The 136,132-nt window shown below is 59.7% G+C and overlaps 5 protein-coding genes, 1 long non-coding RNA gene and 1 pseudogene across 10 annotated transcripts in view; 2 read left to right on the top strand and 5 right to left on the bottom strand.

Moving 5' to 3' along the window:
• ZNF512B (zinc finger protein 512B) overlaps positions 1-24,137 on the bottom strand; it is a 38,970-nt gene extending 14,833 nt beyond the window's left edge. Inside the window, exons 1-13 of one of the 4 annotated variants that reach the window (XM_075438668.1) lie at positions 24,052-24,137; positions 18,324-18,446; positions 15,281-15,360; positions 14,207-14,335; positions 13,692-13,864; positions 13,274-13,527; positions 12,410-12,481; positions 10,049-10,183; positions 7,638-7,762; positions 4,244-4,336; positions 3,339-3,437; positions 2,368-2,640; positions 1,557-1,748 (exon numbers count right to left, since the gene is read on the bottom strand). In XM_075438668.1, coding sequence (XP_075294783.1) covers positions 1,557-1,748; positions 2,368-2,640; positions 3,339-3,437; positions 4,244-4,336; positions 7,638-7,762; positions 10,049-10,183; positions 12,410-12,481; positions 13,274-13,527; positions 13,692-13,864; positions 14,207-14,335; positions 15,281-15,360; positions 18,324-18,444 — 1,746 coding nt within the window. In that variant the 5' untranslated portion in view covers positions 18,445-18,446; positions 24,052-24,137. Of the gene's footprint in view, positions 1-1,556; positions 1,749-2,367; positions 2,641-3,338; positions 3,438-4,243; positions 4,337-7,637; positions 7,763-10,048; positions 10,184-12,409; positions 12,482-13,273; positions 13,528-13,691; positions 13,865-14,206; positions 14,336-15,280; positions 15,361-18,323; positions 18,447-23,448; positions 23,821-24,051 lie in introns of those variants that run through there. The other 3 variants (XM_075438670.1, XM_075438669.1, XM_075438671.1) reach the window with 3 other exon arrangements.
• Positions 24,138-37,125: 12,988 nt separating this feature from the next.
• On the bottom strand, positions 37,126-49,274 carry SAMD10 (sterile alpha motif domain containing 10). Of its 2 annotated transcripts, none has more exons than XM_075438727.1 (5): positions 49,185-49,274; positions 43,553-43,737; positions 40,388-40,556; positions 39,287-39,427; positions 37,126-38,469 (listed from the first exon to the last, which is right to left on the bottom strand). In XM_075438727.1, exons 1-5 carry the CDS (start codon positions 49,213-49,215, stop codon positions 38,447-38,449), a joined length of 549 nt encoding a protein of 182 aa, XP_075294842.1. In that variant the 5' UTR covers positions 49,216-49,274; the 3' UTR covers positions 37,126-38,446. The 2 variants fall into 2 exon arrangements, with proteins under 2 accessions (XP_075294842.1, XP_075294841.1); XM_075438726.1 differs by having other exon boundaries at positions 37,126-38,426.
• Positions 49,275-58,850: 9,576 nt separating this feature from the next.
• LOC142363533 (uncharacterized) lies at positions 58,851-61,683 on the bottom strand. Its single transcript, XR_012765786.1, has 3 exons — positions 61,477-61,683; positions 60,563-60,604; positions 58,851-59,327 (listed from the first exon to the last, which is right to left on the bottom strand). It is a non-coding gene; the product is annotated as an uncharacterized LOC142363533 (long non-coding RNA).
• A 49-nt stretch (positions 61,684-61,732) lies between these two features.
• On the top strand, positions 61,733-87,238 carry PRPF6 (pre-mRNA processing factor 6). The gene is made up of 21 exons (XM_075438556.1): positions 61,733-61,925; positions 62,811-62,979; positions 63,762-63,880; positions 64,535-64,613; positions 65,555-65,731; positions 66,589-66,744; positions 67,507-67,601; positions 68,334-68,490; positions 68,714-68,876; positions 71,791-71,909; positions 72,568-72,786; positions 74,425-74,547; positions 75,375-75,496; positions 76,627-76,765; positions 77,778-77,897; positions 79,120-79,296; positions 80,153-80,286; positions 80,755-80,846; positions 82,874-82,988; positions 85,034-85,160; positions 85,942-87,238. Exons 1-21 carry the CDS (start codon positions 61,855-61,857, stop codon positions 86,092-86,094), a joined length of 2,826 nt encoding a protein of 941 aa, XP_075294671.1. The 5' UTR covers positions 61,733-61,854; the 3' UTR covers positions 86,095-87,238.
• An 89-nt stretch (positions 87,239-87,327) lies between these two features.
• C18H20orf204 (chromosome 18 C20orf204 homolog) lies at positions 87,328-95,761 on the top strand. The gene is made up of 5 exons (XM_075438558.1): positions 87,328-87,424; positions 92,843-92,977; positions 93,635-93,697; positions 93,804-93,956; positions 94,873-95,761. Exons 1-5 carry the CDS (start codon positions 87,389-87,391, stop codon positions 95,026-95,028), a joined length of 543 nt encoding a protein of 180 aa, XP_075294673.1. The 5' UTR covers positions 87,328-87,388; the 3' UTR covers positions 95,029-95,761.
• A 6,549-nt stretch (positions 95,762-102,310) lies between these two features.
• Positions 102,311-103,690, bottom strand: LOC104328336 (ammonium transporter Rh type B pseudogene; annotated as a pseudogene).
• Positions 103,691-123,962: 20,272 nt separating this feature from the next.
• SOX18 (SRY-box transcription factor 18) lies at positions 123,963-128,177 on the bottom strand. The gene is made up of 2 exons (XM_075438584.1): positions 127,538-128,177; positions 123,963-125,685 (listed from the first exon to the last, which is right to left on the bottom strand). The coding sequence occupies exons 1-2, from the start codon at positions 127,938-127,940 to the stop codon at positions 124,835-124,837; spliced, it is 1,254 nt and encodes a 417-aa protein (XP_075294699.1). The 5' UTR covers positions 127,941-128,177; the 3' UTR covers positions 123,963-124,834.
• Positions 128,178-136,132: the final 7,955 nt, after the last annotated feature.

Genomic DNA, 136,132 nt, shown 5'->3' with positions numbered 1-136,132 from the left:
GGCTGGTGGGGGGAGCAGAGAGCACCACACCTCTCCTCCCACAGCATCTGTAACGAAACAGCTACTTCGGGCTCGACTCCTTCACGCTACAAAGGTACTGCAGCTGAAGGCATCTGCAAACCAGCAGCGACAACACCAAGCAATCAGGAAATAAAAAGTCTGCAACCAGATCTGACCCTAAAACCCCCAGCTCTGCTCCAAGGCAGACGGCAGCACCGTGGCCAGACCCCGTCCCGCGCCGGCTCATCCCTGCCCGGGGTGCCAGGGCGGGTAAGGCAGACGCCGGTTCGTCTGCCGGCTGATTTTTCAGCCGCGCACCGCGCGGGACAGCGCGGGACAGGCTGCGGCAGCGGCACGGCACGGCGGCTGAAGCTCTGCCGTTGTGTCCCCCGTTTTCCAGGGGCGAGCTGCGTCGTTTCCGCAGGCTGGCTCCGGGACTCGGGCCGCTCTCCCAGCCCAGGGCAGCTCCCCGGGGCTGGGGTCTCACGGCAGAGGCACTGCCACGCTCTCCGGCTGCGGCAAAGCTCCTGCTGCCCTCTGCTCCTCGCTCCCATCTTTGCAATGTGCCCAAGGTGAATTTGGGTGCACTGGACAGGAGATGCTCGGCTGTTCAGAGCAAGGAAAAGACCTCTCACCTCACCGCATGGGCACTTGCTCAAGAAACAGGCTGTGGTTGCGCAGAGACTTGCAGGATGGCTCTGTGTTGAGACCTGGCGCTGGCCAAAAAGTATCGACCACAGGATTACAAAACTCCGATTCCCTCTTTTTTTTCCCTTTTACACTGAAAAGGTTTATGATTTGCCGTTGCTTCATTCCTTTTATGGTCCAGAAGGAGCGTTCCCGGAGGGAATTTCAGCTCTGGGACAGTCCCAGGAACCACCTCCTCCCACGGCCAGGCGGGATGCCTGACTCAACGCGTTACTCCAACAGCCCCACGAAGCTCCGGGCTTTCACCACGTGGATCCCGCAGCACCAGGCCATGCGTGCACCGCTGCCGGGGACCGCAGGGCTCAGCCCTGCCTCCACGCTCCGGCTTCCCCCACATGCCCTTCACCTCCGCGGAGGCATCTCCCAGAAACGAAGGAGGAGCCGTGGAAGGGAGGAAATTCCATCTGGGGCATCTTTGCTCTCGGACAGTGCGAGGGAGATCGTTTCAGATCTGACCTTCGCTCTCTTCATGTGCTCCTCTTGGCTGCCAACCCCTACTTCACCGCCGAGCACGGACCAGAACCCACTTCCCTCCACGATCTCCTCCGGGCTGGACTCTGATCTCGCCACCGCCCACGAGGCACCAGCTTTTGCTCCGTTTAGATTTGGGTCCTGGCAGTGGAAAGGGCAAAGCTGCCTCCTGCCAGCTCGTATGGAGCCTCCGGATCCCTGGGGCTCAGCCTGTGCCGGGTGGGCTCTTGAGCAGTAAATTTGCCATCGCAGCTAATTGATTTGACGCGCAGAAAATGAGACGTGCGAGCCCTCAGCCAGCTGGGGCCACGCTGGCGTCCCAGGATCTCTCTACACGGCCAGCACACACAAAAAAAGGAGAAATAAAGGCTTCTCACCCGCTTCGTTTCAGGCACCAGGTCGTCCTTCATCCTCCGCTTGGTCCAATCCCTGGCGAGCTCGTCCTCCGCTATCTCCTGAAGGTGGAAGACGGCTACTTGGGCCGACGTCCGACGGATGCGGCCGCTCGGCGTCCTCTCAAAATCTTCTACGGGGCCAGGCTCCGGCTTCACCTCTGGCTCCTCCGGAGGCTGCAACAGAGACAGAGTCAGGAAGGGCCTGACCAGGGGAGCAGAAGCGAGCTCTCTGGCCCCGGGATGGTGATGCTGGGGTTGGGGCTGTGCGTTTGCAGACCTGCCTTCGTGCAGGCAGGGGCTGCAGGGACACCAGCGTGCCTCTGCACCCCAGCACGGAACAAGGGGAGCCCCCCCGCCTCCCGCAGCCCAGCCACGCGTTGGGCTGACCGCGTCCTTTCGCACTCCCACGTGTATAAACACCTCTGTTTATTAGTTAGGGAGTTCTCAGCATCGCATGCGCTGTCAGGAGGGATCAACAGCACAGAAAAGGATGCTCCCCAGGGACGGATCCTGCCACCCCAGCGCTGGCACGCAGCTGGTGCTTGCTTGCTGCCGAGGGAGCGGCGGGCGCTCTGGTTTTTTTTCCCTGCAGAGCATGGATGCAGGGTGGGCTGGAGCACAGCCCCGAAGGCACCAGGGAAGGGGAACGCTGCCGACTGCTCCACTCCCGTAAAAGCAGCACCCTGGTTTTTTGGAGGGGGCTGCAGCCCGTTCCCCCCGACACCGCCTGGTACAACACACGCGCGCGGTGATGCGAGGGAGAAAACAACATCGGTCCGACGTCTGCACCTGCCTTGCCCGGCCCTGTCCTGCCCACAGGCTCTGCAGCTCTGCCGTCACCCCCGGGGGGGGATGGCCCCGCTCCTCGGGCTGCGGAGGCGTCCGGGGGGCTCACCGAGGCCGAGTGTTCTGACCGCACATGGTAGTCGTGGCCGGCTTTGGATTTGTACTTCTTGCCGCAGTGTGGACAGCTGAAGACGGGCTTGTCGGCCTCGGCGAGCTGCTTCCCACACCGCTTCTGGTGGTACTGGTAGCCCATCAGGCTGGAGAAGTTGGCCACGCAGCCCTACGGATGTGGGGAGAAGAGGAGGGTTAGGGAGGGCTGGGGCTTCGTGTGCCTGTGTTGAAACGGTCGGGGTGCCGGGGCTGCAGGGGGAAACGCGTCCTGAGGAGCCCCCTCTGCAGAGCGGCTCCGCCAGCCCGTCCCCTCCGAGCGATGGGGGATTGCCAGCCGGCCCCTCTCCCCAGAGAGCCATGCCCAGGCATGGCAGTGCCAGGGCGGGACGGGGGGAGCAGCCCCATCCCCGGCGCTCCCCGCCCCGACGCACGGACAGAGCTCTCCGGACAGACACACGGCAGGCAGCGGGAAGGCACTGCCTGTGCAGAGAGCAAAGCATCCACGGGGACAAACCTCTGCCACACGTCCCCGTTGCCTGTTCGTGACCTGTCTGCCACCGCCTCGCGGCCGTTTCTCGCTGCGGTTCGGCTCAGTTTTCTGCCGTGGCCCGGCCAGCGCCGGCTGCGCCCTCACCGAGCTCGGGAGGCAGAACCTGCCCTTCAGCGCTCCTCGCCCTGCTCTACGCCCGCCCTCCCGCCTGGAGCCGTCGCCGGAGCACACGGAGCCAGCGGGACCGGGCTGGCTGAGCTACGGCAGGGAAGCTGAGAGTGTGCCAAGGGATGGCGGGAGAGCGCGCGTCCCCCTCTGCACCGGGACTCGCTCCTTCCACCTCCTCATAGACCGAGAAACAGGAGTCGTTCTCGTACCTCATTGGGGCATTTCAGTTTTCCCATCTGCTTTAGCACTTTCCTCAGCCTTTCCCGCTCTTCCTGTTCACCAAGTCCAGCGGTTTCCACGGGAACGGGCTGGAAACAAGGAAGCAACAGAAGCAACGGAGTCAACCATTTACTCGTGCCCTCTGTGCCAGGAGTGGGTGGCAAACCTCTGCCTTGCAGGAGCTGCCCTTGGCCGGGCGACTGGAGAGCTGCATCTCCCACCGCTTCACCACTCGCCAACGCCTTTGCCGTGAGGTGCCGGATCTGCTCATGGCGAGTTCGCACCCAAAGCGGCCCAGGAGCAGCTCCTGCACGGAGGGTTCACCAGCCAGACCGAAGAGCAGGAGATTAACGCACAGGCAAAAGACAAGTCACAACTGGTAAGCACAGGCCATGCAGAAATGCAGTTATGCCTTGCCCTGGTATCTCGGAGACGTGTGCGACTGGATGTTTAAGAACAGCATCTGAACTGGTGCCTGCCAGGTATCGCTCACCGTAACTTTTGTAGCTACTTCTCACATGCATGACGGAGAGCTAAAGACTGGATTTTGAGATTCGTGCAAGGCAGAACCCATCAGTCCTGGACTTGCAGGCACAGTTTTGGAGGCAGAACTTTGCCACTCCACATCTGCCTCACCGTACTCACTGAATCTTCCCCCGTTCTGAGATCTGAACTCCCATTTTATTTTTCCAGCCCTCTGCTCTGCCCCCCGGGATCAACGTGAGCTGAACCAGCTGCCTGGGAAGGAACGGCTCTGCTCGGCAGGGAAGGGGGAAGGCCACCGTCTGGGCCGAGCAACGTGCGAGAGGCTGCGAAGACGGTGTTGTGAATCCCTCGTTTGCAAAGACAAAGCCACGAAACGAGGCGCGAGACGAGAGCACCCCAACTCCCTTACCTTGCTGACGTGTTCAGCCATGGTGTGGTAATTCAGCCCAGCTTTGGACTTGAATTGCTTTTTGCAGTGCTGACACTTCAAGGCATCCTGCAGCTGAAGGAATTAGAGGCAAGTCACCGCCGAGGCCACGGCCCGTTCGGCTTTCCAAGGGCTGCTGCTGCTCATCCATGAGCCCCACTGCCGCAGCAGTCCCCAGCGGTGGGACCCAGCGGGACGCAGCGGCCCTGTCCCCCACCCCAATCCCAGCCTGCAGCTCGGAGTTCTCTCCCTGCGGTCCCGGATACTGTTATCAAACCCACATGCCCCACTTTTTGGAAAACATTCCATTTTGGACGTAGATTTAAAGCCCCACTGGCTGGCAACATCTGGACCTGGTGTCTTCGTCTTCCTGTGAAAGGGTTAGGAAAGAGCAGCAGCTTTGATCTACCAAGACGCTGGCGGCCTGTGCTCCGCAGCCCTGCTGACTACCACAGCCGCTGGCGTGCGACACAGTTCTGGGCGCCTGGGCTGTTTGAAATGAAGACGCTGCGGGACACGCTCACGGAATGCTTCCCGCCGCGTGTCACTGCTGTTTGACCCGACTTGGCCTCGGACCGACGGCGGAGATGCATCAAATGCACGCCCTGACGTATCACAGAATCACAGAATCACAGAATAGTAGGGGTTGGAAGGGACCTCTGTGGGTCATCTAGTCCAACCCCCTGCCCAAGCAGGGTCACCCAGAGCAGGCTGCACAGGACCTTGTCCAGGCGGGGCTGGAATATCTCCAGAGAAGGAGACTCCCCAGCCTCCCTGGGCAGCCTGGGCCAGGGCTCCGGCACCCTCAGAGGGAAGAAGTTCTTCCTCATGATCACACGGAACTTCCTGTGCCTCAGTTTGTGCCCATTACTCCTTGTCCTGTCACTGGGCACCACTGAAAAGAGCTTGGCCCCATCCTCCTGACCCCCACCCTTCAGATATTTGTAGGCATTTATAAGGTCCCCTCGCAGCCTTCTCTTCTTCAGGCTGAACAAGCCCAGTTCCCTCAACCTCTCCTCGTAGGGGAGATGCTCCAGTCCCCTCACCATCCTTGTAGCCCTCCGCTGGACTCTCTCCAGTAGCTCTTCATCTTTCTTGAACTGGGGAGCCCAGAACTGGACACAGTACTCCAGATGAGGCCTCACCAGGGCAGTGTAGAGGGGAAGGAGAACCTCCCTCGTCCTGCTGGCCACACTCTTCTTGATGCACCCCAGGATCCCACTGGCTTTCTTGGCAGCCAGGGCACACTGCTGGCTCATGGTTAACCTGTCGTCCACCAGGACACCCAGGTCCCTCTCCGCAGAGCTGCTCTCCAGCAGGTCCACCCCAAGCCTGTACTGATGCATGAGGTTGTTCCTCCCCAGGTGCAGGACCCTGCACTTGCCCTTGTTGAACCTCATCAGGTTCCTCTCTGCCCAGCTTAAGTACAAGGGGAACTGGCAAAGTGAGGAAGCAGAACATGACTTTTTCTGGGGCAGGTACTGGAATTTACGGACTCAGGAGGTGAACGCTCTGGGCACCAAGAGACGGGATGTCTCGACAGGGAGCCGGTGTCAGGGCGGCCGTGGCCGCTCCTGCTCCTCCTGCCTGGCTGATGCTCCACCTTCACCACTTCCCCTTCAATCAAGCCTGGACTAGGAGCTGGAGAGGGAATGCAGATGGAGCTGCAAATCCCTCCTCCTCCTGGAGCTCTGGGGACATGAAGAATAAACTCAGCCAGTTGGGAATGTCTCACTTGTACCTGTGCTCCCATCGGTTCATCTTGCTCCAGACCCAAGTGCTTGATCCTAACAAGGTGGATGCTAAAAGCTTCTTCACTCGTCAGATGGCAATGCCAACCAATTTGGGGTTTACTCCTCCAGCCAACACTGAAGAACATGCCATGTCCATCTTCTAACAAGCCCTCCCACCCGGGATGCTGGGAGGACATACCTGCCCTCATCTCCTTCAGGCCGAAGCACGCTGCAGCCGTTCCCTTTCCCTATTCCCTTTCCAAAACCAAAGGAAACAGGGCAGACTGCTTCGTGACGAGCAAGGAATGGAGAAACCAATTGCCATTGTTTTTTAAGAGTTTGGGGAGCCTGCACATCCGCTTCCCATTGCCCAGCTAAGAAACACTTCAGTCATTAAAGCAGCGAGCAAGCCGAGAGGGCGCCTGCACCCCAGGGTCACTTCTGATGGGGACCCCCTGTGCCCGCAGCGGCGGGGCCGTGCTAAGGACGTGCCACAGGTTCATCCCAGAGGTGAACTGCTGAGAGCTGGACCTGCAGTCACACCCCCAGAGCTTGGGGACTGTCCTCCTGGGCCACAGGCTGCTCTGGCAGGGATTCGGCGAAGCAGCCCAGCTCCCGGAGCGGCACAGCCAGCCCCAGCAGGGATCGAGCCTCCCGGGGAGGGGTGACAAAACACCCGCTGCTCGGGCTGGAGCCCCAGTTCCTCGGCTGAACGCCCACTGGCTTCTTTATGGAGAGGAAGACGGGGCTGACTGCCCCGGCAGAGCCGCGCTCGGCAGGCCGGCTGGCCCTGCAGCCCGCGTGGAGCCCGTCTGCCGCGGGAGATGCTCCAAAGCGCAGGAGATATGAGCAGTGATGGCCAAGATCCCCACTCCGCTGAAGCCAGGAGGACGTCAGAGGAGGCAGGATTCTGCCTGGCATTGATGTAGTACGGGGTTTGAAAGGGAGAGCAGCCTCCCACTGCTCCATAAAGAGGGAGGCAAAGGCTGAGGAGGCATTCACAGAAAATGAATGTGGAATCAAAGCCGAGCCACATATTTTCCAAGCGGGAGGCATCGATCCCCGCGTCGGCTTTCTGTGGTGATGGCTCTGCACCGCGCCAGGTGACGGATGAAGACGTAATCCCCTGCTCTGATGGATGGCGGCGTGGCAGAGAGACAATTTTTCACTGCACCATTACCGCACTCCCGCGTCTTGACAGCCTGCCTGAGCACCCCCGAGCTCGGTGTCTCCCTGAGACGTGCTCTCATTCAACCACAATTTCTCTGGCCTGATGCGAGGCACGGCGCGCAGTGAAATCCCACAGCCAGGACTCTGGAGGAGGCCACATTAGAGACAACCCCAACAATCTCTCCAGCCTTAAAACTATTTGTTTAGCTACTAGAAATACCCAGCTCTGCTGGAGACAGCACGGCAAGGGGCCCAGACCACAAAGGGGTTCAGAACCGCTGAGAATGAGGTGCCCAGATCCCTCCGAATCGCTGCGAGGCAGCCAGCTCTCCGAAGACGACTAGCAAGTGCTCTGTCAAACGCAGCCCAGAACTGGTTTCAGGACCACCAATATGCATTTACGAGTGGCACACGCCCACCTCCATTCCCCTCCAAAATCCGTATGCTCGTGATTGAATAAAGCAAGTCCTTACCTTCTGGCAGACATCCATGTGCTTTTTGAGCCCCACAACAGTTTTCCTGGTGATAACGCTGCAGGTTGGACAGGCGACCTCTCCCTTCTCGCTGATCTCCCGCTGCCACTGGTCCTCGGGGTTTGCTGGCGAGGGAGAGGAGAGGAGAGAGGTGTTACACCCAGCTGTGGAGACCACAGCCTGCCTGGGCTGCCGGGCAGATGACAGCCCTGTCGTAAGCCTTGGTTGGCTACGCTGAAAAGCACTGAACTGGGAAAAGTTCCTGATGTTAAAAAAAAAAAAGAGAAATACGCTTCCAGGCACGGATGAAACCAGGCACAGCCCATGCAGGCTCTTGCAGCTCTGCCTGGCACACACCTCCCGCAGCTGCCTGAGCAAACCAGGTCACTGGGCCGCTCTGCGGGGAGCTACCTGACCCAGTGGCACTTCACTTTTCCAACCCTGCTGGTATCCTGCATGCTGGGAGCTAAATCACGATGATGCCCTCAGCCGCCTCATCTTGCCCTGCGTGGAATAACCACCCCCTGCCAAACAACAGTTAGCAGGAGTGAAACAAGGGTGAGCGTCTCGGCTCCATCCGGACGTGTGCCTGGAAAGCCTCCCTGGCACTCCCCTTCCCGGCAGGCACACAGGCAGCTAGGGCAGCGCTAGCTTCCAGGCATGTGTTCATTTGAATGGCTGTAGTGAGGCCCCATCTGGAGTACTCTGTCCAGTTCTGGGCTCCCCAGTTCAAGAAAGATGAGGAGCTACTGGAGAGAGTCCAGCGCAGGGCTACGAGGATGAGGAGGGGACGGGAGCATCTCTGCTACGAGGAGAGGCCGAGGGAGCTGGGCTTGTTCAGCCTGGAGAAGAGAAGGCTGAGAGGGGACCTTCGAAATGCCCATAAATACCTGCAGGGTGGGGGTCAGGAGGACGGGGCCAGACTCTTTCCAGTGGTGCCCAGCGACAGGACAAGGGGCAACGGGCACAAACTGGAGCAGAGGAAGCTCCAGCTGAACCCGAGGAAGAACTTCTTCCCTCTGAGGGTGCCGGAGCCCTGGCCCAGGCTGCCCAGGGAGGCTGTGGAGTCTCCTTCTCTGGAGATATTCCAGCCCCGCCTGGCCGCGGTGCTGTGCAGCCTGCTCTGGGTGACCCTGCTTGGGCAGGGGGTTGGGCTGGGTGACCCACAGCAGTCCCTTCCAACCCCTGCCATGCTGGGATTCTGTGATTCTGTGAAAAAATACCCGAAATAACACATACTTGGGGCTAAAACCTGCTCCCAGGTCTGGAGTTGACACCGCGTTCTCAGCAGAACAGCGCTGGGCTTCCAGCAAGGGAAGCCCGGTCTGAGTAAAATCCGCCAAGTCTGTTTATTTGGATGCTTTTGCACGCCTGTGAGATCAGAGTCTCGTTTATTTGAACTGAAAGCAGTGTAAGGCATTGCAGCTGTGTTTATCTTGCACATCCTGCGCTCCTCCTGCTGCCAGAGCTCCCAGGGAAAGTCAGCAACCTGCGCTAGCATGTAGGCTGCTCCTCAGAGAAGACATAATTACACCCAGAGTTCTGCACTGGCACCATGCATGGAGATGATGTTAGGAAGATGCCATCATCCCAGATGCTGGCCCAAACTGTGGTCACGCTGAAGCCAAGTGGAACCAGGATTTGGCTGTCAACTCCCAGCACTTGCAGCGAAGCAAGGGCAGAGCGACCCTTTCGGGATGCCAACTGTGGCTGCAGCAACACTACAGGAGAAGCGGCTGCCCCACACCCGTGCTACACCTTGTAAGGGCAGGAGCTGCGTGCTCCTACTTCTGATTTTGTGCTGCTTCTGCTCGCAAACCTGCTGGAAACCTCACCCAGCCCACAGCCCGCTGGGCCCGGCGGGGTGTGGGGACCACCAGCTGTGGGCGAAGGTGGGGACCGTGGCGGCTTGGAGGAGAGCCCGGGACTAAGAGGACTATGAGGAAAGGCTGAGGGAGCTGGGCTTGTTCAGCCTGGAGAAGAGAAGGCTGAGAGGGGACCTTAGAAATGCCCATAAATATCTGCAGGGTGGGGGTCAGGAGGACGGGGCCAGACTCTTTCCAGTGGTGCCCAGCGACAGGACAAGGGGCAACGGGCACAAACTGGAGCAGAGGAAGCTCCAGCTGAACCCGAGGAAGAACTTCTTCCCTCTGAGGGTGACGGAGCCCTGGCCCAGGCTGCCCAGGGAGGCTGTGGAGTCTCCTTCTCTGGAGATATTCCAGCCCCGCCTGGCCGCGGTGCTGTGCAGCCTGCTCTGGGTGACCCTGCTTGGGCAGGGGGTTGGGCTGGGTGACCCCAGAGGTCCCTGCCAACCCCTGCCATGCTGGGATTCTGTGATTCTGTGACTGAGCTGCTACGCAGCGAAGCTGCACACAGAGCCGCTGCCTGGGCCCTGCCTGGACCAGCCTCACCTGCCGGCAGATGCACAGCCGCTTCCTTCTTCACGCCGGCTCCTGGAGGTTTCTTTTTCAGCTCCTCTGTGTTGGTGTTCCCCTCCAGCTTCTTGGCTCGATGGGCTTTCGCCTTGTCCTCTGCTTTGACGAGACCTGGAGAGAGACCGCGAGCATTTTTACTCAGTACTTGCTTTAACACCCTCAGAGCAACTTGCCTTTAGCAAGTAAAAAGTCTCCACCTCTAACCCAGGGACTGAGCTGAGTAGGTTTGCCAAGACTGTCTGTGTGGGACCAGGTCCAGAATTACGACAAGCGACACCGTAACAGCTTGTGATGTTTTACAAACAGTGATTTCCCCCAGCCCTGACAGTTTCTGAACCACAGAAACCCCACAGCAAAGCGGGGTAGGAGGCTTCGAGCCAGGCAGACTGTGTGGAAGACAGGCTGGAGAGGAGGCAAAGCACGTTCTGCAAGGAACTAGAAGGGGGAATTGGAACAGCAAAATCTGGATATAAAAACAATGTTTCTGCTGATGCTCCGGCACCGGAAAGGCCGTCCAACTGCTTATGCCAAGGAACTGGGGTCCCTCTTAGGAAACAGGGCGAACTTTGGGATCGTTGACACCAGATCCCGCAGGACCTTTTGTCCCTGGATCTGTATGCAATGACGAACGCAGGTCTCTGCCGGTCTTGCCAGTGCTGGGAAGGGTCAGGAAGCAACAGGAGGGGTGACCTGGCGACGGACGCACGGGGAAGAGGAACCCTGGTGCAGCTACCTGGGGCTGCCGGTGACTGTCACCGAGCCTGCTGGCCAAGCGGAGAGGATCTCGAAGGCAGAGCTCTCTGCGCAGGCAGAGCACCAGGCTCTCAGCCAGCTCCTCCCGAGCGCATCCGCCCTCCCGTGTCCTCCGTGCCTCATCCCCGCATGACCGCACGGGCAAAGCGTGTGCTTCCCATCCAGCCCGCTGAAGGCATCGCTGCCAACCCCCGAGGCACCGTCCCTGGACCGAGCGGGGCCAAGCGAGCAGGAGGCGGCTCAGCACACGCCGAGAGCGCGCTGGCAGCGGCAGCGCTGCCCGATCCCCACGCAGAATCCCCAGGCAGTTCCTGCGCTGACCTAAGGAATGGAAAACGCGACTTGCAGACGATGCTTTGGAAAGGCTGGTGAAGAGAGGAGGGGGCTCTCCCCTGGGTCCGGCCACCCCCAAATCCACGTGCGGTTCAGCCCTGGCCTGCGCTGCCACGGAAGGTGCTGGAGGCAGCACTGCGAGTGCCAGTGTCAGACCCACACCTGCCCCACGAGGGTCCACGTCCCCCTGAACTTGTGGGTCGTGACTTGCAAACCCAGGGTCTGAATGGAGACAGCACCCCGTGACGGGCTGGTGGCACCCATGTCTCTGGGGAGCAAACTGCCATGGGCGACGGAGGCAAACACCCCCCCGATCTTCTCCATTTGAGGCAGCGGGTCACTGGGGGGACCAGCTTATTCTCGAAGAACCCACAGCAGATGTTTCAGTCCATGGCAGTTCTTCTGTGGGGAAGAGAAGGGAAACAACGCCAGGCTTCCCGGGAGCCAGAGGACAGGAAGCTGCAGCAACCACGTCCAGCCCGCTCCTGGGTGGGTGTCTGATCCCTTCAAAGCCATTAGTGCCTCTCCCCTGAACGCCTCTTGTACTGGAAGGTGCTGCCTCCTGCAGTGCCTGGAAACCTGCTTTTTATTTCCCTGATAGAAAGAATTTCATAGCTGGTCTGAATCCAGTTGCTCTCGTGCCAGGGATGCTCCAGGCTTCCTCCCCCATTCCCAGCCCAGCCGAGTGTATTTATGGAGCACGGCCACAGCCCCACTCGCTCTTGCTTTGTCAGCCTGAAGCAGCCAGCTTCTGAGCCTCCTCTCAGAAAACATCCCGCTAACACGTCTCTTCCCCCTTCAATTCATTCTGCTGAATGTGGGTGACCAGCACTGGAGACAACGAGGGACGGATGCGTCACCCAGCCTTTCTACGCAGCAGAAGTCCCTTCGGCGCTACTGGAAATACCGTGACATCCCAGGACGGGGGGATGATGATGAGATGATGTTTTTCACGTCAGTGGCTCGTTACTCTTGTGCTACAGGCTGGACATTCCCAGGTCCTCTCCTCTCTTCCCTCATTTTCCAGCAACAGATTCCCAAGCAGAGCAGGCAGGGTTTTACCAGCTGCCTTTCATTCCCTTTACGACACTCTTACGGCCAAAGGCACCAGCTCCTCCAGCACGACGTCCCCAGGCTGTGGGTCATGTATCTCCACCACAGGGAGGGCTCGTGGGGAAGGGGCTTCCCTGAGACGCCCCGGGGAGAAGCGGCAGCCCTGTAGCGGGCCAGAGTCATCCCCCAGAGCATTACCTTTCAGTCCAAACGTCCCCGAGATGGACGGCTGCTCCCCCGTAAACTTCTTAGGAGTTTTCTGTTTCCTTCCTGACTCAAAAGAGAGAAACAGAGGGAGAGATTTGGTCAAATAACTGTACTGCCAGGGGGGCTTCCGCAGTCCTAAGGCAAGGGGGGGGCACGCGCTGCATGTCAGCGGTGGATCACCCTGAGGAGGCCTTTGTCCCTGTGAAACCCAGGGCTGCTGAAGGAAGCAGCCACCCCACCAAAGAGGAACGCGACGCTGCTTCCCACCCCACAAAACCAGGAGAAATCATGCTGCCCGAGGCCAGCTCAAACCGTGGAAGCCGTGGCTCTGCCTCGCTCCAAAAGCCGCGCGGTTTCCACAGCCTCAGCAGCCGGGGGGGGGCTGGCGGTGGCTCACTTGGGAGCTGCAAGCGGTGCAAACCCACGCGGTGACGGGGACAGCCGCGGCCCTGCCCGCCAGCCCCGCGGCAGTAACGGACAGCGAGCCTCCGTACCCTGTCCCAGCACCGCAGGGAAATGGGTTTGCCAGAACCACCCTGGTTTGAAACGCCACGCTCAGCGAGGACAGACGGGCTGACGCGGCAGCTTGCCACGCCGCGGGGAATTCAATCCATTTCCAATCCTACAGGTCCTACAGAAAAACCTCTGCCACGGCTGCAGCCTGGCTTTAACTCTCAGTGGAACTCCCTGCTGCAAGAAACTGGGCGGAGGGCAAATTATCAGGAGGTTGAAAAAAGGCCTGGATGCATTCAGAGACGCTGGCAGCAGCGTGGGCTGGAGGAGAGCCCCTTCCCTTCCCGTGGGACAACCCCCTCCGGGCTCCCGAACCAGCGTAGCCCCGGGCTCTAATCTTACTGTGCTTCATCCTCTCGGGGTCTTCCTCCTGCAGCGAGGCCTGGCTGCCCCCCTGCTGCGTGGCATCCTTGCCGCTCGAGGACTTCGCCGTGGGGGTGGCGGCTGCCATCGCCTCGGCTGCTGCGATCTGAAACTCCTTGCTCTCCCGGCTCTCCGCCAGGCACTCGCCGTTCTCGGCGTGGTCCTGGGCCACGGCTTTTTCCGTCTTTGCCTGTTTGGGATGGATGGTGGGGCAAGCTGAACTCTCAGCAGCTCTAGGGCAAAGCACAGAGGGCTTGTTTAAAGAGGGGTTGTTAGACAAATGTCCTGACACCTCTCCCCGCTCGCCAGCCCAGATGATGGGGATGGAGGTGGGCGCGTTCCCCTTCTCCCGGCCATCCCTACGCCACCAGCACGCAGCCCACCCACAGCCTGGTACCTTTTCTTGCTGCTGCTCTTCCCAATGGCCTTCGGCACTTTGTTTTCTGGTTTGCTGGTTGGCACTGGCTGGTCCAAGTGATTCCAGAGCCGATGCTTTTCTAGCTGGGTTTTGGAGGTGAAGGCAGCTTCGCAGTAGGAGCAGGAATACGTCAGCTTCTCTGAGATCGCACCCTGTGTGGAGCGGGGAGACACAAGTGAGCACGGACATTAGGCCATAAAAGGAACAGGGTTTTTCTGATGCAGGCATGAACAAAAATTGTGGGTAAGACCCTTCTGCCCCTCCAAATGGCTACCGATGGTCCACGATCCCCCCAGGCCACGACTCACACTGAGCTGGAGGGATCCCAGCCCCCCTCGTACACACCTCACAAACTGTCACTGGCACGTCTGCACCCTCCCCGTTTTCATCTCACAGTTTTCCTGGGGTCTAAGACCTGAGGGGGGCTTCACCCTGCAGACGGTAATGTAAGAGCTGGCCACCAGAAAGGACACAGAGCCCTCTGGTCTCCTTACCCCTTGGCAGCGCTGATAATGGTACTTCAAGCCGTAAATGCTGGGGAACTCCAGCCAGCAGCCTGAATTGGGACATTTCACTCTGGAGTGGGCTTTGAATTCGTCCTTCCACTGGTTCATCAGGGGGAGCTGGGAACAGGAGAGACAGGACACGTAGCTGAGCGAAGGAATGAGGAAGAACTTCTTCCCTCTGAGGGTGCCGGAGCCCTGGCCCAGGCTGCCCAGGGAGGCTGTGGAGTCTCCTTCTCTGGAGATATTCCAGCCCCGCCTGGCCGCGGTGCTGTGCAGCCTGCTCTGGGTGGCCCTGCTTGGGCAGGGGGTTGGGCTGGGTGACCCCCAGAGGTCCCTTCCAACCCCTGCCATTCGGTGATTCTGTGAAGAGGGGGCCGAGGAGACACCCAAGACCTCCGAGCACTCCTGCCCACCCCTCCCCACCACGCGGCTGCGAAGCAGACCCCCCGGCTGTGCCTCGCTGCAGCAGTGCTCCCTCCAGCGTGGGGTGCTGGGACGGAGCTCCAGGCTCTGCAGCGTAATGGTTCCTCCTGAGAATTTACCTTGCTGTGCCTCCCAGTGCACACGCACGCTCCCGGCCAGGCTGGGGAATAAATCAGGCCAGAAGTCGCCCGGGTGATTTAACCACCCCACATTTCATCCAGTCAGTAAATCACCCGCTGCCCACGCTCTCATGACAAACTGCTCTGTGTGTCGTCCACGCCACCGTGCTGGAATTAAACCGCACAACTCCACGGGGAATAAATCACCCCCTCACCAGTGCTGCCAGATCATTAGCCAAACCTAACGTGGCTGCGAGGGAACCCAGCTCTTCTGGGAACGGCCTGGGGAAGGGAAGACTGGGTACTGCTCCCTGACCAGGGCTTTGGAGGATCCTGGATGCTGGCACGGAGGGCATTCAGGGGCCAAGATCTTGCTGAGTCCAAGACAAGGCTGCTCTGAAGATTAAACCACCGGGGAGGCAGGGCTAACCCTGGAGCAGGGCTGGCTGGAGCGCGCGGTGCAGCGAGGCATGCAGGGCAAGTCGGAGGGAGCGAGGCCGGCGAGGCGTCGGGGTCTTACCGGGATGTCTTTCAGCGCCTGGTTCTCGGCCTTGGGTCGTCCTTTCTTCCTGCCCTCAGTTTTGTCACTGGTTGCATTTCCTGCAAACAGATGGGGCACACGTCGCCTGCTGCCCGTGCCGGAGGAGCCGCTGCCCCGGCGATCCTGCCGCCCCGCACGGGGTCTGCCTTGGCGCTGGGCTGCCGTGCCCCGGCCCTGGCAAGGACGGAGATTCCCCTTTGGGAGGCAGGGCCAGCTTCCCCGCAACTCAGCACACAGACACGGGCAGATGCCCGCAGAGGAGACGGCTGCTTCTCCTGGGGTTTGCCGACCGCTCTCCTTTCTGCCCAGTTCAACCAGGGCAGACTACAAAGCCCCCAGTGCCATGCGATGGGGCACACCACAGCAGCACGTTAAACTGCCAAGCCCCAGACCAGACGCTTCAGCTCACAAGGGCAGCGAACTCCCCGATTTCACCTACTTCACGCCCAAAAGCGATCGACCAAAGCAGTACAAACGCAGCTTTCCCCGGGGTCTGTACGCAGAGGCTGAGGGCAGTTCACCGAATCACCCCAGCTTCACACCCAACCTCCCGTCGCTCCAAGCAGCAGCAGAGCTGATCCGTAACTCTGGACAGATGCGAGCGGCCAGAGGGAAATGCCACTTCCAGAAAACCCAGGCTGAGATCTGGGAGAGCTTAATCAACGGGACAGGGAATAGAAGTCACTTTGTATCAGAACAGAAACAACCCAAAAAGCATCCCCGAGAAGGAAACCCCAGAACAGCTAGGAGAGGATGATTTACATCAAAAAAACCTAAACTCGACCCGTAGAACACCCTTCTCTGGTGAAATTCAGGTAAGAAGAAGTGGGAAGCCGAGCCAGAAATCCCTTCAGCTCCTGAGGAACAGGAGCTCTGCTCCAAGCCTGGCGCTGGCTGTACTCAGAAGCCAATCCAGGATTTTTTTGGAACAAGGGAGGGAGCTCAAACAGAAAGCCAACCAGCCACCTACAAAGCCGCTGCCAAAACCACACACACTCTCTCTCCCTGTTCACGCCTTCTGGCCCAGCAGCCAGGGGTCAAACAGCAAACAAGACAGCTGCCTCATTTCTTCCCAGTCCCCTGAAGTCACGCCGGCTGCTTTGCTCCACTTCGACGCCTGTAGAAGCATCCCTCGGTGGTGCAGCATCCTTTGGGAATCCCTCCAGCCCAGAAGGCCTCGTCTGCAGGAGGTGGTGACCCTCGTGGACTGTAAGAAAATGTCCCTAAAAAGCCCTTTACCCACCCCCCTTGCAAGGCAGCCTCTGGGCTGTCCCACACCCAGCCCGTTTGGTTCAGACTCCCACCTGCCCGGCTCCTGCCCCAGAACGGCTCGTGGCCCTGAGGAGAGGGGAGGATTTTCCAAGCTTGGCCCCAAACCATGCGAGTCCTGGAGCAACTGTGCAGGGTTCATTCAGAACTCTCGCAGTGCCCGTGAAGGACATCTGTGCATCGCGGCTGCCCTCTGCGTTTTGCGTTTGCTCCACTGCTCCTAGACCACGCGCTCAGGCTTCTCCTCCACGCTCGTGTCAGCGAGGGCCTCGCCCCGCACGTGCAAGGGGGAATCATAGCATAGCACAGCATGGTTTGGGTTGGAAGGGACCTTAAATATCATCTGGTTCCAACCCCCCTGCCATGAGCAGGGACATCTTCCACCAGCCCAGGCTGCTCAGAGCTCCATCCAACCTGGCCTTGAACACTACCAGGGAGCTATGCTTCTTGCACATCACGGGACTCCACGAGCTGAGCGATTACGAAAAACCACCAAATAATACAGGATTGGCAGCAAAAGCTCACAACGCTGCAGTTACCTGCTTATCACTCTCTTCGTTTTCTGTTTTCTCTCCTACACACTTCAAAATATTCTGACTTTGAAACATCCCACGGCAGCACGTCCCCGTCCCTCCGGGCAGCTCCCCTGGGAGCCTGGCACATCTGGGGCCACGGCTCGCCCAGATGCTCAGTGAAAGCTCTCCTCTCCTTCTCACAACTTCCACAAGTTTCAAAACTTTTGGGGACGTTTCGTGCCAAACCCCAGAGCTGCCAGTCCAGCCGCCCCTCAACGCCCTCGCTGACCAGCTGCCGGCTGGGGACAGCGAGGACGGGGATGGGAGGAACAGAAATCCCATCTTCTCTTCCAGCATCCCACCCCTGCCCACCACGCGCCGGCTCTGCTGGACTCTGGATCTCACAGGCGTTGGCAGGAGACCCGATGGCGCTCGGTGTCACGGCCAGCACCGTGGCTGGGCACCCCCCTGCAGCGGGCTACTGCAGCCCTGGGCCGCATCAGCGGGGTGGAAACAGCGTGTCCCTCAGAAATGAGGACTGGGGACGGCTTGCCAAGGGACTCGAGGCTTCTCTGGACCAAGAGCTGGCTTGGAAAGGGTGGTCCCTGCACCAAGGAGGCTGCTGCATCTGAGGGGGGTGCCGCAAAGCAGCGGCAGGAGAGGCCCCTGTCTCCCCAGCCCGCATCAAGCCTCGTTCACCCCACCAAAGTGATCCCCACCAGATGTTTCCACCCTCAGCGAGCCCCTCCGCACCCAGATCTGCCCAGCGTAAGCAGACAGGAGAAAAACCTCCACAGGCCTGGAGATTCCTGGATAGAGAAACGGGCGATCCATCAGAGCGACAGCCCTCGGCAAGCGGGTCCCCGGGGGCTCGTAGGCTCGTGAGCCTCCGTCCCGGGGGCCGCGACACGGGAGGCAGCAGATGCTCTGAACTCGTTAGAGCCTTTCCACCCTTTGATGTAACACTTAGCGGCCGACACGATAAACGGGCGGCGAGACACCCATCTCGTTAAGCCAGACGCGTGCCTCTCGCGTCCCCATCCCTCCCAGCGACCGGTTCTCCGAGCGGCCGCGGCGGTTTTGGCCCCGGCACAGCCCACGCCAGCGCGTCGAGGAGCAGAGGCACGCCGAGACCCGACGCGCTCGCACCCCCTCCTTCCAGCAGCCGCCCCCCCGACCCCGGCGCTTGTCCCCTCCGCCCCATCCAGCTCCGCAGAAAGAAAAACCCAGCTCCTTACCGAGCCTGGGCAGCTCTGCCGGTGGATTTATCCTCGTCTCCGTCCTGCTTTCTTTGCTGGCAGCGGGTTTGTTCGAGCCTGCGGTTTTCCTTCCACCTTTACAGGCATAGGAATCCGCCATCTCTGAAAGAAGCAGGGGAGGCGTTAAAAATCACTCCTCGGAGCCGGGAGCGACACATGGCGAAAGCAAGGAGAGCTGCTGGGGAGGGAGGGAAATTAGAAAACTATCACGCCGCTTCACGGTTCCCACAAAGGGAAGAAACGGGCCGCGCTGCCGGGTGTTTCTTCCACAGCCGAGCAACGCCACCGACATGGCTGAAAAGCTGCTTTCATTACAGGCTGCTTTCCCCTCCCCGCGTAACGGCGCAGACTTTATTAAAAATTATGGGCTGACTTTGCCGAGAGAAGTAGCGAATAAATGGCTTTCCCTCTTCGTTTATTTCCCTGCTTTCATTTAAAACACCAAAAGAAAGAAAAAAATAGCGGGCTTTAATGAGCAGATGTCGTGATAAATTTCCAATTTTCCTTATTAATGGGAAACCGTTATAAACTGAGAATTGTTAACGTTATCTGAATTTTCCGTATTAATAATTCAATTTGGCTTCTCTATAAATAATGAACATCAGGAATTGTCGCAGAAGGCCGGATCTCGCTCCCGACGGAAGCGGCTGGCAGGACACCCTGGCTCTGTCCCGCTCGGCTTCGGGCACCGTCCCCCCCTCCCGAGGGCGTAAGCAAAGACACGGCCGAGGACGGGGGCCGCGCCGGGCGACGCCGCGTACAGCCCCGGGGCAAGCAGCCCTCCAGCCTCCTCATGGAGAGCGTGAGGCCCTTGGGAGGCGATTCCCCGGACCACCACGGCCTCGAGGCCTCAGTCGGGACGCGACGGCAACGCTCAGCCAGGCACCGACGCAGGGAAGCGCCCATCGGTGCCCTCTTCGCCTCCGCTCAACGCCTCTCGCCCCCGCACACGCGTTTTTTGACACAGAGGCTTCGCCCCAACGCCCCCCACGAGACCACGCTCGCATCGCTTCACTCAACGGAGCTGACACCCCCAGCATCCCGACCCGTCCCAGCGGGATGGCGGAGGCCAGGGGGGCACCTCCGACGTGCCCGCTCGCCGGCCGTGCCACCGACATGGGGGACACGAGGGTCCCACGGCCCTTCCCGAGGTGCCCCCCCGGGGACTTTCCGCCTGGGAACGGGCACCACACATCGCATGCAGCTCTGAGAAGACCTGGCAAAAGCTTCCAGCACGTGCCCGGCTGGTGACACACACGTGCTTGTTTGCACGGACGCAGAGGTTAATCGGCTCAAACGAGAAATTCCAGCCCTGGCAACGGGTTCCCCGGCATTCGGTGCTGAACACAGGGATCATTTATTCAGCGAATTTGGGCTCTTTTGGTGGGAGACCTGGACAGGAGCTGCAGCCTGACCGCCCCTGGCTCCCTCCTGGGGAGGGCTGGTCTCAGAGCAGGCACAGACAGGGGTCCCAGCGGCCCCTTCCCAAATCGCGGCTCCACTCCCACTCGTGTGGGCACTGCTGCTGTCCCCGAGCCCGCCGGGACGAACGCCCCGGTCCCCTACCTTCCTGGGTGGCTCCTCCAAGCGACCCTCAGTCGAGTTCCTTGAATTAAAAAGTAAAAAAAAAAAACAACCCAAGGCTCAGGAAAGACCAGCGAACTGAGAGGCGAAGACGCTGCGATCTCCACGCGTGAAAACCAAGGGGAAACCCACATGGCTGACGCCTTTCACAGAATCACTGAATCCCAGCATGGCAGGGGTTGGCAGGGACCTCTGTGGTCCCCCAGCCCAACCCCCTGCCCAAGCAGGGTCACCCAGAGCAGGCTGCACAGCACCGCGTCCAGGCGGGTCTGGAATATCTCCAGAGAAGGAGACTCCACAGCCTCCCTGGGCAGCCTGGGCCAGGGCTCCGGCACCCTCAGAGGGAAGAAGTTCTTCCTCGGGTTCAGCTGGAGCTTCCTCTGCTTCAGTTTGTGCCCGTTGCCCCTTGTCCTGTCGCTGGGCACCACTGGAAAGAGTCTGGCCCCGTCCTCCTGACCCCCACCCTGCAGATATTTATGGGCACTTCTAAGGTCCCCTCTCAGCCTTCTCTTCATCCAGGCTGAACAAGCCCAGCTCCCTCAGCCTCTCCTCGTAGGAGAGATGCTCCCGTCCCCTCCTCATCCTCGCAGCCCTCCGCTGGACTCTCTCCAGTAGCTCCTCATCTTTCTTGAACTGGGGAGCCCAGCACTGGACACAGCACTGCAGATGGGGCCTCCCCAGGGCAGAGCAGAGGGGAAGGAGAACCTCCCTCGCCCTGCTGCTTTCCCCAACCCGTTGCCGAAATGCAGCTGTGCCGTGGCTTGGCCCCTCGGGCCGGGCTCCTGTCCCAGGAGGAGAGGGGAGGGAGGGCCAGCACCGGCCCCCTCCCCACCGAATGGCACCCACCAGCACGCTCGCACCCCGAGCAGCGAGACAGCCGGCGTTTGGGGTGCCCGGCTTGGCCCTACTCCCACCGCCGGGTGCTCCTCGCTCCCCTGCACACCTCTGTCCCCTCCAAGGGATCCTTTCGGGCCAGCCCAGGAGGATTTGACCATCCTTTGTTTTTCTGCACCCAATACTTCTTTGAATTTTTTCTTCCCCTTCTTATTTTTTGCCTAAATGAAAAATAAAAATCCCATAAAGTACTCCGTGAGAGCCAGACCGCTCCCTGGCCACCGATACAACCCCAGGGAACCCAGAGGAACTGCCCCGGAGCCAGAGAGCAGAAACCAGCCCATTGTGTTTTCTTTTTTTTGTGCAATGTCCAAGCTTTTCACTCGTTTTTGAGAACCACACCGAAACCGGGCAACAGCCCGCGCCCGGCCACGCTTTCGGTACGTTTCGGCGCAAACCCTTTTGCAACCGGCAGCGGGAGGAGAAGACACCGGGAGGTCCCGCCTGTGCGCGGGGCGAGGACACGGCACGGGAAGGTCGGGGCTGGCAGCACCCTCCCTGCCCAAGCCCCCGGCGCAGCTCCAGGGACCTTTCTGGAAATCCACGGCGGCATTTTTGAAGCATCCCGCTCTGGTGAGAAAGAGCCCGTGCTGGCACAGCAGCCAGCGCGGGACGAGCGGAGGCTGAGCCGGCAGCGCCGGGAGCAGGGGCGAGGAGGGAGCCCGTGGCTGTGGGAAGCGGTGAGCGATCCCCGGGAACCCGCCACGCCGAAGGCACCGCTCCCGAGCCACCGGCCGGCACGGCCACGCGCTGCTCCGCCGGGTCTGGCGCGGGACGGCGATGTCCCAGCCACCCACCGCCCCGGCAGCGTCTGACCTCACGCTCTGCGGGCCAGGCACAGCCTGGAAATTGGGCAAAACTGGAAAAGGGGAAATAATTCCACGTATAAACGCCCATTCGTGACCGTGGAGCACGCACGCAGCCAGGGACAGCCATGACCCCCTCGGCGTCCTTATGGCTACGCGGGGAAATGTCACCCGGGGGTCCTGACCACGAACTCTCCTGCCAGGACCCCCACCCTGGTCCCACAGCTACAGACGCACCGCGCCGCGCGCCGACCGGCCCGATCACCCATTGCTCCGCTCTGCTTCTTATTAATTATTCACCAGCGGCTCCAGACGTAGGCGAAGCCGGACAGGCGGGCGAGCTGCCCAGCGCTGCGGAAGCGCTGGCCGGGCCGGCGCGGTGTGCCAGGCAGCGTGCAGGCAGCGACGCGGCGAGGTCGGCGCAGACGCCGGACGCCAAAAGGCACCGACATCTCGAGGCCGAATCGGAGCCGCGGCCACGCACGGGGAGAAACTTCCCGGGAATAAAGCGGACGAAGCGGCTGGAGAGGCTTCCTCGGGAGGCAGCCGGAATCACCCTCGCCGGAGGGTTCCTGTGAGGGAACCATGGGGCGGGCGAGGCCGTGCAAGCCCCAGCCTCCCCGGGCATGGCTGGCGACCCGGTGGCTCCGGCAGCGTGCGGTGCAGCCCCTCGCTGTCACCATCGCCCTCCCGCAGTGCGGCCCCTCGCCATTGCCATCACCCTTGTGCGTGCGTGACGCAGCCCCTCGCCGTTGCCATTGCCCACACATCGGTGCAGCCCCTCGCCATCGCCCTTACCCATGCATGGTGCAGCCCCTTGCCATTGCCATCATGCCGTGTAGCCACTTGTCATCACTTGTGGGTGGTGTAGGCCCTTGCCATCGCCCTTGCCCATGCGTGTTGCAGCCCATCGTCATTGTCTGCACATGGTGGAGTCCCTCACCGTCACCATCACACGGTGCAGCCCCTCGCTGCCGCCATCACCCACACATGGTGCAGCCCCTTGCCATCGCCATCGTGCCAAGCAGCCACTTGCCATCACTCGTGCGTGGTGCAGGCCCTCCCCATCGCCACTGCGTGTGCATGGTGCACCACCTCACCATTGCCACTGTCATCGTGCCATGCAGCCACTTGCCATCACTCGTGCGTGGTAAAGGCACTCACCATCCCCATCACGCGGCGCAGCTCCTCACCATCATCACCATCACACGTCACAGCCCCTCTCCGCCATCCCCATCCAACGCGCAGCCCCTCACCATCACCATTACACGGTGCAGCCCCTCGCCATCATCCCCATCACACGGCGCAGCCCCTCACCATCATCACACGGCGCAGCCCCTCACCATCATCACCATCACATGGCGCAGCCCCTCGCCATCATCCACATCACGCGGCGCAGCCCCTCGCCATCATCCCCATCACACGACGCAGCCCCTCACCATCATCCCCATCACGTGGCGCAGCCCCTCACCATCATCCTCATCACACGGCGCAGCCCCTCGCCATCATCACCATCACACGACGCAGCCCCTCACCATCATCCTCATCACACGGCGCAGCCCCTCGCCATCATCACCATCACACGACGCAGCCCCTCGCCATCATCACCATCACATGGCGCAGCCCCTCGCCATCATCCACATCACGCGGCGCAGCCCCTCACCATCACCACCATCACACGACGCAGCCCCTTGCCATCACCATCACACGGTGCAGTCCCTCACCATCATCCCCACCACACGGCGCAGCCCCTCACCATCACCACCATCACACGGCGCAGCCCCTCACCATCATCCCCATCACACGACGCAGCCCCTCACCATCACCCTCACCACGCGGCACAGCCCCTCGCTGTCGCCATGGCCGAGCGAGGGCCAGCGGCCGGCGGCTGCCCCGTCGCGGCTCTCCTGGCGGGAACAACCCACCCCGGGCGCGAGGCCGCCCGCTCCCGGCTCTCTTCGGGCGCGGGTGAGGATTTTCGACGGCGCAAAGTTTCTGCCGGCCGTTCCCTCCTCCCGCAACCGTCCCCGGGCGCAAAAGCCGGGCACGGGGAGACCTGGGCGGCGGGGACCGGGGACCTCTGCCCTGCCCGGCGCCGCTGTCACCCCCGGGGCCTGGCTGTGCCACCCCGCTGTCCCCCGCCCGTCACCGTGCCGGCAGGGCCGCCCTGGGCCTGTCACCCGCCGCGGGGGCCGGCCCGGAGCCTGTCAGCGTCCCCACCCCCGGGGGACAGCCGGGGTCCCCCCGCCGCGGGCCGGGGCCCGGGGAGGGCCGGCGGGGAGGGCCCGGCCCGGCCGCGCCGCCGGGAGAGGGGGGGGAAAAAGCAAGCGGCAAAATGGCGACGCGGCGACGGGTGGAGCGGGGGGGGGGGGGGGTGCGGGGTGTCCCCGCCGCGGCGGGCCGGGCCGCAGCTCGGTGCTTACCTCGGCGGCGGCGGGCCGCGGTGCGGGGCGAGCAGGGCCGGGCTCCCCCCCCCGCCCCCCCCCCCGGCCGGTGAGGTGGTGCCGCCCGCCGCCCCCGCCTGCGGGCCGCCGTGCGGGGCTCCCCGGCGCGCCCACACCCGCGGCGGGGCCGCGCTCGGCTGCCGCGTTCCCGCCCGCCGCCGCCGCGGCTCATGCGCGCGCCCGGCCCGCCCCGCGCCCCGCGCCGGCCCCGCGCCGCGCGGATCTCGCGTGGCTCCGCCGATGGGGCCGGGAGCGGGGGGGGGCGGTGCGGCGGGGGGGGCGGGACCGGGCGGGGGGGGGGCTCCGGCTGTCCGGGGGCGGGCACGGTGCCCTACCGGTGTCACCCCCCGGGTGCTCTCCCGGTGTCACCCCCCGGGTGCCCTGCCGGTGTCACAGCCTCCGCGGTGCCCTCCCGGTGTCACCCCCCTGGGGTGCCCTGCCGGTGTCACACCCTGGGGTACCCTGCCTGTTGTCACATCCCTCAAGGTGCCCTGCCTGTGTCACAGCCTCCACGGTGCCCTGCCCGAGTCACACCCCTCAAGGTGCCCTGTAGGTGTCACACCCCGAGGTGCCCTGCCTGTTGTCACACCCCCGGGGTGCCCTGTTTGTGTCACCCCCCCGGGGTGCCCTGCCGGTGTCACCCCCCCGAGGTACCCTGCCTGTGTCACACCCTGCAGTGTACCCTGCCTGTTGTCACACCCTTCGCGGTGCCCTGTCGGTGTCACACCCTGCAGGGTACCCTACCTGTGTCACACCCTTCGCGGTGTCCTGCCAGTGTCACACTCTCCGGGGTACCCTGCCCGTTGTCACACACCCCGGGGTGCAGACAGCCTCCCTGCCCACCCGTCCCCCCTCGAGCCCCGGGGTGCGGGCAGCTGGAAGCAGGGTCAGGTCCCCTGGCGAAGCCACCCTGGCTCGCGGGGACGAGGCCGGCACGGTGCCCGCGGCACCATCCGGTTTTCCTGGCTCCCGGGCTCGGCGTGTCACCCCCGCAGAGCCGGTGGCACCCGGGAAGGTGCCGCAGGGCAGAGCCAGCCTCAGTTACCGGCACCGGGAGCGCACAGCCACGCCGGGATCCGGCACCGCCATCCGAGCAGCCGCAGCAGCCCCGAAATGTGGGAAGAACAAGACCGATTTTGCCACGTGAGAGCAAAAACTGTCGCTGTTGGGGCCGCCGGGCGCCAGCGTTGCTGGGTCCGTGGCTCACGCGGTGCCACCGGGAACTGGGAAAATCCACGCAAAATCGAAGCGAATAAAAAGCCCCCCACCCAAGCTGGGAGTTTCCCCACGGTTCCCCGCTTTGTCTCCATTGCGGGGAAAGAGCTTTACAGAATCCCAGACTCCCAGCGTGGTGGGGGTTGGCAGGGACCTCTGGGGTCACCCAGCCCAACCCCCTGCCCAAGCAGGGTCACCCAGAGCAGGGGGCACAGCACCGCGGCCAGGCGGGGCTGGAATATCTCCAGAGAAGGAGACTCCACAGCCTCCCTGGGCAGCCTGGGCCAGGGCTCCGTCACCCTCAGAGGGAAGAAGTTCTTCCTCATCTTCAGCTGGAGCTTCCTCTGCTTCAGTTTGTGCCTGTTGCCCCTTGTCCTGTTGCTGGGCACCACTGGAAAGAGCCTGGCCCCGTCCTCCTGACCCCCACCCTGCAGATATTTAGAGGCATTTCGAAGGTCCCCTCTCAGCCTTCTCTTCTCCAGGCTGAACAAGCCCAGCTCCCTCAGCCTCTCCTCGTAGCAGAGATGCTCCCGTCCCCTCACCATCCTCGTAGCCCTGCGCTGGACTCTCTCCAGTAGCTCCTCGTCTTTCTTGAACTGGGGAGCCCAGCACTGGACACAGCACTGCAGATGGGGCCTCCCCAGGGCAGAGCAGAGGAAGAGGAGAACCTCCCTGGCCCTGCTGCCCACACTCCTCCTCATGCTTTGCAGTTTAATTAACTTCCGCGGAGAGCAGGGGCAGCTCGGTGTGATTGCTAGGTATGGCTATCGGCGGGGCGGGGGGTGACCGGCGGGGTGGGAGGGCCGGGCGCAGCCCACCTGCTTTGTAGAAAATGGGGCCCATCGGAGGCAGCTCCGCTCCCCGGCCGCCGCGCTGCCTGCCGGGAGAGCCCGATCCGGCTGCCGGGCAGCTCCGCGTGCCCCCGGAACCGGGCTGAGTCTTCAGCCCCTCCACATCTCCTCGCCAGCAGGCCACCAACAGTGCCCGGTCACCTTCGCCTGTCCCCGCAGAGTCCTGACGGCCACACGCATGTGCAGAAGTGCCACCGTGTTCATCTTCCACCTCTGCTAAGCACAATTTTGCATCTTACAAATATCTGCAGGGTGGGGGTCAGGAGGACGGGGCCAGACTCTTTCCAGTGGTGCCCAGCGACAGGACAAGGGGCAACGGGCACAAACGGAAGCAGAGGAAGCTCCAGCTGAACCCGAGGAAGAACTTCTTCCCTCTGAGGGTGCCGGAGCCCTGGCCCAGGCTGCCCAGGGAGGCTGTGGAGTCTCCTTCTCTGGAGATATTCCAGCCCCACCTGGACGTGGTGCTGTGCAGCCTGCTGTGGGTGACCCTGCTTGGGCAGGGGGTTGGGCTGGGTGACCCACAGAGGTCCCTGCCAACCCCAGCCATTCTATGATTCTATGATTCTATGATTCTATGATCTCGAGGAGCGTGGGGAGGGTGAGAGGGAGATGCCGGGGAGCCCGGACCCCCGGGGGGGGGTGACGAGGCTCGGCGAGCGGCCGGCCGCGGGCCGGCGGAGCTACGGCAACTGTGCAATAACGCACGGGAAGCGCGACCGCGGTTGCTATTTTCAGGCCCCGCTGAGCGGAGGGGAAGGGGCCAAGGAACGGACTTGAAAAGAACAGCAAATGCAGAACAGATGCCGAGGAGCGCTTCGCGTCACGCGCGGGGCTGTGCCGGTGTGGAAGAGCTGTGCTGGGAAGGGCTGGACGAGGAGGAGGAGGAGGAAGAGCAGCGAGAGCAGCGGTGCTCATGGGAAACCATCCCACCTCCTCTCGCCTCGTGGCTTCGTCGCAGACGAGGGTCGTGGGTGAGAGCTCGTCCTCGTGGACCAGCACGACGCCGTGGCAGGGACGGGGCCACGCGTGCCGAGCGGCCCCTGGGTCACCATTCCCGCTGCTCCCACCGCTCCCAGCACGCAAGGCAGGAGGAGGCAGAGGAGAGACGGCCCGGCACGCGGCGGCTGTAAATGCCTGAGATGGTGCTTGGCAGCGGGCGATGAAGCGGTCCAAGCCGTCGAGCTTGGAAATTAAATTGATGCGACCCCAGGAAGAGGAGGGGGGGAGGAAAGCAATTACATAGCCGGGATCAGATAAATCTTGGTGTGGAGACCATCTGACCAGGCTTCCTGCGGAGGCTGTGCTGTTTGGTTTGTGCTCCTTCGCGTCCCACGCCGGGCTGAGCAGAGGGCAGGGGCCGCAGGCAGCGCGGGAGCCTCGAGAGGGCAAGGAAAATTCGGGTGTATTCCAGGCAGCCTTTGCCAGGGCTGGGAACCCCAGCCTCGTCCCCCCGCGATGGGCACGGGCGGAACGGGGGGACGCAGTGGGGCATCATGCAGGACAAGCCCACGGACGCCTTCCCTTCTCTCACTCAGGACAGCTGAGTGGCACCGAGGGGCCAGATCCCCACCGCCCCGCTGTCCCCAGGCTCCGCATCCCCCTGGGGACCCCGACCCCCCTGAAGCAGCCACCGCTGCCACCTGAGCGGTCCCCAGCCGGGCTGCGTGCCCGGCGAGGTGCTGCCATCCCACGCACGCTCCCGACGTCGTCGCTTCCCCGGGCTCTCACGCGGGTGCCGAGCAGGAGGTCTCTGGAGATGCCCTGGGTCTCCCTGGAGATGCCGGGGTGCAGCCAGCGCCGTGACCCCCACCCGTGACCCAGCATCGACCGTGGGTGCCCCTGGCGAGGGGCAGTTCTGGCTTGTAAATATGCCTGGACAAGAGTTAAAAACACCAGAAATGAACAAAAAATCTTTTTACAGGAAAGGCGGGAAATAATCCGATTTTCCAGCTGCGGATCCTCCTGGGGATGCTGGGACAGTTTTGGACTGTGGGTCGTTCATCCCTGAGCCCAGGACCGTGCCCCTCGCCCAGGTCGGGGCTGGCAGATCGGGCACTTCGTGGCGAGGAACTTTAAAACGCGTCAACCCGCCCGGCTGCGGCAGCCCCTTCCGAACCGGCAGCGCTGGGCGAGCGAAACGGGTGCTGGGTTTGCAGAGCCTCCTCCGCGCGCCGCTGGCTCTGGAGACGTCTCAAAAACCCCTGTAACTGCTGCATGCATGGGGCTGTGCGGGGCCAGCACCAGTATCTCTGCTGGGGGGGTGGGGGGACGCTCAGCGCGTGGGACTGGGAGGGACTGGGAGGGACTGGGAGCCCAGATTTCAGCCCATGGCTTCTGAGCCTCATGCACCAGGCGCGGACAGGCGAGGGAAAGGACACGACCGCGGTGCCCAGCTCCAGAGAGGGGGACCTGGCAGCTCCACGGGTCCCAGGACTTTGCCCCCGGATGGCAGCCGGGTTGGGAGCCTGCAGACCCGCTCAGCGGCTGCTCTGTCCCCCGGTACCCCCGGAGCGGGGGGACAAAGCCCCTCGGAGCGGCTCAGGGACGGGCTGCGCGGTGGCCGGTTTGGCTGGAGCGGAGCGATCCCAGAACAAAGAGAGGATCGCCGCTGGCTTGCGAAGCAGCATCCGGGCCAGCCCCAGCCCTCCTCCCCGGCGCGCTGGCTCCGCAGCCCGGGCCTCTGATTGGAAACCGGAGCCCGCGATGACTCTGCGAGCCGTGAATTATGCTGATGGCTTTCTTTATTATTTTTTTTTTTCCCCTCCCTGCGCTTGAAAGCACTCAGCAAATATAAGCAAAAGGAAAAAAAAAAAAAAAGAGCATGAGAAAATCCTAACAGATTTAATTTTAGATATGGCGAGAAAGCAAAATGGCTGCAGCGCAAAGAGGGAAGGGGAACGGAGGAAACGCTCCCGGCGGCAGAGAGGAGCGAAGCTCCCGGCAGCCCTGAGGCTGCTGGTTATTATTTACAGGGTCGTCTCGGCGCGGGGGGCATCTCCCGGGGGAGCCAGTCCCGAGCTGGGGGGGGTCACATCCCTGGGGCCCCCACAGCCCCACGGAGGGCAGCGGGGAGATGCGGGATGGGATTTGGGGAGCGTGGGCTTGGCGGTGAAGCTGCAGAGCTGCAAAACCCCCTGGTTCAAAACAAACTCATCCTCGGATGGGAAGCGAAGAGGCTCGTTTCGCTTGGGGGGGTCTGAAGGCTTTGACCGGAGCCCCCCGCTAACGGCCCGTGCAAGCACACAGCCTGGGTGCTGCTGGCGCCCGGCGTTGCCGCGAGCGTGGCCCTGCCCCGGTGAACGCGGCAGCTCCGCAGCCACGCCTGCACCCACCCCTCGCCATCCTTCCACTGCGCCCGTGGGCCCTGGGTGCGTTCCCGGCTCCCGGCGGGCATCCAGGAGCTGACAGTTCTGGGCTGCCCAGTTCCAGAAAGACGAGGAGCTACTGGAGAGAGTCCAGCGGAGGGCTGCGAGGATGAGGAGGGGACGGGAGCATCTCTCCTACGAGGAGAGGCTGAGGGAGCTGGGCTTGTTCAGCCTGGAGAAGAGAAGGCTGAGAGGGGACCTTCGAAATGCCCATAAATATCTGCAGGGTGGGTGTCAGGAGGATGGGGCCAGACTCTGTTCAGTGGTGCCCAGCGACAGGACAAGGGGCAACGGGCACAAACTGGAGCAGAGGAAGCTCGAGCTGAACATGAGGAAGAACTTCTTCCCTCTGAGGGTGCCGGAGCCCTGGCCCAGGCTGCCCAGGGAGGCTGTGGAGTCTCCTTCTCTGGAGATATTCCAGCCCCGCCTGGCCGCGGTGCTGTGCAGCCTGCTCTGGGTGACCCTGCTTGGGCAGGGGGTTGGGCTGGGTGACCCACAGAGGGCCCTACCAACCCAGACCAGTCTGGGATTCTGTGATTCTGTGATTCTGTGATTCTGTGACAGTGAGAACCCAAAAACGAAGGAAGTGATATAGGGGAAAAAAAATGAAATGAAGCAATTATCCCTGCTCCGATACTTTTTAATTAAGGGAACTGTCACCCTTATTAAGGTGCCTTTAATTCATTGTCGCAAGTCACCACCAGAGTGCATGTGCCAAAAATGTGCCCAAAAATGTGCCCGGGCCACACTGAGCGGAGCATCCTCCCCCCCTCCCCGTGCCGCAGACCCCGGCGCTGCTCCCCGGGGCCACGGGGCTGCTCACAGCTTGCTGCAGGAGATGCCCTGCTCCCCGCGCCGCGGCCGGTGCTTTCGGAAGCCGAAGGCTCTGCAGCAGTGCTCAGCCTGTCCTGGGCAGGCACCAGCCCACCCATCTCCACCTGCATCCCTGTGCCCGCCCGCTCCGCCCTGCGTGGTCCAAAGGTGTTTGCGGCGCAAGGGATGTGGCGAAGTCTCAGCAGAGGTCAGCTCCCAGCTGCTGTGGAGGAACCAAACCCCGACAGAGTTGCCAAAATGTCCCCAGCCCTGTGGTTACGGCCAGCGTTTCCCCAGCATCGCCTCCCACTGATAGCCAGCTCCGTCTCCGGCAGCCTCTCATTACGCATTCCGCATGGAGGGCCCCTCATCAGCTTAATTAACAAGGTAAGAAAGAACGGACCTTTGAGGAAATCTTAATTATATTATCCATCTCACCCTGAGTGGCACCTGATCCATTCCCCACACTGTTCTCAAGTTCATTAGCAATGAATCAAGATTGATTAGTCCTGGACGTGCAGCGAGGACACGCGCTGGGGCAGAAGGCTTCTGCTGAGATCGCCGCAAGACCCCGCGTGTCCCCGAGCCCCGGCCTGTCCTCCGGCACCAGGCAGCTGGGATGGGGACCAGGACTCCGGGGCAAGGCAGCTGGAGCTTTGCCAGTGCCGGGATGCGGCTGCCGGAGCGTCCCGGGAGCAGCCGTTTCGCCGTGCCCCCACCACGCGCCGGCATCTCCCCCAGCTCTCGCCTCCCCGGGATGCTCGGATTTACACCAGCAGCCCTTCCAGGCTGTGGTGCCCCCCGCCACCCCCACCCTGCTCTCCTTCCCTGGGGCTTGTGTGGCCCTAACACGTGGCATGTGCCACCAGCAGCTGGGATTCCTCCTTTTTTCTTGCCTGCCATCCTGCCGCGATGCATTCGGGTGCCCGCACGTCTCCAGTGCCAACAGCTTCATAAGCGTCACAGAATCACAGAATCATTAAGGCTGGAAAAGGCCTCCAAGATCATCAAGTCCAACTGTCACCCGAACACCACCATGCCTGCTAAACCATGTCCTGAATCATAGAATCACAGCATGGTTTGGGTTGGAAGAGACCTTAAAGCTCATCTGGTTCCAACCCCCCTGCCATGAGCAGGGACATCTTCCACCAGCCCAGGGTGCTCAGAGCTCCATCCAACCTGGCCTTGGACACTGCCAGGGAGGGGGCAGCCACAGCTTCTCTGGGCAGCCTGGGCCAGGGCCTCACCACCTCATGGGGAAGAATTTCTTCCTAATATCTCATCTAAATCTGCCCTCTTTGAGTCTGGAGCCATTCCCCCTTGCCCTACCACTGCACACACTTGTGAAAAGCCCCTCTCCATCCTTCCTGTCGGCCCCTCCAGGCACTGGCAGCTGCTCTAAGGTCATCCCGGAGCCTTCTCTTCTCCAGGCTGAACAAGCCCAGCTCCCTCAGCCTCTCCTCGTAGCAGAGGTGCTCCAGCTCCGAGGATCATCTCCGTGGCCTCCTCTGGACCTGCTCCAACAAGTTGAAGTGCCACATCCACACGGTTTTTGAACCCCTCCAGGGATGGGGACTCCCCCCCTGCCCTGGGCAGCCTGGTCCAACTCCTGACCACTCTTCCAGGACAGAAATTGTTCCCAAACTCCAATCTGAACCTCCCCTGACGCAGACAGAATCACAGAATCCCAGCATGGCAGGGGTTTACAGGGACCTCTGTGGGTCACCCAGCCCAACCCCCTGCCCAAGCAGGGTCACCCAGAGCAGGCTGCACAGCACCGCGTCCAGGCGGGGCTGGAATATCTCAGAGAAGGAGACTCCACAGCCCCTCTGGGCAGCCTGGGCCAGGGCTCCGTCACCCTCAGAGGGAAGAAGTTCTTCCTCGGGTTCAGCTGGAGCTTCCTCTGCTTCAGTTTGTGCCCGTTGCCCCTTGTCCTGTCGCTGGGCACCACTGGAAAGAGTCTGGCCCCGTCCTCCTGACCCCCACCCTGCAGATATTTATGGGCATTTCGAAGGTCCCCTCTCAGCCTTCTCTTCTCCAGGCTGAACAAGCCCAGCTCCCTCAGCCTCTCCTCGTAGGAGAGATGCTCCCGTCCCCTCCTCATCCTCGTAGCCCTCCGCTGGACTCTCTCCAGTAGCTCCTCACCTTTCTTGAACTGGGGAGCCCAGAACTGTCAGCTCCTGGATGCCCACCGGGAGCTGGAAACACACTACAAGGAAGAAGCTGCCCAAGAGCACCGACAAGGTGATGGTTTGGGGTGGTTTGCAGTCCCCCCTCGACACCTGATGGGAGGACAGACTCCCAGTTAGCTCAAGCGTGTAGTCTGCTGGGGACGGGTGTTCAGCCTGGGACCGCTCCCGGCTGAGCAGGGCGGGTGCCGGGCGCTGTGGTCCCCTCGGCTCAGCACCTCGCGTCCTCGCACCCCACGCAGCCGCGCTCGCAGCCGGGCGTGAATTTCAGTGTCGGGGGAACGGGGCTCGTTCCCTGCATCCGAGATGCAATCAGCAGCGCTTCAGAGCTGGAGGTATCTGTATCATCACGCCGGGCTCGGTAATTACTTGGACAAATTAGGCATGCATTTTCTCTGTGTGGGCTTTTTTTTTTTCTTCTGCTCGAAACCTCGCTAGAATCTGCAAACTGCCTCTACCGCCGGGAAGGGATTGCTGGATTTTTCCTTTGCAAGACAAGAAGATGCTGGCCATTAGTTCTGATGCCAGCAGTGCCTTGTCCTTCTTATTGTAAAAGAAATCATCACGAGCAGAAGTTAATCGGAGACGACCGAGTCGCGTGCCCTCCGATACCCGCCATTGCCTGCCCCTTCGCCCCGGTGCCGCTGCCCGCATCCCCCCGCCCGCTGCACGGGATTGATTTATGCTTCCTGGTGTTTTCTGCTTCCTTTAATTGTTGTCCAGTGTTAATATCGCATGAATTCACGCCCGATTCATCCGCGTTTCATGGTCTGGTGCTGTTGGTTTTGGGGCGATGCCTGAAAAACCACTGGCAGCGAAGTGCTAGACAAATACAAGGTATTTTTCTTGCTCGGCGAAAGCTGAGGAGTGACCGAGCTGTCCCTTGGTCCAGAGCGGAGCCTGAGCACCCGTCTCTCTCTCAGCGCCCAAGGGTCCTGGTGCAGCACCCACCAGCCCCGGTGCTTGCGCAGGAGCCCAAGCGGAGGTCGGTGCTTGCCCGGTGCCGCCGTGCAGACGGAGTTTGCTGGGTGCCCACAGCCACCGAAGGCAAAGCCGTGCCCAGGGCTGCTCTGGATGTGTCCCTGCTGCCCCGGGCAGAGCCTGGCCCTGGGTGCCCTTTGGATGATGGCACCTGACCCTAGGCCAGAGCCGGAGCAGCGGTCCAGGGCCAGCGTGCGAGGGATGCTCTGCTCTCACCATCACCATCCTCGCCAGGATGAAGGCGCAGCCGGCACAGACCCCGCTGGGGCAGGGGCTGGGGAGAGGACAGCACCCTCCCGCCTGCCTCACCGACATTGTTCCACCAGGCTCCTCCAGCCCTGTCCTGCCAGGTCTCAGCAAGCCCAGGTGGGTCGTGAAGGGACACCCCAACAGGGCCATGCTGCGGGTCCCAGTCAAGCGTGCTGGTGGGCTTTCTGCTTTCACAGAATCACAGAATCACAGAATAGTAGGGGTTGGAAGGGACCTCTGTGGGTCACCCAGTCCAACCCCCCTTCCAAAGCAGGGTCACCCAGAGCAGGCTGCACAGCACCGCGGCCAGGCGGGGCTGGAATATCTCCAGAGAAGGAGACTCCACAACCTCCCTGGGCAGCCTGGGCCAGGGCTCCGGCACCCTCGGAGGGAAGAAGTTCTTCCTCGTGTTCAGACGGAACTTCCTGTGCCTCAGTTTGTGCCCATTGCCCCTTGTCCTGTTGCTGGGCACCACTGGAAAGAGTCTGGCCCCATCCTCCTGACCCCCACCCTTCAGATATTTATAAGCATTTATTAGGTCCCCTCTCAGCCTTCTCTTCTCCAGGCTGAACAAGCCCAGCTCCCTCAGCCTTTCCTCGTAGGGGAGATGTTCCAGTCCCCTCATCATCCTTTCTCCTGTGCCTCCTTACTTCCACGTGGATGAGGAGCCAGAGCACTGCCTGGCACGGGTGGACATGGCACCCTGGGGGTCCCACAGCTGCTCACACCCTTGGGAGCACAACAAGGGGCCGCTGGGTTTGGGGCAGGACCTGTGTGGGGGGGATACCCTACCTTTGCAGGGGGGTCAGGGGTAGCCCCGACACCGCTCCGTGCACCCCAGCTGCATTTCAAAAAAAACCCACCACCAACCCGCTGCGTGAGCCCAGCCTGGAGCCCGGAGAAGCCATTTCTCCCCCGCGCAGCTCCCAAGCTCTGGAGAGAAGCTCAGCATCTCCCTCTAACGATGCGCCTCGCCCCAGCCGGACACCCCGCAGCCGTTGTCCGCTCTCGGGGACTAGAGGGAACTGGAGCATCTCTCCTACGAGGAGAGGCTGAGGGAGCTGGGCTTGTTCAGCCTGGAGAAGAGAAGGCTGAGAGGGGACCTTCGAAATGCCCATAAATATCTGCAGGGTGGGGGTCAGGAGGACGGGGCCAGACTCTTTCCAGTGGTGCCCAGCGCCAGGACAAGGGGCAACGGGCACAAACTGAAGCAGAGGAAGCTCCAGCTGAACCCGAGGAAGAACTTCTTCCCTCTGAGGGTGACGGAGCCCTGGCCCAGGCTGCCCAGGGAGGCTGTGGAGTCTCCTTCTCTGGAGATATTCCAGCCCCGCCTGGCCGCGGTGCTGTGCAGCCTGCTCTGGGTGACCCTGCTTGGGCAGGGGGTTGGGCTGGGTGACCCCAGAGGTCCCTGCCAACCCCGACCATTCTGTGATTCTGTGACACTGTGGAGATGCTGCCCACTCCCCGACCACCCCGCAGCCCCCTGTGCCCCCAGCACCGCTCCTGCTGCCCCCCAGCACCCACCGCTGGGGCAGAAACGAAACCTGTGGTGGGGGAATCAGCCCGGCTCTTGGCCATGAGTTGTCTCGCTTGGGCTTTATTTAGATCTGATCCGTCCAGGGTGGAAAGTTTAACAGCACCCTACGTGGGTGAGTCAAGAGGGGACGGGGCCGCATCCTGCTTGGGGCTGTGCTCTCCATGTAAAGGGGTAACAAGGAGCAAACGCGGATCCTGCACCGGCCGGGACGGGTGCGTGGTTCCATCAGGGCGCTGGTGCAGAGCCCGTGGCCAAGAGCGCTGCTGCTGCAGAGCAGATGAGGTTTTTTCCTGGTTGTTTTCTTTCCTTTTCTTAAAATTCAGTAAACTCCCCCAGCTCCGTTGCTCGGGAGGTGCTAGCGAGGTGAGCAGAGCCAATTTCCCTGCATTTTTGAAAAGGTCAGTACGGGCAGGGGAGGAAATTCTGATTTTTCTGTCCTGGGGGCTGCACACAGTGATGTCCCGAGTCTGGTTCCCTGTGGATGGAGCCCGAGGGTCTCAGCCCACCCTCTCCCCCCACCACAGCAAAACTCCGATGGGAATTACCCGCTGGCGGGGTCTGGCCAAGCCGACCGATGCGCAGAGAGGGGAGAGAGCAGCTGCCGTGGTCGGGGTCACTCCGCTGCAGGCTTTGCGATGCCTTTCTCGGAGTTGGGAGGAAATTTGGATGTGGGAAATTTGGGGTCTTTGCCTTCAGCCCGGCACCAGACCCCTCCTCTGAGGGTGATGGATGTGAGGTATAAACTCCTCGGATGATGCCAGTGTCGTGGAACTCACCCTGGCGCAGGAGAGAGGATCCGCCTGCTTGGATCCGAGCACGCTTTGGTGAATCCGTTATCCGCACCAAAACAGTTGGAGAACCACAGCTTGTTTCTGAGACCTTTCCATCACCTGGGTGTTGTACAACCCCCCCCCTCCCGGGGACCCACCGCAGCCGGAGCCCAAGGATGCTCGGTGCACCCCGCATCCCACCCGGGCCCCCCCACCTCCTCCCCAGAGCCAGGCGCCGGCTTGAAACCCCCATCCAGCCTCAGTCAGCGCTCGGGGGTCCGAGCCCTGGGGGGTTCCTCGGGGGTCTGAGCCCTGGGGTGTTCCTTGGGGGTTTGAGCCCTGGGGGGTTCCTGCCCTCCAAACCCTGGAGGCAAATCCCTGGGGCGTTGCATCTCCTTCTGTCCCACCAACACCTCGAGACTGCCTGGAGGGCTCTGGGGACAGCTTTCCTTGGGGATTTCAGGGGGGAGGCAAAAAGCCTCTGGGTGCCATCCCTTTTTTTGCTAGCTGTGGGCAAACTACCTGTTTTCAGCTCCTCTTTGATCCCACCCCCATGGAAACCTCCCAGCTCCTTCACTGAGGAGCAGTGTCACTGTGATGGGACACGGATGGGACAACAACGCTCTCCCATCCCGCTTAGCACAGCTCGTTAGCCGGGGTAATGCCGCTCACAAACGAGCTTTGGAGACCTTTGCTTTGCCACAAGCCGTTACCTGCACCGGCGTGGCAACCACAACCCCAAATCCCCCCGCCCAGCTGCCTGCTGGCACAGATTGGCAGCTTCGTAATTCTCATTTCCGCAGCGGTTCTGCGGTCCTTGGGGGATTTAAATACTGGCAGACCCCCCAGGCTCCCCCAGGGCCATCCGGTGGGACCCGTCCCCCGTGGAGGTGTCTTTCTGGGAGGGTTTAGGGCTGCAGATGCCTCCTGAGAGACCCGTCCCCCATGGAGGTGCCTTTCTGGGGGGGGTTAGGGCTGCAGACACCTCCTGAGCATCCCCGGGAAGGGCTGGAGGGACTAAACCCACGGCGCAGGTTCAGGGGTGGGAAGAGTCAGAAGAGCAGCAAGTTAAAATAACAGTCTCTTATTTTATTACCAGCAGAGGAGCAGGCGGGTGGGTGCCCGGCTGGGGGGGCCACCGTGGCCTCCCTCCGCATCCCTGCCAGCTCTGACGCCCCAGACGCTTTGGGGTGCTGCCATTTCGGGACCCCCCCAGCCCTGCAGCCCTGCCCTCGTCACTGGAGGGGGAATGTGGGCAGGTGACAGCATCCGCTCTGTCCCCAAATCCTCGGTTTTACCCATCGCTGTTCCTTACCTGCCCGCATGAGCGGTCTGCGGCTCCGGACAGGGGGTATTCGGGGGGGCTGGGGGTGCAACAGTAAACGTTGCTTCATCTTAATGACGAGCTGGGTCACTGGGATGGTGCCTGGGCTTGGTGGCATCGTCACCAGCCTCTGGGCAGGAGGTCGGGACGAGCATTAGGCGATGCCCCGAGGAGCAGAGCTGGTGGGAGTGCAGAGGGCACAGGAGGGAGCACCACAGGGCACCGGGGCTGGGGGGGACCTGGCACCCAGGAACCCCCAGCTTCATCCCGGGCAGCACCCGGCACTGCCCGGCAGCGTCCCTGGCTGCTCCCACCGGGCCTCTGCGTCGGGTCCCCGTCTGCCTGCAAACGGGGACGGATGAAGGACGAGCTCCTGGCACAGCTTCCTCGGGGCCCGGCACCCTCCCGGTGCATCCACCCTGCCTTTGGTCCCGGATTTTCCAGCTCCGATGACTCAGCTCCCTTTTTTAACTCACCAAGTGGAGCTGGGTGCTGGTGGCTTGGCCCCGCTTTCCATTTTTTTTTGGCTGGCTGGGTCATCTTATCTGCTGCTGATAACGTTACCTCCTCGGGCGCTGGAAGACAGCCCAGTCGGAAGAGAAAACTGAAGCTCCCTAAACAAGCTCCGAGGCACGGACACGAGCCGCCGGGTGCTGGGATGCTGCCCGCGTGCGTAAGGCTTCACCGTCCTGCGCAGGGCTCTGAGCCGTCGCGGGAAGAGCTGCGCGTGACTTGCCCGCGACGCCGAGCCCTGCCTGTCGCCGGCTCCTTTCTCCCACGTCTTTCCCTGCAAACCATCAGGCTCAGGTGGGCAAAAGTTCGTCTGTCCCAGCGGCTGTTTTGCTACTTTTCCTCCAGCCAAGAGCCACGTCTGCTGGAGGAAACCTCCCATCTCCGCACAGAAATGCATTCATGAAAAAGAAAGAGAAAGCAGAAGAAGGAGCGAAGCCCCGGAGCGGCTGGGAAGCTGCCTCTTCGTATGCTGAGCGTGCGGTTCAGGTCTCGTATCAGCGGGGCGCAGCCCATCCCAGAGGTGCTCGGTTCACAGTGTTGGTGCAATCTGCCAAACAGACGGATCAGCTAGGAGACATTTCCAAAAGAAGCTGGAACAAGGCGGGAGAGGAAGGAATAAACAGCCTGCGGGGTGGCCCGTTCCAGCTCACCCACTGCCAGCCCCAGAGAATCCCGTCCCTTCCACGCAGAATGCCACCAACGGATTTTGTGCTGTGCACTGTGGCCTGTCCGGGCGCACCACAACCCATCCCAGTGCACCACGACCCATCCCAGCGCACCACAACCCATCCCAGCACACCACAGCCTGCGCCTGTGCACAAAAACTCATCCCATGGACCACAATCCGGGTGCCACAGCCCACCCCTCTGCATCGCAACCCCTCCCCGTGCACCGCAGCCAGCGTACCACCACCCATCCATGTGCACCGCAGCCTGCGCACCATGACCCAGCCAAGTCCATCGCAGCCTGTGCACTGCAACTCTTCTCCATGCACCCCAACCTGTGCTCCCCACGCCATCCCATCCCATCCCATCCCATCCCATCCCATCCCATCCCATCCCATCCCATCCCATCCCATCCCATCCCATCCCATCCCATCCCATCCCATCCCATCCATCCCATCCCACCCCATCCCATCCCATCCCATCCCATCCCACCCCATCCCACCCCATCCATCCCATCCATCCCATCCCATCCCATCCCATCCCATCCCATCCCACCCCATCCCACCCCATCCCACGGCGTGGGCTGCGTTTGCACCAGCGACACGTGGGTGGGTGCCTGCGGCTCTGGCAACCCCCCCGCCGCTGCTCCTCATGTCCGGATGGCTGCGGGATTGGGGGGCACAGCCACCCCGGGGTCAGGTTTTGCGGCGTCCCTCCCCTCTCGGCCTCCCGCTGGCCCTACCTTGGCTGAGCAGCTGCAGGTTTCGGACCTCCTCGCGCACCTGGAGCTGCAGGACCTGCTGCAGGACCTCCTGCCGCTGCGCCTCATGAGCGATGCCCATGCGCTGCAGCTTCTCCCCGTTCAGCCGCAGCAGCGCCCGACCTGCAAGCGCGGCATCGCTCAGCACCCAGCCGGCGGGGACACCGCAAAAAGCGCGACACGCATGGGAGCCCACCTTCACGTGGGAACAAGGAGGGGGATAGGGGAGAAATCCTGAAATGCTCTTTCACCACCTGGACCCCCCGGGATGGAGGAGCCTCACAGGTGGCCCCCGCTTTCGGGGAGCGCCGGGTGGCAGCTCGAGGTCCCCAGCCTCGGGACAGGTACCGGCTTCGGCACACGTCACCCAGCCCCGCAGGCAGGAGCTTTCCATTCCTCCGCTCCACCTCCCGCATCAGGAGACGTTTCTCCGAGCGCGCGGTCCCCGCACGGACTGGCCGTCCCCGGGGAACGGGGGTACCCATCAAAACGCATTAGCGTTGCCGCCACCGTCCCCGGCGAGCCGCTCTCCTCCGGTCCGGGGGCTATCAGACCAGGGATTCACAGCCAGCTTTTGTCCTGGTTTCCCCGCGCGCACTCGCTAATGCTGCCTTTGTGTCCCATCGCAAGGGCTGGCTGAGCTCTTGCATTAGGGCTTCGCATCCCTCCCGGGCAGCTCCGGCGCTCCCATCCCCGCTGCTTCCTCCCGGCTCTGGCAGAGCTCTGCCTGGCCACGCTCACGTCGTGGTCGGACCGGGACCACTGATGGAGCCCTGGCCCAGGCTGCCCAGGGAGGCTGTGGAGTCTCCTTCTCTGGAGATATTCCAGACCCGCCTGGACAAGGTCCTCTACAGCCTGCTGTAGGTGACCCTGCTTCGGCAAGGGTTTGGGCTGGGTGACACCAGAGGTCCCTTCCAACCCCTACCATTCTGTGATTCTGTGATTCTGTGATGCTCACACGTCGGGGTGACAGCCAGAGTCCCCAGTCTGTCTTCCGAACCGCCAACCTCCCAGCAGCTATCCCTCAGGAGCATGCGCTAACGGCAATTAGCAGCGGCTGTTAAGTGGGGGTGTCTGCAGTACCTGTGATGGCGTGGTGGGAGAACGCCTCGACGTAGATGAGATAGTTATGCGGGCAGTGCTTCTTCAGCCATTTGCACACATCCTGCTGGGTCCAGAGCACCACCGGCTTGGCCAGGCTGCCCAGCGTGGGGCTGGTGTGGTAGATGCCATAGTGGTCGCAGGCCCGGCTCTGCGGGGAGCGGGAGGAGAAGAGGTCAGCAGGATTCAACCCCTCGAGGAGGAAAACGCCTCAGCTGGGAGCTCAGCCCACAGGGACGGGGGAGAAGCTGGCCGGTGGCACAGTGGACTTTGGCTTTGCACCCTGGAGCAGGAGCAACTCTCCCTTTCTCTCCTGCTCAGCCTCCTTCAGCCCTGAGCTGAGCGGCCGTGACAAGGTCCTGCAGCCTCATGGGTGTCTAAAGCCACCTCTGAACCCCGCAGCTCCTTCTTGGGGTGCTGCCATGCCCGGAGACACCTGGGATAAACCAGGATCACAGCCCTCAGTGCCCCTGCCTGGTCACAGGATGGGACCAGGACCGCAGAGCAGATGGGATGGAGGGGGAGAACCGGTGCCCACGGGGAGATGGGGCTCCTCCACCAGCATCCTCCCTCCAGCTGCCTGCCGGTCTCGAATGGTTCCTCCATTTCCTCACCCACGTCACAGCAGCCCCGGCCTCGCGAGGTCATTGCTGCCTGGATTTATCTTGGCGTGGAGCAAATCAAACACCTTGAGCTGTCACCGCGCAGGGGGACGAGCCCGCTTCTCCCGGGGCGATCCTAAGGCTGGCTGGGAAGCGGGGGCTGGGCGACGCAGCAATCCGCCTTTTCCCGGCTCCAGCACCCAGGGGAGATCCCTGAGCTCTCCGCCACCAGCGATGCTGAGACTCCATCCTCGAGCAGCCCCAGCAAACATCGCTCCTCCAAAGCAGCCCCCCGAGCCTCAGCCGCCGGGGCTGTCCCGGGCTGGACCGCAGGCAGGCAGGGGTGGGAAAGGGGTCCCTGCTGCCCGCAGACGGAGGGGACAAGGTTGGCAGTGTCCCTGCCAGCACGGTCCTCACCCACGCCCAGGACACGGTGGGGACATGGCAGAAGCAGCAGCCGACACGGGGACACACCGGCGTGGGAAAGGTCGACAGCGTTTGGGCCGTGGTACGGCAATGCTGACCTCCGCGTGCAAACATTGGCTAATTAAGCATGCCTAATAGAGGAGTGGAGATAATTAGTGTAACAGGGACTCCTGACACCCCGTGGTTACTGAAACTAATGACACGTCCCTGAGAGATGCCAGAGAGGAGGCAGCGGGGTCCGGAATGTCTGCCCCGGTCCCGTGCCCGGCACTGCTCACGCTGCGGAGCCCGGCCGGCCGGGCAGGGGCTGCTGCCGTGCCCAGGGCACCATTCTGGGCTTGGCAAGGGACCTTTCCTCAAGCAGAGCTCGCCCGGTAGAGCTGGAGACACGCCAGCGAGAGGGAAGCAGGCAAAGTTGGGAGGCTGTAAATTAATAACCAAGAAGTCCACCCCCAAAGCAGACGGAAAATGCGATAGGCAACGCACACCATTCGGTTTCCCAACCAAATCCTCGCCTTTGGGGGAACCCCCGGCAGGTGCCCGGACCCCCAGACACATCCCGGGAGCCTCCTGCCCGCAGGAGCAGCCCCAGCCCGCGCCGGCCGCTCGGCTCCTTCACACTCGGCCGAGCGTGCCGGAGCGCGTGCCGTGGGGAGCAGGCGGCGATTTGCTCTGGACTCGCTAACGAGCAATGATGAGAAGCGGAGGAGCTGGGGGAAATAACGGCGAGCTTCCCGCCAGCTTCCCACCGCTGTTATCCGACGAACCCTCCGAGGGACGGCGGAAGAGGTGACAAACAACCCGCAATTCGCCCGCACACGCTTACATCTGCCGTCGCTTCGTACGTCAGCTCAGCACCCCTGAAACCCGCGCTGCCGGCTCGGGGTGCAGCACCCCTGCGGCGGGCAAAGCCCCCCCCCCCAGCGGGTCCCCGGGAGGGCAGGGGAGCTGTAAGGAATCACGGGCTCATCTTCCAGCTGAGCTGTGCTGTCTCTCCAATAAACCCTCAGCCGTGAATATCGAGCGCCGGCGTTGAGGAGAGCGGGCGGGAGGGCTCGGAGGCTGCTCCCATGGGGAGGCAGGGGCGGCTGGGGGGAGCTGGGAGGGGGGAGCTGGGAGCTGCAAGGAGCAACTAGCATCACCTCTCCGTTTTTCCTTGCTGAAGGCAAACTTAAAGCCTTTCTCCCTGCCAAATCCCTCTGGGAGGCACGTGGAGGCAGAGGAAGGAGAGCCATGGTGAAGGTGGCTGGCACCCAGCGAGTCCCCGTGCAGGCAGGGCTGCGCAGGCAGGGCTGTCCCCGTCCTTGTCGCAGAGGTGTGAGAGGCAAGGGGCCATGGGGTTCCTGGAGAGGCGACGGGGACGGTGCCACCAGGACCAGGAGCATCACAGCGTGACGGTGGGGCTGTACCCGACCCTGCAGGGACCCTGCTCCCCTCCAGCACCCAACCAGCCAGGCCCTCAGGATGCAAAAGCATCTCCACGGTGGAGGCTGGAAGCCGAGTGGTTCTTTTTCCCCTGTTTTCTTTCCAGCGGTCTCCGGCTGGACGTGCTGCCACCGATCGCCGCTCCCCGGGCGTTAGGAAGGGACTGGGAACCAGCAGGAGCTGCTCACTGGGAGGATGCTGCTGCCCACTCACTGGGAATGAGGACGCTGCCTCCGTGCAGAGGCAGGGCAGCAGGCGAACGGCTGGAAACCTCCAGCTCACAGCCTCGTTAGTGCAATAAAGTTCAGGATTTTAGGAGGTAAATGGTCCAAACCTGGCTAAGGCACAGCCAAGCGCTCGGGGATTTTAAGGCATTATAAGGAATTCGGCTCTGGCACATTTACTGCAAAATTGCATTAAGTCCCAGCTCCAGGTGTGAAGGGGAGGTGACGCACAGAGCTCGCCCCAGCACAGACCCCAGCCTGACGATAATAATTATTATATGTATGACTATAATTAAATGTCCAATAATCATGAGGGCTTTCAGTAAAAAAGGATTCGAAGGCCTGATCCCGCAGAGGAAGAGGAGATGCTCCCTGGCGGAGCTGATGGGATGGGGGGCACGGGAGGACCCGCGTTCCCCTGGGCAGCCCCAGGGCAGGGACCGGGGGGTGCGGAGGAGCCTGGCGGGTACCTGCGAGCCCTCGGTGCCCGGCTGCCGCAGGAGCTTGACGGTGCGGCCGCTGTCGGGCCGCTGGCTCCGGCCGTCGTGCCAGGTGAGGCTGCTGCCCGGGTTCCTCTGCAGGCGGTAGCTGAGGTTCTCGGCCGAGACCGTGTGCTCCAGGAGGCTGCGGCAGAAGCTGAAGTGAGCGGCGGCAGCTGCAGAAGGAAGGGGGGTGAGAGACGGCCGCGTTGCCCCTCCGCCCCAGAAATGCCTCTTCTACCCCGGGGGACCTGCCGAGCTTGGGCTGTCCCCCTCACTCTTGAAATCTCCCCCTCCTGCCTTCCCTTCCCATCGCCAGGGAGAAAAGCCGTCAGCCCACGAGCCCGCCGGCTGGCGCCGACACGATGTTTGCCCACACGAACCCCCCGCGAGCGACGCTTGTCTCGACGCCCGCCCGCCGAGCAGACGCGGGCACCCGCAGCCGATCTTCGCCGCGCGGCTGCAACCTCCCGCTCGTCACCGCCGCTCTGCCGGGAGAGACACGGGGAGGGGGCAAAGGGGCAGAGCCGCTTCCCGGGGACCAGGCTGACATCAAACGGCCACCACCGAGGGATGGGGAGTGGGTAAACCCTGGGCAGCCCGACGGAGGAGGGGACGTGGGTTGGTCCCCTCCCCGGCACAGACCGTGGATGCCTGGGGACCCCGCAGGAGCACAAACCTGCGTACCAAGCGATGGCTGAACACCCACCAGCCCACCAGTGACGACCCACGAAGGGGCATTTACCCACGACGAGTAGTTTTTGCCCCTCACTCCTTGTCTTTTAACAAGCTGGGGGTGTTTGGGTTGCAATGAGGACGCCAGGATCTCCTTTGGGACGGGGTGAAGGGACCCGGCTGCGGCGGGAGGAGGGTGCGTGGGTATTAGGGGCTCACGCGCTCATCTGCTCCGGATAAAAGCCAGCTGGGTTGACGTGAGCGGTGCTGATCCGCAGAAGCAAAGACCAGAGCATCCCCCAGCTCACCCGCTCCCACCGCAGCAAGCTGGGCAAGTCATGAAGCCACCGACAGCAGAGCAGCGCCTGAAGGAGATCCACCACGGGGATAACCCACCCTGGGCGAGCAGGAGGGCTGGAGAAACCCCCCTGCAGCTCGTTTTCATAATTAGTGGGTTTTAAGAGAGGAGAGGTTTCGAAGAGACCTCTCGAGCACATCTTCATGCAAGAGGAGACCAATCGGCCAAAAGAAGTTCAAAGGGAGCAGGAAACATTTGTCAATGTGTCCTTGCGTCCCAGGTTGCCCAGACCACACCGCATCGTCTTGCTCCTTAAACACACCCAGTGACAAACACTGCCGTGGGGAAACTGAGGCAGGGGCCCTGACCGGCGGCTGGGGGGGCGAGGGGTTTTTTGGGAAGCCAGCTGAAGGGAGATTCGTGGAGAGGCTCGATGTCGAGCAGGGGGAGGGCTGGTCTCTGGGCCCGTCTCGGGTGATGGAGATGTCTCCGATGACTTCCTACAGCCTCAGACACCCCAGACCCGGTGGGCGAGGACAGCAGCGGGTTCTGCTCCCTCCAGCCAAGGGTGCCCGAGGTGACCTGGGCACCCCGAGCCCCCAGTGCTGGGCTACCCAGGGGGCAGGTGTGGACCTGGCAGGTCCAGAGGGACCGGTGCCAGAGCTGTGTCCTTCGGCTGTGCCGGGGCTTCCCCAGGACTCGCTGCGGAAAGGCTGGCTGAGGGAGCGGTGGGGAACTCTGGCCATCATCAGGACCTACTTCCATAGGGGCTACAGAGCATCTGCTGCCAGCAGCAGGACGTGGCCATCTACGCTCCCTCAGCAAACACGGCTGCAGGCGAGAGAGCGAGAGCAGATGGGAGAGAGCGGGGAAAGACGGAGGGAAAAACAAGCTGAGAAGAAAGGACAGGGCTGGGAATGCCGGCGGCACCGCTCACGTTGGGGACAGGCAGCTGCCACCCCGGAGCCACCGGCAGCTCCCCCAGCAGCTCCTCCGCAGCCCCCCGCTCCCCCAGCCCCCGGGTCCCAACTTTCCCATCGCTCGGCAGCACTTGGCGTGGGTGAGGGTCGGGGTGCTGAGCCAGGGCATGCGGGAGCGTTTCGGAGCGAGGGAAGGATGGGGGGCAGAGCATCCCCCTTGCTGTCTCCACGCAGGGACTCGGGGGTGGCCTCCGACACGGGCTCTCCTCTCCTTCCCATGCCCTGCACAGGAGCAGCCACAGCAACGCCGCCAGCACCCAGCCGCCCTCCATCCCCTCCGCTCCTCTTTCTGCCGAGCCGGAGGCACACGCACACGCAGCATCTCCCCACCCCCCCCCCCACAACCTTGCTGGCCCCGCAGCCCCCCCCAGCCGTGCCCTGCAGCCCCCCTCACCTGGCTGGGGTGGTCCCCGCGAGCTGCGGGTGCTGGCGACGCAGCAGAGCGATGCCCGGCCCTGCTGCATCTCGGCGGGAGGAGGGATGCGTGCGAGCGCTCGGCAGCACCGGCTGTCACCAGCACGGCTCCATCCCTGCCTCCCCTCATACCTCGCCCGCACCTGGCTGACTCCCCCCGATCGCCTCCCTCCCGCTGCCGATAAACGGTGGCCGCACGCTCGCCCCGGCTCCGGCGCCGGGCAGCCCCCCCGGGCGGCCTCGCACAGGGAGATGGGGGTGAATTACACCCCCTCCCCGCGGCCCCGTGGGCGGTGGATCCGGAGAGACGCTCGGCATTTTCCCCGCATGCTCCCACCTAATCCCACGGCAGGGCCAGCTGGCACTGGGATGGACGGGGAGCCCGGGGGGCTGCCGAGGGGGACGCCGGACCCACCAGGGATCAAAGCACCCCGGGGCTGAGCGGAGCCGTGGCGAGCGCGGGGTCATCGCTGGCTTGGGGGATTCGGGGTGCAAGAGGAAAAGAAAAGAGGGAGCGCGGCGATGAGCATCCTCCGTGGGCTGCGGGGCTCAGCATCCTGCGCCCGGCCAAAGCTGTGGTGGTTGTGTCTGGGGTCCAGGGGGAAGCGGGGTGCCCTGTCCGGGCAGTCAGCAAACGCTGTGCTGGACACGGGGAATGGGACCTTGAAACGGGGCTGCGGGAGCCTTTGGGCCAGCTGAGTCCCAGCTCGAGCGGAGAGGGGAGAGCTCGGCTCCAGCCCCTGAACAGCCACTGTGCCCCCATCCTTCTGGGTCCCCGAGAGCCGGCCGGTGGTCCCCGTGCCTCATCTGGCAGCCCCGTGCGATGGACACCCCACCGCCTGCTCGTGGGCTGAGGAATTGCCACCGGTTCGTCTCCTCTCGGAGGCTCTTTGCTCCATTTTGGGGACTCCTCCAGCCACACAGAACGGGTGGAAGGGGGGGGGCCAAAGGCCGGGTCACCACAGGGGGATGGTGGGACAGGGTCTGCGGCCGCAGCAGGGACGGACGCCGCTCCCTCCCCTCGCCCGGCACGCCGCTCCCTGCCTTTCCCTCTCCAGACGGTTTTATGGCTGGTGAAACGTGAGCGCTGGAGAGGCTCAGAGCAGCAGCAGTCGCTGCTGGGGAGAGGGACGGGAAACCTCCCGGGGACGGAGACCTCGGGGTGGGACGTGGCAGCACGCAACGACCCGGATGGCGAAAGCACCCCTGGGTCGGTCCCGAGGTGGGCACGGGCTGCTTGCTGCCAGCACGCCGGCTGCGAGCTGGTGCCCGGGAGCTGGCCCGGGGGAAGCGGCCGCAGGCAGCCGAGCTGCCGGAGCAGCAGGCAGGGGCACGGAGAGCGGAGCCCAGCGCCTGGGCAGGCAACACGCTGCCCGCATCCAGCTCCCTCCTCTGCCACCGCTTCCCAGCGCGGCCTCGGGCACCTCCCTGCGTCTTCGACGCTGTCCCACAGACCTGCCCTCCCGCTGGGGACGTGTCTGCGGGGGGCTGCGGGGTCAGGCAGCCTGCCCGGGCTCAGCCAGCCCTCCTGGGACGAACGGCGGTCACGGGGAGAAGCTTGCAACAAGCCTCACAAGGAACGAAATCCCTTCGTCGGCTCACCCGGCTCGCGGTGTCTGGGAGGGAAAGAGACATTTGGGACCAAACGGGCGAGGGATTTGCCAGGATTCGCAGGGGTCATCCCTCTTTTTTTCCTCCGGGCAGGTGAAGGGAGCATCGCTCTCCCGGGACTCCTGGGATGGGGAATCCACCCTGCTCATGGAGCAGCTTTGCTCGGGGCTCATCTCGCTCTTAGCGGCATCCGCACGAGCCACGAGCCCGGCTGGCATTGCCGCTGCCCTGGTCCCCTCCGTCCCTTCCACACCGCTTCACCCTGGCGCAGGGCAGAGCTGCTGCCCGGGCTGGCAGAGCCCCCAGGGAGACGGCGATGCTTTCTGGGACCCCCCAACGCAGGTATGCTCCGAAGCCATTCCCATGGGATGTCCTTAGGGACCAGATCCTGTCCCGAGTCATTCCCTCAGACCCGCTGGCCCCGAGGAGGACGAGGCCGCATTCGCAGAGGGCTGACAACCCCTCAAGCCCCTGCTGAGGGGTACCCGGCCCAGGCCCTGGGTGCCACGAGCATCACCCTGGCATTCCCCTCTGAATTCTCTGCTCGAAGGGGTGCGATGGGAGCCCCACGCAGGGCTGGAGCTCAGGCCGGCGGCTGCTCAGTGCCGGTGCCTCCCGAGGGAGGAGGAGGAAGGTAACAAAAGGCAGATGCCCCCTCCATCCTCCCTGCGCAGCATGGTGCCCTGGGTGCCTGTTCGGGGAGCGGGTGTGGGTGCTGCCTGCACGGAGGGGCAGGCAGCCCTTCGTCGGTGGTCCTGGGGCACAGCCTTTTGGGGGACCGTGCGTGTCTTTGGGGGTGTCTGTGCTCCTGAGCCCCCCGTGGGTACCGCCAGGAGGTCCTCAAGCACCCCAGGACAGGGGGTCTCTGTAGGCCTGGGCACAGTGGGGTGAGGGCGGCAGGCAGGACCTCGGGGCTGCTCTGGGCAGGAGCCCACAGGCATGGACACCCTTGCCTGCAGCCAGCCCCCTTCCACCGTGCCACACTCTGCCCTGGGTCCTGCCCTGCTCCAGCACCCCCAGATCTGCCCTGCCCTGCCCTGCCTTCACACCTGCACCCCCCTGCTCCAGGCAAAATTCCCACTCCTTTTCACTGGCACCCCATAATACTGGGGGCAGGGAATGGGGGCAGACCCCCAGGACATTGAGGGTAGCAAAGGGAGATGGAGCAGTAGACCCCCGGCATGGAGGGGCAGCGCTGGGACGGGATGGAGGGGGTATCCCTGGGGAGGGATGGAGGGTGGACCCCCGGGAGGAAGGGGGCAGCCCCCTGGGATGGAGGGGGCAGCCCCGAGGAGGGGATGGAGGGGGTATCCAGGGGGAGGGGTGGAGGGTAGACCCCCAGGATGGAGGGGGCAGCGCTGAGGGGGGATGGCGGGGGTATCCCCGGGGAGGGATGGAGGGCAGAGACCCCCGGGGTGGAGGGGGCAGCCCCGGGGAGGAGATGGAGGGCGGACCCCCGGGATGGAGGGGGCAGCCCCGGGGAGGGATGGAGGGCAGAGACCCCCGGGATGGAGGGGGCAGCCCCGGGGGGGGGATGGAGGGCAGAGCCCCGGGATGGAGGGCGGACCCCCGGGCTGGAGGACGGAGCGGGCAGCTCCCCGGTCCCGCATCCCGCCGCGCCCCCGAGCCCCCCCGCCCCCGGTACCTTCCATGTCCTTGGGGTGGCCGCAGCTCATCCTCGGCGCGGCGGGGACCGAGCCCCGCGCCCGCCGGCACCGGCACCGGCACCGGGGCCTCGGCCCGCCCCGCCCCGCCCCGCGCGGTGCCCGCCCCGCCCCGGCTCCCCCCGCCCGCCGCCAGCCCGGGGGATGCTCCGAGCATCCCCCACCCCCCGGTCCCCTCCCCGGAGACCCCCCGGGGACAGCCCCCCCGGGGGCCTCCCCAGCCGGGGGGACCTGCCCCGGGGACACCGGGGTGCCGTGGGCTCCGCGCGGGATTTTCGGTCACGTTTGAGACGGGGACGAGGAGGAAAACGGCGCCTGGTTGTTCCCCCCATCCCCCAATTTCCCTTCTCCACCTCCCCCCCGACCCGCATCTCCCCGGGGGGGCTCTGGTGGGTGGCCGCAGCACGGGTGGGCACGCCGGCACGGAGCAGCGCGGCGTCGCCAGCACCCGTCACTCGCCCCACGGGTGTTTTTGGGGTGCCTGCCTTCAGGCATCGCACCCGAACCCCAGCTGAGGACCGTCGCTGTGGGCCCGGGGAGCTGCAGAGGGGCCGGGGGCCCGGCTGCGCACCCTCCAGTTACCCCTCACTGGGGCAGGACGGGGACACGGCAGCGTGCCCAGGACGAGGACAAGTGGACGCCCATGTCGCGACGCTTCGCCTTTGCGAGGCGTTCCCCGTCACGGACCCGCCGCAGCAGCGGGCAGCACCCTCACCCTCGTGCCAAGATGGGGGAAACTCCGGCGGGGGTGATGCCCCCGTCGTCCCCTCCCGGCGGGCGGCTCTGGCAGGGTTAGGCGCGTCGCGCGGCGATCAGCGCCGTGGGCTGGGGCCGTACAGGCGCAGGGGTTGGCGGTGGCCTTGCACGTGGCCTCGTGCCGGCGGTTGTGTGGTTTTTCGCCACGCTAGCGTATTACCTGCCTGGACAAGGTCCTCTACAGCCTGCTGTAGGTGACCCTGCTTCGGCAGGGGGTTGGACTGGGTGACCCACAGAGGGTCCCTTCCAACCCCGACCATTCTGTGATTCTGTGACCTACGGCATGAAACCCACTCGGACCCGGGCTGCGCAGCCTTCTCTGTGAGCGCAGCGCTTGGGGAAACCAAACTCCGCTCCCCAGATCAATGCGAGCTTTCCAAAATTGGGGAAACCAAACTCCGCTCCCCAGATCAATACGAGCTTTCCAAAATTGTGGGTGCTCGCTCAGGAGCTGCCGCCGACGCGGCTCCAGCCCCCGGCCAGGCTCGGCTCCGTGCCATCAGCCGGCCGGGGCTGCCGCGCTCGGCCAGCCAACTGTGCCGCCACGCCGCAGCAACGAGCCACGCACCGCCTGAGTAGCCTGCGCGCAGTTTACTACTAAAATACTTCCCCCAGCCCTGGTGTTAGCATCCCTCCTCCTCCCGCTGCGAGAGAGCCGTCAGGGCAGTGTTGCTCGCCATAGGCATCCGACTCCGTCAAACAAAGAACGAACCCATTTTCCACTGCTCTGAAATTCCCACTTCTCCCTCGGTCTCTGTCTGCACACGGAGCCTTCGAGCCGTGGCGGAAATCTTCCAAGAGGAAGACGCTTACGGACGGGCCTTGGCAGGAAAAGGCTAACGCCGCTTGAAAAATGTGTGCGGATTACGCCAAGCTGTTATTCAAAACCAGCGCTGTGCTGTGCCCAGGCTTTGCTTTCCCTGTTTTTTTTTTTTTTCCTGGTAGTAATTGCACTTCTCCAGGCAAGGTTTCACGTGTCCAGGGGCAGGAATTTGTTTCCTTGTCTTCGTCTGCTGACAGGTCCAGCGCCAGCCCTGCGTCCTGCTGATGCCCGGGGATGCTGCCGTGGGGCCTGGGTGTGTGGGGAAGCCCGGACCCCTCACCCCTCCGTAATCCCAAAAGGATTTTCAGGAAAACCCCGTGCCTCGGGGCTGCCCGGGGAGGGCTGGGCAGACGGCGTGGTCCCCCATACCCCCCGCTCCGCGCTCCAGCCGTCCTCAGCTGTCCCAGCACCCAGCACCATCCTGGGGTCACCCGCCCGGTCCCTGCCGTGGGGCAGCGTCGCTTAGCCAGCCCCAGCAGCGCTGCCTGGGGTTTCAGTCCATCTTCGGGTCTTTTAATGTCTGATCGAGGGTTTTCTGCAGCTAAACAGGACTTGAAGAACAGGGAGGGAAAGCCCGAAACCCAGAACATAGCTCGGGAAGCTCAAAGCACCGGCCAGGGGCCCCTTTCCCCGAGGTGATTGTGGGGTGGGAAGGGGACGAGCCGGGGACACCGGCTCCAGCGAGCCCCGGACCTACAGGTTTCCCCTCCACACGCCTATGGATTCGGGTAGGGAGAGCACCAATGCCACCGTGGGCCCCGTCCCTCCCCTCCGCCAGCCTCCGGCGAGGGTGCAAGGACGGGATGATTCAGCACGTTCGTTTATCTGAGAATAAAGGAAGTAATTAAACATCAGCTTCCCTCCCGCCGCAGCCCTGCGAGGATGAGAGGGGGAAGATAAAAAGCCTTCAGACGGAAGTTATTTGTCTAAGGAGAAGAGTGGCTAATTTCTCTGTTGCTTTGCTTGTCTGCTCGTTAAGGAAAACCGCTCGTCAGCAGGAAAGCGGAGCACCCAGCGAGGGGGATGGAACCGCACCATCCGCTGGTGGCTGGGCAGGTGGCTGTCGGTGGCCTTGGGCTGTCCCCTTGCCACCGAGCTGTCCCCCCACTTTCACAGACACCCCATTGGCACCCCGACATGGAGCTGCGGGCTGTCACCTCCACAGACACCCCAGTGACACCCCGACATGGAGCTGGGGGCTGTCACCTGCACAGACCCCTCAGTGGCACCGCAACACGGAGCTGGGGGCTGTCACCTCCACACAGCCCCCCGCAGTACCCCAACATGGAGCTGGGGGCTGTCACCTTCACAGAGCCCCCCGTGGCACCCCGACACGGAGCTGGGGGCTGTCCCCTCCACAGACACCCCAGTGACACCCCGACACGGAGCTGGGGGCTGTCACCTTCACAGAGCCCCCCACAGCACCCCAACACGGAGCTGGGGGCTGCCACCTCCACAGAGCCCCCTGTGGCACCCTGACACGGAGCTGGGGGCTGTCACCTTCACAGAGCCCCCCGCGGCACCCCGACACTGAGCTGGGGGCTGTCACCTCCACAGAGCCCCCTGTGGCACCCTGACACGGAGCTGGGGGCTGTCACCTTCACAGAGCCCCCCGCGGCACCCCAACACGGAGCTGGGGGCTGTCACCTGCATAGACCCCCCTGCAGCACCCCGATGTGGAGCGGGGGGCTGTCACCTTCACAGACCCCCCCCATGGCACCCCGACACAGAGCTGGGGGCTGTCACCTTCACAGAGCCCCCCGCGGCACCCCGACACGGAGCTGGGGGCTGTCACCTGCATAGCCCCCCCCGCAGCACCCCGACGTGGAGCTGGGGGCTGCCACCTCCACAGACCCCCCCCATGGCACCCCGACACAGAGCTGGGGGCTGCGGACACAGCCAGGGGTCAGGGAACCCCCCCCTCACCGCAGCCCACGGGCTGGGCACCGGCTCTCACAACCCAAACCCCGCACAGGGGTTTTCCCAATCGCCCCCCCCCCCCCGAATTTTTGTGCAAAGGGTTTAAAACGAGTTTGTTACGGCACTCGTGGGGAGACCTAATCGAAACCAGCTTCGTGCCTGAAGCCTCCTGCCCGGCGCCGGGTGATGGACGGCGCTTAGCTTGACTCGGCGGGGAAATATTTGCCGTTATGAAAATGTCTCCCCGACAATAATTTATTTTTTGTGCTGATAACGAAGCGCCCGACCTCGCTGCTGCAGGGGGCCCCGAAGCTGCGGCGCGCAACGCCCAGGGGTGCCCGCAGCCTCCTCTCGCCCCGTGCAGGAGACCCGCTCCGCCATCCGCGCCTTCCCGGGGATGATGAGGAGGAGTCCAGGGCGTCGCTCCCCGTTCGCCGCTCCCCGGGGACGTGAGACGGGGGTTCGGACCGTGGAGGCTCTTCCACCCGGAGGTTCAGACAGATACACTGCTAATTGGATTTTGGCTTGTCACGGTTCTTTCCAAGGCAGCCTGTAATTATCGGAGAGCGCAGCCCAGATCGCCTCCTTTCGCTCAGCACAGAGGGTTTCTTTTTAATATTGTTTCCCAAAACCAAATTGTGAATTTGCAGCTTAACCCAAGGAGGGGACACGCGCGAGGCCGCCATCCGCAAGGGCGCGGCGAGGCAGCGTGAGTCGCGTTTCCCGGCTTCGCAATCCATTCGCAGCAAGACCGAAAAAGTCAAAGCAATATTTTAATTCTTTCCAGTAAGAAACAAAAAAAAAAAAAAAGAAAGTATCTATATTCTAAGCAGCTGCTCTGCGCTCCTGGATGTTCCCCGAGCTGGGGAGGCTTCCGGGGTCCTGCCGCACCTCGGCCCGCGCCGTGCAGAGATGCCCACATGGCTTCATCCAGCTCCGTCTGCTCTCCACGGGGTAATTAAAGCCCGAGCGGGTCGGATCCTGCCGTCCTCCCCAGGGGTAACCCCCCCGGGTACCCAGCACAGCCCCCAGCACTGCAGTCGTTACTTCAGTGCCCTGAAGACGCACAAATGAAAACCATGAGCTTTGACTGGAGCATCTCTCCTACGAGGAGAGGCTGAGGGAGCTGGGCTTGTTCAGCCTGGAGAAGAGAAGGCTGAGAGGGGACCTTAGAAATGCCCATAAATATCTGCAGGGTGGGGGTCAGGAGGACGGGGCCAGACTCTTTCCAGTGGTGCCCAGCGACAGGACAAGGGGAAATGGGCACAAACTGAAGCAGAGGAAGCTCCAGCTGAACACAAGGAAGAACTTCTTCCCTCTGAGGGTGCCGGAGCCCTGGCCCAGGCTGCCCAGGGAGGCTGTGGAGTCTCCTTCTCTGGAGATACTCAAGACCCACCTGGCCGCGGTGCTGTGCAGCCTGCTCTGGGTGACCCTGCTTGGGCAGGGGGTTGGGCTGGGTGACCCCAGAGGTCCCTGCCAACCCCGACCATTCTGTGATTCTGGGATTCTGTGATCAGCTGAGCAAAGCTTTCCAGCATCTCGCCGCTAACCAGCACGAGCCCGTTAACGACCGCGCCGCGGCCCCGTTACATCTTCGCAGCCTGAGGTCCTCGGTTTTCTCCAAGCCCGATTTCAGGGCTCGCTGGCCGTATTCAATCGCTTACAGAATCCGATTTATTATTTATGTCTCAAGGTACAGCCTGGCTTGAATTGATTCGCCGCGCTCTGATGGCCACGGCACGCTGGCGTGGGATCTCGTTGCTGTGGGTGAGACCAGGCGGTTGCAATTTGTCACCTCTCGTTTAAGCAGCCCAGGCCTGGGGAACGGGATGGGGCCAAGTGACACCGGATTTTAGGAAGGAGCCGTGGATGGGAGCACAGAGCAGGTGGGGGGAGCAGAAGTGGTGGGAAATAACAGAACTGGGAAACCACTGGGAGCCCTGGTGTTACAGGGGATGCTTAGCAGGCCTTCAGCTTCACCTTCACCTTCACCACCACACTCCTCTTCACCACCACCTTAACCATGACCGTACCTTCACCTTCTCCTTCACCTTCACCACCACCTTCACCATCATCATCACCTTCATCTTCACCATTACCATCACCTTCACCACCACCATCACCTTCACCACCACCTTCATCTTCACCACGCCATCACCTTCACTACCAGCTTCATCTTCATCTTCACCTTCACCACCACCTTCACCCTCACTCCTTACCCTGCCCATGGTCAGAGCTTGCAATGCCTTGGGTGGCAGCAATGAGCAAACATCCCACCAACCCGAGCCCGTCGCTCCGGGGCAATGGGGAGCAGAGGCAGCAGGGGCTGGGGCAGCTTTGCTGACGGCTCATCCATTGGAGAAGGACCAGGACCAGTGGGCTGGTGGGCAGGATCATGGGCACACTGCCCTCGGCACAGGTGCCCTCTGCACCCACCTCACCCAGCTGCCCAGATCACTGGGTGCTTTGGGAATCAGAGAATCACAGAATCACAGAATGGTCGGGGTTGGAAGGGCCCTCTGTGGTCACCCAGCCCAACCCCCTGCCCAAGCAGGGCCACCCAGAGCAGGCTGCAAAGCACCGCGGCCAGGCGGGGCTGGAATATCTCCAGAGAAGGAGACTCCACAGCCTCCCTGGGCAGCCTGGGCCAGGGCTCCGGCACCCTCAGAGGGAAGAAGTTCTTCCTCGGGTTCAGCTGGAGCTTCCTCTGCTCCAGTTTGTGCCCGTTGCCCCTTGTCCTGTCGCTGGGCACCACTGGAAAGAGTCTGGCCCCGTCCTCCTGACCCCCACCCTGCAGATATTTATGGGCATTTCTAAGGTCCCCTCTCAGCCTTCTCTTCTCCAGGCTGAACAAGCCCAGCTCCCTCAGCCTCTCCTCGTAGCAGAGATGCTCCCGTCCCCTCCTCATCCTCGCAGCCCTCCGCTGGACTCTCTCCAGTAGCTCCTCACCTTTCTTGAACTGGGGAGCCCAGCACTGGACACAGCACTGCAGATGGGGCCTCACCAGGGCAGAGCAGAGGGGGAGGAGAACCTCCCTCGCCCTGCTGCCCACACTCCTCCTAATGCACCCCAGGATCCCACTGCCCTTCTGGGCACCCAGGGCACACGTTGGTCCATCTCCAAGAGCTCTTGACTTCAGACATCCTTGGATTAAAAGGTGATTTTAACGAACGCTGTTTGGGTAGCATCATTAGCATGCTGCTGGCAAGCAACCTGCGCCCTTGAGCCTTCTCCCACGTGGGGATTGTTCCCAGCAAACCTCCGGCTGACGCCAGCTCCGCTCTCTCGATTGCCAAGGGTGCGAGCTCTGTGTTGAAGATCCTTTAGCAGCCTCCGCTAATTGTCTCTGAGATCTAAGGCGGCTTCGGGGGAGACATTCACAGGCACCTCGCTCCGTCCCAGCTGCGGTGGGAGCTCAGCACCTGCCTGCTGCTGGCTCCGGCGAAGCTCCCCGCCGCGCCTCGGTGCTCGGCTCGGTGCATGGAGGAGAGCAGCTGCTGCAGACGCATCCTTGGGGCCCCTCCGCATCGTTGCACGGGACTAATTAAAACTTCAGGAAGTGTATTTACCTAATGCAGGGTTGATTCCTCTAACTGGGACATCCTGTCTTCAGAGGTTTTCACAGCACGGGGTGATAATCAAGTGAGAACAGGCTCCAAAAGTGTTAATTTAGTAGCTGAGCGGACGGGGATTAAAACCAAACCTCTGTTTTAGTTTTTTCTTGCACTTCCACGGCTGAAATCTAAGTAATCATCCCACTGGGGAGCGCAAAGCAGTGGCACCTCTGCCCAGGAAGCACCACGCTGGCTGCCAGTGCCAACATGCCCGGGGCTGCGGTGCCTGAATTCGGTTTCTTTTACCTCCCAAGGCTCAGCCGAGGAGCTCGCACTGCTCCGGGTACCCCTGGCACGCCCCGTCCCCGTGCGTGGTGCTGGCAGCGGCACACGGCAGGCGATGCTGCCGTGGGGCTGGGTTTCTGCTCCGGGCTTGCAGGCAGGAGCTTTGCAGGCAGGAGCTTCTCAGGCAGGAGCTTCGCAGGCAGTTTTGCAGGCAGGAGTTTTGAAGGCAGGAGCTTCGCAGGCAGGAGGTTTGCAGGCAGGAGCATCGCAGGCAGGAGCATTGCAGGCAGGAGCATCACAGGCAGGAGCTTTGCAGGCAGGAATTTTTCCAGGCAGGAGCTTCGCAGGCAGGAGCATCGCAGGCAGGAGCATCGCAAGCAATTTTGCAGGCAGGAGCTGTGCAGGCAGGAGGTTCGCAGGCAGGAGCCATCGTAGCAGGAGCTTCGCAGGCAGGAGCTTTGCAGGCAGGAGCTTTGCAGGCAGTTTTGCAGGCAGGAGCTTCGCAGGCAGGAGCTTCACAGGCAGGAGCATTGCAGGCAGGAGTTTCCCAGGCAGGCACCAGGAAGCCGTGCTTGGGAATGAGCCCCACGGCTGATCCAGCCCCGCGGCCGCACTCTTGCTGCTCTGGGTTGATGTCGAAAACCACGAGTTTCCAGCCTCGGGAGAGCCCTGGGGTTTGTTTTCCCGCTGTCCTGGGAGAAGCCCCCACTGCCCCGCTCTCCCCGGGGACACAGAGGTGGCTTTGTGCGGGCGAGGGGGCTGCAGTGACCCCTCCGCAGCAGCCCCGGCTGGCTGGGCAGCTCCTCGCTCGGCTGCGGGATGGATCCCGGGCAGCCGGGCCGCAGCGGGACCCACACTAAATGAGCTCGGCCTCGCACTCCCGTCGAAGTGATTATTTTCCACTTTCAAGCCTTTGTGAGCAATTACGTGCGTGTCCGCACCGACGTGCGCAGCATCCCCTGCCCAACCTTGCTTTTCTTTGCTCGGTGTGCAGAAACAGAATCACAGAATGGCAGGGGTTGGCAGGGACCTCTGGGGTCACCCAGCCCAACCCCCTGCCCAAGCAGGGTCACCCACAGCAGGCTGCACAGCACCGCGGCCAGGCGGGGCTGGAATATCTCCAGAGAAGGAGACTCCACAGCCTCCCTGGGCAGCCTGGGCCAGGGCTCCGTCACCCTCAGAGGGAAGAAGTTCTTCCTCGGGTTCAGCTGGAGCTTCCTCTGCTTCAGTTTGTGCCCGTTGCCCCTTGTCCTGTCGCTGGGCACCACTGGAAAGAGTCTGGCCCCGTCCTCCTGACCCCCACCCTGCAGATATTTATGGGGATTTCTAAGGTCCCCTCCCAGCCTTCTCTTCTCCAGGCTGAACAAGCCCAGCTCCCTCAGCCTCTCCTCGCAGGAGAGATGCTCCCGTCCCCTCCTCATCCTCGTAGCCCTTGCTGGACTCTCTCCAGTAGCTCCTCATCTTCCAGATGGAAAGACAGAGCTGGAAAAGCTGGAAAAGCCCCAAACCAGGAGCGGGCTGACTCCGCGTCCGGGAGAGAGGAGCGGCCGACAGCGGCTGCCCTCGGCGGCTCCGTTCCTCCGGGGTTTTATTCGCCGTCCATGCAAACGCCGTCGAGGGACCTGCGATGTGCTGACCCGGCAGCAGGTCCGTGTGGGTGGTCCATCACATCGGCGCCTTTCACAGGCGCCGTGACCCCTTTTGACTTTGTTGCACCAGGGAGAAAGCATCTCCTCCCCGCTTCTCGCCCCGTTTCGAGGTGTTTTTGCGGGGCAGAGCGATGCCGGCAGCACACACCTCGCAGACGTCCCGCTCCTTCCCACCACGGCCACCTCTTGCTCAATGCCCACGGCCACTTCGCTGTGACCCGAGGAGGAGCTCAGGGCTTTCTCCCCGCCTCGCTTCCCACCCTACCACCCTCTGACTGCATTAATCAGGATAATTGCTGATTAGTAACCCCGTGGGGCTTTCGGCCACGTCCCTGTAGCAGCCCAGTGCCAGGACTCGGGTAGCAAAGGGAAAACCCAAGAGAAACGCACGGGGGTGTCCAAAGAGCAAGATCTACGCTGATGAGGACGCTCGAGGGCCTGATCCTGAACCGCTCATCCCTGCCATGCTCCAACACTGCTGGAAGAGCAAACCAGAGCTCCCAGTGCCTCCGGTGCACGGGGTCAGCAGGATGCACAGCCGGTGCCCGGCTGCTGGCTCTCCCTTTCACTCGCCAGCACACAACAAACCCCGAGTCCATGCACAGAGATGATTAAAAATCATTTACAATTGATTTTACTCAACCTATAAATTATTCTGGGTTTTCTCCGTGATTGGAGCACGCATGTGCTGCGAACGCCGGGGGAGAGGGGAAACCTTCCTGCAGACGGGAAGGCTGGATTTGTGCCGGTGCTGTGCAGAGCAGATCTACAGCCCTAACACCAGCCTCGTGCCGCGGTCACCCTGCCGCCGTCCCACACCTCTGGTTTTCAAGAAATATCCCCAAAAGTGAAATTCCTGCAGCTTCCACGGCCTCAGCAGGGACCGGGCACTTCCCTGCTCTCCCCGTCCCCACCACAGCTTCTCCCCTGGGGTCGAGTGGGCTCCTGGCGGCTGCTGCCAGGCAGGATGGGCTCCCTTTGCCCCCATCCCTGCGTCCCTATCCACCGGCACGGACAGGGATTTATCCGCCCCCCCAGCCAAGACACGCAGGGCTTCACCCAGCGATCGATAACACGGGATGTGCTGGGGCACGGATGCAGCATAAAATGGCTCCGGGCACAGAGAGGCGGCCAGACCTGCTGGGACAGCGAGATCTTTTCTTAGCCCCACCATAAAAGCCTCAAAGAGCTGGTGAGAGCAGACGGGCCCTTCTCCCGGGGCCGAATCCTGCCCCAGTGGGGAAACGGTCCCCAGCTGCACGGTTGCAGGCAGGGGCTTTGCAAAGCCGGCGATGCCGGGGTTCCCTGCGGCGGGGAGCGCTCGCAAAGCGGGGGGCTCGGGGGTCCCGCGCCCCTCCCCGGCGCTGGGGATGCTCCCGTGGGCTTTGCCCTCGCTCCAGGGTGCCCGGCCAGGAAAGCTGGGCTGCTGCAGCCTCCCTGCCCCCTCTGCCACCCCAACTCTTTGGCAAAAGTGATTTTAATTTTTTTTTTTTCTCCAGTGAAAGCCAAAAATAGCTTGATGGGAAGCGGCTGGGGGCTGGGTTGCCATTAGCATGCAAAATGGGGCTATTTGTCTTCCCCGCAGCTGGTTCCTGCTCGAAGGTTTGGAGCCTGGAAACCTGGCAGGGGCTGGCAGCAGGAGGCAGGGCTGGGTGCTCACGGGGGGCTGCGGGACAGGGATCAGCCCCCAAACCGGCCCTGGGGCCCTTCGCATCCCTCCCGCTCCCCCTCATCCTCGCGATCCGTGACCCCGAGGCTCTCCAGAGGGTCAAGGACCCTTTGGTTCCCTGGTAGAGCTGGGCACGGATCTCCAGGTCGCCTGGAGACGTCGCAAACGGCAGCCGACCAACCCCGACCCCCTCGGTGCGGGTGGGCGAGAGAAACCTGCCCGCTGCTGCCGGCTGGGGAAACTGAGGCAGGAGCCCCGGGGTGTCCCTGGGTCCCCGGCGAGGACAGACGGTGCAGGCAGAGGGGCTGCTGCTCTGCCCAGCCCCGAGGGGCCGGGTCCCCACACCCTGATCCCACGGGATGCCTCGGCCCCTCGGCGGTCCCTGGGGTTGCCGCGCAGCAAAGCCGGGGGGGAAAGACCCCCCAGGCTGGCGAGGGGACCAGCGCAAAAACCTGGCTGCTGCTCGCGGAGATGATTTGTCTTGGAAATCGTGAGCTGCCGGGAGGCGGAGGGGAGCGGGGGGAAGCCAGGCTCACGCGTCGCAGCCCTGCAAGCGAGGGCTGGGGAGGGCCGAGGGCACCCAGCGCCGGGGGCTTCATCCAGCTGGGGCGTTCCCAGCCCCTTTTGCCCCTTTTTTCCCCCCTGGTCTGGGTGGGGGTCGCTAAGCACAGGGAGGGGCTTCGGCCCTGGGATAAATGCTCACCCCCGGCGCTGTTCCAAGCCGTCCTCAGCGGCTACTTGTTTCCTAGTAATAATAATAGCTGTAAATTTTAAATGCTGTGATAGCACAGCTTCAGCACCCCATCCGCAGCATCCTCAGCACCCCCACCATCCTCAGCATCCCCATCCCTAGCTGTCCCATCCCCCAGGTCATCCTCATCATCAGTATCCCCCCCATCCCCAGCATCCCCCATCCCCATCATCCCCGGTACACCCTCCCCAGCATCCCCACCCCCAGCATCCCCATCATCCCCCATCCCCAGCATACCCTCCCCAGCATCCCCATCCCCATCATCCTCAGCATCCCCATTCCCTCCATTACCACCACCCCCTCAACTCCATCATCCCCCCCACCCCATCCCCAGCACCTCCATCATCCCCATTCCCAGCACTCCCATCATCCTCATCATCCCCATCCCCAATCCCCCAGGATCCCCATCTCCATCCCCAGCACCCACATCCCCCCATCAACCTCAGCATCCCCATCCCCAGCTCCATCCCCAGCACCCCCATCATACCCCCCCCCAGTACCCCCATCATCCCCATCGCCATCCCCCCAGCATCCCCATCTCCATCCCCATCTCCATCCCCATCCCCATCATCATCCCCATCAACCCCATCACTCCCAGCACCACCTTCGTCCCCACCCACCCCATCCCCATTATCCCCATTCCCAGCACCCCCAGCATCCCCATCCCCCCAGCACCCCCATCATCCCCATCCCCATCATCCCCACCCTCAGCACCCCCATCCCTCCCATCCCCCCATCCCCCCGACCCCGCCGTCCCACGCCCCCTCCCCAGCCCAACCCCCCCCCCCCGCGCAGGGTGCCCGGCACCATCTGCCCCGCTAATTGCGCGGCGTGGGGGGGGGCGCGCGCGCGCCTTTCTAATTAACCGGCACGAGGGCCCGGCTGCCTGACGCCCACGCAAGCTTTCTGCCGGCCGCGGCGTGGGTCGCCGGGGGTTCGCTCCGTGTGCGTGTGTGTGCGCGTGTGTGTGCGTGTGCGCTGCCGTGGGAGCACACGGCTCTGCGGACACGCGTGGGCAGCTGCGCGCATGCGCGCCCGGCTCTTGGCCTCCTCCCTCACCCCCACTTGGGACCTCCTCGCCGACAGAGGGCGCTTTTCTCCCCCGCGGGAGCGGAAGTGCCGCGCTGCTCGCCGGGGTAGCCCCGCTCGGTGGCACCGCCTGTTTTCGCCGCCGCTTCCGCCGTCGCCGCTGCTTCCCCGGTTGCGTCCAGCGGCCCCGGTCCCGCCTCGCCGTCACCGGCACCATGAACAAGAAGAAGAAGCCGTTCCTGGGCATGCCCGCGCCCCTGGGCTACGTGCCGGGGCTGGGCCGCGGGTGAGCCGCCGCCCGCTTCCTCCCCCCCCCCCCCCCCCCCGCGGTCCCGGTCCCGATCTCGGTCTCGGCCTCGGCCTCCCCCGTACCAGCTCCCCTCACGACTCCGCCGCCCTCCTCGCCGGGCCCCGGGACGCCCGCAGGCCCCGTTTGGTGCCCGGCTGGGTGCCCGGGCCCTGTCCGTCCCCCCGGGGCAGGCCCCAGGCCCGGCGCGGCCTGCTCGGCTCTGCGGGAGTTGCTGCTGCGAGGCGCTCGGCCTGCTGCTCGGGGGTGGGGGTGTGTGTGGTGTGTGTTTAATGCGGACCTGGTACTAGGGATGAGTTCCTGGGCACTTTAGATCGTGCTGGGATTTTATCCCTCCTTGTTTTTTAACTGCGTGTGTGCGTGGGGCCCTCTTAAAAAATCATTAAATGCGGGTGGGTTTGTGCTGGGAGGAGGGAGAGGCAGGTTTGGGCGGCAGGTGGGCACCAGCAGTTGCCCTTTGCTGGGTGCGGGTTAGGTTTGTGGCGGGCTGGTGCCCTTGCGCTGGGGTGATCCTGTTGACTCACCCTGGGAAGTGCTGGCCGGTTGCTGGCGAGGCAGGATCAGCTTGTTGCCTGTGTCCACCTGAGAGACAGTTTAGAAAAGGGAGCATCATCTACGAGACAGATGGTAGAGCAGTGAGCTGTGTGATTGCAGTGTCTTTGTAGTTAAAGCTCTGTCTATAAAGGATAGGGTTTTTCCCCCCCAGGCTTTGTGAACAGTAGGAATGGGGACTGGCTGCTGCCATTCTTGCACAAGGGGGATGTTTTTATTGTGTGTTAGAAGTAATAATTTTGACAGACCGCCTGTGTAACAAGCAGTGGGGTTGCCGAGCGCTAAATGGCTGCTCCTGATTTGTCAACACAGAGCCACTGGCTTCACCACCCGCTCTGACATTGGCCCTGCACGAGATGCCAATGACCCCGTGGACGATCGTCATGCTCCGCCGGGGAAGAGGACTGTTGGGGATCAGATGAAAAAGAATCAGACAGCTGATGATGACGACGAAGATTTGAATGACACCAATTACGATGAGGTGATGAGACTTTCATCATCCTGGAGATGTTTTTCCCCAAGTGGAAAAGGAGTCCCTTAGCTCCATCCTTAGCTCCCTTGCTGTGAAGCCCTCTATTAGCTGGGGTTTCAAGGCCAGAATTCCCTGTAGTTTGCTAGCAGCCCTTGCTTTTTTATTTTTTTTTTTTCAAATTGAGACCTAATTATACATAATGGCATAGTGCTTGCAGATTTTTGTTGTGGCATTGGTCCACTTATTGTGGGTTTAATCATCTCTACAGAGCCCTGAGAGTCTTAGGAAGAGATCCATAAATAAAATATTAGTTCAGGTACTTTGAGGGATGTATTTTGTATTCTCTTGCACAAATGAAATCTGAGCTGTTGTGCTGTGACATATATCGACATATATTTGTCTTAATGTGGCCTGTGTAGTCTCTTCTGTTTAAATCCCACATTGCTCAGTTAAATGTTGCATTACTCTTTTTGTCTCCTTTCAGTTAGTGGTTAATGGAAGAAAATGGCCTTTCTATACTGGGATCTCATTTATTGCTTAAGAGAAGCAATTTTGAAGCAGTTTTGCTTTTGAACTGGTGTGGGAGAATAAACACTGGGGGTGGTAGAAGAAAGCTGCTTTCGTTTAGGGACGTGTTAGTCTGATGCAATGCTGTTAGAAATAGCCTGCTCATGCGTTCTCGGTGTTCTGGGTGACTTGGCTGTAGCAGGAACATGAGAGGAGCTTTAAACTGAGGACACTGCTCTTTCTTTTTGTTTTTTTCCTCTCTCTCTCTCTCTCCAAATTCGTAGTTCAATGGGTATGCTGGGAGTCTGTTCTCAAGCGGTCCCTATGAAAAAGATGATGAGGAAGCAGATGCTATTTATGCAGCTTTGGATAAGAGGATGGATGAACGCAGAAAAGAAAGAAGGTAGGAAGAATTACGCTGGTGTGGGGTGTTTTCTAGTTAATTAGTGTTTTAGAGTTTTCGTCTAGCTCTTCCATTTTCTGGTTCAGATTTTGGCCTTGTCTGCTGGGTACGTTTTCAGACGCGTATGCAGTTTTTATTAGTGTTAATGCCATGTCTTTGACCCCGGGGCTCCAAGTTTTAAGGGTGATGGTTATTTTGCAGATCTTGCTCTGAGAGCTGATGTGGTTGAGTTGCTTCACTGTGGTTAATTAAGATTCGCTGCAGTTCATTAAGATGATGCGGGAGTTGCTGAGTGTCTGGTTTGGACACATCACATACTGCATGGCACACTGGAAATTGTTACAAAAGTTGTGTAATGCAGTTGTCTTGTAAACCATCGAGCGTTATTTTTAACTGGTTAGAGTCACTAGCTGGTCTACAGGTAAGAGGACGTTAAAGACTGAAGTTCCCTTGGTCAGAGACATCTGTTTTTACACTATAATGTTGTCTTATTTGATAAGACATCTCTCATAATGATGATAATCTAAGCTTGGAAAAGATGCTTTCTTTTATGCCGTAAGTCTGATCAAACATGTTCTTCTGTCAGATCAACACTTTGTTTAAAGACTTATCGAGTGTTACGTTGAGCATAACCTCAGTACTCCTTTTCCTAAGGGAACAACGAGAAAAAGAGGAGATAGAAAAATACCGTATGGAACGACCCAAAATTCAGCAGCAGTTCTCAGACTTGAAAGTAAGGAAAAAATGTCTGAAATATGGCTTTTATCGTTATGATGTGTGGGAGGCGGATGTATGCTCTGCATTTCTTTGCTCAGATTTTGTTCGTTAGCAAACAAGTGCTTTGTTATTCTCCGGATTAGAATGACTTTCAGTTGGAAAAATCAAGTAAATGAACACGAAGCTGGCAGCTGGTGGTGCAGAACCTCTTCTCGGTTTGAAGCTCTCTGGAGGACCACAGTGCCATTTTCAGTCCGTTGCAGAGTTACAGACGGTGTAACTGGGAGTGCTGGCTGGGAGCAGGGGGTGATGGAACCTGAGGAAAACGATAAAGCGATACTGTCCTTACTGCCAGCGGCGTTCGGAGTTGTGCTCAGTCAATGAAGTGGGTGTTTGTAACCTGCTTTTCAGGGGTGTGGGAGAATACAACGCTTCTGCCTGTTGAGCACGTGTCTAGTTGTTACCCAAGGTAGTGAAATTTATGCAGATTGTGATGCTAGGCTTCCGTTTTATGCTTTATTGCGCTTCCACATCAGTTCTTGAGAAAGTGCTACACTTCTGCCTACGAGGGACCCATAACTTGCTGGCATTGAAGTAGCGGTTGAGCAGGATCTCCTGACGCTAAAGCTCCTTTTAAATAAAATGTATTGTTTAAGCTATTGTTTAATGATTAGTAATAGAACACTCAATGCTGCAGGCACTGACATTAATCTGAATATTTGTAGCACTGAGTTTAATAACAAAATTGATTTGAAATCTCAGTCTGGACTAAAACCAAATTCTAATTAAATGCATCTAAATTCTTTCGTACATTGGATTAGAAAAAAATTTTATATTTGACCTTTAAGGTTTTAATTGGTCTGAATTCTTTCAAGAAAAAAATCTATTAAGGAATAAGAGCAGTTAAAAAGAAAATAATTCTGCAGCAAGTACTGATGACAACTCCTGTTTGAACAGCGGAAGCTAGCAGAGGTCACGGAGGAGGAGTGGCTGAGCATTCCCGAGGTTGGTGATGCCAGGAACAAGCGTCAGAGGAATCCTCGCTACGAGAAGCTGACTCCTGTACCCGACAGCTTCTTTGCAAAGCATTTACAGTCAGGGGAGAATCACACTTCCGTGGACCCGCGCCAAACGGTGAGTGCAAAGCAAACCTGGTGAAGATGTGATCCGGACTTTATAATTAGAGACACGGTTAAACCATGCATTCATTAGTGGCATTTGGAAAAAAAAACATATACTGGACCAAACCAGCCTGCTGTAGTTTGGGAGTCTGTCAAAGGAATTGCTGGACGTTAAACTCCTGGGCTTGCTGGAGTCTTCCAGTGCACACCCATTGCCAGAGAAAACTTGAGGATGGGCAGGGAGAGCCTGGTTCTTGTGTTAAGAATGGAAGGAAGTGTTTCTTTTCCTTTTTTCTGGCTGTAGAATGGTGATAATGCATTTTGGTGGGCATAACTAACATCTGTTTCTTTTATGACAACATTTTGCAGAAACGGAACAGAAAATAAAGTTCAGTTTCACCTAATGGCTTGCTCCACCCTGGAGCAAGTGTGTTAAAAATTATTTGCCTTATTGTCAACTGAAAATTAAATAATTTAGCTTGTTGCTACATGGCTGCAGGCTACTATGGTCGTGCAGTTACAGGAGAAGCTGACTGGCGCTGAATTGGCGCCAGATGTCCATGGGACTTCTTTGTGGATATTCTTCTTTGAATGTGCTAGGTTTAGATGCTTGTGCTGAGATTTTTCGCTTACTTTCTTGTTACCTATTTCACTGACTTGACTAAACTTGTGTAGTTACCTGCAGATTTGCAAAATCTGTATGAGAAATGTCTTGTGATTCAGGGAAGCCACGATTTCAGAGATACCTGCAGGATTTTGGCATATCTGCCCTGTGGCCACTGGAGAAGAGCAGATCAGCCAACTGCCTGAATTATCTTTGAAGTCTCAGAAGAGGTTTTAATAATGTATTTCTCGTGCTCTTGTTTTTAGCAATTTGGTGGATTGAATACTCCGTATCCAGGGGGCTTGAATACTCCCTATCCAGGAGGAATGACACCAGGCTTAATGACACCTGGGACGGGTGAATTGGATATGAGGAAGATTGGCCAAGCCAGGAACACCTTGATGGATATGAGGCTAAGCCAGGTAAGGATGTTGAAAGCAAGGGTCTGTCACAGGTTTACCTGGTGTTGGTGTTGTGCTGCTAGTTAGGATCAGTCATGCGTTTACCCGGTGTTGGGGTTGCGCTGCTGTTTAAGACCTGGTTTTAGAGAAGTCTGTTGTTCTTTTGGGCATTGGAGAGAAGAAATAGCTTGACTGTATCTAGAAATAATTTTGTACTCCTCCTTCTCAAATCTCATGCCCTCTATACTAGCAGAATTTCCTGAGAAATAGCAGTTTGTCCCTGGAAGTCTTGGTTGTTATGGGAGAACAGACTGCCCTGTTACACCAGAGGTGGACTGTAGACCAAGAGCACTTGTAGTTTTACCAAGGGAAGCATCTCTTCTGTCCTGTGTAGGGATGCAGCACAAAATGCTCAAAAATACTGCTCTTGAGCTGTTGTTGACTTCTGTTCTTTTTCATTGATTTTCCCATCTAAATCTGGTTTTAACTAAAAAGATGGGCTTTAGTTGGCCAGGCTGCAAGACCTTTTGGTGTCTGAAAGCCAAGCTGCTTGTTTTCTGAATTTTCAGTGGTACGAAGTTTTAGATGTTTAAGTTGTGTATTTTAGAAGTGGAAAAAAGCTAATAAGCCAGGCTTTGTGTTTTCCTCCTTCCCTGATTTTGGTAAGTGATGAAGGTCTAGATTTCCTGTACAGCTCCGGCGTCTTTTCCAGTCTTTGCTGCGTGCGGGCAGACCGTGGGGCTGTGAGTGGTCATTTCAGTAGCGCTGACTTGACTTTCCCAGGTGTCGGACTCTGTGAGTGGCCAGACTGTCGTGGACCCGAAAGGATATTTGACAGATTTGAATTCGATGATTCCCACCCATGGAGGAGATATCAAGTAAGTTTAAGAAGGATTAACTGATTTATCCTCTTAGTGATGGCTGTGATCCTGCATATAAATGGAAATCTGCCTGAGTGGGTGGTTTTCAGCTAGCATTTAATTTGTAAAAGATGCTAGGTGAGTTTCTGAGGGTGAATTCTTTTAACATGAGATCTGGTGTAGTCTTTGAACTGATGTATTTAGCATCTGACCTGGATGCATCAATCCTGGGGATTGTTTCTATTCTATCCCTGGCCTAAGGTGCCAGAGTGATGGCAGCGTGTGGCTGCCTGCCAGCCAGGAAATGACCTGCTTAATTATACCTGTTTACTGCTAATTTAGGCTTGATTGACAACAGCTGAAAACCTCTTTAACCTGGAGTTTGACACCTGTTTCGTAAAGAATTGCCATCTAAGTCAAAGCGATATGTGCAAATGTTGATGCTAATACTTGACTCAGATCAACACTTGTGCTTATCAGCTTCCAATTGCAAATGCCAAGCTGTAATTCCGAAAAATCTTACTGAAGTACGTAACCGGTTTCCACTGTGATCTTGCTGTGTTAGTGTATATATGTAAGCTTGTTTTGGTAGTACAGAATTTGTGTCACTAGTGTGGAAACGTTGGAGGTCACAGTTACTGTGCATGTGAGTGTGGTTGTGAAGAACTGACTGTACAGTACTTAGCGATGCAGGAGAATTGTTTGCTAGCCCGCTGAAAATTTTCCTGCCTGTCCCTCCTCCTCCTGTAGTGATATCAAGAAAGCCCGTTTGCTCCTGAAATCTGTGCGAGAGACCAATCCTCATCATCCGCCGGCCTGGATAGCGTCAGCCCGACTGGAGGAAGTCACTGGCAAACTCCAAGTGGCTCGAAACCTCATCATGAAAGGAACGGAGATGTGCCCCAAGGTCAGAATTGCTTTGTTGCCCTGCTGATCCTTGCAGGATGGTAGGAAAAGGTTGTGGTTACAAGCAGCAGCATCTCTGTTAAGTTTGTGTCAGATAGAGCCTGATAGAGCTTCGCTATTGGCAGTATTAAAAGAACACATTCTTAGCTAGAAGCTGGAGTTTTAAGTTCTTGCTCACAGTACTTGTTTTGATGTAACAGAAGATTGTTTCTTTTTCCTGGCAGAGCGAAGATGTTTGGTTAGAAGCTGCTCGGCTTCAGCCTGGGGATACAGCCAAGGCTGTCGTGGCCCAAGCTGTCCGCCACCTTCCACAGTCTGTCCGAATCTATATAAGAGCGGCAGAGCTGGAGACAGATATCCGTGCAAAGAAACGCGTCCTTAGGAAAGGTGAGAGCTTCTGCAGGGTCAGGGAACAAAGGCTTTGAGTCTCCCTCTGCTTTTATTGTGCTGTGAATTGTTCAAGATCTGTCCACAAGCTTTTTAAGTGGTTTTTATGTCTCCTTGGTGAAAGTAGTTGTTAATGTGTGCCTTAACGATGGAGCTTGCTGCTGTTGAGTCGGGGAGTAGACTAGTTGTAGTGTTTGTAACACATCCCTCAGCAGAAAGCTGCTGTTACTGACCAATTGCAAAATGATGTTTCACCTGCCAAAACCAGTTCCAACTTGATCAAAGTTAGCTAGGTAGATGAAAGCAATTAGGAAATGATGCTGCAAGGAGGAAAAGATGTTTTAACTGTCACCTTGTGATGCGTTTTGGAAAAGATACTGGACTTTGAGTTCTGACTTGTCTGCAACCTGTGAGAGACCACAGTGGTTCCTGGCAGAGGAGCTTTAGAGGCCTTGGGGTTCTCATGTCGCTGAGCCTGGGGGGCCTTGGGATTTACTTTAGTGTAGCGAGTTCTGTGTTCTTGGCAAACAGCTCTTCTCTGGTCCTTACCTAAAACCTTACATCTTCTGTTGTACTGCACTTGGCGGTTTTCCTCTTCTGTACAATTACTGTCTTTTCCAAACAATGATTTCTTTAACAGTAGTTTGTCATGTTGTCCTGAACCCAGGACTTCTTTGCAGGTTGATAGTGTTCATGCTTTGAATAAATTAACTGTGCCTGTATTGGCAGAGATTGCATCTTTCATGGCGATTGAATTGTGTCAGTGTTCTCTCGTGACTTCAGTCTAGACAGGGAAGAGGGTCTGGATTTAATACCCTGACCGAATCTCGGAGAAGCGGTGTACGGTATTGAATGGCTTGGCTTCAAAGGAAGTGAATTGCCTCCTGCCTCTTACTATGGCATGTAAATAAATGGATTCTTACTGTATGTGGATGAAAGACACTTAAAGGTCGCTGGGTTAGAAGTTGTAAGAGTTCAGATATTAACTATTCAGTAGCTTTTTTTATTGTCATTGGCTGAGCAGTGCAGTGTGCTGTGAAGCGTCTCTCCTGCGAGTCTGAGTGTCCTTCCGCAAGAACAATAATAGGTGCTGAGGAAAACACTTCTACATGAGCAGAAATAGATTTCCGAGTCCAGCTTGAGTAGGAGAGCACCTTGTGTGCAAGCAATGACTTACGCATTAAGTACTGAGTTTCGCTTTAAACATTGCATTTGTGTGGAGAAAAACCTCTTGCTTCAGTTTTTGGAACCACCTACTTAATCTCTGATACAAAGCTGTTAGTGGAATGGAACATGATTTATCATTCTGTTTGCAGTTTCTGCCTCCTAACAGCTTCACAGTGCTCCTCTGCTACCTAGGGAACGTCAGTAATACGATGCTCAGAGCTGTTTGTATATACAGCTTTAAGATAAGTGGCAGTTTAACCCAGTATTTCTCCAAAAATAAAAAAGACAGACTGCCTGGTTATGTCACCAAGGTGTGAGCTTTCATAATGTGTTTCTCTCGTCTGTTGGCTGTGTGCATTCCTACCATCCAGCAGAACCTGGAGGTTTTAAAGCCTCTCTCTGACTGGGGAGCTAGCGAGCTGAGTGTTTAAAATACTTCTTGAGGTGTAAAAATCGAATGCTCTGTCTAAGAAAACATGTTCTGTCCTGCTGAGTGATGCTTTCAGCTTTTGCAGGCTGATATTCACTTAAAATGCATCAGAAAAACCTCCTGCTGCTGCAGACTCGAGCAGAAACGGTTAATGCCCAGACCCTCGGTGCACACTACTTGTAAATGCTGCGTGCTTTCCTGTAGAGCTGGGATGTGCTCGGAAGTTCAGGCTCAGCGGTGTGCCTCTGCCTTTGCAGGAGTGCTTAAAGGAGCAGCCTTACCCAGAAGCCTGGCTAGTTTCAAAGTAGGTTTAGATGCCTCTTCCCAGCCGTTCCTGCGGTCCTGCGATTATGCTTGCTTTACTGAAGAAGGGTGTGCTCAGTCCTCTGTTACTACAGCACGTTTGTGTACAGTCACCATGGAGGCAATGAAACTAACACTGCAGCACAGCTAATGCTAGCAATCTGGGGTGTGAGTTGTCGTGGCAAAAGGCTAAAAAAAGCCTTCTTTAGTTTCTCAATGTCACTTCAAAATACAACGTTATGAAGAGACAGGCTGAGAAGAGTTGTTGTTTGGACCGTAAGGTTTCAGACAGCACGTGTAGGGCAGTCTGCAGAGAATGCAGTTTCTACCAGCAGTAGCTAATTCATGGACAAGATTAAGGAAGCCTGAAAGACTCTTAATTAGGTGGAGCTCATATTGGATTGCTGAAAGGATGCTTTGGATTCAGTGGCTTAGTGTGCTAGTGTCAGTGATACTTTTAAGCTTTTATGCATCCTCCAGTTTTATTTTTGCATAGCGGGCCAGTAACTTTTTTGAACGCTAAACTGGGATCCATTAAGCTGTCAGGAGATGCCTGTGGGAGAACTAAATTGTGAGGGGACAGTTTAAACACCTAAGGAGCAAGGTTGTGTTGTTAGGTGGTGTTGAAGATACTCCTTTTTTATAAAGGGAGACCCAGCATGATTAGGCTCCCCAATTTTAAAGATCCTACGTATGCTCGTTAGCCGAAACTAGAGGCTTTGTTCAGCTAGGTATTTTACTAAAGAGGATGCAGTTACAGCTTGTACAGGAGAAGAACCCTTGGCTTGCCAAAACCTGTTTCCAATTATAATTATTAAGTAAGTTTTTTTATTTTCTGATTTTAAGGTCTCATTGTTGAAGCATGAGCTAATATAAGTACAGTTCCCTCCCTTCTGTCTTTCAGGAAATTTCATCTGTAATAGTACAAAGCCTTTAATACATCATCTTTGAAAAATACAGTTCTCTTTAGTAAACTGCTTTGTCACAGTTGACGTAATTGTTTTGCCTCTCCAGCCCTTGAGCATGTTCCAAATTCGGTGCGTTTGTGGAAGGCAGCCGTGGAGTTGGAAGAACCTGAGGATGCCAGGATCATGCTGAGTCGGGCAGTGGAGTGCTGTCCGACCAGCGTTGAAGTAAGTTTTGAAGGAGTAAAATAAAGCAACCCCCTACACACCACTTTAGGTTGGCAGCAGAGCTTTGAACACAAAGGGCAGCGTGAGTGCAGTAGGAGTTTTCTACCATGCACTTTATGCCACAGCGAGAATGATGTGGTGAGTCGTGGACTGTGCTTTTATTCCTCCAGAGTTAATTGTCTGGTGGTCATTATATGCCTCATTTTCCTGTGTAATTGCTACGTTGGTTATACCAGTGTACTGCTGTGCCTGCTGTAGCCGATTAGCAGTGTTCATGTTTAGTGCCTCGACAATTGTGAAAACAGGCATGCGTACAGCCTGGGGAATCTAGAAGAAGGATGCTCATTTCTGGAATGCTGAACTAGAAAGTAGTATTCAGCTGTTTGGAAGGTGATGTGGACAGAAAATAGGGGTGCAGCAGCGCAGCAAACGGAGATGCTATCTTGAGATGATTACGCTTGAGCTTTACAGACAGTAGTAGGCTCTGTTTGTACTATTTCTCCATTGGTATTCTGCAGCCTGCTCGTACTCCTTGAGGACACTTGCCAACTAGTAGCAAACAGAATAAAGCAGCTTATCTCTTTGGGCCAACACTGCCGTATGGCGGCGTTGTCATCTCCTTGTTCTAATCTAAAATACGTCTTTTGTTGCTCCGCAGCTGTGGCTTGCGCTGGCAAGGCTGGAGACATATGAGAATGCTCGTAAAGTCCTTAACAAAGCCCGTGAGAATATTCCGACGGATCGTCACATCTGGATTACTGCTGCCAAACTGGAGGAAGCCAATGGAAACACCCAGATGGTGGAGAAAATCATTGACAGAGCCATCACGTCTCTTCGGGCTAATGGTGTGGAAATCAACAGGGAGCAGTGGATACAGGTATTTGCCCGGGCTTGATTAGAGACCCGGATGAACCTTTAAGTTCTGTTTTGAAGGCTATTGATGCAAGATACTGTAGGATGGAGTGATTTTGCACTAGGCTTATCCGTGGAGAGCCCCATGAAAATACAAGAGGTGAGACTGAGAATCTGAGGAGAGCTGAGGCCGTAGTTAGCGGATACTCTGGGGTAGCATTGTGTGTATTGAGCTGAGGAACGTCTGGTTTACTTCTGTCTTGGAAGATAACCAGCTTCAAGTTGAAGCAGCTGCTGTCTTGAGTAGGACAGAGGCTGTAAGCCTCCAGTGAAGGATTTATGTATTTTTTGCACATGTTTCTTTTGGCTTAAAAGGTGTCTGTTTGCCAAAGAAGTCTTTGTCAGATAGGGTTGTAAGAAATCAATACAAATACTGCACATGCAGCAGGCAGGAAATGTTCTGTTAGCCCTTTGTTGGCTTGTAGTCCTGAGGCTGTGCGATGTAGTCGTAGCTGATGCGTGGAACCATGCTGTATGGGGATGTTTCCAAAACTTGACCTCGGTGCAGGTTCATGCCAGAACACATTTTTGATTTTCTGTACTAGAAAAAGTAGCAAAAAGTTGTGGGGTTTCCAGTGTTTTGGTTCCATTTGAAAGCTGTGGTGCTTGAGTTTGAGTTAGTAATTACTGATGCATCAGAGACTGTTGCCATCTAAATGGCTTGATGTTCAGGTTAAAAGAACCTCTTTCCTCCTGAATATGTCCTATGCTCTATTTAAGCTGAAGTCTTTAAACCAGTTTACTACTAAAATCACTTAAAGTAGGTCAAGGAAGCAAAACATTCTTGGCACATTGCTTAGAAAAGCAACAGCTGCTCATGTGATAATGAAGAAAGTATTTAATATGAAGCAGATACCCTTGTTAACATCTAAAAGAACTGTAACTTTCTTTACACCAGTAAAACAATTGAAGGTTAATTTCAACTTCTGTTTAAAAAACCACCACCACAGCCTCTGCATCACTGTCTTCTCGAGTTGCTTTCAGCACTAGAACTCTTCCATTTCGGTTATCTGATCAGAGGCCTTTTTAACAAGTTTGAGCAAGACACGCTTGGCTTGCTGAAAGCTTTGCATGTCAGAAAACTCCACTTTTCCATATATGCTCTGGTGAAACAGCTTTTGCACCTCTAACTTAACTCTGGTTGAGGGTGTATTCGTTTAAATTCAGTTATCGCTTAGCCCTTATTGAGACTTAAGGATCAACCCAAAGCTGAAAGAAGATCAGTAGTTTTGATGTTACATTAATTCCTTCTCAGATTCTTGCAGTTTTTTCGCTGGCCAGGGTCCTGCTTGGCCCAGCGCAGGGCAGGTCGGTGGAGTGGTAAGGCTGGAGAGGTCACGCGTTGCCACTCCTACTCCTTGTCAGTGGATGCAGTTGATGAGCTTTGTTTCTTAACCAACTTCTGATTGATTCTGTGTGCATCTGTAGCAGCTTCTTCGTGGGCGCAGGCTCACCAGTTAGCCTCAAGATACGTCTGAGTAATAAGATACTTCTAATGTGGCAGTGACCCACAGTGTCTCCGTGTTTGCACATGAGGAGTTGCTGTTGCAGCTGTTCTTGTGCTGACTTCTCAAAATGAGCTGAGCTTCACTTTTGTTTCCAGGATGCCGAGGAATGTGATAAAGCTGGAAGCGTCGCCACGTGCCAGGCAATCATGCGAGCTGTGATTGGGATTGGGATTGAGGAAGAAGATCGGAAACATACCTGGATGGAAGACGCAGACAGTGTATGTCCAGCTGTGATGCTGGTTTTTGTGGTTTTGTTTTTTTTTAATTTGAGGAGATTGAACTGGAGCCTGGGCAATGAGTTTATCAGTGGAAGTAGATGTGATTCCCACAACATCTGCCTGCCTTTGGCCAGTCTGCCTCTCAGCAGTTTCTTGTATCACAGAGCTTTTTTCAGATTTGAATTTTTACTAAGCAAAACGTTGGTACTGTGATAGAGTGTTTGCTGGGGTTTTTGTTTTGGTGGGGTTTTTTTTGTGTGTGTTTGATACCAACAGAGATTGAGGTCTGGTTGAAGGAACTGGGAGTTGAGTTTCAAGGCGTAAACACTGCAGCTCAAGAGTTAATGTAAGACTGGACAGGAGAGTGGGTAAAAGTTTTACCAGGCTTTCTTTGCTTTAGGGGAGTAGTATGAACATGCATTAAAAACTAAATTATATTTCAGTGTGAGGAATGTCCACTGCCCTGGCCTTGAATTGGGCTTACAGCAGTAGGGGGGCATACGCTTGTAGTTTGGCTTGTAAAAACAAATGAAGTGCAAATGTGAGAGCATTTACAGTGCCTTGCTGATCTCTCAAGCTGGCCTCTGTGTGTCAGTCCCAGGGAAGGGCCAGCGATACTTGTGCTCTGATAGAGGCACGCTTGAAAATTTCCTCCCTACTTCCTTTTAAAAAGCTGATAGTAACTGCTCTGTTAGATGTAATAGCCCAGTTCATGTATTACTGTGAGTTACTGAGTTCTGTGTTGAATTATGCGTGTCTGATTCTTTCTTGCACTTGATTTCAGTGAAGCCCTAAACTGACTGGCTTCTGATCTGTTTATTCCTTAGTGTGTTGCTCATAATGCTCTGGAGTGTGCCCGAGCAATTTATGCCTACGCCTTGCAAGTTTTCCCGAGCAAGAAGAGTGTGTGGCTGCGAGCGGCGTACTTTGAAAAGAACCATGGAACGAGGTACGTGTGCTGCATAGTCCTGGCGTCGGGGGGTTCATCCTTGTGCCAGGGTGGCAGAATGGGGAGGAAGAAGAGCTGCACGATGGTCCGTGAAGCGTTGCCTGTGCAGCTGGTGGAAACGCGCTGGCGGTGTTTGCAGGTCAGACCTTTGTTGTTATGGCTGTGGTCAGAACATCTTTGGGTTTTATGAAGTCCTAAAAAGTTTTCTGGCAATAGGGGTTACTTGGTAAAAATAGCTATGAATAGGCAAGGCAGGGACAGTCACCTTTGAGAAGGCCTTTCTAGAAGAAATTGGTAATACACATCACCTAGAAATACAGCACCTGTCTAGCTTAATTTTCATAGATGAACTGCTTCATTGCTGGAGTCATCCAAGCATTTCTGGCGTTTTCTGATTAAACATACTGAGCATGCGTGTCGCGTTCTGCATGAAGATTGGTGTTATGCTGTCACAGCTCAGGCCTCTGTTTTGAAGTTTATTCACAAAGCTTTGCAGGTCTGAAACTTTCTGCCCAAAGTTTAGGGTAAAGCAAGCGATCTGTGCAGTAGAGCAGTTACACACGTGGAATCATCCTGATTAAAGCCAACAAGGCTGTAGTGAGGCAGTGACTGCAGATGCTGAGTTCTGCCGCATTCAAGCCTTTTTTTTTTTTTTAGAACAAGTGTCTCTTTGCTTTTGATGTTGTTCTCCCATGTTTCCCCGTGGTGGCTGGCTTTTAAGCCCCTTGTTCTACCTGAAAAGTAGAATTTTCTGGAGGAGAAAAAAAACTTTCAAGAAGATCAAGCCAGCTTCATCTAATAATTCTGAAAAACTTCCTGTCTCAGTTTCTGCTAAGGTTTGTTAAGAAGAATGGCTCTTTCCAAGACAAACGAGCTGTTTGTGTGCAGAGTCTTTCCGCAGAGGCTATCAAACAAAGGTGTCTGAACAATGAGCCGTTTGTGGAGTGCCGATTTCAGAACCCTTGTGAAAAAAGACCCCACCCTTTCCTTCTTATGAAACAGCTTATCAAGGTTTACAGTGTTGGACTTTGCAACAATATTTATGACATGGAGTGATAGTGGAAGTGGTGTGTGAGAGCTCACCTTTGGCAGTATTTCGAGTGATTGTAACTTGCTCTTTCTTGTCTCAGAGAATCCTTGGAGGCTCTTTTGCAGAGAGCAGTTGCTCACTGTCCCAAAGCAGAAGTGCTCTGGCTCATGGGAGCCAAGTCGAAGTGGCTGGCAGGAGATGTGCCAGCAGCCAGAAGCATTTTAGCCCTGGCTTTCCAGGTGGGTATGTTAGACTTGTGTCGTGGTGTTAAGTAAGAGTGGTAAAGAACACAGAGTAGGCTTTTTCTGTCAACACCTGATTCCTGCTGCCTTTCAAAATGATGGGGGCTTCCGCTGTTCTTTGTTTTATGTGGCAAAATGTTCTCCTGTAAAATAGTGGCAAGCTGGAAGCAGGAGTGTATGACCACTCTTTTAGTAGTATCACACCAGGTTCTGAGTTCCCAAACTACTAATTTTACTACTGTGGCTCCTACCAACCCCAGTCATGTAGCAGAATTCCCATGTGTTGGGTCATCTGTCTCCTCAGGAGAAAGGGTAGTGGGCTGCCCTAATTAATGAGGTTCCTGTGTTACTTATGGCCGGGGCCAAATCCACTCATCCGCAGCAAAATGAAGGGAATTGTCTGCTGGATGCTGGAAGCAGGATGGGCAGAGCAGTTCAGTTCTGACACTGGGAATGAGGCTTAAAAGCGAGTGATAGCAAAAACAAGTGACAGGTCTTGGGGTGGAAGGTAAAAGATATTTACTTCCTAAATTTGTTCGTGGTTCTTTTTGTTACCATCCTGAAGACTTCTTGATGTGGTTGCCACTAAAATGACTTTTATTGGAGGAGGTTTCACAGACCTCGGTTGGGAATTCAAGCTTCATTATTTTTTTTTTTGTTTTTTTTGTTTTTTTTTGTTCAGGGATAATAAAACGAGGGTCTCATTGTGGCAGACCCTATGATCTTTTCGGTATTTAAACTGGAAGTTCAGAAGATCAAGCATTAATGCTTTTCAACAATTGAGAAGCATCCAGCTTCTAAACTGGCATATATCTTTGTGTTGCGCATCTGTTTCAGAGAATTTCTATAAACTTCAAAGGTCAAAGAAGACTGGGAGGAGCTTGAACTGAAAAAAGTCCTGGTGTGGATTGACAAAGCTCTGATTTCAATTTTAATCTGGATCAAACGAAGGATTAAATCTGCTGTTGATTCACTGTGTGCATTTGTCTGTCATTTTCTGTTCTCGCAGGCCAACCCCAACAGCGAGGAGATCTGGCTGGCTGCCGTCAAGCTCGAGTCGGAAAACAATGAATATGAAAGAGCAAGGAGGCTGCTGGCGAAAGCTCGCAGCAGTGCCCCCACTGCAAGGGTAGGGATGTGTGAAGGGTGGGGAGGCCGAGAGCTCTCTTGGCCATGGGGGAGTCGAGGTGGAAGGAGGAGTTCCTTCAGCTCTGCGGCCGGAGGGATTGACCGGATGGCTCCCTGCCATTGCCTCTCGCAGGCGTGTGGCCGCTTTGCTGCAACGCTTCTCCAGCAAATTGCGACACAAAATCACGGCGTGGTGGGAAAAAAAGGGCTAGGATCAAGTGAAGGGTTTCAGATTTTTTTACACAAATGGCAAAAGTCAGGAAATTCCCACTTTACAGCTGTTTGTGTAATGTTCGTGTTGCATAAAAGCGTGTCTTGGAGAAAAGAGAGAGAAAATACTTTCACAGAAGGCTCACTTATGCTTGCTGTGCCAAAGACAGCTCTGGTCAAGTTTGTTGTTTAAAGTTACACTCTGGAGTTTATCTCTAGAGCTACTTCTGGTATGATAAACTTTGTTGGTTTTTCAACGGTTCGTACAGAACCATTTTAACTTGTCCAAGTAAAAGAAAAATTAGTTTGGTGTCCATCCCCCCCTCCAGTTTGTGCTTCATCCTAGATATTTTACACTGTCCTCATCCTTTTTTGTCGGTCTGGGAGCTTCTCTCCAGCTGGCAGCTGCGGCTGAAGCTCTGGAGGCTTGATGCCTCTCTTGCAAAGTCACGGTGGGGGGAGTTTGAGAATGGGAAGGATGGGGATCAAAGAGTAGTGGAACAGCCTTCGGTCTATAACGTATTTCTTACAGCTGTAGCTTCCATGCATAGCCAAAAGAAAGGCATTTAGGGCAGAAAAGTATATGTACTAGTTTGTAATTAGCAGGACAACAGTTGCCACTTGGAGCCATAAATAAGAATAGGTGCTTTGGGTAGCTTGGGTCTAAGGCAGTCGGGTTGTGCTGATGAAACAGGCTCAAATTTGTTAATTGGTTGTGCTCTTAAAGCTGTGCTCTTTGTGCGAATATTACACAGATGTCAACTCTGTTCTAATAGGTGAGATACGGGTTGATCACGCTGTTCCAGCTCCTTTAATTTTTGTGTTTACCTTTCTCATTGTTATCTGTTCCCACTGTTATTTAACCCTGCAATTTATTTATTTTTATATTTAACTTCAAGCTGTAGCTAATCAATAACACTCTAATGAATGTAGGAAAGTGGGAACCCACTGCATTGATGGACTAATGGTTTTTCAATGGCTGCTCCTGATAGACAGCTCTTCTTTGATCTCAGGTCTTCATGAAGTCTGTGAAATTAGAGTGGGTGCTTGGGAACATTGCTGCAGCCCAGGAGCTTTGTGAGGAAGCCCTGAAGCACTATGAGGACTTCCCCAAACTGTGGATGATGAAGGGACAAATTGAAGAACAAAAAGAGCTGGTGGATAGAGCACGGGAGGCTTATAATCAAGGGGTAAGATGTATGTTACTGCAAGTTCTCTTTGTGCTTCTGGCGTGGAGAGATGTCTGTCTTTGAATCAAAATGGAGAGGACTCTGCCCCAGACTAACTGAGGAGGTGATTTCTGTTCTCTCTGTCATTGGTTAAATCAATAACAAAGCAAAAAAAAAAAATTAGGACCTTGAAATAAGCAGCAAGAATTTCTCTTACCCAGTATCCATGTGCAGAATTCACTTTCTTGCTTTGAAAGAGCTTGACTCCTCACTGGTAGGAAAAAGTAATTGCACAATAATTCTCTAAGACCTGCAAACACTGAAAGCAGAACTCTTGAAAGAAAAGCCTCCTAACGAGCTCTTAGATACAGGCTGCAAAAGGAGGTGGCCTGCAGAGCACTCGTGCCTCTCTTAAATGGCAGTCGGTGTCCTTGAGTACAAAGCTTTGGAAACTTGTAATGTGGCAGCAGGCTTCTGCCAGCGCCGACTCCCTCATGGCTCCCCGGCTTCAAGGGCAGTCTGTTGCCTGCACACGCTGCTGCTGGGGTTGGGTTGTGTGTAAGAGCCCTGCATGTCCAGATGGAGCCCAAGTTAGAGGTGTATTATTAAGAAAGGTGTATTCTTTCTCTTGCTACTGGGATAGCTCGGTCATAGTTGATGCACCCGACTGTTTTGGAAATGGGAGAAACTTGATTTCTGTGCTGTAAGACTAACTAGGAGAAATTTGAGCGATGTAATCAGCTTTGTCTCTCTTCCTCTAAACTCTCCAGGAGTCCGTAGGGAGGGAAGTTCTTGTCTATAAGGGTTTACAAGATTTTTTCCACAAGATTTTTTTTTTCACATCTACATATTACCATACTTTATTTTTTTTAAACAGCTGAAAAAGTGCCCCCATTCCATACCCCTGTGGCTTTTGCTGTCCAGGCTGGAGGAGAAAGTTGGGCAGTTGACCAGAGCTAGAGCCATCTTGGAAAAGTCTCGGCTGAAGAATCCGAAGAATCCAGATCTCTGGTGAGTTGTGTGGAGGTGAACTGAATTTGGGCTACAAACCCAATGCGTTCTTCAGGGCAGGTAGTTTGTGTCTGGTCAGCTGTTCGAGCCTGGAACTCAGGACTGTGCCCATCCTGGAGTTGCTTCTGGACTAACAACTTCTGCTGAATACCAGAAGTGCTTTGGTGATCCTGGCTAGGACGTAGCTACTCTGAGGAGCCGTGGACTAGATAATTGTAGTGTACTGAGCATGAAACTGTCATTTCTGTTCTAGTCCCTTTTTCAGATTGTTTTTGATCTAGGCCATTATAGAATAAAGGTCATGTTTATTTTTAGACGGAGAGGAATGGGAAGATGTCAGTCACCTACGCATATTCAGAATACGGGCAGATGTTTGCAATTTCCAGTGACCTTCATGTGACTCGCTGTTTGTTTCCGCATAGTGAATATGTTGTCATAAATATCATCACCGAGTCTCTTCCTTACCAGGTTAGAGTCTGTGCGACTGGAGTACAGAGCTGGGCTAAAGAATATTGCGAATACTCTGATGGCCAAGGCACTGCAAGAGTGCCCAAATTCAGGTGAGCTGGATCTCATTTCTGTCTCAAACACGGTTGTTTTGCCCAGTTGATAAAGGCACATCTTTTTGCAAGATCTCCTTTCTGGCCAGCTCTCAAAACACTATATTTTGGACAGATGTCAGTCATCCTGCTGCAAGTGAAATGTGGAGGGTCTTTATGAATAATCCCAGTTGCTCTGTGCTGTCTCGCACTGGAGAGGTCGCGGGTTGGTGGTCGTTCCACTTTGCTGCAGTATCCAATACGTTACTGGGTCTGCGGTCCACAGTTTGTCCCCAGGTTTCCTGGGATATGGGTGGCTTTTCTCTGAAGCTGGTAGAAGCCTGCCGAGGTTTAACATTGAAGAAAGACTCTCGAATGCTTGTAATTAGGAAGTTCGGTGAAAAAAGAATGTCTGATTGGAGTACAACTCCCCGTTGTTGGTTTGCCTGCGGTGGTTGCACTGCTGACTGTGTGCTTAATACCTCGTGCTGGCAGCAAATTTCGGCCACAGTCGTGATTAGGAGATCAGGTGCCATAAAAGTTTAGTTCTGGTTTTTGATTATTTTAACTCATTTAAGAAAAGGCTACTAGGTCATACAATGTAGGGCCAGTTGGTCCTAGCCAGCAGTGGAAACATTTGCCTCTTGGGATGGGAAGAGAAAGGGCAAATGCTTCCCTATTTTTTGAGAGAACTGCGGGAAGATTTAATTGTTTAAATGTGTTGACATCTTTGGAGAGGAGATGTCACGTAACTACAAACTGTAGTAGTCTACTGCAGGGCAAGCCTGCTTAGCTTGCCTTCAGGCTAGGTTTTGAAAGATGTTTAATTGGCGGCTGCTGAAGTCCCAGTGAAATATTTGGGAATGAAGTGACTTTTATGACATGATAAACTCATTGCAAGCTGCTCACCGTGCGAGTGGGTCAACAAAGCAATACCACCCAAGTTCCACTTTGTTTTGTGAGTGACCTAATGCTTAATGAGTGTTTGCCACCACAGGCTTTTTTTCAGAATCTGCTTGTTGCTATGGAAATAGGCAGCAGGATCTCAGTTTTTGTTAAAAAAAAAAAAAAAAAGTGCTTCCAACTCTATCTTAAAACTCTACAAACCAGAATAAAAGCCTGCAGGAATTAGCTCATGGGACACTTACAGTCATGTAAACCACAGACTTGAGTCCGTCGATGGCCAGATTGATTCCCGCTTGCTTATGGGTGATGTAAGCAGGCTGTGCAAAGACTAAAATTGAGACCTAATGGTGTTTGTGTCCTTAGCAGGCCTGAAACAGAGGCCTGAGAAGTGTGCTTTGACCTTATATATAAAGAGCAAGAAGAGCAGAGCTGTGCTGCAGTCATCAAAGCTTGTGTGTGGCGCAGTTTGTGGGAAGCGAGAGCGCTTTGGTAGAGTCCTGGCAGACACGAGCTTTCAGGCTTTGAAGTGATCAGCAGGTATGGCTGGCTGACACGAGAAACTGGAGCTTTCATGCTCTGCGGAGTGCATTTCCTTTCTTGCTCTTGGCAGTGAAAGGAGCTAGGGATTAAACCCGGCTTTCCTGGGCCTGCTCTGTCCTTCATCGTATGTGTGGAGAGCCAGCGTCAATAACACCGCGGCGCGCTCTGGCACCCTTGAAACTGCTTCCAGGCAGTGTACTCTGTGCCTTCTGGGACTGCTGCTGCACTTTCCCGTTCAGACACATAGATATCTTTCACTTCTGAAATGCTGATTTGCCCTCCCCTGTTGCACGGCTCGCAATGTCTCAGCTGAAAGGTGTGAGCCACACCAGCGTGGCGAGCGCTGAAGCTGCGGCAGGGTTACGGTACGGGGGTGTTCAGAACTGAAGGGCCAGCGTGGTGCATGCGGTAGCTAAAAATTTGGAGTGCTGAAGGAAGTATCCGTGCAGAAGGAGCGATCTGGGACGAGGTTGGGGCATGGATGAGCACCGGGGCGGCAGCAGCAGCGCTGTGTGCGTTAGAGGGCACGGGCCTGGTGACGGCATGGGGAGGGTTAGTCTTGGAAATAACGCTAAACTATCCTCCTGCTTGACTTGATCAAGGAATCCTGTGGTCGGAGGCAATTTTCCTTGAAGCGCGACCTCAGCGGAAGACCAAGAGTGTGGATGCCCTCAAGAAGTGTGAACATGACCCACATGTCCTGTTGGCTGTGGCCAAGTGAGTTCCTGCGCTTGATGTAGTAAAAATACCCATTTCTGTGTGTGGCTGCATCCATGGTGAAACATTGCACTCGGTCACGACCGTGATTCTGGCTGCAGCAGCTCTAATCAGCCCCAAAGCAAAGCTCTCAAGCTGTCTCCTAGTAACTGTGCAAATCTCTCCCTTGATTCAGAGCAGGGGATGTCAACCTGCCCGCAGGCCCTGCTGGTGGGGCTGCGACTGCGGCACGGGCAATGATACATTCGCAGAGTCCTTTTGCAGCGCTGGGTGTTGGCACTCTGAAAACTGCTCACTTTCTGTCCCTTGGAAGGGATTTCTGTGTGCTTTCAGGTGAACCAGGCTTAGTTAAGTTTTTTAGGATATGTTTTAAGTGTTTGTGAAAACAGAGACAATTTTTGCTGGTTATCTTTCAATTTTTATGTGGCTGACTGTGTATTCTTCCTGTTTTCTCTCTATCCTAGATTCTGTTGGATTTTTTTTTAATCTTGAGCTAGATTCTGTGCTGTTGTAGTCTTGTCCCGTCCTGAATTTCTGCTATGTCAGTTCTCTTCAGCTGTGGCCCTTCCTGGAATGCAGACTGTCTGTCATACTGTAGTTTGCTTCTCTGAAATGGGAAGATAATCGACTGGGAATTGCCTTCTTGTCTAGATCGAGTTGGGAGGCTTCCAGTGATAAAAACCCCACTATTAGAATTGACTCATGCCGTATCCTTTCGGATCTGATGTGCGAACGGCTCCACAGCAGTCGTGATTGGAACAAACTTACTATTTTTCCTTTGTGAATACGAGGAGAGGTTAATGCAGGAAGCGTTTTGCCCAAACAGTTGTCCAGCTCTTTCACAACTCTTTTTTATAAGCCAAAGAAAACTGCAGGATACACTCCAGTGACTGCAGCGCTGGGTTCTGCCAGAGAACGACAGCTGACTTGTTCAGCTTCAGCAGCAAGTGAGAAAAATGTTAACTTTTGGTTTACGGAAACCGCTCCCAGGCCCCTTCTGGTGCAGCCTCAGACGGTTTAGCAGCTAATCCCAACACAAACAGCTTCCACCTCCCTTCACGACTTGCTTGTAGGTACAGCACTACCGTAGCGTCACACGTCTGTGGAAAGCTTTTGTTAAATGTGTTGCTGAACACGGCCACAGCCTGCAGGTGTTGAGCCTCTGCTATCATTGTTCATGCTCTCTGAAATCACAGTTTATTTAATGTGGAACAATCAGGAGTATTATAGGGCTTAAAAACAATCACATAAGCTGTATAACTTTATGGCTGGCTAAGCCCTTTATGAGGATGGCTGTCTGATTTGATAAAGACCTGACTAGCTCAGATGAACTCTTTAATGCAAAGGAGTGAAACCAAGAGACTGTTGACCCAGCCGGTTAATTACTGGGGAGAAATTGCAGAACTGACGAGCACCTTTATGAAATGGCAGCAGCCGGGCTGGGTGCCAGGCTGGGCTTTGAGCGTGGAAGCTTTCGTGCTCGCCTTTCCTCGTAAAGTGGAGCTGGCGAGATGGGGCTGCTCCACTGGAGCGTGCTTCGTGGTTGGCAGCGTGTGACCGCACGCGGTCATGGCTCCGGGAGCGTGCATGCGATTTTCAGCTTTGATAAGTTGTTTAATTGTCAGATGCTAAAATTGACTTGAAATATTAAGAAATTGGAGGAAGGGGAAATAAATGTAGGCGTGTGATCCTGTCTCTGTCTACACCGAATCTGGAACAGCAAAATTAAGCGACTGACTTAGCAAAGACTGAGCCCAGGAGTGACGCTTCCCTTGGAGGGTGCCTGTCTCTTCCGGGGGCTGACTTCACCCGCTTCAGCGGGGGGAGGGTGGAGGGGAAGCGGTGGATGTTCTTTTCAGTCCTCTTGTGTCTTCTCCCTTCCCAGGGGAAGGACAGTCAGCAGATGCCTGCAAAATCAGTTGTTTCCTTCTTGGGAGAGCAAAAAAGGGAAATATCTGTAGAGCCTTTAAGCTGGAGCGCTTGCGGATTGCCACGTTCCTCTAAAGAGAAGCTGTTTGCTGACTCACTTTTGATTTTCTCAACAGACTGTTCTGGAGCGAGCGTAAAATAACCAAGGCCCGAGAGTGGTTCCACCGAACAGTGAAGATAGACTCCGACCTGGGGGACGCCTGGGCTTTCTTCTACAAATTTGAGCTCCAGCACGGCACAGAGGTGAGCGTGTGCCCGGGAGCGGGCAGCTGGGAAGGCAGCAGGAATCCCTGGCTGATGTTGGCTCCCCAGTGCTGGGGTTTGCTGCGGCGCTGGGCTGAGCACGCTGCTGCTGCCTGTGTGGCTTCACCGAGGCGGCTGCAGCGGTCGCGCCTGGGCGTGGGTGAGCACGAACAGGCCTGCGTGGTCATTAGCTGAGCTGTCTGTCAGGCTGCTTCGCTGCCCACGGTCGTGCTAGTTTGTGCAAAAATCTATGAAATCAATCTTCCTGCTGTAAAATGCAAGCTGACTCGTAGGAGATTTTCCTGAAATTGCGGTTCTGGGTTTGTGTAACCAGTCCCGTTTCCTCACAAGCGTCGAGTCCAGGTTGCACGTGAAGACAGCCAGAGGAGCATTCTGTGCTAATCTCTCATGGTGATTTTTACTCCCTGATATTACTGAAGTGATGGGAGTGTTTATCTGCTGACTTCAGAGGGACCTCTCGCTGCATGGGTCTCGCGCAGGTGGCAACGCAAAGGAAGTTTCTGCTGCGATTTCTCTGGTGTGGCCAAAGCTTGCTTGACTGCAATTGGGCCAGTTTGTTCCGCAGGGTGGGAGAGTTGCTGCCACGGAATTCTGGCTCAGGCTTCCATACTGCCTTTAAAAACCCAACAAAACAAAAAAACACGGTATAAGCTGTGGAAGAGTTTTTGAATTGGGGAAGGGATTGTTAAATTTTTGGCTCTGAGCTGGAACAAACCAGGGCGTTAAGAGACTTTCAAACTGTCATTTTCCTTCCTCATAGGAACAACAAGAAGAGGTGAGGAAGCGCTGTGAGAACGCTGAACCCCGCCACGGAGAGCTCTGGTGTGATGTCTCCAAGGACATCGAGAATTGGCAGAAAAAGATCGGCGAGATCCTCGTGCTGGTAGCAGCCAAGCTTAAAAATACCTTCTAGAGGACGCTGGCTTCAGCTGCGTTAGTCGTCTCTGTAGGACTTGTCTGCTTCCCCGCTTTGGTGCATTTGCTCTTAGGTGGCACAGGTTTCAGAGGACAGGAGACCAAAAAGAGAAGCTCCTTCCTTCTCTTCCCGGCGATCGTGCTCTTGGCTCACCCAGCGCGGTCACCAGCTTCTGCGGCGCATCTGAACCTCGCTGCTGCTGCTGACGAGCAGTCTTGTGAGGCTCCGCTGGCGTTTTGGTTTTGATGCCTTGATCCCCCCTGTAAATACAAGCTTTAATTAGTGCTCGTATGGAGTCTGATGTTTAGCAGTTCCTCTGCTTTCCTCCCTAGCATGCGTTCCTGTCCCGTCCTGTCCCCCTTTGTGCTCTTTCTTTAATGTTTGGCCCACCTGATGCTGGTTCCTTGCCAGCAGATCAGGTCTGTTGCTGTTTGAATACGCTGAATGTCCTCGGAGTCGAGTTCTGCTGCGGAAGACCGGCGGCCGAGGGGAAGGGCTGGCCTGGCCCTGCTTGGTTTAGTTTTTTGCCACGAGCCTGCTTGAGCTTGGTCTCCTCTGCCGGCTGCGGCACAGCTCGGAGCCATCCCTCAGACCTGAGCAGGTGGAGCGTTTTGAAAATTCAAGAGCGTATTTTTAGAGATCTTTTCCTTAATTTTTTAAATGTATATAGTATAATCTTATTCTTTTAGGTGTCTGATTTCATTAAGCACAGTGATATTTTAGAGAAACAAGGCAAAATCCATCAGTCCCTGAAGGCCCTTTGGAAGAGACGGCCTTTGCGTAGAGCCGCTGAGAGACTGGGCGCTCTTACAACGGCGCCTGCGTTGGGTTGGGGTGTTTGGGACGATTCTCCGGGTGTGGCTGGGAAAAAGCAAATTCATGAGAGACAAGGTTTGTCTTTGGGACCCTCTATGAGCCATCTTCAATTTTCTACACTTGTTATCTGTATTACTTTGACCCCCAACACCCTGACTTTTGTGATCGTTGAATGAAAAGCTGTAACATCTTACGTGTTAGGGTGCAGCAGAAGTACCCAGGTCTGTGTGTGTGCGTTGTAGAATGTGTTTAGTTGGAGGAGAAAACCCCTTATCACTTGTTTGGACAATGTGTAAAATACAGCTTGTGTTTTTGTTGCCTTCCATTCTCTCTGAGTGTGGTCTCGCCTCTGTCTGGGTAGAGTGGGTCTGATAGCAGAAACCTGTGAACTTATCAGGCCCCCACCACTCTGGGAACGAACGTCTCTGCCAGCGGTGGTTACACCAAGCTGTGCTGCAGCCTTTTGCCAAGAAGGATGAGAAGTCCATCTTTTAACACCGAAGTAGAAACGGTTGGTCTGGAAGCGAAAGCCTCTTTGTCTCGGGGTTGGTGATGGGAACTCGTGTGCTCGCTCCCGAGTAGCTGGTGAAAGGGTGCGTGGAGGAGGGTGTGGATGACTGATGGCCCGTGGAGTTGTGGTTTCTCCCAGGTGAGTGAGAGGCGCTGGGAGTTGAGAGGCTCTTGCTCAGGGGTGTCGTGCCATGCTGGTGTCCTTCCTGGGCGGGGGCGTACGCAGAGGGGAAGGGAGGGAGTTTGGGGAGGAGAAGGGAGACATCACCCTTGTGAAAAGGAGAGGGTGGGTGTGTGGGAAGGGAGCATGGCTGGTGCCCAGCGACAGGACAAGGGGCAACGGGCACAAACTGAAGCAGAGGAAGTTCCAGCTGAAGATGAAGAACTTCTTCCCTCTGAGGGTGACAGAGCCCTGGCCCAGGCTGCCCAGGGAGGCTGTGGAGTCTCCTTCTCTGGAGATATTCCAGCCCCGCCTGGCCGCGGTGCTGTGCAGCCTGCTCTGGGTGACCCTGCTTGGGCAGGGGGTTGGGCTGGGTGACCCACAGAGGTCCCTGCCAGCCCCTGCCATGCTGGGATTCTGTGACAAGGGCTTTGAGACAAGGGCTCTCTGCAGGAGAAGCAGCTGTTAGGTGGTTTTCAATGGGTGCTGTCCTTCAGCCACTCGTGCTGCTCACACGGCTTTTGCTCTTCCTCCATAATGTCATCTGTGTAAGGGCTGGGACACGGGGACCGTATCCTGCTTCTCTGGGAGGGGAATGCAGCGTTCCGGGTGCTGCAGGGATGTGATTGGAAAGCTGGGTGCCAGGTGTATGGGAATTCCTCTGCCCTGCAGCACCGCATCCCCGAGGGATTCGTTGGGAAAGGCTGCCCAAGGGCCAGGGGATGGAGGCAGCGCACGGGAAGGGCTTGCTGGGGAGCTGCTCCTCATGGGTGGCGAGAGCAGCGATGGGGTCCCAGCGCCGCGCAGCGAGGTGGGCTGGAAGCCCCGGGCGAGGGGACCTGCGCTGCAGCTGTGCCAAGCTCCTTGTGCCATCTGCAGCTCCCCTGTCCCTGCCCAGGGTGGCTACAGGCCTTGGGTTTGGGTCTGATTTTTGTAGGTAAAGGGGATCATCAAGCTTAGACCCTTGAGATGTTTGTAGATGTCTTTGTTTTTGAAATGGGTTATGGCACCTACAATTTTTAACTATATACAGAGCTCAATAAAGAAGTTATATGGGCCCTGTCCTCAGCGGTATGTGGTGCGTGCTGTGGCTCCCACGTCGCGGGGAGGAACGTTCTTGCCGGGCTGAGAAGAGCTGGGTTATTCAACCAGTTCTTTTATCTCTTACTGAATCACACGCGCTCCGCTCGTCAGTGGAGCCTGGTTGCTGTCGGTTCATTTTTTCTTTTCCCGTTGCACCCTGTACAAAAGTGGTCAAAACTGAGTCGGGGCTGTTTGCTGTTGGTGTGTCCGTCCCAAGCTCAGAGAGGGGACCCGAGGGGGCTTCGTCCAAAGGCAAAAGTCGGAGAGGGGGCCCGAGGGGGCTTCGTCTGAAGGCAAAAGTTGGAGAGGGGGCCCGAGGGGGCTTCGACGGGGCCACCCCGGTGCTGGCCAGTCTCTTTGGCTGTGGGCGATGCCAGGGTCGGGGGCAGCTGCCGGCTGTGCTCCCAGTGTGACAGCCATCACCGCAGCCCCCAGCAGAAACCGCAGCTTGCGGGGGTCTGCGGTCCCGGCCCCCCCCCCCCCCCCCCCCCCCCGCTCTCCCTGTGCCCCGCTCCGGAGCCGGTGGGTGAGCCCCTGGGCTCCTGTCTCTGCCCCCCCCCTCGGGTCCTTGGCCCCCGGCTCCCCGCAGCAGCCGGTGCCCGGGGGTGGGGAGGGGGGTAGGGGGGGGCTGGGCCCGCGGCGGTGTGGCCGCCGTCTCCCGTCCCCTCCCACCCTGGAGCCAAGTTCAAACCGCGGGCCCCGGCGGAGCGGGACGCGGCGGAGGGGCCGGCCCGGGCTCCCCGGGAGCCGCCGCAGGGTCCGCGCCGGCAGCCCCCCCCCCCCCCCCCCTCCGCGGGGCTCCATGGTAAGTGCCCCCCCCTCCCCCAATCCCCCCCCGGGGCTTGCGGCTCTGCGGGGGTGGGACACGGGGGGACACGATCCCCCCCCGGGGCTCTGCCGCGCTGGGAGAGGGTGGAGGGCGGCGGAGCGGAGCCCCCCCCTCCTTCCCCGGGGCCGGGATGGGGTGGGCTCGGCCCGGGTGGGACTCGCGGCAGCCGGGATGGGGCTCGGGACCCGTCGGGACGCGGCCGGTTCTCCCGGGATGGGGCTTGGAGCGATCGGGAGTGGGGCCGGTCCGGCCGGGAAAGGGGGCTTGGACCAGTGGGAACGGGGCTGGACTGGGTCCGGCTGGGGGGGTCGCGGCGGGATGGAGCTGGGAGAGGGTGGGGAAGGGGCTACGCTGCGGCTGGGAGGGCTGGTGCAGGGGGACCGGGCTGCTGTGGCCGGGATGGGGCTTGGACCCGGCCATGGTGGGGCTTGGATCTGGCCAGGACAGGGCTTGGACCCGTCCAGAGTGGGACTTGGATCTGGCTGGGATGGGGTTTGGACCCATCCAGAGTGGGACTTGGATCTGGCTCGGATGGGGCTTGGACCCGGCCATGGTGGGGCTTGGATCTGGCCAGGACAGGGCTTGGACCCGTCCAGAGTGGGACTTGGATCTGGCTGGGATGGGGTTTGGACCCGGCCATGGTGGAGTTTGGATCCAGCCGGGATGGGGCTTGGATCCGGCTGGGATGGGGCTTGGACCTGGCCCAGATGGGGCTTGGACCCGGCCATGGTGGGGCTTGGATCTGACCAGGATGGGGCTTGGACCCAGCCAGGGTGGGACTTGAACCCGGCCGGGATGGGGTTTGGACCTGGCCATGGTGGGGCTTGGATCCGGCCAGTGCCGAGGGCCAGAAGGGAGGGTCGGTCCCTCCTGGGGCTGCAGCAGGTGCTGGGGTGCTGGGTGCTGGCAGGGTGGGAGGGTGCTGGGGACATGGTCCATCTGGCTGGAAGCAGCTGGGGACCCCCGTGGGGCTCCGGGACAGGCGGCCGGTGTCACCCCTCGCTGCCTGGGCAGCCGGGGCGAGCACGAGTGCCACCGGGAGCTGCTCTATCAGCAACGGTGATTTCCCTTATCTCCTCCTGTTTGCTGGAGGATTAGAGCCGAGGAGGAGATTAACTTCTGCCCGCTGTCACCGTCCTGCACCCGCGCTCCCCGGGCTGCTCCTTCCCTGCCAGCCCTCCTTGGGCACGGATGTGCCGAGCCCCAGCGCTGCCCTGCCTGCGTGTAGCTTGCTGCTGTCGGGATGGGGGCACGGGGCAGAAGGAACCCCCCCAAATCAGCTGCTGAGCTCCTCTTCCTCCACCCTGAAGGGTGGGAAGCGACGGGCAGGAGTGGGGTTTGCCAGCTTCGCCTCTCCCCTGTGTCCCTCTCTTGTCACCGCTCTCCGTAGGGGGGGGTGGGAAGCACCTACAGCCCCCTGCGCGCTCCCGTCCCCGCTGCTCGCTGAGCTCCGGTAACCGCGGGCTGCGCTTCCTCCCGCGCGAAGGACGGGGAGGCCGGCGCCAGGCTCGGCTGCCTGGAAATGCTGTCAGGGGTGTGCTTGCTCCTGGAATTTGGTCCCAGTTGTTTAATGAGCCGCTTCAGGGAAGTCATTCCCAGTTTAACAGTGAAATCGCGTGGCCTCGTCTTCCCGGCGGAGGAGGCTTCCTGAGAGCAACCCTTAGACTTTGGACGGGGTGTCCTGATGGAAGCAGCGCTCTCCTTTGGCGTCCCCGAGGATCCTACCCTGCCGAGTCACCTCTGGGGCCGGATCCTGCTGTGGGCTTGCGGTGAGCAAAGCCAGCAGCGCGGGGAGGCTCTGCCCTGCGTGGAAGGCGTGCGGAGACCGAGGGGGCTGAAGAGCCCGGTGGGATTTGTCCCGGCTCCACGTGGGTTTGCTCATCTCCTCGCACGTGCTTCTGCTCCGAGGTGACGCCGGCGTCCGTGTGTTCCCAGCTTTGTGGCGTGTTGGGCTTCGCCTCGCGCTGAGTCCCCATGGCTGCTGCTGAGCTGTGGGAGGGTGGGGAAAGGTTTCCTCACCCTGTTGGAGCCGGGACCAGCCCATTACGGAGCAGGGAGCGCGGAGCGGGCGCTGGTTTTACACGGAAACCCTCCAGGCTCCCACCGAAGGGCAGGATGGACGGTGTCTGCCTGGGCTCGGACTTCAGCGAGGGAAATTCTGGGTTTGCTGAGCACGAGGCCAAGCCCGAGAGCCAGACGTGGCTGGGACGGGGATGGCAGCGAACCCGCCGAGGTGCCAGCTGGGGCTGGGGGCAGGCGGATGCCGCAGCGGGCAGAACTCGCTGCCCCTTCCTCCTCCCTCCGGCGCTGGCGACAGCGCGGGGGTTGCGTATTTGGACGGCGCTGAGCTGCTTTCTGCCTGCCCAGACCTGACGCCTGGGGTTGGGGGGGGATTTTGGGGGGCTTTTCCTGAAAACGGGAGGTGGCTTCCCATCTTCTCCCCGCTGCTGCGGGACCGCTCAAATATCCCCAGTCCCCGGTCACCTGAGGTTGCGCTGGCTTTCCTTCAAAGCCCTGCGACTCATCCCTCGGAGGGTCCGGCCGCCCGCTCCCCTGCCAGCACAGATGTCAGCGCCTGGGTTTCCCCGCTCTGCCGGGGCCGGCTCGGGGCTGCCGGGCAGGCTCGGAGCCAGGAGGCTCGGAGGCAGCTGGGACGCGCTGGCGAGAGCAGACGCTTGGGCTGCTTCGATCTGGCTCTGGCGTGAGCCAAGCGCCCGAGCCTGGGGGGAGCCGGGGCTGCGCGGGAGCTGGAAAAACGCTGGATAACCGCGTCGGTGCTGCGGGGTCTGCGGCGGTGCGGAGAGCATCCCTCCGAGGTGCCCGGAGCGGTTTGTGTCGAGGCGTGGAGGTTTGCTGGCGGGGAACCAGGCTCCCCGCCTCCAGCTCCTCTCCAAAGAGCGGGACGCGTCCCTTCCTGCTCCTCTTGATTTTTGGTGGTTGAGGGTCTGCCCTTGAAGTGCCGAAGGCTGGGGAACTACTGGGGACCCTGCTGGGGCAGAGAGCTTGGGGACAGACCCTAGAGACCTCCAACGGTCCGTGGCACAGCTCCGTGCTGAGTCTCCAGCTGTGGGCACCAGGCAGAGGTCAGCGGGTGCCGTGGGCCGCGCTGCCTGCGCTGGGCTGGAGCTGGAGCCGTTTCTCAAGGGCTTTGCTCCAAGAGGAGGTGGCTTGGCTGGGAAGATGTCCTCTGGGAGAGGACACAGTTCAGCCCCCTCCTGCATACACCGTGTCTTGAGGGACAGGGGAGAGGTCTGAGGGGGGCTTGTGGTGGGGGCTGAAGGCAGCACCCGGAGCATCCCTTCGTTCCCAGCTTCCCCCTGGCTGACCCCGAGCCCTTCCCTGCGCAGATTCTCCCCCGGGCTCTCTCCTGCGCTGTTCTGCTCCTGCTGCTCGTCGCCGTGCTGAGCAGAGGCAAGAGGTGCAGCATCGCCAGAATCCTCCGGCAGTACCGCGCCGTCATCTTCCACGAGATCCAGAACCTGGTGAGCAGGGGGGGATGTCTGTCCGGGGCCCCTCAGCTCCAGGGGATGCTGCCGGGCTGGATGCGGCCCCGCTGTGGGATGTGGGTGGGGAGGGGTCAGCCTGGATGCTTGAGATGGGGTCGGCTGCTTTGCCAGCGTTACTGGGGAGAGCGCTGTGTTTAAACAGAATCACAGAATGGCAGGGGTTGGCAGGGCCCTCTGGGGTCACCCAGCCCAACCCCCTGCCCAAGCAGGGTCACCCAGAGCAGGCTGCACAGCACCGCGGCCAGGCGGGGCTGGAATATCTCCAGAGAAGGAGACTCCACAGCCTCCCTGGGCAGCCTGGGCCAGGGCTCCGTCACCCTCAGAGGGAAGAAGTTCTTCCTCGGGTTCAGACGGAACTCCCTGTGCCCCAGCCCGCGCCCATCGCCCCCCGTCCTGTCACTGGGCACCACTGAAAAGAGCCCGGCCCCATCCTCCCGACACCCACCCTGCAGACATTTACAAGCATTCACTAGGTGCCCCCGCAGCCCTCTCCTCTTCAGGCTGAACAAGCCCAGCTCCCTCAGCCTCTCCTCGTAGGGGAGATGTTCCAGTCCCCTCATCATCCTTGTAGCCCCACGCGGGAGGCACCGATGCTTCGGGGTGCCTGGTCTTCTCCGTGCTTTATTTCTCCAGAAAAACCTGAGCGGGTCGGCAGACAGGAGCGGAAGGGCCGGGCCGGCTTGTCGTTCCAACAAGGTGAGCACCAAGGGACCTGGGGCTGGGGCATCGTGTGGGCTGAGCCCCCCGGGGAGCCCTCCAGCCGCTCTCCCCACCCGGGGCCGTGTGCTTGTCCCCTCCCCAGGAGCAGAAGATCCTGCTGGCCATCCACAACATCAGCATGTCCCTGCGGGAGGTGGCAGCCGGCACCCTGCGCGGCCCCGAGGAGCTGGCCGTGTGGAAGGTGGCCAGGACCACCGACTTCGTGCTCAGGGAGAACTGCAGGAAAATCAGCAAGGTGGGACCCCTGCCCTTTCCCAGTCACCCCAGTGGCTCCCAGTTCCCCAGCACGCGGGCTGTGGGTAGAGCCCTGCTCTCCTGGCTGCCCGTGAGGAGTCCCCAGGCTCTGCCCGCAGTGTCCCGGGGTCTGAAGGTCCGTGCTGGGTTGGTGGCTGGGGAATGCTGACGGCTCGGCCTGATGAGCTTTAAACTGGTTGGGGAGGGAACTCCGGCTCCAGCAGCGTGGGGCAAACTGGTGGTTTTTTACCACCAGCTCCCAGTTGAACTTGTCCACCCAAGCCATGATGGGAACACGGAGCCTTGTCCCGGTGGGATGCTCGCCCGGCGGGTGGGCGCACCCAGTCCTGCTCTTGCGCCCGGGTGCTCGTAGGCAGCACCTGGGATTTCTCCCCAAAGGACCGGTCTGGGCTCCCCCAGCATCCCGGGAGCTCTGCTGGGGAAACCCCACCGGGGATCCCCCGACGGCAGCCACCAGCAACTCATTAACTAACGGGGAAACCCCGGGGCTCCCCGGCTCTGGCGCGGTGCTGGGGTCCTCCTGCCCACCATCGCCGGGGCAATCACCCGGGGCTCGCCGTGCCCGGGGGCTGGCTGGCGTGGTGGGATGGAGGTGCCGCTGCTCTGGAAAGGCACCCGCAGACCCGACCCTGGCCTGTGGATGTGCTGCCAGCTCGGGGGGGGGGGCACACGGCCAGCTCTGGGGACCCCTGGGGACCTGAGAGCACGTCCTTGGCGTGGCCACGGGCCGTTCGCCCGCGCCAACCTGCGGCTTTGCCCACGCAAGCCCCACGTGCGCGGGGTGTGATGTCCTCGGCGATGTCCTCGGTGCTGGGACGGTGGCTTTGTCCCCCCCTTGTCTAACGCCTGCGTGGTGGTGGTGGGGTGTTTCTGCTCCCTCGTCACGCCGACCGCAGAGCCCCCCGCACAGCCCGGCACAGCCCCGGCACGGGGGACCCGGCCGCAGGAGGAAGAAGCTGCGGGAGATCGGGAGGAAGGCGGAGAGGCTGGCGACCTGCTGGGAGAAGCTCTACGCCCTGCACGCACCCCACGGCACCCCACGGGACTCGTAGGGACGCCCTCGCCGCGTGCCGGAGGGATGCGCGGCTCCGGCACGGTGGCTGCCGGCGTCTTCTTTGGAAACCTGGGGCAAATTCAACCCTGAAGGCAGCGGCGTTGCTACCGGCGGGTGCCCGAGTTGAGTTCGTCCTCCTGGTCCACGCGGTACCCGGGCACCGGCCCTCGCGTGCGGCGGGGGCTGGGGGGTCGGTTTGCCGTGGGGTGGCCGCGGCTGGAAGCTGGAGCTCCAGAAACCTGGGGGAGAAGAAGAGGGAGAGCTGAGAAAAGGAGGCGTTGGATTTCTGCAATGCTTCTGGGCCCCACCATCACCTGCTGCTTTCTTGGGGACAACGGTCGCTTTTCGGGGCAGAAAGAGGATGTGTGGGGCCACGGCTTGGAGGGCTGTGCTGGCGGTGGGGCTCTGAGGGTGGCTGGGCTGCGGAGAGGGACACGCGTCCCCGTCGCACTGCTGGGACGCGCAGAGCAGCCGGGCACCCGCGGTGCATCCCCGGGCACCCGGGGAAGCCTGGGCAGCGCCGGTGCCTGCTGATAAACAGCAAAACCCCGGGCAGCTGCGGGGTCTCGAGGCCAAGGCTTGGCCTCCGGGGTGGGCAGCACCGCAGAGGGACGCGGCTGCCTGGCACTGCGGGTGCCCCAGCACCCACCGGTGAGCTGGGCCCGGGGGACTGTGGGGTTCGGTGAGCTGAGGAGCATCCTCTCTCACCACGGTGCTTTGCCAGCGCCCTGGCTGGGGGTCCCCGCTCCCCTGTTGGGTGGCAAACAGTCTCTGGGAAGCCAGAAATTAAAGCTCTCCTTCCCTGGAAGCCCTTTGGGTGCTTTGTCTGATGCCCCGGGGGCTCTTGTGCTGTGGATGGGGCTGGCACGGTGCAGGGGCTGGGCACAGTGCGGGGTCTGGGCATGGTACAGGGGCTGGGTACGGTGTGGGGTCTGGGCACGGTGCAGGGTCCAGGGATGGTGCAGGGGGTGAGTACGGTGTGGGATCTGGGTACAGTGCAGGGTCTGGGTATGGTGCAGGGTCTGGGCACGGTGCAGGGTCCAGGCATGGTGCAGGCGCTGGGTACGGTGCGGGATCCGGGTATGGTGTGGGGTCTGGGCACGGTGTGGGGTCTGGGCACGGTGTGGGGTCTGGGCACGGTGCGGGGTCCGTGCCAGCCCTGGATGTTGCGGGCAGCGGCGGTGGGCACCGTGCCCTCCTGTCTCAGCCCGCTGTGCCCACACCCCTGCTCCCCGGACCCCATCCCGCACCCTCCCCCCCTGCGCGGGCGATGGAGGACGGGGCTCTGCTGCGGGAGCTGCTTTCCCGGAGGCCGTTGCCCCTCCCCGAGCCGCGCCGGGGGGGTGGGGGGGTGGCTTCGGCCCTGCCTCAGTTTCCCCAGTGTCCCCAGCCCCCCCCGCCGCTCTCCCCGCGGGAGCACGCTGCCACGGCCGTGTGCGGGGCCGGGCTCCGGGGCTGCGGGACACGAGGTGGCAGCAGCGGGCTGCGCTGCCGCGGCCGCCTGTCCCCGCCGCCATCCCCCGGGTCCCAGCGGGGCTTCGGCCCCCCCCCCTCTCCTGCGGGGTGGCTGTGGGTGCTGCCGGGGAGTGGGGACCCCCACCCGTGGGCCTTGGAGGGGATGAGGGGGGCAGTTTTCCCGGGGGGTTCAAGCGGCTGGATGCAGGGAGGGGAAGGGCAGGGGATGCTCGGGGGTCCTTGCCCACCCCCTGCCTCCGGGCACTGGGCTGGGAGGGGAGCATGGGGGGGGGGCTGCATTGCCTGGGTGGGTCACAGAAGCCCCCCCTGGCACTCTGGGGTTTAGCAGGGTGCAGGATGGGCCCCTTGGCTTGGCGAGGCAGGATAGGGACCCTGGTTTGGGGGTGCAGGCTGGGGATGCCGCTCTTGTGGGGTCCCTGCAGGGCCCGTGGGCCCCGGGAGATGCCATCTGCGTGGCACGGGACAGGCTGGCACCGACGGCGGGACCCAGCTGGGGAGCGGGGGTTCAGCACATCCCGATGCTGGAGGCCTCCCGGAGCTGCTCCGTGCTGCCATCAGTTCCGCGTTCCCGGCCCCACCATGCTTCCTCCCAGCTCCATCCTCCTCCTCAGGGAACGTTTTGCACTGGTTTGGATTGGAGTTTTCTTTCTTATTCCCCCCCCGGGAATGGGGCTGGGGGTCTTGCCGGGGCGTTGTGGTGGGCACGGACGTGCTGTGCCGCGGTGGCACGGCACGTCCGTGCCCACCACAACGCCCCGGCAAGACCCAGTGGTTTGTGCACTGGCATGAGCGGGACGGTGGCTTGGGACAGGGTGACTCCCTGCTTTTTTCGGCATCTATGGGTCACCCAGCCCAACCCCCTGCCCAAGCAGGGTCACCCAGAGCAGGGGGCACAGCACCACGGCCAGGCGGGGCTGGAATATCTCCAGAGAAGGAGACTCCACAGCCTCCCTGGGCAGCCTGGGCCAGGGCTCCGGCACCCTCAGAGGGAAGAAGTTCTTCCTCGGGTTCAGCTGGAGCTTCCTCTGCTCCAGTTTGTGCCCGTTGCCCCTTGTCCTGTCGCTGGGCACCACTGGAAAGAGTCTGGCCCCGTCCTCCTGACCCCCCCCCCGCAGATATTTATGGGCATTTCTAAGGTCCCCTCGCAGCCTTCTCTTCTCCAGGCTGAACAAGCCCAGCTCCCTCAGCCTCTCCTCGTAGCAGAGATGCTCCAGTCCCCTCCTCATCCTCGCAGCCCTCCGCTGGACTCTCTCCAGTAGCTCCTCACCTTTTTGAACTGGGGAGCCCAGCACTGGATGCACTTGCCGTGAGCTCGCTGCGAGCAGCGGCTGTGGGGGGGGGGGGAGATGGAGCCCGGCGCGGCGGCAGGAATGAGTGCATGGAAAGGAAGGAAAGAGTGAAGGAAGAGGCTAAAGGGAGGGAGGGGAAAAGCGAGGTCGAAGCGATGGTGGAATCACGGCAAAAACAGCCGGAAAAAGGAAACGGGCCCTGCAAAGTCAAATAAAAATAGCAGCGAGGCGAACCCAAGTGCGCAGCACATGGGAGTGAGCGCATTTCCTTCGAGGGCAGCGCCGCACGCTCCCGGCTGCTCGGGGAGGGGACGGGGGGGCTGCTCTGATGTGGCTCCAGCAGCCGCTGCCGCCGTGGCCCCCCCCGGGTGCCGCTGCCAACCGGCCGCTGCCCCGCGGCACCCACCTCGCCGGCGGCCTGGGTGCGGGGATCCCACGTGGGCATGCTGCGGGGCGGGACGTGGTGCGTGTGCAAGGGCTGCACACGCGTGTGTTAGAGCACGGGGGGGGGGGTGGGAGGTCGCTCGCCGTGCGCCCGCCCCGTGCCATGTGCTGATCGCCTCGCCAGATGCATCCGAGCGCCGCGCAAACAGCGCAGTCACGGCTTCCTCCCCTCAACGCTTGTTTTGCAACCCCGGCAGGGGCCCGCCGGGAGATGGGGGTCGGCGGCGAGCGCTGCGGGGACCGCGGGGACGGGGATGGGGACGGGTGCTCCTTGCCAGGGCTGGCATCCCGCATCCCAGCCCGGCTGCGAGCTGAGCTGGGAGGCAGCAGCAGAGCCCAGGGCACCGGGGGACTGTGCCCGGGGGACCATGCCCGGGGTCGGTGACAAGGGCCCGTGCCTGGGGACCATGCTGGGGTACCACGCCTGGGGACCATGGTGGGGTACCGTGCCTGGGCACTATGGTGGGGTGCCACACCTGGGGACCATGGTGGGGTACCGTGCCTGGGGACCGTGCTGGGGGACCGTGCTGGGGTACCGTGCCTGGGACCATGGTGGGGTACCACACCTGGGGACTGTGCTGGGGTGCCACGCCTGGGGACCATGGTGGGGTGCCACACCTGGGGACCATGGTGGGGTACCATGCCTGGGGACCGTGGTGGGGTACCGTGCCTGGGGACCATGGTGAGGTGCCACGCCTGGGGACCGTGGTGGGGTACCATGCCTGGGGACCATGGTGGGGTACCGTGCCTGGGGACCATCGTGGGGTGCCACGCCTGGCGACCATGGTGGGGTACCATGCCTGCAGGTGATGCCAGGGGACAGTGGCTGCTGGATTTCCGCCGAACCAATACTGAAAGCGCGTTTGGCCCCTCTGCACCATCACCATCCCACTGAAATGCAGCGGCCCCAGAGCTGTCACCGTCTTGGGGTGCCAGCAGCCCCCCTGGCCGGTGATGGGGGGGGTGCCTGGCCCACATCAGCCCCCTGCTTGGGTCCTCACCCCTCTCGCAAGCTGGGCTGGGGGGGGTCCCCTGGCAGCCCCAGCGCGGGGGGCACGGGCACACGCAGGCTGCATCTGACGAAGCCGAGCAGCGTTTTGTTCTCTCCCGTCTCCCCTCGGCACCGTAAAGCTGTCGCAAGCCCAGATTTACGGCGTGATAAACGCTCGGGGCTCGGCCGAAGATTTTACTGCTCCGTCCTTTGGAGAGGGGCTGGTTGGGAGGAGCGGGGAGAGCCGGGCGCGGGGCGGCACACCCAGCGGCATCGCTGCCCGGCTCCGGTTCGGGGACGGTGGGTCCCAGGGGACGGGGACAGCCGGGACCGGGGCTGCACGGATCCGTGCCGTGGTCCAGGTGGGTCCTGCCACCCCTGGCCATGGGATGCTGGGTGCCTGGGCCCCTCTGGGCAGCGGGAAAGTGCTGAACCCCCCATTTCCTGGGCCCCTTGCTGGCTTTGGAAGCATCTGCCCACCAGATTGTGCCACGGCGAGCCAGGGTGCCCGTGCCAGGACGTGCCAGCCGAGAGGCCGGGTGTGCCCGGGCTCAGCTCCGGGTGCGCTCCCTCCCCGCGCCCCATCGCCCGCTCCCTCGCTGGGTGCCGCGGGCTGGGTGATGCTGGAGTGCAGCTCCGCGTCGCTCCCACGCCGGCGAGAGGGGTGCAGCCTCGGGGCCGCGCGTGCACGCGTGTGCGTGTATACGGCCATGCACGCGTGTACGTGTGTGAGCACGTGTGTATGGGTGCGTGTCTGTGTGTTTGCATGCATGTGTGTGTGCCTGCATGTATGTGTGCGTGCATGTATGTGTGTGTTCATGTATGTGCATGTTCATGCATGTGTGTGTGTTCGTGCATGCATGTGTGTGTGCATGCATGTATGTGCATGTTCATGCATGTATGTGTGTGTGCATGCATGTGTGTGTATGTATGTGTGTGCATGCATGTATGTGTGTGTTCATGTATGTGTGTGCATGCATGTATGTGCGTGTTCATGCATGTATGTGTGTTTTCATGCATTTATGTGCATGTTCATGCATGTGTGTGTTCATGCATGTGTGTGTGCATGTATGTGTGTGTTCATGCATGTATGTGCATGTTCATGCATGTGTGTGTTCATGCATGTATGTGTGTGTGCATGTATGTGTGTGTTCATGCATATATGTGTGTGCGTGTGTGTATGTATGTGCGTGTTCATGTATGTGCATGTACATGCATGTATGTCTGCGTGCATGGGTGCATGCACACGGTTTTGTGTGAGTGCATGAACGTGTGCGCATGTGCACGGGTGTGTGTGGGTGAACACGTGTGTGTGCAAGCACATCCATGGGTGTGCGCACATGGTTCCACTCCACGGCTGCTCCCCGAGGCGGCGGCCGCCTTCCTCCCCGTTGCCGGAGCTGGAGCCGGGCGTCGGAGCCGCCAGCCCTCGGCGCGGGGGGATGCCAGCGGGACGGGGATGCTGGGCTCCGTGGGAGCCCCAGCGCGTGCCGGGGCTGGGTGCTGCCGCTGCGGGCCCCGACGCTATCGCTGCTCCCCGGGCGGGCGCTGGCTCCGGCATCTCTCGACGCCCCGCGGGAGCCAGGCAGCGGCCGGACCCCGCTCTCCATCCAAACCGGCCAGCGGTGCGCGATGGCTCCCGGCACCGGCACCGGGCACGGCCGTGCCGAGCCGCCGAGGAGCCAGGGGCTCGGCTGGGGAGCGGGGGGAGCCGGGCAGCCCCCCGCCACCGTGGCCCCCGGCCCCACTGCTCAGCCCGCAGCATCCTGCGCCGGGGCCCATTGTTCGGCAGCGCCGGGCTGCGGGGCAGGATTCCTTTGTCAGAGCTCGGCAATATTTTATTCTAACAATTAACCAAACCCCAGCCTGTTTGTGATTATTGGAGGGCGAATTCCCCAGCTTCGCTCCCTCTCGGTGTCGGCTCTGCCTGGGTCTGCGCTGAGCGGAGGGGATCCAGCCCCGCTCCCACCGGCTTGGAGTTGGGGACCCCCAACCGCGCTTAAAGCCCCCAGCTCCTGCGGCCGGAGTTTGGGGGGGGGAGGTTGTTTGCCTCGACCCCCTTGGGAGGCCGCATGCGTCGCCGACGTCGTCTCGGCAGCAGCGGGATCCGTGGCGGCGCAGGATGGCGGGAGGGGAGGGGATGTGAATCACGGCCCTCGCTCTCCGGGCAGGATGCGGCCCCGCGCCCGCGGCTCGCCGCGTGCCAGCGCTGGACCGCAGGCTTTGTCCTCGGCGGGCTGGAAGCGGCTCGCTGCCCGGGGCGGGATGGGACGGGGACGCTGCTCTCACTCGGGGCCCCCCAGCATCCTGGCATGCCGGCGCAGCTTTCCCAGCCCCAGCTTCGGGGTGGGATGAGGGTGCCGTGGGGTGCGGGTGCCTCCTCCATCCCAGCTCTCTGCAAGGGTCCTTGGGCTGCGTCCTCATCGCTGCGTGCTGCGCCGGTGGCGAATAAAGCTGGCACCTCCCCACACAGCGTCTCCCGGAGAGCAGCTTGCCCTGCGCAGGGTGTCAAATCCCTGTAAAACCCCTCGCCTGAGGCCAGCTCAGCTCATCTCACCTCCACCCGCCGCTGCGTTCCCACCCTCCAGGCGGTGGGTGCCGAATCCCTGGGCTGATGTCGTGGCCGGAACCGCAGCTGGAGCCAGCGATCCGGCAGCCCTTGCCGGGTGCTGCCTGTGACGGGCAGGGGACCCCCGTGCGGGAGCTGGAGGGTTTGGGTGGGCACCATGGGTGATGCTGCCTGCTGGGAGCGAAGCACCCGGCACCGGTGCCCCACGGTGGGACCGTCCAGGTGAGCCGGGGGGTATCGGCCATCCCGGGACAGACACCTTGGGAAGGCTTCTCCCATCACTGAGGGAACCTGGGGAGAGGAGGGGGATCTCAACGTCGGGGTGGGGGGACGGAGGAGGAACCAGCACCGAGGTGCTGCCCTGGTGCTGCCAGCATCCTCTGCAGCCGGAGCTGGGCTTGGGCACAGGCAGCGTCCCCTGCCCGCCGCTGCCCACCAGTGACGGGGACACAAAGGGCTGAACCCTGAGCCGGTCCCCCGGCCCTTGCCGCGGCCGCGCGCCCGCCGATGCCTAAACCCGCTCCCTCAGAGCCAGGGCTCCTTCCTCGGCGGTGCCACCCGTCCCCGAGCTCCCGTCCCGATCCTGGATCATAAAATCCAGCGCGTCGTCGAAGCAGAGCCGCTCGGGTGGCCGGGCCAGGCAGGGCAGCCGGAGCGCGGTGCCGGCAAGCAGCCCAGCGAGCAGCGAGCCGCCGACGGCCACCGCCAGCCCCGCCGCCTGGCACAGCGCCCGCCTGCCCGCCCCGCGGTCCCCCCACCGTCCCCAAGCCGCCTCGCTGGCATTGCCCCCGGAGAAGTGGGACCCGGAGGTGTCCTCAGGTGCCACCAGGATGGCTACGGCGCTGGCCACGGCGCCGAGGATGCCGGGCGAGCCGTGGAGGTTGTGGATGCCTCACTGGTCACGGAGCGTGAGCTTCCTCGCCAGGAGCGGCGTGAGGAACCTGATGCCGAGGACTCACGCCGCGGCTGAGAGGCTGCCCAGGGCGAGGGCGGCCACCGGTGGCACGGCCATGTTGGCCACCGCGCCGATGGCCACCCCGCCGGCCAGGCTGCCGTTCTGCAGGTGGCTGGGGCTGAGCTTGCCGTCACTCTCCAGCAGGCTGGAGGCCACCACGGTGGTGACGGCGCTGGCACTCATGGCCAGGAGGGTGTTCAGGGTTGCGTGGTGCTGGGTATCTCCCAGTTGGCAGAGGATGGCCACGAAGCTGGGCCAGAAGACCCAGAGGATGAGTGTCCCCACGAGGGTCAGGAGGTCGGAGCGGGGTGTTGGGGTTTCCTTGGGGTGCACCGGCTGCCGCCCTGCCCCAAAGAGAGCCTTGGACACACCGAGGCCAAAATAGCAGGAGAAGACATGGATTGTGATGGTGCCCCCCACGTCCAGGACCCCCAGACGGGTGGTGATGGCCCACTCGCTGATGAGGTAGACGGGGACTTCGCAGACGGCCAAGACGAGGAGATGGCAGGGGCTGGTCCTCCCCAGGATGGCTCCCATGGAGATGAGCACTGTCACGGCGGCAAACTCAGCGGTGAGGAGGTCATGGAGGTCCAGGTGGACCTGGCCGTGGTGGAAGTGATGGAGCAAGCCCTGCAGCACCAGCGCCCACTGCGTGGAGAAGCTGAGCAGCAGGAAGTTATGGGCGAGGGCACTGAGACCGTAGCGGGGCAGGAACGTCAGCAGGAGCCCCAGCCCCACCACCAGCATCACCTGGATGTCCTGGAAGAAGGGGAAGATGCCGTAGAGCTGGTTGGCCACCAAGCTGGCATCCTCCGCCCGTGCCGAGGGCTCGTTGTAAGTGATGAAGAGGGTGAAGAAGAGGAGCAGGGTGCCCTGGAAGAGCCCCAGAGAGAGGGGCAGGAGGCGGCGGGGGCGAGCGGGGGGTGGTGTGGCCATCCCGGGGCAGACAGGAGGGGACGGGGACCGGCGGGGCGGCTGGGCACGGGGCGGCAGCCCGGCAGCACCCGTGGGGTGAGCTCCGCTCGCTCCTACGTCGGGGTTTTATGGCTAAGTTTAATTTTTAACCGAAGATGTAAGTTCATGTGCCAGAAGAGGAGGTTTTTCCCCCTCCCTTCTTTAAACACAACACCCATAAACTACCCACGTGCTCTTGTTTGGCCGCCATAAAAGCGGATGTGAGAGGGTTTATGGTTTTGAAGCCAAACAAGAAAAACCTGCCACGGGGCAGAGAGGGGAGAGGAACGATCTGTGAGGAGCCAGCAGGGATGAGGGGACCACGGCCTGCACCCCTGTTTAGCTCACCCCCATCCCGGCAGAGGGGTCCGCGCCGCTGCAGCCCCCGGAGCGATGCTGGGAGCTCAGAACCCCCAAAGCCCCCCGGTCCGGCTCTGCCACGTCCCACCCGGGGACGGCTCCACCACGCCGCGGGACGATGCGCGTTTGGCTCGGCAGCCGCCCGGGTTTTGCGAAGTGCCATAAAGCTCCGAAATTGGGGCCGCAAAGATCGTTTTCTCACAGGTTTGCGTTGGCTTGAATGGCTGGAAATTCATTAACAATTAGCGCGCGAGAAAAACAAAGCCCAGAGCAGCCAAGCAGCTACCCCGAAGTTTCTGGGTTGCTGCTTGGTGTGACATTTTGCCAGTGAATGTCTGGAAAAGAAAAAAAAAAAAAAAAAAAATTAAAAAAAAAATAATATATGAGAACCACAAGAACAAAAGGCAGAAGGGTTGGTAAATATTTGTTCCAGAGAGAAGATATTTTTGTGCTGTCCCTGATCTCAACACCCCTGCCGCGGGCGCTGGCTCCGCGCCGCTCTTCGTCATTGTTACTGGAGGATGAGGCAGGCGAGGGCGCAAAATGGGAAACAATTGTTGAATAATCCGCGCAAGGGTCCTGTGCCAAACCCTCCCCGGCCATTTTTCAACCCAAAGATACTGGAAATGAGGGCAACGTATAGGAGGAGGAGGTGCTTTGAAGGCAGCGGCTGTCGGGGTGGAGGAGGGGTTGCGCTGTGCCCAAGCCGCGGCCGACGGCAGCGGAGGGGTGGTGAGAGCTGCGGGGGTTGGCGGGACGGGACCCGGGATGCCTTGTCCGCCCGTTACGTGTCCGTGCCACGCGGCCGGCGGTGCTAACGGCAGTGGATGCTCCCACGGGGATCTCTTGCCCAAGGAAATGTGGGGCTGGGGTCCTTGCCGTGCTGTTACGGCTCTCTCTGGTGTCCCTGGGATGGCTGGGGATGGGATGGGATGGGATGGGATGGGATGGGATGGGATGGGATGGGATGGGATGGGATGGATGGGATGGATGGGATGGGGATGGGATGGATGGGATGGGATGGGATGGGATGGGATGGGATGGGATGGGATGGATGGGATGGATGGGATGGATGGGATGGGGATGGGATGGGGTGGGATGGGATGGGATGGGATGGATGGGATGGGGATGGGATGGATGGGATGGGATAGGGATGGGATGGGATGGGATGGATGGGATGGATGGGATGAGGATGGGATAGGATGAGATGGGATGGGATGGGGATGGGATGGGATGGGATGGGATGGGATGAGATGGGATGGATGGGATGTGATGTGATGGGATGGGATGGGATGGGATGGGATGGGATGGGACGGGATGGATGGGACGGGATGGATGGGATCGGGATTGGATGGGATGGGGTGGGATGGGATGGGATGGGATGGGATGGGTGGGATGGGGTGGGATGGGATGGGATGGGATGGGATGGGATGGGATGGATGGGATGGGATAGGGATGGGATGGGATGGGATGGATGGGATGGATGGGATGAGGATGGGATAGGATGGGATGGGATGGGATGGGGATGGGATGGGATGGGATGGGATGGGATGGGATGGGATGGGATGGGATGGATGGGATGGATGGGATGGATGGGATGGGGATGGGATGGGGTGGGATGGGATGGGATGGGATGGATGGGATGGGGATGGGATGGATGGGATGGGATAGGGATGGGATGGGATGGGATGGATGGGATGGATGGGATGAGGATGGGATAGGATGAGATGGGATGGGATGGGGATGGGATGGGATGGGATGGGATGGGATGAGATGGGATGGATGGGATGTGATGTGATGGGATGGATGGGATGTGATGTGATGGGATGGGATGGGATGGGATGGGATGGGATGGGATGGGATGGGACGGGATGGATGGGACGGGATGGATGGGATCGGGATTGGATGGGATGGGGTGGGATGGGATGGGATGGGATGGGATGGGTGGGATGGGGTGGGATGGGATGGGATGGGATGGGATGGGATGGGATGGATGGGATGGGATAGGGATGGGATGGGATGGGATGGATGGGATGGATGGGATGAGGATGGGATAGGATGGGATGGGATGGGATGGGGATGGGATGGGATGGGATGAGATGGGATGGATGGGATGGGATGGGATGGGATGGGATGGGATGGGATGGGATGGGATGGGATGGGACGGGATGGATGGGACGGGATGGATGGGATGGGATGGGATGGGATGGAGGGGATGGGATGGGAGGGGATGGGACAGGACGAGACGGGACGGGATGGGATGGGGTGGGATGAGACGGGATGGGATGAGGGGCAGGATGCTCCCACCACTCCTGCCCGTGCCCGCGCCGGTGGCACAGCCTGACCCACTGCTCATGGCTGCTGCCAGGGATGAGGGACACGGGGATGAAGGCAAAGCCTTCCCCACCCATTGCTGGTATAAAAAAGGCAAAGGAAGTTGATTTCAGCCCCCCTCAGCCCTACCCCTTCACTCAGGGGTCCCTCACTGGTACCCCTTCACACGCCAGCCTGCCGGGGGGGTTTGCAAGGGGACAGCCCGGCACAGTAAAACCTCAGCGGTCGACAGGGGGTGAGATAAAACCCCAGGGCGATGCCCGAAGCAGGCAGCGCTCCTGAAATGGAGGAGCTGGGCTGCTCTGAAGGACCTGGGGGAAATGTTTTGGCCCCGGCTGAGCAAGGGAGCTGCCTTGGGCAGGGCCCATCCTGGTGTGCCGGACACCGGGCTGCTCGCTGCCGTGTGCCTGGAGCTGCACGCTCGCTCCCCTCCCGCGGCTCCGCAGCCGCTCAGCCCCGCTCCCCACTTCTCTTCGGGGCTTTTCATAGTGAGGTTAAATAAAACACTGAAAGACAAAGCTTTTGAACAGGTCTTTTATAAAGCAGAGTGCTTTGAAGACTGCGCAGTGCCTCCTGCGAGGAGGAGGAGGAGGAGGATGCTGGAGGAGATGCGTTCTCCTGGAGCATCCCAGCGCCGTCAGATCTGCGGGAGAGGACAAGCGTCCTGTTGGGAGGGTTGGGGTGTAAAAGCCCTCCTGGATCCGACCATCGTCTCTGGCAGGGGGTGGGGGTGCAGGGCTGCCGGGGGGTCGGGGTGCTGTCCTGGAGGGTCCATAGGTGCTGTGCGGGGAAGCGGCAGCGCAGGGTCGGGGGTGTTTCGGGGGGTGACACAGCTCCTTATCTCACTCGGTGGGTGACAGGGAGTTGCGGACTCAGCGGGATGACCTTGGACACGCGCTCTTTTTCCACCTGGAAACCTTGCCCTGGCAGCCCTGGGGGATTTGGGATGCTGAGCAGGGCTCCCAGCGGGGCAGCAGCCCATGGAGAGGTTCCCCCGCGTCACCTCGCATCCCTCCTGCCAGGATCCGCTGCATCCCCCACGGGGCCAACCACCACCACGCTCCTTTGCCGAGCCGTCGGGTACCTCCATCCCCTTCAGGTACCTCCATCCCCTTCCCTGGGGACAAAGGCCATCCCGTTTCACCTCCTCGGGGTGCAAAGAGCAGCGATGCCCAAAGACCCCTCTTCAGAGAGGGGGAGAAACCCCGCCGGGGCACAGATTAAAAAATAACCTTTATTGCACCCATAAAAGAAGGTCGAAGTTTCAAGAGGTCGCTGGGAAGGTGAACGTCCCCCCCCCGGCCCCGGAGCACCCCTGGGGGTGACGAATGATTAACCCCACGGCACAGGGTGTGCCGTCGGGATGCCACCGTCCCCGCAGCGGGGACCCGGCACGGCAGGGAAGGTCCGGTCCCTCCAGAAGCTTTTCCCAGGCATGGAGAGTTTTCTTTCGGCACCGAAGGAGCGGGGATGGAGGAGGCATCCGGTGAGGAACCGGGGCGGCGGGGAGGGGAACCGTTAAATTCCACCCCCCGCGTCCCCCTTTCACTGTGTGGGCAGTTGTTTTATGGCAGGAGGGCCGGGGAACCATCTGAGCGCGATCCACGCTGAGACTGCTCGAGGAGTTCCCCGCTGAGGGCTGGCTACAAAGAAAAGCTGAATTAACCGAGGGTCGCATAAGGCAACAGGATCTGACAGATCCGAGCCAATATGTGCTGGCAGCAGCCGGTCCGTGGCACTGTGAGAAAACGCTCCTGCAAATTTAACAAATCCCTATGGTCTAGAAAGTCATGTACAAGAAATTACTAATGAAGGGATCTAGTCCTATCTGGATTTCCAGACGTTGGTCATGCTCCCGCCGCGTTTCGCAGGCCATATAAGTACATGGATCTGAATCCCGGGCGCTGGAGACCGGGAGGATTGTTCCGATCGTCTTGCCTGACCTCCTGCGTCAGCCGAGGGCTCCCGGCGAGGAGGGGATGCTCAGCCCAGCCGGGCGCCGGCAGCGGGATCCTGCGGCCGTGCTGGGCTGGGGGTTGGCTGGAGAAGGTTTGGGAATGCTGTGATGGCACTGGGGTGGCTGGGTGGCCCCCCGTCCTGTGGCGATGGGTGCTGGGGACCCGGAGATGGGTGCTGAGGACCTGGAGATGGGTGCTGGGGACCCGGAGATGGGTGCTGGGGACCTGGAGATGGGTGCTGGGGACCCGGAGATGGGTGCTGCGGACCCAGAGATGGGTGCTGGGGACCCGGTTATGGGCAGGAGAGAGCGGGAGCTGCAGCTTCGTCCCTGCGGGGCTGCAAGCGGACGCGTGGCCACAGCACCGCGTGGTGAGGGGGGGGACACTGCCAATGGCACCCCCCTCCTCCTCGCCATTGCTCTTCTCCCCACCGGCCTCTCCAACCACAGTCCTGAGCCCGGAGCACCCCAAAATTCCCCCGTTCCGTAAAGATCCTGCCCCAAGCCGGGCTGCCCGTGGAGCTACGCCTGGTTCCCGCTCTGGCCTTTCTGTAGGACCTACATAAACACCCGCCTGGCGTCTGAGCGAGCCGGCAGCGAGCACTGCGAGCGTTTTAAAAGCCCCGGTCCAGCTCTGACCCCAGGAGCCCCGGAGGCAGCTGTCAGGCGGTGGGCAGGGGGCCAGCCCCTCGCAGCCGGGTCCTGCCGGGGAGGGGGGGGGACACGAAGCCGAACAGACGTCACGCCGGCATCACGCGGTCCGAGCGGCCTGCTCCATCTTGTTAGCACATTGTGTAACGCGACATGTGGAGGCGCTGGGACCGCACACGCATGCACTCCCCGGCAGCCCAACCGGGGGGAAAAGAAGGAGAAAGAAAAAAGCAAAAAAAAAAAAAAAAAGAAAAGAGAAAAAGAAAAAGAAAAAGAAAAAAAAAAAAGAAAAAAAAGGAAGCAATTTAAGCTTTGAATCTTTCTCTTTAAAATGTTCTCATGGCTTCATTAGAATTTGCAGCCACAGAGGCTTTGAAGAGCGTGGTATAAGGAGCGAAACATCTGGAAAAATTAGGATTAATGAAAACATAATTCCCAAGACTAAAGGAAAGATTAATCCTGCGTTACCACTTGTGTGTTCCACAGCTTTTCCCCAGCTCGTAACGCTGAACTTATTAAATCGCCCTGAGCTGAGTTTTCCTTTTTCTCTCTCTCTCCCTCCCCTGTCGAGCCCGATGGAAGCGACTGATGCCAAACGTAACGATAACCAACTGCACCCAGGCGGGCACCCACGGCCCGCCGGACCCACGGGGGGGGTCCTTGGGTGGGGGTCCCGTGGGGCGCGGGTCCCGCGGGCGCTGCGGGGCTCTGCGCCGGGGCGATGGGTGCTGCACCGCGGCGGGGCTTCACCTGCTCCCGTGCACTCCTGGGCAGGATGGGGCCCGGTCAGCTCGTGAGATGGGGGATGCTGGGGAATTAAAGAGTAAAGAAGGAGCAAAGCGCCCTGCTCCGCTCGCAGATGCTTGGCCGGGCTGAGACCGAAGCGGCCCCGAGGTGCTGGCGTCTCTGGGTGACATTTCTGCGGGGATGTGGCTCGCCCTGGTGCTGTGCTGTGCCGTGCCGCGCTGTGCCACGCCATGCCATGCTGTGCTGAGCCATGCTGCGCTGTGCCATGCCGTGCTGTGCCATGCTGTGTGCTGTGCCATGCCGTGCCATGCCGTGCCGTGCCATATCATGCTGTGCTGTGCCGAGCTGTGCCATGCCAGACTGTGCCATATCATGCCATGCTGTGCTGTGCTGTGCTGTGCCATGCCATGCCATGTTGTGCTGCATGCTGTGCTGTGCCATGTAATGCCGTGCCATGCTGTGCCATGCTAGGCTGTGCCATATCATGCCATGCTGTGCTGTGCCATGTAATGCCGTGCCATGCTGTGCCATGCTAGGCTGTGCCATATCATGCCATGCTGTGCTGTGCTGTGCCATGCTGCGCTGTGCCATGCCGTGCCGTGCTGTGCCATGCCATACCATGCTGTGCCACGCTGTGCCATGCTGCGCTGTGCCATGCTGTGCTGTGCCATGCCATGCTGTGCCATGCCATGCTGTGCCATACCATGCCATGCTGTGCTGTGCTGCATGCTGTACTGTGCCATGCCATGCTGTGCCATGCTGTGCCATGCCAGGCTGTGCCATGCCATGCCATGCTGTGCCATGCCAGGCTGTGCCATGCCGTGCTGTGCTGTGCTGCGTGCTGTGCCGTGCTGTGCTATGCTGTGCTGTGCCGTGCCATGCTGTGCCATGTCAGGCTGTGCCATGCCGTGCTGTGTGCTGCGCTGTGCCATGCCATGCTGTGCTGTGCTGTGCCGTGCTGCATGCTATGCCATGCTGTGCCATTGCTGTGCCATGCTATGCCATGCCGTGCCATTGCTGTGCCATGCTATGCCATGCTGTGCCATGCTGTGCCATGCCATGCCCACGCTGGCACCACCCTTTGCTCCAGCAGCAGCCACGTTTCATGGCTGTGGGGCCAGGCTTTGAGCAGGGCGCTGGGACCCACCAGCCCCGTGCCAGCTCGCTGCACTGGGCTCTGGGGCTGCAGCGGGGACGTGGCACGCCGTGGCACCGGAGAGTACTGGGGGCTCGCACCGGCCGTGCCAACCCCTGCTCCAGCCCCCTGGGCAGGGCTGGCCTGGGGCCTCGGGCTGCGCCAGAGCGGAGCTCTGCCATGCAGGGGGAGCAGCTGGAGAAGACGCTCTCGAGTGACAGACCCTTTGTCCCTGTAAAATACCGCAGCAAATGCCTCTTTATTTGGGGCAGCGATGCCACCAGCAAGCAGCACGGGATGCTCCGGGATGGGGATGGCGACAGCACCCGCTCCGCGAGTCCCTGCTGGGGCTTGGGTGGGCTTTTGTCTGCTGGGGGCTCCTCGGGACCTTGGGGAGGGGAACCAGGGCTGCAGCTGCCCCGGGGCTGAAGGTATTTGCCCCGTGTACAGGGGGAAAAGGGCTCATTTGCCCCACGCATGGGGGGAAAGGGCTCGTTTGCCCCATGCACAGGGGAAAGGACTTATTTGCCCCGTGCACAGGGGTAAAGGGTTGATTTACCCCATGCATGGGGGAAAAGAGCTCGTTTGCCCGATGCGCTGGGGGAAAAGGGCTCGTTTGCCCCATGCATGGGGGGAAAGCGACTCATTTGCCCCATGCACTAAGGGAAAGGACTTGTTTGCCCCGTGCACAGGGGAAAAGGGTTCATTTGCCCCATGCATGGGGGAAAAGAGCTCGTTTGCCCCATGCATGGGGGAAAAGAGCTCATTTGCCCCACTCACTGAGAAAAGGGCTCATTTGCCCCATGCACAGGGCAAAGGAGGGGGCAGAGTGCCCTGGAACCCCCCCAGAAGGGGAGGCTCCCTGGGGACTCAGCAGGACCCCGCTCCCTCCTTCCCACGCTGACGCCCCGCTCGGCTCTCCCGCTTGTTTTCCAGAGAGGAAGCAGGCAAACTTGCTATTTTTTTTTTTCTTTTTATTCCCTTTTTTCCCCCCCTGTGCATATGGGGGGAGGGTGGGGGGGCTCAGCTGGGGGGCTGCGGTGCTGGTGCCGGCGGGGCAGCGCGGGGGGTGCCCGTGGGTGGCGGGGGGGGACAATGCCGGCGACGACCCCGCGGCGTTCGCGGCCGTATTGTGTGAGCGAGGAGGAGATGGATGAAGGTCACATCCTGCCACGCATCCGATGCCCGGCACCAGGAAAAAGCTGTGCTTTGTAAATATAAAAATAAACAACAAACTCTTCCCCCCATTTACCACCTTTCCCCCCACCTCGAAGAAAACAACAACAGCCCCGGCGGTGCCGCAGCCACCTGCTCGGGGAAGTGATTTTTCATTTAGGCAGGAAATGGGGGGTCTAATTAAATCGGGGGTCAAGAACATAAAGGGAGAATGAAGTTTATCTCGGAGCCCTCGAGCAGGGCCGGAGGGGGGACGCTCGGGGGGGTCGGGAGCGCGTGTGACTCCGTGGGACGGCATTTTGGCCGTGTTATGGGGGACCAGGGGGTGTTTTGGCCCCAGGGCGGCTTGCAGGGCATCGCGTGCCCCCCGCTTTCGGGTCACCCCTGGTCCCCTCCTCCTGGTGCTGCCGGGGATGGGGGTGGCAGCTCGGTCCTCACCGGGGCAGGGGTGCACGGGGGGAGTCCCCGCTGTCCCCCTCCCCGGCGGGTGGAGAAAGGAGCCCAGAGAGCGTCACGCTCAGACCTACAAGCGTGTCCCCAGCCTTCAGCGAGATCATATGAGGTTCCTCTTTCACAAGACGGAGGATGGCATTTCCATTGTGCTCGCCGGGGATGTGTTGCAACGGGGCAGCCGCTTCCATCCTTTGTCCTCCTCCCCGCAGAGGAGGAGCCTCAGCCTCTGCCAGGGTGACCCGTCACACCCTGGCCCCCCCCCAGCCACCAAATTTGGCTCTGCTGGCCATGGCCGCCTTCCCTGGGGCGTCCTGGCCATGGGCATCGCCCACACCGCCAGCACTCTCCGGCTCCGAGGGTCCCTCCGTGCTGCCACCACGCTGGGTGCCCTTGGCCGGGGGGGTTCCCACCGGGTGTGGGGGCACGCCACGAAGGCGATGCCCCACCTTGAGCCGCTCCCAGCGCTGACCCTCGGTGCCCCAGCTACCTCTGCTGCCCGCTGCTGGGCTCCTGCCTAATTTTCACAACCAATTAACAAACGAGGGGTGTACCCCACCAAAGACCAGCTGCTGATCCCCGGGTGCTGGCGGCAGCCCTGGCTCCCCGGGGATGATGCCGCCGTCCCGGCCCCGCTCCGCTGCCCGCTGTTGGGAAGCGCTGCAGGAACCATCGCCTTTGGGTCGGGCGCTCCCAGCCCGGACCCGCTTTCTATTCCCCAGCCAGGCCCAGTGTGCAGAATATAAAATAACGCGGCATTGTTATGAAAAATAATGAAAACCCACCAAAACGGCGAGTGGCAGCTGGAAGGGCCGGATCGGAGCGAGCCGTAACCCTTTGCGGGCAGGCGGGGTGTGCGGGGCGGGCAGGAGACGGGCACCCCGCATCCCAGCCCTGGGATGCCCGCGGGAGCGGAGGGGACGTGATGGGCTCGAGGTGTCCCAGCGCAGCCCATGGGCAGGACGAGGGGGCAGGACGGGGGATGGTTCCCCATGGGCGAGGGAGGGGGACTCATGTCCTGGGGGCTTACAGCCCAACAGGATTTTTGCCCAGGTTTTAGGGATGCCGGGGGCTGCCGCGGTCCCCAAGTCCGTGATGAAGGATGGGGCGAGCAACCTGGGGACCACTCAGCCCAGGGGCTGCCCACCCCCATCCCCACCCTGCAGCAAGGCGTCAGGTCCCTTCTGCCACCACCCAAGGGATCCAGGTGCCACCCACCGCTCCGGGTGGGCATCCCGAGCATCCCACCGCCGAGCAGGGTACCACGGCTGGCGGCACGGGGACGAGGACGCGTCCCCGACCGCGGGCCTCGCTCCAGCTGGGCGCTGTTTTGTAAGGACTCCTGGGCCTCTGTGGCGCAGAGATAAGCCCAAGAATTCGCCGTCGGTTCCAAATATCCCGTCCGCTTCCTCCCGCCGTCCTCGCCGCCGCTCCAGCCCGTTTGTCTCATTTCCGCAGCAGCGCGCTGGGGAGAGCTTTCCTGTTTTCCCCCCGGTCGCGGGGCGGCGGCGGGGGGCTGCGGGGTGCGGGGAGGAAGGGCAGGACAATGGGCGCAGGCAGGGACGGGCAGCTGCCCACCGCCCGGGCTGGGGTCTGCGCTTCGGGGGGGGGGGTTCTCAGTAGCCCGGGATGTGGCTGGGAGGGAGGGGGAAGGCGGGTGGCAGCGGGGCTGGCAGGTGACAGCGGTGGGGACGCGGGCGCTGGGCTGAGCTGAGATTGCGGATGGGGTTTCATTCCTTTCCTTTTGTTATTTCTTGGTGGTTTTGGTTTTTCTTTTTCTGTAAGGGTTTTGCTGTGAATCAACCCAAGCTCCCTCCCGAGCATCCTCTCTGCGCCGCAGTGGGTGACGCCGGCTGGAGGAGACCCCCCCCCCCCCCCCAGCCCCCAGACCTGTGCATCCCCCCCAGCGTGAGAACTGGGATGGAGCCGGGTACCACCGCGCAGCCCAGCCGGAGCAAAGCCCTGGGTGGGGGGAACCCTGCCCTCCCGGGAGAGGCGAACCCCCCCAGAGGCACTTTTTAGGGTCCCTCCAATAAAACCACCCACCGCAAACCCCCCCCCCGGCAGCCGCAGCGTGGGAGAGCAGCATCCCCACGGGGGCCGTGCTGCGGGGCGGGGGGCCGGGATGCTGCTCCCCCATCCCAAACCGCAGCCGCGGGAGCGGAGGGACCCGCTTTGGGGCTTTGCTCGCTCCGAGCCCAGCATCCTCCCACCGCAGGTGGGACCGGCCGGTGGGGCAGCCCCACGTCCCCCGGGTTTCGGGGTGGGGAGAAGGCTCTTGCCCCCCGGCTCCCAGGCCGAGTGTGAGTGTTTACTCGCTGCCTTTCTCACCGCTCGCAGCGTGGCAGGAGTTATTCAAAGGCGGGCGGAAGCGAGCGCAGCAACTGAAACAACAATGAAAAGGAAACGGAGCTTGAAAAATTCTCCGTTCATAAATCAACCGAACTGCAGGTGATCCCCAGGCAGGAGCGAGCCGAGGAAAAGACACGGCCGGGCACGGCCGGCTGCCGGGCAGACCCCAGCCCCGTGGGGCAGGGGACGCAGCGGGGGTGGCTGGGATGCTCTGGAGGGTGCTGGGTGACGCCGGGGACGGTGCTCTCATCCCCGGGGCTGCGTGGCAGGGGCTTCGGGGCAGGTGAGGCGAAGGGATCGCCGGGTGATTATTTTATTATGTATAAGCAAATCTGGGTGAGAGGGGCGAAGCTGTGCCGGGTGGAGCTGCTTTCCACGGCCGAGCTGGTGTCACGCACACACACAGAAGCACACGCACGCAGACACGCACACGCCTGCCTGGCAGCCCAGGGAAGCGCCCGGGAACACAGCCAGCCTGGGGACGGGGCACAGAGCCCCTGCCGCGGCTCCTCGGGGCCGGCAGAGCAGGGAGATGGGGTTATCGGGGTGCTCGAGGGGGTGCAGAGCAGCCCCCCCAGCTCTCTCATCACCTCCTCCGCAGCTTCCCGCCTGCCTTTCGGGGTGAAACGCGGCGCTTCTGAAGCAGTCGAGCCAACGGGGTGCTGGTGAGCACGGCTCCAGTCTGTGGCCGGGCTGCGGGAGGTGCTGGGGTTAACGGGAGATGATCCAGGGCTCTCGGCGGCGCTGGGCCATGGCTCCTTGCTGGGATCTCATAAAGGCTTTTTCCTCCTTAGGAAAAGGAGCTGCTGTCTTGGGACGAGCTCCTCGGCGCTGGCAGCATCCCTGCATGGGCAGGGGGTGGGCAAGGGCAGAAAACATCTCCCTCCGCAGCTGGGTCCTGCAGCATCTCGCTGCGGGTGAGATGGGGACCAGTTTGGACAAACCCGGGCATCCTCTCTTCGCTGTCCCCTCTCTGCCAGCCCCTGTGAGCTGAGACCCGACCTCGGGGATGCTGAAAAAGGGCTTGTGCCTTCGGGACCAGTGACTGGTCCCAAGGACAGGCTGGTGGCAGCAGGCTGAGCCTTACAGCGAAGGCAAGGATCTGGTCGTGGTCCCCGCACTGGGAAAGTCAGGCGGGATCGCAAGTCCCCCCTCTGCAGCTATCCACCCCCCCCCTTCCATGATCTCCCTGTCATCTCGTCTTTCAGCAGGGCTGGAAAACTGGGAGACCACCGTAAATAAATCCTGTGTCTTTAAGCCGTTTTGTACAGTACAAGAAAACGCACTCGTTGAATTACAGCTTTTTAATCAAATACATGTAACCATGTCACTTAAAGTGCTCGCGAAAAGCAGGGAAAAAAAAAAAAACCCAACACAATTGGAAGAGCACGATATTAAAACCAGCTGCTTGCTTACCCCCACCACAGTTAATAGTTTTTGAATGTTCTGAATGAGAGAGAAACCAGAGCCAAGCTCCACTTTCATGTCCATCTTTCTGATCAAGCCCTGTCAGAAGGGGGGAGCCGGGCAGCCTGGCACAGCGGCGGGGGAGGCGGGCGACGCAGGAGGGCTGCGCTCGCCTCTCCTGCCGCTTCTCCCGTCCCCTCGAGCTGTCTCCGTGCCGCGATGGGGATGTGGGAGCCCGTGGTCTTCCTCCAGCCAGAGCAGCGCAGCCCGGCTGGGACCCAGCCTGGAGATGCGAGCGCAGGTTGCCCAAGCCCTGCGGTGGCGAGGGATGCTGCCCTGGGACATCACCGCTGTGCTGCATCCCCCCCCCTTGGACTTCAACCCAACTCCACCTCCTGATGCTTCTTCCTGCAAGCTGGCATCACCGCTGCGGCCGCTTGTTCCCCCGCGGGTGCCGAGGCGCCGCGGTGCCCGCAGCGTCCCTTCCTCCGAGCATGCCGGCGCGGTCCCCCTGTGCCACGTCCCCATGCCCCATCCCCTTGGGGCACACGTGCCGGGACCACCTCGATGTCTACCTCCGGCCTCGCTGGCCACCGACCCCCCTCCAGCACAGCCTGCCAACCACCCCGAGCTGTGCGGTTCCACCGTAACATGGACCAACGCTCATTAAGCGCGAGGCAGAGACCACCAAATATGTCAAAACACACTTAAAATTTATTGTTTCATACCATACATTTGAGTCTCTTGAACACCGGCCAGTGTTTCTCTCTCTCCGCGATGGGGCCTATCTGCTGTCACCGACGCTTCACATATATGTACAGCCTGCTTGCTTTGTCTTTTTTTTTTCTCCCCCTTCTTTCTTTAAATGAAAAATACAAACAATTGATGGAAAATGTACATTTGTTCCATATGGGATGGTCGGAGCGTGGAGAAGAGCCAGGAGAGTCATTTTTAGGCAGACTCCTCTCTCCAGTGGATGGCTGGACGGCTTCCCAGAACGGCCCCGCGCGGCCTGGCCTGACTCTCCTGACGAGCCTCAGACAGTCTGTGACGCTCCCGCGCTGGCAGGGGGGACATGATTCAGTTCCCTGCCGGGCTCAACCCCCCTGGGGCTGCTGAGCGCAGGAGGAGGGAGAAGACTCCACCGAGACCCCTGCAACGTCACAGAAGGGCTGAGCTCAGCTGCGCGGGAGGCGATGGGGAGACATACTTTGTGTGGGAAGTAGAGTTAGGCTGCTTGGGTTGGGTTGGGTAGGCTAGGTTGAGTTGGTTGGGTTGTGTTGGGTTAGGATGGGATAGGTTGGTTGGGTTGTGTTGGGTAAGGTGGGTTAGGTTGTGCTGATTAGGCTGGGCTGGGTTGTTTTCGGTTAGGTTGGGTTGCCTTTGGTTGGGTTGGGTTGCGTTGCCTTTGGTTGGGTTGGGTTGCCTTTGGTTGGGTTGGGTTGCCTTTGGTTGGGTTGGGTTGCCTTTGGTTGGGTTGGCTTATTTTGGGTTGGGGTGGCCGAGTTGGGTTATATTGGATTGTGCTGGGCTGGGTTGGGTTGGGCTGCCTTGTGTTGGTTGTGTTGGCTGTGTTGGGTTATGTTGTGTTGTATCGGTTGCATAGGTTGTATTGGGTTGTGTTACATTGAGATGGGTTGTATCAGGTTGGGTTAGGTGACGGCTGGAGAGCCCTTCCCACCCTTCCATGACCCTTTGGCCCCTGGGTGCACCACAGCTTTGCTGGCTCAGCTCAGCAGAGGAGCACAAAGTGGCTCTGATGGATGTCAGTGGGGCTCAGCTCGGCTGAGAGCCAGCGGGGAGAACAAGCCCCCTGACTCCCCCATGACTTGTGCAATGAGGACCAAGCCTGCCTCTGTTGTGGTCCAAAGGGGACCCCAGCATGGTGTTGGGTGAGTGGATGGGTGGTGTGGGGCCGGGGGTCGTGGGGCCAGGGGCTGGCGGTGGCCCCAAGGCAGAGGGAGGAAGGCTGGGGGCAATGCCGGGAGCTGGGGGACCACAGCCAGAGCTCCACCAGTGATGGAGAGGCTGAACTTCGCAGCAAGGGAAGTGCTGAAAAAATGAGTTTCAGGCTGCGCAGACTTTCCATTAAGGCACATTAAGGACTCCTTGCTGGCTTAATTTCTTTCTCTTCCACAAAACCTTTAATATTTACGATATTGGCCCCAACTCCCTGCAGGCAGCCGTGCCGAGGGGGGAGAGCATCCACCACCACCCTGTGCTCCTCTGCCGCCCGGTCGGCCGCTCCGGGCATGGCCGTGGAGGAAACGGTGCCTTTCCTGTCCCGCAAGGAATGCTGAGATGTTCTCACGTTTCCTTTCCCAAACTGGGCTGAGAAACAGAAATTTGGGGAAGGTTTGGGAGCTTACGGGCAGGACAAGTTGTTGCAGGAACGTTTGAAACCTTTCGTTGCGCTTCAGCCTTTTCCCTTTGGGGAACCTCTACAGCGTAGAGCGCCTTCACAGCGCTAAATGGTTTGCCTCCCACCTAAAAAAACTGGAAACTTCCTTCCCCCCCACCCCAATGCTCTTTTTCTTGAGTCAGGACATGTTTTGGAGCCTTTTCCCACAAACAGGTTTGGTTTTGATAAATCTTTGTTATTTTTTTTTTGGTGGGAGAGGAGGAAAAAAAAAAAACCCCAAACCCCATCAATAGCTGTAGGGCAGCTGCCTGGTGCTGCGGGTGGGAGGGCCAGCGCCAGCAGCATCTTCCCGTTCCCACCGCTGTCCCCACCGCAGGGACGTGTGGCGATGAGCACCCAAAACACATGGACCGAGGAGCTCTAATTCCCTAGAACATCCCAGCTGGGATGACTTCATCTGCGGGTCGGCGTTCCCTCGCCTCGCCGGGACGGCTCCGGCTGCCTCAGTGGGTCCCGCTCGCCCCGGCTCTGCCCCGACGTCGGCCTGGGGAGTGGCGAGCACGGAGCTGGGCATGGCCCAGAGCTGGGCATGGCCTGGAGCTTGGCATGGCCTGGAGCTGGGCATGGCCCGGAGCTGGGCATCGCCCGGCCGGGCCGGCCAGCACATGCGGTTTTAATATTTGGGTGATGTCATCGAGCGCTCTATAACGCCGTAAAAAAACCAGAGCGTCTATAAACCTGCCCAGCGAACCTCCAGCAGAACACACACACACACACGGGCGTGCACACGGAGACACACACACGGGCACACGCACGTGGACGTGCACACGCACACGTGTGTGCAGATGCACATGGATGCACACGCATGGATACACAGACATGGATACACAGACATGGATACACAGGCATGCACACGGATGCGCACACATGGATGCACACACAGATGCACACGCACACGTGGATACACGTGTGCACTTGCACAGACACAGATGCACACACGCACACAGTTGTATAAATGGATACACACTGATGCACAGATGCAGATACGTGTGCATGCACACAGATGCACACGTGTGTTTACACACTTGCACACACACTGAGCAGCATGGACATGGCTACGCAGGGATGTGCACACACACACACATGGATTCACACATGGATGCACACACACACGGATGTGCACACGGATGCACACACACGGATGCACACACACTCAGATGCACACATGGATGCACAGACACGGATGCACAGACACGGATGCACACACAGCTGCACACACACAGCTGCACATATAGATGCACACACATACACGGATGCACACACACACACGCACACACACACGCATTCTCTTCGTGCCCCCGACCCTCTCCTGGCGTGCAGCACGGGGACAGCCGTGGTGGACGGCACGGGATGGGCAGGGCGAGCGTGCACGGTGCACTCACACGCGTCACGGCGCGTGGGGACCCCGCGGAAGCAGTCCCGGTGCGTGGGGCAGGGAGGCTGGGGGGGACCCGCTGCCCTCATCCCCAGGGGACGCGGAGCAGATGCCACCAGCCCCTGCAGCCGTGCCCCTCTCCCTGCCCCACAGCCCCCCGGGAAGGCGGCAGGATGGCCCAGGCAGGCTGCACACAGACCTGTCACAGACCTCCTCCATACTTCTGCCGTAACGACCTGCTAAGAGCCCCCCGCTCCTCCTCCCCAGCCCAAAACCATCAGGCCCCGAGCTTTGCAGAGATTAAGTCATAAAAATCGGAAGGGGCTGTGCGGTAACAGCCCCGTGCTGAGCCATAACGGCGGTGAAATCATCCCCCAACTATTCCAGCCCCGTCCATTTCCAGTCCCCCGTCACACCTGAGCCACCGGCACGCAGTGGAATGGAAGCTGGCGGACGCTTTCCCGGCCCCGGTGCGGCCGTACGGGGATGGGCGAGGGAAAGAAGGCGATGTTGGGAACACGAAGCCTCTGGAGGGGCTCAGGGGTGGCCGTTCCTGCCCAGCCCCGGTGCCGGAGCGGTGCGGGATGCATCCGAGCTGGGCAGAGGGCACGGCTGGAGCTGCTCGTCCCGTCCCTGTCCGGGTGTTCTCACCCCTGGTTAGCACTAACGAACCCCGAGCTGAGCGAGCCCACACAGTCAAAGCCAAGTAAAACTGGTGAGGGGACTGGAACATCTCCCCTACGAGGTGAGGCTGAAGGAGCTAGGCTTGTTCAGCCTGGAGAAGAGAAGGCTGAGAGGGGACCTTAGAAATGCCCATAAATATCTGCAGGGTGGGGGTCAGGAGGACGGGGCCAGACTCTTTCCAGTGGTGCCCAGCGACAGGACAAGGGGCAACGGGCACAAACTGAAGCAGAGGAAGCTCCAGCTGAACCCGAGGAAGAACTTCTTCCCTCTGAGGGTGCCGGAGCCCTGGCCCAGGCTGCCCAGGGAGGCTGTGGAGTCTCCTTCTCTGGAGATATTCCAGCCCCGCCTGGCCGCGGTGCTGTGCAGCCTGCTGTGGGTGACCCTGCTTGGGCAGGGGGTTGGGCTGGGTGACCCCCAGAGGGCCCTGCCAACCCCGACCATTCTGTGATTCTGTGATTCTGTGGAATATGGAGGATTTAGCATCAAACCGAACGCAGCTAACTAATCAGAACCACTAATGAAGCAGCGTGGTTGAAGCTCACCACGGAGCCAGCATCCCTCGTGGGGTCTGCCTAGCTCCCTGCTCTCCTGATGGAGCCGGACCAGTCCCGGTGCCGACCAGCCCAGCCAAACCCTGGGTCTGGGGAGGGCCAGATCCTGCCCTGACCATGGCTGAAAACGGGATGCTGCAGCTCCGACGCCGCGGGACGGTGCCTGCTGGCTCGGTACCAGCCACCCGCTGCCCGCTCGGAGCCTGGGCTGAAGGAACAGCCCCGGTTTGGGACACTTCTTTGGTTCATTTAGCACCAAAACGGCGATATTAGGTAAAAAAGGATGTGGGAAACACCGAGCAGTGGGAGGAGGCGGCATCCCCCAGGCCTGCTGCCTCCTGTTCTCTGACCCGGACCCGCGGTCCTGTTCTCCTCCTCCCCTCCTTTCCTTCTTGCTCGTTTCCCCATGGCCTGGGGTAGGGCTGGCCAGCGAGACGGGGCAGCCGCGCATTGGTCACCGCCTCGATTGCAATTAGGCTTGATTATTAATAAAAACACCCCGGGCTGAGTTCGGCAGGAGGGTTGGCAGGGCTCTGCCTGCCTTTGTGTAGCAGCAAGCCAGGGCTCTGCTGGCAAACGCCGTGCGGTGTCAGAGCGACGCGGACCTGGGGAGCTGAAACCTTGGTGACACGGGGATGGGTGGGCACGGCACGGCCCTGCAAATCCCCCCGGCCCCGCTCGGTGCAGCCGCAGCCACGCAGCAGCCGCGGTTACAACACGCCGCATCCCTGGTGCCGTTGCGGCTGGGAGGGACCATCCATCACCCTGCGGTGCTCAGGCCGGGTACCCGTGGCACCCGCGGCAGCACCCTCGGGCACGGAGCGAGCAGACCCCTGCTGCCCACCCAGCCCCACGCCGCAGTCCCGTTTTCCACAGTTTTTCAGCTTTGGGAAAGCTCTTGCCGTGCCCAGCCACGCTCCCAGTGCCGGTGAGCGCCCGAAACCGGGGCATGGTGGACCCAAAGTGCTCCAGAGTGAGGAACAGCAGCCAAAAAACCACCCCAAGGATTTGCAGCCGTCCTCTGAGATCAGAGACGAGCCGGCATGGCCTGAGCCGCGGGGAAAGAAGGGAATTTCTGGGGCTGGGTGGGGAGCAGGGGTCTGCTTGCTCCGTGCCTGAGGATGCTGCCGTGGGTACCACGGGCTGAAAACCACGGAGTGATGGATGGCCCCTTGCTTCCATAAAGGCACCACGGATTTGCAGCCATCCTCTGAGATCAGACGAGCTGACACGGCCTGAGCCGTGGGGAAAGAAGGGAATTTCTGCTGCAGAAAAATGACTTCACGTTTCCTCCGTGATGTGACCCACCGCCGGCTTCCCCCGGCACCGCGGGGCAGCTGGGCGAGGGCCGGCGCGCGCATCGCTCCTTTGAACCCCGGGAAGTGATCGCATCCTCGCCTGGAAGGTACCTGGAAGCTGGGGGCTGGAAAATAAGCCAGGGCTTTTTTTTTTTTTTTTCCTCCCCCCATCATCTCCTTCCTCCCCGGCCGCTTCGGGGAGCGGGACGGAGCCTATAGACGGCTGCTTCCTTTCATAGTCATCGGCGGCGGCACAGGATGCTTCGCATTTGGTGTTGTGTTTGTTTGCTGCGACGCGGGGTCTGGCACCCGCCGGGCGCCCGCCAGCCCTCCCGTGTAGGTAGTGAGGTCATTTTTCCATGTGTTCCCCCTTTTCGCATACTGTATATGGAAAGACAATGAAGCGCCTTCCTGGCGTTGCGCGGGAACGCGCCGCCGGCCCCCGGCGTGGTCCCGTTCGTTAGCGCTTCACACTAAACAACACCAAAAAAAAAGTGAGTCAGGATTTAGTCCTGTTAACACTAATGTGAATTTAATTTAGGAGAAGCTTGAAAATTAATGTCATTTGCTAAATATCCATTTCCCCTAAAAGGCAATTCTTTGCCAACAACAACAACAAAAAATCCCCTCTTCTATTCAATTTTTTCTTGTTGTAAGCAGCCTTTTTTGGCGATATCAGCCCCGTTTCAATCACTCGGCGTTCAAGGAACGGATGCCACCGGGGTTTCATGCAACAGATTGTCATTTTCAGATTGAGAAAAATCATAAAGCGATGTGCGGGAGGGGGACGACGCTGCAGCACAGCACCCGCGGCTCCGAGCGGGGTCCGGCCGGGCGCGGCGATGCCTCGGCCGGACCCGCCGGCCGCTGGAGCCGGGCGAGAGCCGGCGAGGGCCGGGCCGGTGGCAGGGCTCCGGCACACGGGGTTCCCTCCCCGCTCCGAGGACCGGAGCGAAGGCGTTGGAGCAGCCCGGCTCTCGTTTTTGGGGGGGTTTCATGGGAAAACAGGGTGAGCCGTGGGCACCTCGCACCGACGAAAGAATAACCGCACCGGGGCTCGGTTTGGAGGAGGATAGCACATGTTTGATTATATTTTAATCTGAGCTAAGATTTTTGCTGCTTTTCCTGCAGAGCACATCTCCGTGGGGCGGCTGCCAGCATCCCATCCCGCTGCCGGAGCCGAGCCCGGGGCAGCCGACAGGGCGGGCGGGCGGGCGGGCGGCAGCCTGGAAATGAATCCGTTTGCCAGGTTGTCGAAACATTAATCAACGGATACAAAAATCTGGAAATGGTTGGGACAACATGTATTTGCGGAAAATATGTGTTCGCACAACAAGCACACAAGATGGGAACAATTAGATGAAGATGTTTTAATAATTAACCGGTATAAAACAGTTTGCTCTCCATACAGTTCTAGACAATAAAAGTGTTTGCAGTCATCTTTTTCTTTTGTACAAAATTCCAGTCGATTGTTCCACAATATTTACATTGTCGTTCCCTTTTCACAAAATATCTCCTTCCCTCCCCACCCCTTTTTTTTTTTTTTAAATCCAGCTTTGCTACATAAATGCTTTAGATCTCATGGACATCCCTTGATTCATTTTTAAAAAGTCTAATAAAAAAAACCCCAAAAGACATTAAATACCATTTTATATATAAAAATGCTTAGTAAAAATATAGTTTTGTTGCCCAATTAAAATATATTGCTGAGAATACAGTAAAAACTGTCCTAAAGCCCACCCCTAACGGGCGCCGACTCTTTCACGGCCCCGGCAAAGTCTTCCTAAAAGATTTCCCCCTCCCCACAAGTTCGCCTGCCCTTGGGTTAAAGACTGGGGGGCAGGCCGCTTCGGCTCGTCCCGGCTGTGATCGTTTTGGGCAGGATTGACTGGAATCAGCTTAAAAATGCCCCTTGGAGCTGGTGGGAGCTACGGCTACGCCCTGGCGAGGGCTGGAGCGGGGAGCGCGGCAGGCAGGCTAGTGCTGGGGAAAGGCGTCTATCTGTGTTATATAGTTATATGGTATATCAGTGAGCTCAGCATGTTTCTTTAAAAAAAAAAAAAAAATCAAAAAAAAACCCAAAATAAAAAAAACAAACAAAAGGAAGCGATGCGTTTAATGAGATACTCTAAATATGATGGAGCTCGTGGTTAAAGGAGGACGGCTGGCTGGTTTCTAGCGGGGAGTCGGGGCTCTCCCGGTGAGCGCATCGGGCGGTGGGGCCAGCCTAACCGGTGATGCAGGGGCTGTAGTAAACGGCGCTGCTGGCGTCGGACAAGGCGGATATCAAGCTGCTCTCCTCGCAGGAGATGCTTCTAGGAGTCACTTTGGACAGGGAGACATGGTAAGGGAGTCCCGAGGCTTCGGGACGAGTCCTGCTCATGTTCAAATATTGGTCAAACTCGTTGCGGTCAACGTCCGTCCACAGCTCGGTTTGGTTCAAGTGATCCACGCTCTCCATGTGGTGGGCTTCGGGTGGGGGGGAGAGCTGGCCCAGGTGGGCCGAAAGCCCGTTCTGAGTTCCCGAGCACATCTGGTTGTAGTATATGCTGGAGGGATGGGGAGTCCTCATGGCGTCGGCCAAGTGCGACGGGGTCTGCGCATAGGGCACGGCCACGTCCCGCCCCATGCACTTCTCCTGGGGAAACTCCATCTGGTGATGGTGGTGGTAGCCGCGAAAGGGCATCATGTTGCAGTCATCCTGCATGTGCGGAGGGAAAAACGCCGGCTCGGTCTGTTCCAAGACATCCAAGGGAGACATCTCAGGAGTTGGCAAGCCATAGTTTTCAATATCCGACCCCATGGAGTGGAGTTCTCTGAAGTGGTTAAGTGGGGGAGGCTGGGGGTGGCCCGGCTGGCTGCCGCCATGGTGACTCATGCTGAAGTTGTCACTGCAAGGCTGGGAAAGGTTATGCAGGAGGATATTGGGTTCCATCCTCTTGATTTTCTTGGCTTGCTTCTTTCTCCTTGGGCGGTACTTGTAGTTGGGGTGATCCTGGAGATGCTGGATTCGCAGCCGCTCTGCCTCTTCCACGAAGGGACGCTTGTCGCTGGCGCTCAGCGCTTTCCATGACTGGCCTGGAAGGGGACAGCGAAGTTCTGTGACACCGGCTCAGCCACCCGGCGCTTGCCGGGGCGTGGGGGCCCCCGGGGAGAGGGCACCCTTGGGGTGGGAAGGGCTCCCTTGGCTGGTTCGGCACCTGAGCGGGGTCCCGGTGCTGGCATGAGGAGGGGCTGGGGAACGGGAGCCCAAGCAGGGCTGTCCTGGCAGCAGGCTCGGGCTGAGCCCAGCGCTTCGGCGCGGTGGGACAACGGGGGTGCAAAGCCCTGGGGGGGGCTGCTGGAACCCCTCTGCCAAGGCAGGGCATTCTCCCTCCCACTGCCCCTCAGCACAGCCTGCTCCTCGGGGTGCCTGCTTCGCTGCACCCCGCAGCCCTGTGTCCCGAACCCCGTCTCCCCGCATCCTGCAGCCCCGTCCGGCCATATCCTGCTTCCCGTAGTCCCGCATCCTGCAGCTCCGTCGACCCATATCCTGCTTCCCGTGTTCCCACATCCCGCATCCTACGGCCGTATCCTGCAGCCCCGCAGCTGTGTACCCCGTAGCCCTGTGTCTCCGCGTCCCGCAGCCCCGTTCCCCCGCGTCTTGCGAGGATGCAGCTCTGTATCCCCCCATCCCACAACCCGCAGCCCCATATTCCCACCTCCCCCAACACCATATCCCCCAGCCCCGCAGCGCTGCGCCCCACGGCGCTTGATCCTGCAGCCCCGCATCCTCGCAGCCGCCATTCCTCGCTCCCATCTCCTTGCAGCTCGCATCCCGCAGCCCCCTAACCTTGCAGCCCCCAGCCCTGCAGCCCCCAACCCCATCTCCCGCAGCACCCTATCCCTGCATCCCGCAGCCCCCCATCCTTGTAACCCAGCTCCCGCACCCCGATATCCTCGCAGTCTGCATCCCGCAGCCCTTTACCCTTGCAGCCTGGCTAGCACAGCCCCGTATCCCTGCACCCCACGTCCCGCTGCCTCATATCCTTGCAGCCTGCATCCCGCAGCCCCCCACTCTTTGCAGCGCACATCCCAGTACCCTGTACCCCTGCAGCCCACATGCCCAGCCCCGTATCCCTGCATCCCGACGCCCTGTAGCCCTGCAGCATGTATCTCCATCCTGGTAACTCTGCATCCCACTGCCCTATACCCCTGCAGAGCACATCTCCAGCTCCATATCCCTGCATCCCGCTGCCCTGGACCCCCGCAGCCCGCTTCCCCAGCCCCATAACTGCCTGTTCCTACCTCCCCAGCCCCGTATCCCCACATCCCGCAGCCCCGTATTCTTGCAGCCCACATCCCCAGCCCCATGCTGCCAAATCCCCACAGCCCCACCTTCAAACCCCTGCATCCCCAGCTCCATACACCCCGCATCCCTGCATCCCCAGCTCCGTACCCCTTGCATCCCACAGCCCTACACTCTTGCAGCCCGCATCCCCAGCCTTGTACCGCCAAATCCCTGCATCCCCACTTCCGAACCCCTGCACCCCTGCATCCCCAGCTCCGTACCTTTGCGTCTCTGCATCCCCAGCCCAGTACCCTTGCACCCCCAGCTCCACACCCCCGCATCCCTGCCTCCCCTGCCCCGCACCTTTGCACCCCTGCCTCCCCAGCCCCGTACCCCCACATCCCCAGACCCGTCCCTTTGCATCCCTGCATCCCCAGCCCCGTACCCCTGCACTCCTGTCTCCCCAGCCCCACACTCCCGCACCCCCAGCCCCACACCTTTGCATCCCTGCATCCCCAGCCCCGTCCCTTTGCACCCCTGCCTCCCCAGCCCCGCATCCCCTCGCCCCCAGCCCCGTCCCTTTGCACCCCTGCCTCCCCAGCCCCGCACCCCCCGCGCCCCCAGCCCCGCAGCCCTCCTCCCGCAGCCCGTCCCGCTCACCCAGCATCTTGCTGAGCACGGCGTTGTGCAGGTCGGGGTTCTGCTGCGCCAGCCGCTTGCGCTCATCCTTCGCCCAGACCATGAAGGCGTTCATGGGCCGGCGGATGCGGGAATCCTCGCCGGCCTTGCCCTCGGCCCGGCCCGCCGAGGGGCTGTATCCATAGCCCGGCTCGGGGCTGGGCGTGCGGCTGGGGGCCGCGCCGGGGGCCGCGCCGGGGGCCCCGGGGCCGAAGGCGAAGCCGGGCTCGGGGCTGGGCGTGCGGCTGGGGGGGGAGGCGGCTCCCGGGGGGCGCGGGAAGGCGAGCCCGGGCTCAGCGGCCGGCACGGCGCCGGTGACCCATGAACAGTCGCCCCGGGGTTGCGATATCTCCTCTCGGCAGTAGTTAGACTCAGATATATTCATTCCAGCTGGACAGCACTTTGTGTCCGACCCGACCGGGTGCCGGAGAGAGAAACCGGGTCCCGCCGCGTCCCACCGGGTCCCGCAGCCGCCGAGCAGCAGCCCCGCCGCTCGCCTCCGCTTCGGGGGGGTTCGGGGTCGCCTCGCTTTGTTTTGGTTTCTTTTCTTTCCTTTTTCTTTTTGGTTTTTTTTTTGGAGGGGGGTCCTCTTTTATTTTTTTTTCTTTCTTTCCCCCCTTTTTCCCCCCCAGAAAAAAAAAAACTTTTGGGATGATGCTGGGCTGGAAGGGGCAAAATATAGCCGGGCTGGACCAATCAGCGGGGCGGAGGGGAGGAGGAGGAGGAGGAGAGGGAGAGGAGGAGGAGGAGGAGGAGGAGGAGGAGATGATGATGATGATGGTGATGATGATGATGAGGGGGAGGAGGAGGAGGAAGAAGGGGGGCGTCCCCAGGCACCAGCAGGAAGAGCCACCCGGGGAGGCCCGGCCTGGGACCGGCGTGGACCCTGCTGCCCAGCTCCCTTCCTTCCAAGGAGGAGGGTTGTTCATTTTCTTTCTTTCTTTCTTTCTTTCTTTCTTTCTTTCTTTCTTTCTTTCTTTCTTTCTTTCTTTCTTTCTTTCTTTCTTTCTTTCTTTCTTTCTTTCTTTCTTTCTTTCTTTCTTTCTTTCTTTCTTTCTTTCTTTCTTTCTTTCTTTCTTTCTTTCTTTCTTTCTTTCTTTCTTTCTTTCTTTCTTTCTTTCTTTCGTTCTTTCGTTCTTTCTTGCTTGCTTGCTTGCTTGCTTTCTTTCTTGCTTTCTTGCTTTCTTGCTTTCTTGCTTGCTTGCTTGCTTGCTTGCTTGCTTGCTTGCTTTCTTTCTTGCTTTCTTGCTTTCTTGATTTCTTGCTTTCTTTCTTGCTTTCTTGCTTTCTTGCTTTCTTTCTTGCTTTCTTTCTTGCTTTCTTTCTTTTCTTTCTTTCTTTCTTTCTTGCTTTCTTGCTTTCTTGCTTTTCTTGCTTGCTTTCTTTCTTGCTTGCTTCCTTTTTCCCCTTCCTTTCTTTCTTCCTTCCTTTCTTTCTTCTTTCCTTTCTTTCTTCCTTCCTTTCTTTCCTTCCTTTCTTTCCTTCCTTTTTTTTCCTTTGCAAGCCCTTTTCCTGGCTACTTGCGCTCTGCCCGTGCCTCCCGCCGAGCCGAGGCGGGGAAGTGTTTAGATTTGCCTGCCAGGCTGCCTCTTTGCAGGCGGACAGGGATGCTTGGGGCTTTGCGTTTATTTTTCTTACGACTTGCTTGGGGTGTGTGTTTTGGCCAGCGTCCCCCGGCTGGGGTCGGGAGCAACCCTGAGGTGACGGCAGGGGTGAGCCCTCTTCTCCTGGCAGTCTTCTGGTGGGAATTTCAGTGCTGGGGGGGCAGAAACATCTTGCTTTTGAGCGCTGTTGATATGAGAAGAAACATGTTTCCCACCCATCAGCCTGGGGACTGTTGAGGAGCGGTGGGTTCACCGGCAGCCGGGCCATGGTGGCTAAAACCGGCCCACCGAGCTGCCCCGCTGGGGCTGGCACGGCCGTGCCATCGCCACACGCGCCGTGGGCACGGCAGCACACCCACGGCACGCCGCCAGCCAGGTCACCGCGCCGCTCGCTCGGCTGCCGGCCAGCAGAGATTTGGAGTGCCAAGCGTCGGGCTAGGTGGTCCGAAGGTCCTTCCTGCCCTTGGCACGGAGCAGTTACGAGCTGCGGGACCCGCTTGCGAGCACGGAGATCTGCTTGCGCGCTGTCCCGGCTCCGTGACACCCCCCGGCTACTGGGTGGAGGTGTGAGAGGTGCCCCAGCTCCGGGTATCTGCCTGCGGACGTGCCCGAGACCCCGGCCTGAAGCGTGAACCTCAGCGTTAGGCAGAATCGGGGCGCCGGGTTGCGCAAGAGCCCAGCTCCCAGCCTCCTCGCAGCGGTGGGGTGTTGCATGCCGTGGTTTCTCTGTGTCTGGAAATGATTTGAAAAAGCCGATCTGCTGTTAACCCTGAACAAAACAAAGACCTGGAAAAAAAAAAATAAAAATAAAAAAAATCTTGTCTTGCTTATTCTTCAATCGCTAGCCAGGAGCGACAGAGGTTTCGGGCTACATTTCCTTAACATTCCTGGAGCCTCTGATTTCTATTTTGTGAGAGCAAATCAGCAGCAGTCCACGGGAGAGCCCGCGCGGCTGCAGGGACCCTGCTCTCCGCTCTCCCCCGTCCTGCCCAGGCCGTTCAGCCCAGGAAGATGCCGGAGCATCGCCACGCCGGAGCAGCAGCCGCTTGCCGCCGCGCAGAGCCGAGCCCCGGAGCCGCCGGAGGCTTTGGGTCTTTGCCCCAGCCCCTGGAGCAGGAAGGTGGGTGGTGGGGGAAGCTGGAAGCCCCCAGCCCAAGGCCCGTGGCTGCTCGTGGGGTGAAGCAGGGAGAATCCCCCCCGCTGCCCATCCTGGCCCTTCTCCCAGGCTTCGGCCGAGCACGCAGCGCTTTCCCCGGCCGCGTCCACCCCGCGCCTCCCAGGTGGCTCCCAGCAGCGTCCCGGGCCTCCGGGTGGGCTCGGGGCTGCCCCAGAGCCGGGGCTGGACCTGGTGCCACCAGCCACGACACGGTGGGGATGAGCTGCAGCGGGGTGGGAGAGGGGGAAGCTGAGATTTTTCCAGCCCTGGAAATGATGCTAAGAGCTTCCCTGGGGGGGAAGGCAGATGCAGAGCTTTGTGCCGGCCATGCTTGCTCTGTGCCTGGGCTCCTCCGCACGGGACGGCAGCGGGCGTGCGATGCTTTCCTCACGCAGGGGAAGACCCCCTCGTCCCACCGCCTCGGACTCCCCTTGCCACGAGGGACCCAGCCTGTGTCCGGCAGCCGCTGCCCAGCTCCAAGAGCGGCTGGACCAAAGGCGGTCCCCAGCGTCCTTGGGGACGTGGCTGCGCGGGGACATCCCGACGGGGGCCCAGCGGCTCCGGGGTGGGCTGGGAGTGGGGCGAGGGGTTGGAGCCATGCTGCTGTCCCCGTTGCAGAGAGAGAAGGTCCCAAACCACCTTCCACCCGCGGAACAAAGCCCAGGGCTTCGACCCTGGAGCACGAGCACGGTGCAGACCCTGCCGTCGGTGCCGTGTCCCCGCGTGGGGATGGGGGGGAAGAGGCAGGGAGGGTGACGGAGGGGGAAAGGGGTGTCATGGCTCCTGGAGGGGGAGGGATGAGAGCTGCGAAGCAGGGAGATGGGGGAAGGAGAGCTGCGAGAGGGCGTGGAACAGCGTGCAAAGCACCCAGAAATGCCTGGGTGCAAAAATGCCTGGGGGCAAAGCACCCAAAAACACCTGGGTGCAAAAATGCCTGCGGGCAAAGCACCCAAAAACACCTGGGTGCAAAAATGGCTGGGGGCAAAGCACCCAGAAATGCCTGAGTGCAAAAATGCCTGGGGGCAAAGCACCCAAAAATGCCTGGGTGCAAAAATGGCTGGGGGCAAAGCACCCAAAAATGCCTGGGTGCAAAAATGCCTGAGGGCAAAGCACCCAAAAACACCTGGGTGCAAAAATGCCTGGGGGCAAAGCACCCAAAAACGCCTGGGTGCAAAAATGCCTGGGGGCAAAGCACCCAAAAATGCCTGGGGGCAAAAATGCCTGGGGGCAAAGCACCCAAAAACACCTGGGTGCAAAAATGCCTGAGGGCAAAGCACCCAGAAACATCTGGGTGCAAAAATGCCTGGGGGCAAAGCACCCAAAAACGCCTGGGTGCAAAAATGCCTGGGGGCAAAGCACCCAAAAATGCCTGGGTGCAAAAATGCCTGGGGGCAAAGCACCCAGAAATGCCTGGGTGCAAAAATGCCTGAGGGCAAAGCACCCAAAAACGCCTGGGTGCAAAAATTCCTGGGGGCAAAGCACCCAAAAAAGCCTGGGTGCAAAAATGCCTGAGGGCAAAGCACCCAAAAACACCTGGGTGCAAAAATTCCTGGGGGCAAAGCACCCAAAAACACCTGGGTGCAAAAATGCCTGGGGGCAAAGCACCCAAAAAGGCCTGGGGGCAAAAATGCCTTAGGGCAAAGCATCCAAAAATGCCTGGGTGCAAAAATGCCTGAGGGCAAAGCACCCAAAAACGCCTGGGTGCAAAAATGCCTGGGGGCAAAGCATCCAAAAACGCCTGGGTGCAAAAATGCCTGGGGGCAAAGCACCCAAAACCGCCTGGAGCAGCCCAGGAGGGGGATGATGGGGGGGCCACACTGCCTGCCTGCGTGGGCAGGGAGGGCGGTGGGAGGCAAAGCACCCTCGCCCAGCCAGGCTGCGGGGTCGGTGCCCGGCTCAGCGTTCCTGGAGGGGGCACACACAACCCCTCCTTTCGCCGGGCTGCGGCACCGGGCGCTGGTCACCCGCCGTCCCCGGCTCCTCGCCAGCCGCATCGCCTGCGGCCCGCGGAGGAAGCGCTGGACATCCCCGGGCAGAGATAAGAGCGGCGAGCGCGCCGGCGGGGTGACCTCTCCCCGGGCCTGGCGTCGGGCGAGCTGGACCCCGGCCCGGCACACAACCTTAGGAGTTGTATTTTTTTTTTTTTCCTTTTTTTCTTTTCTTTCTCCCCCCCCCAGTTTTATTGGGCTGGCGGCTCGCCGCCCCCACCCCGGCCCCCGGTTTCCCTTCCTAGCATCCCGCGCAGCCCAGCACCACACCTAGCAGAGGAAGCGTGGCGGGGACGGCAGCCACAAAGGCATTTTCCCTCCCTGCCCCCAGCCTGTGCCTCTCGCTGCCGGTTATTGCTCCCAGCCAGGTCCGACGCCGAGCTCCGAGCTCCCACCAGCCTAAAAATAGACTCAGCGCCACCCGGACCATCCCAAGGGATCTCGGGCATTTGGGGGCTTGAGGTGGGGTGATGGGGATGGCAAGAAGGTAAGAGCGAGCATTGCTGGCTGAGCCTGATGGTTCTTTCTGCTGCTGGTAGCTGCGGGTGGGTGCAGGAGCCCCAGGGTGGGCTAGGCGCTGTGCAACCAAACCCATGGGATTTACCCCCAAAATTTAGCTCCAGGTTACAGAGGTGGCAGGTGGCTGCTGGCAGGGCCCCCGCGGCACAGCAGCAGCGAAGCCCTGAATCATGACGGGAAAATTGCTTTTCATTCTCATTTTGCAGGGGGTGCGAGGCACAGGAGGAGCAGTCGGTGGGGCAGGGGCAGGGGCAGGATCCATCCCCGGCCTGGGTGCGGGCTCTGCACCCTCCCGCAGCGGCCAGCGCCTTCGTCGCTCGCTCCCATGGACCAGCCTCGCTTCTAGCTTTCAAGCTGGGCTTGTTCAGCCTGGAGAAGAGAAGGCTGAGAGGGGACCTTAGAAATGCCTCTAAATATCTGCAGGGTGGGGGTCAGGAGGATGGGGCCAGACTCTTTCCAGTGGTGCCCAGCGACAGGACAAGGGGCAACGGGCACAAACTGAAGCAGAGGAAGCTCCAGCTGAACCCGAGGAAGAACTTCTTCCCTCTGAGGGTGCCGGAGCCCTGGCCCAGGCTGCCCAGGGAGGCTGTGGAGTCTCCTTCTCTGGAGATATTCCAGCCCCGCCTGGCCGCGGTGCTGAGCAGCCTGCTCTGGGTGACCCTGCTTGGGCAGGGGGTTGGGCTGGGGGACCCACAGAGGTCCCTGCCAACCCCGACCATGCTGGGATTCTGTGATTCTGTGAGTCTAGGTGTGCTCGTGCCGCTAATGAATTAATCGCCTTGCAATTACCGGTGTGGGGCTGGTGTTGTGACGTGTCCGGCTGGACGGATGGGAGATTTCACAGGAAGATATTTATTAATTAGGGGTAATTACTGTCTTCAGGCTGCACTGCACAGGTACCTGGAGCAGTGCGGTCGGGCAGGATGGACGTGACCAACACCCGCGCCCGCTTCCTCATCCCGAAGGAGATGCCCTTTGCCGGGGTGGCCCGCGCGGGGCTGCTCGGTGCCACTGTGGGATGCCGGCGCCGGTGGCTCCCCCAGCACCCCGAGAAGCGTCCCCGCATCGGCGGGTCCCACGGGCTCCCCGGGGCCGCGGCAGCCTCGCTGGAACAAAGGCTTCCCAAAGAAAGGCTCTTCCTGGCGAGCGAAGGACCCGTGTGAGCCTTGCCGGGAGGCTGAAGTCGCCTGCTGGGAAACGCGCCGCGCGTCGCCGGAGCCTTTTTCCAGGGCCCAGCTCAGCGCCCGGTTTCCTCGTGCACAAACAGTTCAGTGGGTCAGGCAGAGATGGCAAGCGCCAAGCAAGCCAGCCGGGGGCTGCCGGGCACTGGCGGACGCCGTATGGCATCTGTGTTAGGAGCATCCCAGCAGCAGCCACAGGCCCGTGCAAGGGTGACATGTCCCCCATGTCCCCAGCCGGGGGCTGGACTCCTTCCCACCCAAGTCGGGGTGGCGGGTGGAGAACAGAATCACAGAATCACCAAATCCCAGCATGGCAGGGGTTGACAGGGACCTCTGTGGGTCACCCAGTCCAATCCCCTGCCCAAGCAGGGTCACCCAGAGCAGGCTGCACAGCACCACGTCCAGGTGGGGCTGGAATATCTCCAGAGAAGGAGACTCCACAGCCTCCCTGGGCAGCCTGTTCCAGGGCTCCGTCACCCTCAGAGGGAAGAAGTTCTTCCTCGGGTTCAGCTGGAGCTTCCTCTGCTTCAGTTTGTGCCCGTTGCCCCTTGTCCTGTCGCTGGGCACCACTGGAAAGAGTCTGGCCCCGTCCTCCTGACCCCCACCCTGCAGATATTTAGAGGCATTTCTAAGGTCCCCTCTCAGCCTTCTCTTCTCCAGGCTGAACAAGCCCAGCTCCCTCAGCCTCTCCTCGCAGGAGAGATGCTCCAGTCCCCTCCTCATCCTCGCAGCCCTCCGCTGGACTCTCTCCAGTAGCTCCTCATCTTTCTTGAACTGGGGAGCCCAGAACTGGACAGGACGGGTGGTCGTGGTCAGCCTTAGTCCTGTTTTTTGCTCATTTGCTCTTTTTCTTCACTTCTAGCCCCACCTGACAAGGGAAGGGCACTGGGGACACAGACAGGTGCCCGCGGCCGCGGCAGCTCCCTGCCCCGGGAGCGCGCTGGTCCGGTGCTCGCTGACGGCTCCGGGGCTGAGCCCGCAGCACGGTGCGGGCCGCGCTGGCCGAGCCCGGCAGTCAGGCACCGCGGCCGAGGAAGCGGAGAAAGTCGTCTTTCTCTTTCAGCTCTTTTCAGTAACCAGAGGTCAGCCTTGTTTATACAGGATTATGACTGGAACGACGACAGCAACACCCATTGTGCGAGCAGCGAAACCCACAGCTAACCCGAAAAAGCTGTTTCTCCGCGCAGGCGCAGCCGCTGCAGCCTCCCGGGCAGTGGCCGCAGCCCTTGGTCCTCACCGGGGCCGTCATGCCTCTCCTTCCCCTGCCACGGCCCCTCCTTGCGCAGCCCTGGCTCTGCGGTGACGGTCCCACCAGCTCAGGGTGCCACGCTTCCACCCACGTCACCCCATGTCCCGCTCCCCTCGAAAGCCGGGGTGCAGCCCCCGTGCTACGACTGCAAATGGCACCCACGGTGCCCACGGCCAGGCTAACGCCGGGCCAGGCATCGGCACAGCCCGGTGCATGGGGAGGGCTGGGCGTGCTGGTAACTAGTGGAGGCTGGTAACTAGTGGTGTCCCGCAGGGGTCGGTACTGGGCCCAGTCTTGTTCAACTTCTTCATCAACAACCTGGATGAAGATTCAGAATGTACCCTCAGCCAGTTTGCTGATGACACCAAACTGGGAGCAGTGGTGGATACACCGGCAGGCTGTGCTGCCATTCAGCGTGACCTGGACAGGCTGGAGAGGTGGGCAGAGAGGAACCTGATGAGGTTCAGCAAGGGCAAGGGCAGGGTCCTGCACCTGGGGAGGAACAACCCCAGGCACCAGTGCAGGCTGGGGCGGACCTGCTGGAGAGCAGCTCTGTGGAGAGGGACTGGGAGTGCTGGGGGACGACAGGGTGACCATGAGCCAGCAGCGTGCCCTGGGTGTCCAGAAGGGCAATGGGATCCTGGGGTGCACGAGGAGGAGTGTGGGCAGCAGGGCGAGGGAGGTTCTCCTCCCCCTCTGCTCTGCCCTGGGGAGGCCCCATCTGCAGTGCTGGGTCCAGTGCTGGGCTCCCCAGTTCAAGAAAGATGAGGAGCTACTGGAGAGAGTCCAGCGCAGGGCTGCGAGGATGAGGAGGGGACGGGAGCATCTCTGCTATGAGGAGAGGCTGAGGGAGCTGGGCTTGTTCAGCCTGGAGAAGAGA

This window comes from Opisthocomus hoazin, chromosome 18 (genome assembly GCF_030867145.1).
Source record: "Opisthocomus hoazin isolate bOpiHoa1 chromosome 18, bOpiHoa1.hap1, whole genome shotgun sequence".
Classification (NCBI taxonomy): Eukaryota; Metazoa; Chordata; class Aves; order Opisthocomiformes; family Opisthocomidae; genus Opisthocomus; species Opisthocomus hoazin.
This window is presented reverse-complemented; position numbering and strand designations above follow the sequence as displayed.

Coding starts and splice junctions, on each gene's coding strand:
- SAMD10 (XM_075438726.1), bottom strand. CDS start 49,215: ATGAGCTGCGGCCACCCCAAGGACATGGAAG. Junction 40,557..43,552: donor CGGGCACCGAGGGCTCGCAG/GTACCCGCCAGG, acceptor CGCTCCCCGCAG/AGCCGGGCCTGCGACCACTA. Junction 38,427..39,286: donor CCTGCAGCTGCTCAGCCAAG/GTAGGGCCAGCG, acceptor TCTGTTTGGCAG/ATTGCACCAACACTGTGAAC.
- PRPF6 (XM_075438556.1), top strand. CDS start 61,855: ATGAACAAGAAGAAGAAGCCGTTCCTGGGCATGCCCGCGCCCCTGGGC. Junction 77,898..79,119: donor GCAGTGCCCCCACTGCAAGG/GTAGGGATGTGT, acceptor CTTTGATCTCAG/GTCTTCATGAAGTCTGTGAA. Junction 80,287..80,754: donor CCGAAGAATCCAGATCTCTG/GTGAGTTGTGTG, acceptor CTTCCTTACCAG/GTTAGAGTCTGTGCGACTGG.
- C18H20orf204 (XM_075438558.1), top strand. CDS start 87,389: ATGAGAAGTCCATCTTTTAACACCGAAGTAGAAACG. Junction 87,425..92,842: donor TTAACACCGAAGTAGAAACG/GTTGGTCTGGAA, acceptor TTCCCTGCGCAG/ATTCTCCCCCGGGCTCTCTC. Junction 92,978..93,634: donor TCCACGAGATCCAGAACCTG/GTGAGCAGGGGG, acceptor TTATTTCTCCAG/AAAAACCTGAGCGGGTCGGC.
- SOX18 (XM_075438584.1), bottom strand. CDS start 127,940: ATGAATATATCTGAGTCTAACTACTGCCGAGAGGAGATATCGCAACCC. Junction 125,686..127,537: donor CGTGCTCAGCAAGATGCTGG/GTGAGCGGGACG, acceptor GTCCCCTTCCAG/GCCAGTCATGGAAAGCGCTG.